This window comes from Mauremys reevesii, linkage group 4 (genome assembly GCF_016161935.1).
Source record: "Mauremys reevesii isolate NIE-2019 linkage group 4, ASM1616193v1, whole genome shotgun sequence".
Lineage (NCBI taxonomy): Eukaryota > Metazoa > Chordata > Testudines > Geoemydidae > Mauremys > Mauremys reevesii.
In genome coordinates, this window is record NC_052626.1 from 62,415,654 (window position 1) to 62,559,832 (window position 144,179).

Below are 144,179 nucleotides of genomic sequence, written 5' to 3' on the forward strand. Positions count from 1 at the left end.
CCTGATTGGACTTCTACTAACAACTCACCTCTGGCAACCTGGCTTCAAGTCCTAGATGGGTCACAATACAGAAGGAGTTTTGTGGCCTTAACCAATCTAGTCCCCAGTGTTCACTTGTCTACATCACCCACACTTCAGCATCCTCTTCTCCCCAGAGGCCCATAACTAAAAACATGCATCATCAGATCAGGATTGTTACACCTCACATAAGCATTCATACCACCCTGCACAGCAGGAACTTTGATGCATCTGTGACTGTGCTGAATATCAAGAGAGGAACTCCTTTCCCCTCAAAACATACATCTAGTTTGGTTTCTCGGTACTGAACATTTGGCAATGAAAGACAAAGCGGGGAGGGATAGCTCAGTGGTTTGAGCATTGGCCTGCTAAACCCAGGGTTGTGAGTTCAATCCTTGAGGAGGCCACTTAGGGATCTGGGGCAAAAATTGGTCCTGCTAGTGAAGGCAGGGGGCTGGACTCAATGACCTTTCAAGATCCCTTCCAGTTCTAGGAGATTGGTATATCTCCAATTATTACCTTTATTACAACTATTGTCATCTCTTTGGGTTTTACAAACTGTAGTGGAGTACAAAAGAGGTTTGGGGGGTTTTGTGTTTTTTTTTTGTTTGGGGGTGAGGGCGGTTACACCATATCTAGTGTAAGACTTCAGTGTGAAATGTAGGGAATTTACTGTGCTTCTCCCACTCAAATGAAAGTGGCTTGCAGCTACTTTACCCTTCAGCATTCCTACTTTACTCCTGGGGGAACTCTGCACCAAAAAAATTAAAAATTCTGAAACAAAATTAAAAATTCTATGCACAATATTTTAAAATTCTGCATATTTTATTTGTCATGATAACACAATATAATCACACCACTTTCAATTATTTTTGGTCATTTATTTCAAAATACCTGTCAGCAAGTATGTCTGTAACAATACAGACAACAAACAAAGAGATTCAGAAAATGTTTTTTTGAGAAATAGATTCCTTACTAGGGATATTAATACATAACTCTGAGTAATAATTCATTAAAACTGCAATACATAACTGTATTTCCTGCACCCCTCAGAAGCAGAGCAAAGGCTTGGGGTTGGGGGTAACGGAGAAGGTGAGGGAGAGGGAAGTAAATTGCTGGGAAGGAGCCTGAGTGTAAACTTGGAGGGTTGTTGGGTAGGGGTGGGAAAAGTATGGAACAGGTTTTTTGGGGAGGACAGGAAGTGATTGTTAGGGAGCTTCCCCCACGCAGACCCTGGCTGATCTGTATTCTCAGGCACATCTGCCCCTGTCCCCATGTGTCCTTGCACACCCTGTCTACGCGTTTCTCTCCACCCCCACTCAGATGCCCACTCCCCCACATCACCATGTGGCCCTGCACCCCCTCCCAAATGTCTCTGAGCCCCCAACTCAGCCACCTCCCTGTCACTATGTAGCCCTGCATCCCCAACCCCTTTCCCCATGTAGCACTGCACCTGCCTCCCCCCGTGACCCTGCACTCCCATTCACCCCGTGCCCCACTCTGTCCTCCCCCACTAGCCATTATGAGCCCCTGTCTGAGCCCCAGCAGCCCCACATTGTCTGTCTCCCCATAGCCCTGTCTCCTGACCTGGCCCAACAGGTGCTGTGAAGAAGGCTCTGCAGGTGCTCTCTCTTCCCTAGCTGGCCAGGAGCTGCTGCTCTGTTCTATCGCCACAGTGCTCTCTGATGGGGAAAAGGCACAACTGCAGAAACTTTCCGGAAAAAGCTTTTTTCTGCATAAAAAATTAAAAATATGCATGGCTTATTAATTATGCATGCACAGTGGCACAGAATTCCCTCAGGAGTACTACTTGAACCATATTCCTTTGGTGCATTGCAGTCCATCCATGTCCTATGCCAAGAAGGTTCTCATTGCCCATTGCCCTTCTTCAGCTTCCTCCTGCTCAGAGCCAAATTTAGGGCCTTTAGGAGTATGTCCTTGTTGTTCAGAACATTGTAGCAGTTCACTTCCACCAGCCTGTCAAAGTCATAGGGCTCAAAGGTGAAGTTTAGCGTGCGGTAAGGAGAGTCTTTTCCCTCAATGACAAAATGACCAAAGGATTTCTCATCTTCTGACTCACGTTCTATTCCTGCAACCAGAGAAAAATAAACTGTGAAAGTCTTACTAGAACCCTTTCATTGAATCACCAATGAAGGTCACAGATCAACTAAGCAGGTGTTAACTTTTGCTCACTCTCCTAGTCGGGAATTGCATGAGAAGAGATTTCAGCACCTCAGAGTAGGGTCACAATACTTTAGCTTTCAAACTTTGAGTCAAAGTACCATCTCCACTTCATACGGCCACCACCCTCCAAAAACACAGATTAAAGAGAAAAAAATTGTTTTGTTGCACTAAATCACAGTATTGCACACTATAGGATTAAGCTATAATTTTGAGGTGAGAAATACTAACCTGACTTCAAGGTAACAAAGTTAATTCTTCCTGGAATTAACTTCGCCCACATTAGGATAACAGGTGTGTTTTTAAAACATGTTTTCAACACCCTAATGTAGACAGGGCCACTTGGGCTTTAACACGTGTTACCATAATATAGAAAAAGGCCCCCACGCCTTCTGTTGTAACTAAACTTGATTTTAAAATGAGTAATGGGGTTCTATGAAAGGTGTTTCAGGTTCTCAGGTGGAAAAATGGCTGGGAATTCCTAAATTATAATCCTTGAGGCAATGCTAACTAATTGTATTTCAGACCTCTTTATAATGCAAATACAGTGACCATCACACCATCAGGATAAACCCCAGAAATATTAGTTCACATCTACATCTAGCCATTATATGTGGCAGAACTACTTGGTAAAGAAGGGGTTGGTTCATAAAGGAGCAAATAATTGTCTATTTAGATTCCCCCACACTTTACATAGCTTTTGGGACAGCCCTGTTCCTCCCTTCACCAAAATGAAACATTTCTGTTGCTCTTTCTGTAAAAAAGTAATAGAGCTCAATAGGTTGCAGGGAACTAGGTAAGGGAAAGTTGTGATAATTTATGGTTAGAGAGACAAGGTGGGAGAGGTAGTATCTCTTATTGATGATATTTTCTATCTTTTATTCTTCAGGGCAGGTCCGAGACCCAAGGAAGAGCTTTGTGTAAGCTCAAAAGCTTGTCTCTCTCACCCACAAAAATGGGTCCAATAAAAGATATTACCTCACCCACCTTGTCTCTCTGATATCCTAGGACCAATACAGCTATAACTGCATACATTTTATGGTTAGGAAAGTTCAGCCAGTCTCACATTCTAGCTGGCTAATCATACCTGAATACCTTAATCTTAAGGATCTTGATGCACATTCCCTTACCCGGTGCTTTGTATTTCCGGAATGTATCATTCACCAGTGGGAAGTGAAGCACTATGGGAGCTTTTGGGTTTTCATCATCCACAAACATGTAACATTCTTGTGGCTTCTTCTCATCTTCCTCACTCAAGATGATTTGTGGAAAGGGGATTTCCTGTTCTTCACAGTATTTCTGAGTCAACTGTAAAACCTGTGGTCACAGAACAAAAGTCAAACGTTAGGTCCTGTTTTACCCAGAGAAAACAGAAAAATAGAAAATATTTTCCTTCTAACGATTATATTTATGGCACTACTATAAACTATTCAATTTTCATAATTAATTTAGGTTATGTAGCAAATATTTTATAAAGTAGAGGCAGCATGTTCTAAATCACAAGTTTGGGAACTTTTCCATTGGCTTCCTCTCTGACCTAGAGCAAGTCATTTAACCTCTCTGCCTCAGTTTCCTCATCTGTAAAATGGGGATAAGTTACCTGACAGGGGTATTATGAAAAATCATTACATATTTTTAAAGTGCTGCAAATGTGTAGACGACATCTTAAGTATTATTACATTTAGCAAGTTTTTAAAAAACACTTTCATAATATAACAGAAAAGTTAGTCTATCACTATCATTTTACATAGCCAAACCTATAGTTAGACTTGGAAGGATTGGACTCAGATTTCTCACTTCACTAAAAACAAATAAAATGCTTTCATAATTAAAATTCAAAAATTACAGCGAAGAAAAGTTAACAGTATATCCTATGATGGACTCGTAGACGAGTAATACACTGTGTTGCTGTCACCTTTTTCTGGCAATAAAATAAGATGTTGACTAATATTAGGATTTTATTACTGAATCTGATGGAGCTCAGTTTCTGTAGACATATTTTGAACAGCAACTAGACTTGATGGTCCTAAGGAAAATATTAAAATCAATAAAAATAAAAATACTTGGAAATAAATTATGTCCCTTAAAATATACTACAAATTAAAATTGAATCATTTCAAGATTATATATATTGAATTTGACTAGCTGCATGTAATATTTTGTGAACATACATTTGTATACAGCACAAATAGCCTACTGTTAGCACAAAAAAAATCACTGCCACCTTCATCTTCCCACGTAACAGTGCATTCTACTAAATGGAATAAGAATGCACAATGGTGTGCCACAAGTCTTATACTGTTAATGGAGATTCACCTTTAGGTAAAGTCTTAGGGGCCTATGCTTTTTAAGTAGAAAGACTGGCATTTTACCACCATTGTCACTGTGAAGTTCCATGTATGAAGTTCATGTTGTGACATGAAGTTCTCAGTGAATTGCCTGGTCTGACAACTGAAGTCTTGAGTGGCCTTAGAGTTATTACAATGTGTCCTACTTCAGGAGACTTTCTATTCAAACATCTTGGACTGATCCATGTTATCATGAAAAATGTATGTTTCCATGCTTCTTTCCCTGTCTAATGCTGCTCACCTCAAATGGAGCATCCCAAGAGTAGTTAAATGACAGGATGACATCTACATCTCTTTCTGGCTGGAGCATCACGGGAAAGGGAGAGTTGATCGAAAAACCACCATCCACCAAGTACAGGCTGTCTTCCATGGGAGTCAGCTGGTTGGGGAAAGCATCAAGGTGTGTACCTAGCAGACCCCCCCGCCCCCCAAAAAAATCACCTTAGTTACCAAAAAGATGGGGGAAACATTGGAAATGAGGAAATGAAACAATTACTGAGACCTTAGGGAGAAACTTCTAATACATGTTCTGTACTCCCACACCAAAATCAGACCTGCACTCTGGATATTCCAGAAGCAAAGTAGAAAACAGGTCTGTAGAACCAGCTGGGTGATATTATTTCATAGCCAACAAGTTCTCCGATTGTATCAAATTCTCTGCTGCTGGTGTAAATTGGCAGCACTCCAATTTATGCATGCTTTTAAAATATTAACAGAGTATTCAAAACACAGTCTGATTTATTTCAAAATGGCTACCTTTCCAGGCTACAAAATTCCTGTTGTTGACATAATTCCTGTGAAGGTACAAGCCTTGCATGAAGTTGAAGATTTCCCCAGAGGTGACACGGGACTTGAAGAAATCCTGGAAAATTTGTAATAAGGGTCCCCCTGGTATAACCAGACGAGTCTTTAACCGAGTGGCTTCCCGAACATGGAATCTTTGGCAATCATCTATAACACAAGCCATGACAAAGATCAGAATTTATTTAAAAGCATGCTCATTGAAGCCTAGCATTTCAAGATACTAATCTTTTCACAAATGAAATTTCAAACTATTGTCATATGACTGTTTTTCCCCCTACATATATGGGCACTGTAAAAACGTATTAGTCTGAGATCCAAATTAACTGAGTCTATACTGAAGTTTCGTCATTTAGGATGTCTTTCAAATCTCACTCATGAGTCATGTAGCCATTCCAAACTGATGCCAATGAAAACTTGGCATATGATCATGGATATGCTCTCATATGGAGACAACAGTCATTAGAAATACTGAACACTCACAACAATATTTCTTATGGCTACAAATGGGAAGTAGTGTAGTGAAACCTAACACTGTGGTATGACAAATGCCTGCCTATTGAAGGTACTTATAGACCTCTCCCCATCACCATAATACCTATGCACCTCACAGTCTTTAATGTATTTATCCTCACAGCACTGCTTTGAGGTAAGGAAGTGCTATTATCCCCCCTGCACAGATGTAGAACTGAGGCCCAGAGTGACTTGCCCAAGGTTACAGAGAAAGTCTATGGCCAAAAAGGGAATTGAACTCAGGTCTCTCAAGTCCCCAGCTAACACTCTAACCACTGGATCTTCCTTCTTCTCTTTGTAGTTTGGATACAGGATTGGGACTCAATTCCCAGATCTACCATCAGCTTCCTATATGACCTTGGACAAGCCACTTAACCTCTCTGCACTTCTGTGCCACAGTTCCCTATCTGTAAAACAGGAGTAACAACACTTTCCTACTGCCCAGGGATGTCACAAAATATTGTAGTCAATGGAACCAGGTAAGGAGGTGGGGCACGAGAGAGAAGTTAATGGTGACCATTATTATTTAATCTACTGTGTAAATATAGGCCATATTGTTGAGAGAAACTACATGACAGAGGAGAGTGGAATGCAGCTTTAGAGAAACTGTGTTAACGATCCAGCCCAGCTGAGGCTTGTCTGTCCTTGGACATTCCACAGGACTTCTTAAATTTTAGAGTTACATTAATGTGATCATTCTGAAAATAAACCTCTAGAAAACTCAGTTTTTAAACAAAAATTGAATATTTTACAGGGTACTGAATGGCCTTACCTATGACTCTGATTACATCTTTCAAAGAATCTAGAAAGCTCAGTCCTGAACCAACCATCTTCAGAAAGACATCATCCAGACTTGCAGCAAAGGCACTGCCCCACATTCCTATAGGCAGAGGAACGAGTAGTGGAGACAGAAATAAAGAAGGATTTAGCACCTTCGTAGGCTTCTTAAACCCAGTACAGTCAATAGAGGCTCTACCATCGGGTCACTGCCTGTTACCGAGTAGGCTGCCCCATAAGAGGAGTTGAGCCCTACGCCTAATTATCCCTTTCCAAAGTGATGGGTTGGGCGTCGGGCAGTGGTTGGGTCAGGTGAGCAGGCATCAGGTAATAGTAGCTCAGGGATAGTACCATCTTGTACGAGGGATTCTACTCTATCAGAGAAAGGGAGACTAGGGAAGACCTAAAGGAGACATCTCTACAGAAAGGCCCAGTCTGGGGTACTCCCAAAAGAGAGATCTGGGATATGTCATGTTAATTTTGATGGCATATATGGGCCCAAGGAGTCAAAGGTGTTAACATGACCCTGAAACTGTCCAACAATAAAGAGTTTTAAACAAGGTTCAGAATTTGGTAGAGAGAGTGCTTGCTTAGCACCATGGAAAACACACCATTAAACAGTCTTTCAACCTTTTATTAAAGATATAGAAAAGAAGGAAAAACAGGTAAAGCATTTGAAATGTAAAGTATTAAGGTTTTTATTTTAACCATAACTCTTATCCCCTTTTCCTTTAGCTATAGAGAGATTTTATAAGGAAAACCCTTTGTTTGACAGTGTTTTTGATGATATTAAAGATAGTAATAACTGTCCCTTTTGTGGAAAAGAGATGTTAATTGAGTTAGGCTGGAACTGTTATTGAAGTTCAATCCTGTTTGCTAAAGACAAAACAAGACAAACACACACAAAAGGGGAGAGAAAAGAATAGTAGAGATGCAAAATGCAAATTCTGTCTCTGATGTTGCATCCATTTGCAACTGCATTGCTGGAAAAATACAGCCACAGCACATGACCTTATCAGCCATTCCAAGACCTGGCAAACTTGTACCAGCATCTGGCTGCTTAGGGAACAACTGCAGCTTTTGTCAAAGGCTCACAACAGTGTTGCAAAACATAGTCTTAGCCAGCTAAGCCGGACTCAGACAGTAGGAAAAAAGAAATGGGTAGGAAAGAAAAGAAATAAGGCAGGGAAGGAAAAGGACACAAGAGGTGGTGAGGAGATAGTCTCATATCCCAGTGAGTGTTTGGGATTCAGCCAGAGCCAGTAGAGGTGGCAATGTCATTGGGGTCCCTCTCTTGGCCCGGTCTGGTAGAATCTCTCTGGATCAGGACAACAAAGGCCCAATGGTGTCACTGTGGACCTCTGGGTCCCTGGAGTCAATGGAGGCGGCAGGCCAGGATAGTGAAGCTCACTCCTCCTTCCTCTTCTTTCAGTTAGCAAATGTTGTGCAATTAGAAAGTTTGCAACCCTTATCAGGAGCAATACCCCAACAAGAGTATTAGGAACCCATGGGGGCATAATGGACTGCTAAGCCTGAGAAAAAGGCTGAGAGATTCTACTTTTGAGTTAAACTGTTATTTTATATTAATAAGTCAGATGCCAAGAAGGAGTGAGTACTTCAAGAGCACCAGTTATGGTGGTTTGTTTAACTGAGCAAGGGGGAAACTGAGGCATGAGCCAGTTCTGACACTAAATGAAGCTTTCCTATTTCCCTTTCAAAACCAGCCACATTAGAGCATACCCTGCAGATAGCAGATCCTGGGCTCTGGACGTTTCCGGATCAGCCGCCCCATGAAGAACTCACTGTCAAAGTCTTCTGTTCGGACAAAGGCTCCATACTTCCGGAATCCAACCTCATAGGGAGTGAACTCACACCACTCTGACAGTAAGACAGCAGATCAACCGTTATCTCAGGAACACTCTGAAGTGCATAGTCTCATTATCCTATTCTTATAGGAGTGGTTAAAGAAGAGTCTCTCTTCTTCCAGCATCACCTATCAGCAATTTCTTCCCCATAAAACCCCATATATAGTAGAATTAGTGTGGCTGTCTTGGGGGAACAGACAGCTGGATCTTCCAGAAAGGCTCTGTAGGAACTCCCTGTGCAGCAAGGTTTGGGGACTAATCAAACCACTGGTATGCAGATCCACTAGCCATTGTCCCTTGCAGAGTAGGGGCACAAGAGCAGCAGGAACAACTGACGTCTCAGGGCTGCAGCAGCCACCAAAGAGTACCTCCACTTCTGCTCTATGGCCTGGGTTCGTGAATTCCTTAGCCTAGTCCCCATGAATAGTCCCTGCACCAAGCTCAGCTATTCAGCATTAGCACATGTTTGGGTACGGAGGGGAAGAGAAAAAGGATTTAACATCTAGAACTGGGGAGGGGTAACCCTCTCAGATGAGAGCTCCTTAGCTATACCACAATTTAGGATTTTTCACTATATCTTACAATTATGGCAATGAGAGCAACTTGACTGTCTAGATGTTTGTCACAGAATGGGCTCCCTCACCCTGGATTTCTCTTTGCAAGCAGCCCTCTCACACATTTACCTAAGTTCACCACAGTGGACTTTATTTACAAAATCTTATGCAGCTTCATGTCCCATCACCATAAGGGACAGCTTCAAAGCACCCCTGTGGCACAGGAAAGGGAGGTGAAGGGGGAAGAAGTCTCACCTGTCTGAGATCCTGAGCTTCTTTGCCCGTCCTTCCAGCCTTCCCCTACTTTCTCCCATTTAACAGTTCCGAGCTGACATGATTAATCCCCTTGTTAACTGGTTAACCACCCAGTCCTAATCAATTATCTCCCAATTTGGTCCATGAGGAAACCTTACAACGTGGTGAGCCAGCCCTAGCCTACTCCCACTCTCAGGCCTGGTCTACACTACGCGTTTAAACCGGTCTTAGGAGTGTTAAACCGATTTAACGCCACACCTGTCCACACTAAGAGGCCCTTTATATCGATATAAAGGGCTCTTTAAACCGGTTTCTGTACTCCTCCCCAATGAGAGGAGTAGCGCTAATATCGGTATTACCATATCGGATTAGGGTTAGTGTGGCTGCAAATCGACGGTATTGGCCTCCGGGCGGTATCCCACAGTGCACCACTGACCGCTCTGGACAGCAATCAGAACTCGGATGCAGTGGCCAGGTAGACAGGAAAAGCCCCGCGAACTTTTGAATATCATTTCCTGTTTGCCCAGCGTGTAGCTCCGATCAGCACGGGTGGCGATGCAGTCCGAAATCAAAATCCAAAAAGAGCTCCAGCATGGACCGTACGGATGTGATCGCTGTATGGGCAGGCAAATCTGTTCTATCAGAGCTCCGTTACAGAAGACGAAATTCCAAAGCATTTTTTTAAAAATCTCCAGACAGAGGCCACAGCAAGGACTCAGCACGCTGCTGCGTGACAAGCGTAACGGAAAGCCAAAGAATCAAATGGATGCTCATGGAGGGAGGGAGGGGGGACTGAGGACTCAAGCTATCCCACAGTTCCTGCAGTCTCTGAAAAGCATTTGCATTCTTGGCTGAGCTCCCAATGCCTATAGTGTCAAACACATTGTCCACGGTGGTTCAGGGCATAGCTCGTCAATTTACCCCCCTCACCCACCCCCAGAAGTAAAAGGGAAAAAAATCCTCTCTCGACTCTTTTAAATGTCACCCTATGTTTACTGAATGCTGCTGATAGAAGTGATGCTGCAGCAGTCAACGGCAGCATCCTCGCCCCCCCTCATGGGTGGCTGATGGTACAATATGGCTGATATCCATCATCATCATCAGCCTTGTGGCAGATGGTGCAGTACAAAAGGACTGGTATCCGGCCTCATCATCAGCCCGTGAGTGCTCCTGGCTGGCCTCCGGTGAGGTCAGCTGGGGGCGCCTGGGTAAAAAACTCCTGATCATTCCCAGTAGATGGTACAGAACGGCTGGTAACCATCTTCATTATAGCAACAGGGGGCTGAGCTCCATCAGCCCCCGCCCTTCATGTGTAAAGAAAAGAGTCTGTTCTGCCTGGACTATCATAGCAGCGGGATGCTGGGCTCCTCTCCCCCACACTGCTTAATGTCCTGTCTGGACTATCATAGCAGCTGGAGGCTGCCTTCCCCTCATTTTATCTCACTAACAAGTCACTGTTTCTTATTCCTGCATTCTTTATTACTTCATCACACAAATGGGGGTCACTGCAATGGTAGCCCAGGAAGGCTGGGGGAGGAGGGAATCAACAGGTGGGGTTGTTGCAGGGGCACCCCTTGTGAATGGCATACAGCTCATCATTTCCGCGGGATCTGACACGGAGCGGCTGTGCTCTCTGGTTCTCTGATACAATGGTTCTCTAGTACACTTGCCCCATATTCTACGCAGGACTGATTCTATTTTTAGATACCATAAAGGAGGGATTGACTTGGGGAGTCATTCCCATTTTTGTCTTTTGCGCCCCCGGCCGATCTCAGCCAGGGGCACCTATGACAGCAGCAGATGGTACAGCACAAAAGGACTGGTAACCGTCATCTTATTGCCAAATTAAAAATGGCATGGTAGATGGTACAGAATGGCTGATAACCATCTCTGCTATCATGCAAAAGCAAATGAATGCTGCTGTGTAGCGCTGCTGAATCGCCTCTGTCAGCGGCATCTAGTACACATACAGTGACAGTGACAAGAGGCAAAACCGGCTCCATGGTTGCCATGCTATGGCGTCTGCCAGAGCAATCCAGGGAAAAAGGGTGCGAAATGATTGTCTGCCATTGCTTTCCCGGAGGAAGGAATGACTGACGACATTTACCCAGAATCACCCGCGACAATGATTTTTGCCCCATCAGGCACTGGGCTCTCAACCCAGAATTCCAACGGGTGGGGGAGACTGCGGGAACTATGGGATAGCTACGGAATAGCTACCCAGAGTGCAACGCTCCAGAAATCGATGCTAGCCTCGGACCGTGGACGCACACCACCGATTTAATGTGCTTAGTGTGGTCGTGTGCACTTGATTTTATACAATCTGTTTTACTAAACCGGTTTATGTAAAATCGGAATAATCCCGTAGTGTAGACGTACCCTCACATTGTTCAACGATGAAAACATTAGTTGAAGTTCACCAGCAATTCCACATTTTTTAGATTGATTTTTCTGAGCAGCAATTTTTAAATATTTCTTTTTGGTGTCATTAAGTTGTGAAATAGCATGCAGCTATTTAAAAACAATAGCACAGAGCATTATTAAGCCATGCCAGAATTTAACAGTGGTATCTGAACGCAGCCTCCTGGGTCCTAGTGCCAGTTGTGCTCCCCTTCTGTGTGCTGGGAGCCTTCCTGTCTTCTGTGCAACAGTGAGTGCTCGCAGTGGGGCTTGGTAAGCAGGGGTGGAGGGAGTGAGGGGGTTGGAGGAAGAGGCAGTGGGGAAGGAAGGGGGTGGAATAGGGCAGGGGAGGGGAATGTGGGACTGAAGGGAGGGGGATGGAGATGAACAGGGGATGGGGAATCATGGGGGGAAGCGAGAGCCCGGCACGCGGCATCCCCTCGGAAGCAGCTGGGGCTCCCCCGTTAAGAAGGCCCATCAAAACACTCACCCTGACAAACCCTACCCCCTACACCTGGACCCTTCTGACAAGCCCCCCACACTCAGACCCCACCCCACTGAGCCCCACCTGGCTACACCTGGACGCCCAGCCCATCAAGCCCCAGTTCCCCAGCACCTGAATCCCCCCACTGAGCCCCCACACCCAGACCCCTGCCAAGCCACATCTCCCCACACCCAGAGCTCCCCTCCCCCCCACTGAGCCCAACCACCATCATCTGGATCCCCTGCAGAGTCCCACTGCCCCTGCCCCAACAAGCCCCTGTACATCCAGATCTCCCACTGAGCTGCCCAAACCCAAATTGCCCCAACACAGAAACCCCACACCTGGATCCCCCCCCCACACTAAGCCCCTCTAAACTTGGATCCTGCTGGGCTGAGCCTGCCTACCCACACCTGGTGGGTCTGGCACAGAGGGGCAGGGCCCCAGGGTGTTTCTGGGGCAGGCTGGCTCTTGCACTGTGTCAAGGTCAGGTGCAGCCTCACTGCTGAGTCCCTGTACTGGGAGATCTGGGAGCTTCAGGGTGATCTCCCACCTCAATGCAGCCAGTGGCCTGTGCTCCCCATTGCCATGCTGGAATCACATTTATTTGACAAATAAGATTTGCAGAATTTTTAAATATTGTGCGTATAATTTTTTATTTTTTGGTGCAGAATTCCCTCAGTGATATAGCTATGGAGAACACAGGTGAAGGTGAACTTTGCCAAGCAGTGTCCAGTTTGATATATTAGCTATTGGGCTCCCAAATACTGGCTAATCAGCACCTCACGTCTCATGCTCATTATCCAAGCTTCAGGGAATGGGGAAAGGTGGAGATGCAAAGGGGATTAAGTCTCAGTGGGGAGGAGTTACTTACAGATTTTAAAATAGAAAAATAAACCTGTCTCATTTATACCTGCAAAGTCGTCATCGCTAATATTGGGCCTCACATTGATTGCTGCATAGATGGGATAGGGGTTCTGTGCCCTCTTCACTGCTTCCTGTTGGTCAGACAGCTTTGACAAGTCTTCCTGGTTATAACAGGGAAAGAAAAAAAGCTTAATATTTTTTGTGCTCTGCTAGAGCCATATAGCCCCATGCTCCTGTATTCTGGAGCTCTCTCACTTTCCAACCTCAGCTATAACCATATCACAGGCTCTGAAGCTCCTTTCTCCCCAGTGTAGGGCTCATTATAATTTACTAGAATCTTTACATGGCCTAGATATTTTTAATTTTACAGGCATTCTTCACTAGTTAATTGCTGTTTTAATCAGATTCCAATTTGTGATTTCACCTAACTGTATCACTTTACATTCGGTTTTTGAAAAAACATATTGCTAAACATATGTCACTATATTTTCTGAGCCTTCACATTCCAAATGACTGTCAAATGAATGGCTTGTGAAGTAATTTCAAATAAATACCTAGCTCTTACATAGCTTTTTCATCTATAGATCTCAAAGTGCTTTATACATTAGGTAAATATCATTATCCCCATTTTATAGATAGGAAAACTGAGGCAAAAAACTCCCATGTTTCTCCCAAGACTCCTCTAATCCCCAGAACAATTCTATACAATTTACGCATACACAAGGAGAAATCATTTTCCAGAGCACAAATAGGTGAATATGTTGAGGTCCTAATTTGAAGGCAAACAGTAATACACTTCAGAGTCTAGAATTCTTTACCTTCTGATATAGAAAATACTCTATAATAAGGCCCCACAAGTCTGTGAAAGAGACTTTCCGTCCACCATTCTCCATTGAGTTCAGCTCCTGGAAGTAATATTTCAATCGTTCTGATGAAAATGCCCCTGCTTTGCTACTAGATACATTATCCCTGGCATTGCTGATTGCACCTTGGAGGTCCTTACAGGACCAGTCTGCGTCTTGATACAGTGCAGACAAACACCTGAAAAACATTTACATCAAGATCAGTGAATGATATTAAACATCAAATTCCAGCTAAGTATTGTTACTATTGCAGTATTGAACTGAGAACTGTAGAACTCTGACAACCTAGAAGACTAAATGCTAAAGCTAACAGGCATTATGAGATGGAGTTTTAAGTTCTAAAATATGCTGGGGAACCTGAGACCAACCTCACTGTTATCACTCTGTCAGCTCATCTACCACTCAGGGTTGTTCTGGAGAGCAGATTTAGCTAATGTTTGTATACTAATTAGCATTAGCTACTCATCCTCACAACAGCCCTGAGAGCTAGGTATTGTATGGGGTTCCAAACAGAGCCAGGGTAACTGGCTTCCTCCTCTGCACAGCAGAGAATCTGGCTTGGCAAACCTCCCTACACCAATGTATAAGCTAGAGTTTTAGATGAGGAGCAGTACATATTTATTTACATTAAGTTATTTTCCATAACTTTTCCATAAAGGGGGTGAATTTTGAAGGTGCAAATGGGAGTTAAGTATCCAACCCTCAATGGGAGCTGGGCATCTACTTCCTCTTTGTGCTTTTGAAAATCTCCCCCAAAGTGTTTTCTTTCTGTAATGCAATTATATAGCTTCTACTAGACCCACTGCTGTAGGTATTAAAAATAGTCATGAAACTCTCTTTTTTAATCACCCAGAACATTATGACTGTCAATATCTGATAGACAATAGCAATATATTGGACTTACTGTTTTTTAAAGATTACGTGCATTAAATCTAACATCTCACTTGGAGCTACACAAACCCTATCCAGCTAGAAGTTTCAGGGGCCATCATTGCATATTGCGCACCAAGTAGAACCTGAAATTCCACACAGATACGTTGTGCTGTCCAAAAGACCGAGCTGCTGAAGCCCTGACAGGCTGCCATAGAATGATGTCAGTGCTCTAGTCCCACCACCAGATCCCAAAACTGCTACCACTGGGACCTGCAGAGAAGCGAGAAACCAGGGAATGACACATTCTGAGTTAATTTTTGATCTGCTGTTTAATTTTATATTTATTTACTCTTTACTTATGTAAGGATGAGACCCTTAAAACACAGGAATAGTTATACTCCTGTTAATATGCTGATTAAATTCCAGTATACAGGTTAATCATGACTGATATTTTAGTGATATAGATCATAAAGATCGTAGTATTGTCTAGAAGTTGTCCATTTTCTGAAAAGAGGTGTGATGTATATTATGTTCCCCAAATGCTAGTCATTTAATCACACGCCTTGCGATAGCGCATCAAGCCTACACTGTTGTAAGCAAAAAATACAGTAATCATTTCTGTAGCACTAGTACCTAAGACCCCAAGCAGAGATCAGGACTATTGTACCAGGCACTGTGTACACAGACATTCCTTCTGCCCTTTCATACAGTTCTAATTCCCTCAAACTGGGGGCAGGTTACAACCATGAGCTTTGCCGGGTACAAAGGCTGGCTTTATTTTAACATCCTGACAGCACATGATGCAGTAGTTCTAGATAAGAGAATCCAAAGAAATTCTGGAACCTCAAATCCCAAAAATGTTCATCAACCTTTCTGGAAATGTTTTTGGTTTTTGTTAAAATTACTTTTTGTTCCATAAAAGGAACATCTACAAAAAACAAAAAAGTCTGAAAAGATACCAAAATCTAAAACTCAAAATTCTTGGTCTCTAAAGAGAAACTCACCCTGGGCTATGCTGTGAATGTTCTGTGAATGGAGGAAAGTCCTGTTTACCTGCAAAGAGCCCTAAATGTTTAAATGATTACCAGTCATAGTGGCTCTACAGCCATCTCTAAACACTGTGCTTCATACCTCATCTTTCCCAGGGGCTTCTCTTAACTTAAGTGTCTTCATTAGTGCCTGAGAAACTATTTTCTTCCTCTTGTCCAAAAATTCTCTCTCTTCTTCACAGAGGCCAAAACCAAGGCGTACATCAAGATCCCAAGTGCTGATTACAGAAACAGGGGTTAAAAAGAAATTAGGAGTTTTCATAAATCTAAAGGGCTTGAAACCCCTTGAAAAAGGGTGTGTGGTAATCTTCTCTAAGCAAATATTCTAGGCTTACAGTCAAATCACTGTATCAAACACAAAACATGACATCCAATATTCCATTAAAAAACAGAGGAGCATTTTTTGGTTAAAAGTGAACTTCGCTCATCCTCACTATTTTAGTTTGTAGTAAATTCAATCCTGCAGTGTCCAAAGACCAGGATTTGATAGTTTTGTACAAATAAAATTAAAGTTATGATTGGTTTAAAGAAAGAGATAACTGGGCAGGGGCTGGGGATGTCTTTAGCCTAGGGGAAGAATCTCAGAGGGAGGTAGGGGGAGGATGCAGGTTCAAAGGCTGGATTCACAGTGAGAAGTACAGCAAAGGAGGTGTCAGGATTAAGATGATAGTTTTAAAAGGATTTTAGTCAGTTTAAGAGAAGAAAACATCTTACTATGGGTTTGTAGACGAGGGTTGGATCAGAAACTAATCATGGCTATGTTAAGAGGCAATTAGGAAGAGCTTATAATTTAAAAAATATATATAATAGAACAAAACATGAATCTATCTACCCCTTACCCTGATCTGTTTTGCTTCTATGCACTAATCCTTTCCTCAACTTTTTTTTTATTTTAATTTTATTTTAGATTGTAAAGCTCTTTGTGCCAGGGGCTGTATCTTCCTCTTTGTCTGTACAGCTCCCAGCACATTTTGGGCACATTAGTGGTAATAATACACATTTAGCTGTTCATTTTTTAGGCCTAATCCCTAGGAATTTATGAAAAATTTGTTCAGATTTCAGGCCCTTTCCTGCTACAAGTGCAACAAAGAATAATTTCACAGTGAAAATCAAAATAGAATTTGGTTAGCAGAAGAAAAATATCCAACAAGATTTTATTTTTTCATTCAAACCCAAGAAAGCCTCTAGTAAAATGAATGTGCTTCAGGAGCAGTTAACACAGTCACTCAGATCATTCACTGTGAGAGTAAAGTATCCTTATCATAGGATCTGCAAGGAACATACTCACCTCTGAGGCTCTGACTTACCTCTTTTCAGCCTTCACACTCAGATCCAAACTTTGTCCCTGGAAAAATATAATAAATCCCTGAACCAAAGGTAGTTTCACAGGTGCACCTACTAACAGGGCATGGAGAATGCCTTCACCATTATTATCAAATATTATGCAAGATAAGCACTTCCACCAGCAAAAGCAAATACACAGCACACCTTATTTTCTCCCTGTGACTGTTTTAGTGCAAATAGACTTCTCTTAAAAGCTGTTACATTGGAGTAATATAAAGTTGGAGGATGGGGAAGAGTGCAAGTATTATTCCTCTTGTGCACTTTTGGCTTTTCTTTCCTCTCTTTCACAGCCTATTTAATTTTTCTTTTACTTCTGCAAACTGATGGGCACTGATGCTTATTTTGCAGGAATCAGCCCTGAAAATGGCACATTTGAGAATGACTGTGTTGAACAGTCTGCAGTGATTAACTCTATGACATCATTCCAAGAAATGCCATCTTCTTGAGGTGTTAATTTTAAAAATTACAGCAAAACCTGGTAGATGTCAAGAGTTCAGTTAAGTCTTCAGTTATGGCAACACTGGCTTTTAGTCCCAAACTTTAAAAATGCCTACTTCTAAATGTTGGAATCTTTATCCCAAGAGTATTAAAATACACACAAAAATATTGGTGGGTTACCTCTCCTAAAGGAACAGCCATGTCTACTTTCTGTCCAACAGGAAGTGATTTAACTGGTACAGTTCCCTGTCCCAGAAGTGTAGTGTGCTTTTCCAGATCAGAGCTTATTTCATCCTAGTAACAAAAAAGAGTAATTCTACAGTCAGCAAAAAATAGTTTTCATTAAAATAGTCATTTTGCCTGTGAAAATATAGAACCAGAACTGTCACAAAGAGGAGTTATTCACATACTGCAACTCACTATATTTCTTCAGAAGAAGGTCTTATGATATCATGTATTTGACCACCTTACAGGATCTCTGTCCACCAAGCCTTCTTCCTTGGGACTATTTCCATCATTCCAACCTCTAAATAACTTCAGAAATCTAACTGCTCTCTTTTTAAAATCAATCCGTCACAAAAATGTGTCTCTCACCCCCAAATGGGTAATTTTCCTCCAAAACAGTTACCCTGGTCTGAGGCCAGTAATGGACAATATGCAGTGCTGCATTCCTGATGGGTTTAAAGTCCAATATATTGTGGCGTGTTTCAAACAGCACTTCATTCTAGCCCTGGAAGGTCCATTGATATCAGACTCTAGAGTCATGACATTTTGTCTAGAAAAGCTATTTTAGTTATATTTGGGAGGTTCATTTTTTACATAGTTAGTAAAGCAAAGCTCCTTCACTTCCTACAGAATTTGATTCATGATAACTGAAGCACCTTGTTTTACAAGGGAGGGATACAAAACACCAATCCCAATAGAAAAATATTTGTGTTTGAAAATTGTAAAATAGTTTTTCCGTAGCACGTATCACACGCCTAATACATGATAGCATAGCATAAAGGTTTGATGTTAATTATTTGCGCAACTAAATTCATGCTGATAAAACCTTTATTCTATATCACACTAGTGTGGGTGGGTGGATGGGGCTGGGGGGGTGTACATACCCACACCCACAATGTTGAAATAACTTTATTAAGGTTGGAAATTCAAGCACTTAAAAGTTAAGGTCATCCATACAACTTTAATTCAGCCCCCATTGCATGTGACACAGTCTTTAATAATTACACAATCACATACTTTTTTTTTTCCCATTCCACCTCTGTCTCATTCACTTCCACTTTTTTCTTCACCCATTCCAGGCCCAGTCTCACCAGACTTGTTGTTCCAGTCTACTCCTTTCCCACCCACTTCCACACTGCTCCAACTTTTATCCCCTCTGCATTCAAATCAGATGGCTTCCTCCTCCACATCGCCAGGGTGCCAGCAGGGAAGGAGTCACTGAGAGCATAAGGGAGAGAGGCTTCCTTGCTCTCAGTCTCAGTGCCCAGACTCACTGAAAGCACCCATTACACACAAGATAAGTCCATTTTTGCCCCTGTAGCCTTGGGCTGTAGGGAGTATGCTCAGTCACACAGTGGGGAAGATGCATGTGCAATCTAGTCAGCACTAGTAGCTGTGAGAGGCTCAACAATGCTCAGTGAGGATGGAATCTCTGGAGATTTTAGCTGTTTAATATCAAAAAAGTCTCAGAGCATGTGCAAACTCTGATTTCTAAAAGGCCTATAACTTGGCCAAATTTAGGTGGATTTTCACAGGAATGGCAAAAGGCACATCCTGAGACAAAGACCATCCACTGCCAAATTTAATGTCCCTTGTGAAAAGCATGGGAGCACTACAGCTGTTCAAAGAAAAGGTCTCCAGAATTTTTAAGGTGGGCAAAAACATATTTTTTCCCTTACCTTGTTCTCAGAAACAGCTGAACTGCTTTGTCTGAAATTTTCTAAAAGAATCCAGCGTAAGGCTGATACCCAGCATGGAAAATTTCAGACTGAACAATTAAAGTCTGACAAAGTTATAGGCCACTGAAAAGAGGATCTTATAATGGGAAGTGTCAGGGAACTTTCATAATAGGCAGCACCAGAGGGGCAGGTTTGTAGAAATTTTGGTGGTGCCCAGAACCCATCCCTGCCCAAACTCCACCCCACTCCCCACCTGCCCAAGGCTCTGAGAGGGAGTTTGGGTTGGGGAAGAGGTCTTGGGTGCAGGCCCTAGGCTGGGGCAGGGGATTGGGGTGCAGGCTCTGGGAGGGAGTTTGCGGATGGGAGGAGGTGTGGAGGGAGGGGGTGCAGGTTCTGGAAGGGGGTGCAGGGGTGTGGGCTCTGGCTGCAGATGAGGGTTTGGGGTGTGGGAGGGGCTCAGGGTGAGAGTAGGGGTGTAGGGGGTGAGGGCTCTGCCTGGGGCTGGCAATGAGGGGGTTTGGGGTGTGGGAGGGGCTCAGGGTGAGAGTAGGAGCGTGGTGGGTGAGGGTTCTGTCTGAGGCTGCGGGGGTTGGGGTGTTAGAGAGGCTCAGGGCTGAGGCAGAGGGTTGAGGATGTGGTGGGAGGGGTGAAAGCTCTGGCTGGGGGTGTAGGATGGGGCAGGGCTGGGGATGACTTTAGGGTGTAGGCAGGCTGCTCCGGGACAGGCTGCTGGTGGGGGTCCCGCTGGAAAAGGGAAGGGGTCTGAGGTGGAAGGGGAGGCTCCGAGTCAGTCTGCCCTGGCAGTCAAGATGGGGGCACTAGGACCCTGTGGCAGCAGTTGCTGCAGAGAGGCAGCATGGAGCTGCACGGAAGAGACAGGGACTCTCTGCTCCCGGGCCCGGGAAGGCAAGAAAGGGCCGGGGGACACTTGGGGGAGGCGCCGGGGTGCGGGGGGCAGCAGGGTGGGGCTGTGGGATGGGGGGACACCCGGCCCCAAATATTGGTGGAGCTGGGCTCTGAATATTGCTGGTGCCCAGGCACCATGTGGGAATATAACTCGCCGCCTATGGCAGCACTACCATCCCCATCTATAATTGTCAGTACTCTATGAGAAAATTGCTTTCAACACTGGTATCTGACTATTGTACAATGACAAACAAGAAATTGGTTTCCCTCTAAAGAAATTCCTGGCATAATGATCATAACCATAAATCAGTGAAAATTACTCTTCGGTCTATTTCATGGGCCAGGAGACACGTTGCTTCAGAATGGATTTGTTCCAAAAGTGGTTGGTAGGCTACGTAGATGTCAGCACAGAACCTCACCTGTAAGACAGTTATTGTTTGCTCCAGTTCCACCTCCAGGTCTGGACACATTTCTTTGTCTACATGAAAGACAAATGGGGTCCCAAAATCTTGATCATTGTCCACTCTGCAAGGAATGCACAACTGTTTCTCATAGGCCCCCGGCATTGATAGCTTGATCTGACAGCTCCCTGACAGTAGGAATGAGAGATTTAGGTCAGAACAGTCACTGAAACACACATTGAAAACTAGAGAATGTTATTAGAAATGACAGCCAGACCACAGAGACAAAAACTAAAGCCCCCAAGTTTTCTTTCATAGGACACTTTATGAAAAAGATAAAAAAATAAAAATGGAATGATATTGTAACAGATTTATTAAAAAGCCACTTCTTGAAAGAAAGTAGTAGACAACAATATGTTACAGCAACAGTGAAGCAAAGCTCCTTAGAATTTGATGGCAAGAGGCAAACTTCAGGTGAGGATCCAAACCTCCTCCAGTATGGGATGGATGTGCTAAAGAGCGAGCAATAAAGTAGCTCTTCCTTGAAATACACAAGTAGACGTACCCTTTTCACTCTGCTTTGACTTCTCATCTTTGTTGATTACACCTTGGAGACACAGGCAGGGATGAGCCTATTTGAAAAACAAAACACTGCTCTGGTTATGAGGTTCGCTTCATTTCTCCACTGAAGCATAATCCAGTGGAATAGGAATGGTTTAGAGCATTGATCCTGTAGCAAAACAAAGGTTTGGGGGGCAGATTTGTTGGGCAAGGATTGTTGTTGTTTTTGAACGGAAAATCACTTCCCTACACCATAACTTCCTCTACACAGCTACAGACTGTCAGGATACACAGACTTTTTTTATTTAAACTTACTAAGAATGTGCTTTGTGTTCAGATCTCTCTCTCTTATGTATACATATATATATATATATACACACACACACACACACACACATATATATATATATGCTTCAATCTCTTTCCCTTCCACAACTTTGGGGAAACTAAAAGCTGGCTTGATTTGTATTTAGATCCAAATCAGAATGGAACCAAAATACAAGCTGAGCAAACAGCCAGCTTTACACAGAAGGGAAAAACTGCTTGCCACCCATTCCACTATTCACAGAAACTGCACCATTTCTGCCTATGCAAACACCTCTTACATTGTAGTCGCAAAACCCTGCCTTCGAGTGACCATGTGGAGAGAGAGGTCAGTTTCCCACTCCATTCAGTCCTTGACTTCTCTGATGAGACTGTGGACAAGGGACTTCACTGATGTTAACTTTGCTCATTAAATTTTATTAAAACATCAACATTCCTCCACAACTCTACCGGTCCCCACAGAGAGGGTATATGTCTACCTTTGAGCTGGAAGGTGTGATTCCCAGCTCATGTAGAAGTATCCACTCTAGTTCTGCTCAGAATAGCATGCTAGAAATAGCAGCATAGCCAGGGTAGCAACAAGTGAATACATACCCACCCAGACCACCTGGGTACAGACTGAAATGGCAAGGCCAAGCCACCACTCATGCTACCCAGGCTACACTGCCATTTTTAGCATGCTAGCTTGAGCACAGTGAGTGCAGATATGTCTATGTGAGCTGGGAATCACACTTCCCTAACTCATAGAATCATAGATCATTAGGGTTGGAAGGGACCTCAGGAGATCATCTAGTCCAACCCCCTGCTCAAAGCAGGACCAATCCCCAAATCCCTAAATGGCCTCCTCAAGGATTTGCTTAAATGGAAGACTGACATGCTGGGAGGTGTAGGTCCATGCTCTTATGAAGCGGCCTATAGAATGAAAAGATTTGAGAATGACTGTACTAGGAAATGAATTGATTCCCACCCATTCAGTTCATGTACAGGCTATTAGGCAGCCTCAACAGTTATTTTCAGTCATGATTTACCTAGGCTGACTTACAGTCAGTGACCTAGAAGCAAAATGCTCCATATTAGAACTGTGCAGAGGATGGAAATTCCATTTTGGGAAGGATTTTGAGATTTCGGAGTTTGGCTTTATTCTAAATCAGAACAAACCCAAAAATTTCACAATTCTCCATGAAAGAAAATTCTTAAATATATTTCATTTCTGATTGATCAAAACATTTCTTCCCCCCCACACACACTTTGACACCCAATTTTTCTTCAAGATGAAATTTCAGTGAAATCAGCATGATTTCACACAGCATTCAATTTCAATGACACTACATTCTCCAATAGAAAATGCTTCAGCCTACGTTTTTTGGATCAGCTCCACTCCATATCCTCCTATCCTGTTAATTTCCTTAGCTGACCAACCCCTTCCTCCATCCCTCATCTGTGATTGGGATTCTTCACTATATAAGATACCATTTTCATACTACCATTTTCTCTGAAGACTTAGAGAAATTGCCTGAGATCAGGCCCTCTGGCTTCAAATTTCAGATTCAGCAGTCAATGCTGCAGTGATGTATCCCGTTTACTATTATTAATAAGAAATGACTGGAAAGAATGTATGCTGAACTTGCATATTACAAAAGTACAAAGGAGCACAGGAAAGCGGGGGGCAGGTAAGTGTCAAGGACTGGAGGATAGAGGCGCCAAAGGCATTGTTTTGAAACAGCATCCTTTCTTGGCTATGAAGCCATCTGCCCTACTGGAAAAAATAACCCTCATCACAGGACAGTACCCTAATGTCCGGAAATCCAGATTAAATATTTTTTATATAAGCAAATGCAAGAAGGGACACATGTGAAGTAGAGGAAATGAGATGCATGGATTTTGGGGACCCTCTAATTTTGAAGTGCTCATCCCCTGTTTAACCACTGAAAGCTGCATTAAGTAATAATTCTCTAATGAATAACCAATTATCTCCATTCACTCACCACAAGGACACCATTGGTGAGGATCTCAGTAGGGGCATCTGAGCTGTGAAGGTAAAGGGTAAATATGAATGAGTTTTGATTTTAATTTCCCATTGGTCTCTCATTTTGATGCCCCTCACACCTTCCTTTCCATATTGAGAGCTTGGAGGCACCTTGTGTGCTCACGATCTGTAATCAGACACTGAGAATAGCAGCTCAGTAAATGTTTCCTTCATAGGGCAATGGAAAAAATTTTACTATTAAAAGGAGAAACTGCTTCCTGGCTTTGTGCAGCTGTCACGCGTACACGCAGATTCCCACCTCAGTTTCCAGAAGGGAGGCTGGTCTCAAACGAAAAGAGACCAAACATAAAAAAGGTATTCTGAATAGGCAGGTGTACTGTTAATTATATTATAAGAATTATTGCAATAACCTTCCATTGTAAACTAAGACTTCATCAACATGAGCTTCACCACAGCAATGGCAGATAGACTCCAATACTGAGATTTCCCTTATTGCAATGCCACAGCAACAAGATTCCAGCAAAGTAATATTCCAGAACACTGTGCCAGTGCCCTAAGGCTGAGGACGCCATAGCCTTGAAGGCATTTATACCTCAGAAATCATGCAAAGAGTTGTAAGAGGTGGGAGACCATCACTGTATCCTAAAATAATGTATTAACAATGCACATTTACATTGAGCAGTGTACTTAGATGATCAGACTCACCATTTTTCTAAGTAGAACTCTACATCCAACTCCTCCTGAGCCTTTACCAAAAAAAAAAAAAAATCAGACACAGAACAAGATAATCTCTGACCATTAGAAAGAATATGAAGCAGGTCCAGGTTCACCCAGCAGCTTTGCCTATAAGGCAATCTTCACATTAGGTTATATACTCTAGAGATTGTTTGCTTTTTTTAAAAAAGTACAATTATATTCAGAAGTGTGACCAAGAAAAAATGAGAGAGAAGGTGGGTGAGATAATATCTTTTACCCTATCCCAAAAGCACATGACTAGTCCCATTGAAGTCAATTCATACAAATAACGCTCCATAACTCCTTAAGTGTTACCAACATCAAGTCTTTAATTTTCAATATACTGATCTTTGACTATAGCAATTCTGTAGACGTCAACTAGGACACCCTACCAATAGTGGCATTTTAAAAAAAAATAACATTTATAATTTAACTCATTTTAAAATGTAATCTAAAGTTATAATAGCACAAATTTTCAAATAAGTTTTACTAAGCCTCAACCTCATTTAAATCAATTACTTAAAACTGCACCCCCTGCATTAAAGTCATTTGGTCCATTGGCTTAGGGTACTCAAAAGGATCTACCAGGAGAGGGCAGGAGAAAAGACAACAGACGGGAGTGTGTTGGGAAAAAAGCAGGACAGATTTATGTGGGACAGAGCTGTAGAATGCTTTGAATAGGAGAAATTGGAAGTTTATCCAGAGGAAGAAAGAAAGCGAGTACAGAAAGAGGGTTAGAATGAAACTGTAGTCAAAGCAGTGGGACTGTACAAGGATTTTTTTTTTTTATGGTTTAGGAGAGGTGACATTGTCTCGCAAACTGATCATGGGATTAGGAGTTGAACTCCTGAATCCTAATCTTGATTGTTGTGTCCATGGGTATGTCACTTAGATCAACATTTTCAAAAGCAGCTGCTAATTTTAGGTACCTCAATATCTGGGAATCCAGAGTATGATTTTCAGAGGTGACAAGCGCCCACAACTCCCATCAACTTTGTCTGGGTGCTCAGCACTTCTGAAAATCAGGCCCTACATGTCTCAAGATGGGCACCCCAAAATAGCAAACCCTAGAATCAGAAGCAATTTTTTAAAATGTCTGCCTTAACCATGCTGTGCCTGTTTTCTGATATGGCAAATAGGGATATTACTTACTAACTCATCTTACAGGTGGAACAATAGGATTATTTAGGACTTGTATAGATGAATGGCTAGTGTGTGGCAAACTGGGGTGTAAATCTACCTTGCACTAACTATCTTTGTGGACCCTGCTACTACGTGCTAAAAATTCCCCAGTGAATTTGGAGTAGGTGAAAGTGCACTAGGGAACTTACAGTGTGCAGGTAGCAGGTAGTATGCACATGGACAGTTGGTGCACAGTAGATTAGTCTGAGGTAGTTTCACACTACAGCTTGCTGCAAACTAATAGTTTGTCTACACAAGCACCTTGCTAATGTTTAGTGCTGAACAATGCTTTGAATTTGAACAAGCTAAGTACTATATACATAAACAGGTTATAGGGGAACAAGGTGAACTTTGCTCTCAAATCTGTCCCTACTTTATTATATGAAGCCCTTTTGAACTCCAATACCCATATGGCAGCATAACTGATTATAGCTACATTTGGGCTACCTTTGTTTAGTTTAATCTCTTCAGCAATTTGCACTCTGAGCTCATTGCTGTCTTTAACAGCCTTCTGCAGACTTCGGCCATCTCCCATTCACAGCACCCAGCAAGCATTCAGTAACAGATTACAAACAACATAACTAATCAGGAAATAAATGTAGATCCTAACTCAACTGTATTTGGCACTTTTCCCGGGGGCACTAATTTTCAGTTCCAGATCCACTAATCAGTTTTTCAGGATCACAATTAGTGGCCAAGACCACACTAATCAGGCTCTGGGAAAGGAGGGGTAGAGGTATTACAAAAGGCCCTCCAGAATCATGTGATCTGAGCTTCTATGTACACAGAGCATGGACTACTACACATCATCTAGGTTGCCTAGATGAGGGATCATTACTCCTCACTAACAGTGTACACAGGTAAGTTTGCTTCTGAACTCAGCCATTCCAGCTTCTAAGTAGGATCCGTTTGAATAGCATTAAAGAAGTTAGCGCACACACATTTCTTAAAGAAGGCTGAAATTGGTTTGTCTTCACCCAGGCCTATTGGGTATAACTTGGCTGAGGCAATGACCATGGATGGGATATCTTGTTGCAAAACGATAAGATTGGAACCAAAGTAACTGACCAATAGTTGTTGAAGAGCATTTACATCTCCAGCACGTGCAAAATCTGCGAATTTGACTGAATGTAGCAATTCCAGATTTTAAACATGAGGACGGTGGTTATTCTTAAGTTTTGAACTTGTTAAAATTGAGAGGTAGCCTTTGCAGCAAAGAATATTTGATCCTTGCAAACTAAAAATACCTATATAGATATGCTAGCCTATATTTTCATAAGTGACTAGTGATTTTGAGTGAATCAATTTTTGGGAATCCAATTTGAGACACCTTAAAGGGACCTAATTTTCAGAGGGTAGGTGCTCAGCACTTTTTTAAATATGGGGGGCCCTCTGAATTGTCTTTAGTTGGGCCCCCCAAAACTTAGAAACACCAAAATCATTAGTGACTTTTGAAAATGTAGGGTGGCTGTATTTGCATGTAAACTAGCTTAATATATTTTCCCCAATATGTTATAATTACTTCAATACACTGGGTCAATCAGAATGCATCTTTGCCAGGGAAATTAAGATACTTTTTATAAAATGGTAGTTCTGGGCCAAGATGAGAGCAGCTCTTGTAACATAATAGATATTGCCTACGTGCTGTACTGCTAGTCTTGGCCCACAGAGGATACAAATCCTTCTATACCCAAGAGAGAGTCTCCTTTTATCATAAGTGGTAGGGACTTGTGGTTTTGGACCAAAAGGTCCCTAGTTCTATCTATACAGAAGTCCACACAGATGTGGGATAACTAGTCAGCAACCTGCTCTAGAATCTGAACTCCTGGTTACACTGGATTCCACAGGACGAGTTTTAGTCAATTGGTGGAAAAGAGAAGAGTAAGTATTGTGCATGTTTAATACTGGTGCTTAGTGAATAAATATCAGACCTGCTCAAAAACATGTGCAACTGTGTCATCCTCTACAGTTGCTGGACCACAGAGAATGTAAAGCCTGAAGAATGAAGAGTGCATGGCCGGTGATATAACATTCAAGATACCAGCCAGAAAAGGAAGTGCGCAAAAGAGAAGGTCCCTTTGTTTAACATGTACGGGGAAGCATCTAATATCAGTGTTCCAAATAATGTCAACTGTCACCAAAATGGCTGCCAAGAGAAACCAAAACCCTTATAACCATAAGAGCATCATCAAAAGCACTCCACAATTTCTGCAAATGCCGAGAGGTTTCTCTCAGTGTGCACCTCTGTGTGGCTGTATTGAACAGATCTGTAAAGGTACTTGGTCACAGGGTGAATGTTACCAACCTCTGGGTTTAACTTGAAAGTGCGCTTTAAAGGTTGGCCTGGCTTTATACCCCCCACATCAAAGACAATAGAAGTAAGTTCATCATTTATCAGAACGTCTTCGTCGAAGAGAGACAACTCCAGAATGTTCTAAAACAAAACAGAACAAAAAACAGTATTCAAGGAATGGGTTGGAGGAGGGAAGATAGACACACTTGGTTCCCCTCTCTCTCTCTCTCTCTCTCTGTACATAGCTGATAAACAAAGGGCCATATTCATGTTAACAAAAGCAAGCTGATGGATGAAAGTGATATAAATTACTTAGTATTGCTATTTGGTTTGCTCTCTATTGTTTATAATACACCCTTTTAGAGGCCTGAAAAATTAAGAGTCCTTCTGCAATCATTTTATCTTTCCCCATTTATAGAATTTGCTCTGTTCCAAAGAGCTCATGACCCAGTGGAGGATGTGGGCTTGTTAGCCCGTACTTGGGATGTTTTTTCTGGAAGAGATTTCCTAATGTTTCAATGGTTCCTCTGGAAGAGGTTTCCTAATGTTTCCCAGCTAGAAGGAACACACAGGACCTAACTTGTTTGGAATTTCTTCTTAACTCAGCATTGGTTTGCCTGGATAGCAGTTTCCTCCCTTTCAGGGTGATTCAGTAGCAACCAATAACTTCCTGATCATCACTGCTACTGGGCAGAGGCAAGCCCAGCTGGGATTAACAGATAGGTGCACTAGTTGTACACAAAGTACAGTTGCCTATAAATGGCCTGTGCATGTTTCAAGGAGACTGCTAAACTACAGAAATGCTCTGGCTTAATTCTGGCTGCTACTGCTAAATCTAAGTGTCCTCATGAATTAGAGGGAATATAAAGCTCTTTGTTATTTTATTGCTTTTATTTTGGTAATCTAACGCCTACCTGTTTTTAACTTTCTGCCAACTTGTCAAAGTCATTTATCAACCCAACTCACACTCCCAACAGCCACAAACAACCATGACACAGGCCTGGTCCAGCTGGGAATCAGTATCTGTTAACTAATTTCTGCAGAGAGGGTTTTGGTGGGTATTTTTTTAAAGAGATGCCATAATCTTTTAAAAAATAATATCCTTATTTAGCTATCACTAGTGTCAACATAGAGCATTGAATTTGAAAAGTTTTCATCATTCATGCTACACTACTGTCCAGCTTTGTCAATATGTGACAAATTTACTCTCTCTCCTCTTATGACTTTTAATTCTGTATTTCTGTAATACTGGAATTATTGCAGCCAGTAAAACAAACTCACGGTCAACTATATATCACAAACTTATTTGAATTTAGTTGATCCCAGCATTCTTGCCCACACAGTGATATTACCCTAATGCCTAGGACATTAGAACAAATACAACCATGAGAAGACAATAGTCCCAGGGTGGGAGAATGAATAGCCCAGGAAAGTTTACCTGCATTATCAAGGAATTTCCCGAAACTTTATGGGGCCAGTATCAGATTGCTTGATCACTATCTATGATGGTGACCAATATTGTCTCATTGTTTCCTTATATTCCCTGGTCTGTCTGTATCCATCTGTTGTCTCTTGCTTTATGCTTTGATTATAAGCTCTTTGGGGCAGGAACTCTATGTTCTGTGGTTGTATTGTGCCTAGCACAATGGGGTCCTGGTCCATGACCAGGGCTCCTAGACACTACAATAATACAAATATAAAATATCCATAACACTCTTTTTCCTCAAAAATGCATCAGATGGCACTAGAGAAAAAAAATCCTTCTCTCTCCTTAGCTGTGATTTTCCAGAGTGTGAGCAGTTATGAATCAGCTCTTTTGGTGACTATGCAGGGACTTGGGGAACATGTTTGGGTGTTGCGAGCAAAGGGCACCTGCAGGCTCATGAGAGACATTTTACATGAAATGACTCTTTTTTGGTAATAAAGAACCTTTGATATTTTTAAATTCAAGATCCTGCCACCCCTCAAGCACCAGATAATCTGATCTTCTCCATATCAAAAGGCTCTCCCTCACCTTGACAGCACTGTGGATTCTGTACTGGAAGGTTTCATTCCACTCTGGATTACTGGAGTTGTCAACAACCTGAGTTCGATAAGTGATTGGAGATGCAGTTGGTAGACGCAATTTCACAAAGCAGTCTGCCTTGGACACTGGAATGAAAAGTACAGAAGAATGGCATCAGAACAATTCTAATCAGGTATGTATCATTGCTTTCTATATTCTATCATGTCACAGGATTGTGCAGAATTAATCAGAAAAAAAAAAGCTGGACTGGCTGGGAGAGTACCTTCATTAAGAGACAAATATTTTCAACAGCAGCAAATTGAATTTCTTTTCACATAAATAGTTTATTTTTCAGGTATGTCCCAGTGTTAAACCCCTTCTTCAAAGGGCCACTGCTGGAAAAAGGGCTAGTGCTCCAAAGAGGTTTCTTCTTCTGAAATTATTTTACTGCTATTTGGACAGTAGAGGAAAAGATCTCACTCTGCCATTCTTTAAGTATATTAGCTTATACCATGAACAGAACACCTTGCTTTCATGAGCAGTGGGATCTGCCTAATGCCCCAGAAGCCTAATGCCAAAAATCAAACCATGTTTCTGAGTGCAACAAGAGTATCAGAATACGGCACTAGCATAAATCTTATTCTAGTGTACTAAGGTAAAGTGCAACACTCAGGTTGCACTTTACATGCATTGGTTTTCTGTTGTCCCTAACACAGACCATAAAGACTGCATAAAGACACTAGTGCTGAGTTAAGAGGATATTCCAAACAAGTTAGATCCTGTGTGTTCCTTTTAACAGGGAAACGTTAGGAAATCTCTTCCAGAGAAACCATCAAAACATTAGGAAATCTCTTCCATAAAGTACCTACACCACAGGAAATTCTGACACTTAGATCCAAGCATGTGATCTAGTCCTGCATTCACAATCAGGATTTCATAGGTTTGTGAATTCTGTCAGAGACACACGCTACTAAGAGCTGGAAAGGTCATGTGATAGAACTCAGTGGGTCATAATCTAGATTAGATATCCTCACAACTGTCTTAAATGTCTTCTTAACATATATGAAGCCATGAGAACCTATCAATTTTTTCCAGGTATTCCTGAAAACAGGATGCAGCATAGAAAGAAACTTGTTCAGGCAATACATTTTCTTTAAATCCCCACATAATCCAGCCTGGAGTAAAATTCTGTTCAGGCCTGTTCTACATGAGTCATATCTTGGCCTTTTAAACCCTGCAACTTGCCCAGGAAACATGGCTTTCATCTGAAATGCTTTTTGCTAACGTCCTTGTTTCACTGTAGTGGCTTCACTTTCTGGACTGTGCAACTAGCCAAGGTACAATGTCAAACAATGGAGCTTCAATGAAATACAAGCTATATTAAACTGAAGATTTGGGGGAGTAATTCTTTTACCACTATACTGCCTCACCAAACCTACACAACTGCCATCTGCCTTCATCCTGTGGTTTATCCTCCACAGCAGGGCACTCCCAGCAGGGGCGGCTCTACAGTTTTGGCCGCCCCAAGCAGTCATGCGCGGGAGGCGCCCCGGAGCCGCGGGAGCAGCGGACCTCCCGCGGGCATGACTGCAGAGGGTCCGCTGGTCCCGCGTGGCCCGGCTGGACCCCCCGCGGCTGCGGACGGTTCGCGGATCCCGCGGCTCCGCTTGAGCTGCCGCAGTCATGCCTGCGGGAGGTCCAGCCGAGCCGCGGGATGAGCGCTCCCTCCGCAGTCATGCCTGCGGCAGGTCCAGTCATCCCGGGGCTCCGGTGGACCTCCCGCAGGCATGACTGCGGCAGGTCCGCCGGCGCAGCCTGCCGCCCCCTAGATTTGGCCGCCCTAGGCACCAGCTTGTTTTGCTGGTGCCTAGAGCCGCCCCTGACTCCCAGATAGCTTCATGTTCCCATAGACACTGCTTAAGGACTTGGGACTTCCCCTTTTCCCCATTCCCAAAAGGGAACAGTTCTAGTCCTCCAGCCACAATACCCTCCAGCCAGGCTCCACCCCTTCCCCAATGAAGTCAAATAATTTTGGATGGCTGATTCAATCCACTTCAACAAACAATCATAATAAGGACTTGACAAAGACAGAGAGAGAATCCTACAGAGATGGGCTGAACACTTCAGTAGTCTACTCAACAGACCATCCACAGTCGATCGATGTATCCTTGACCATTTACCTGAGAAACCCATCAAAGAGGATCTCAATCTCCCTCCATCAGCTGGGGGAGTTATAAAAGCCATCAAACAACTGAACTCTGGCAAAGCATCTGGAAAGGACAGTATCCCAGGTGAATTATATAAAGGAGCAGGCCCAAAGGCTATCGAGGTGTTTCATGACATCCTGAGTAGCATTTGGGAGGAAGAAGAAATGCCACAAGACTTCAAAGATGCTATTATCATATCACTGTTCAAAAACAAAGGCATCAAAGCTAACTCTGGAAACTAAAAGGGCATTGCTCTCCTCTGTACAGCAGGCAAAATACTGGCTTGCATTCTACTGAACAGACTCATTGCAAACATATACGAGGAGAATCTGCCAGAAGCACAGCATAGTTTTAGACCAGGTTGTAGTACTATGGTGGACATTATCTTTGTTGTAAGGCAGGTCCAGGAAAAATGTTTAAAGAAGAACAGGGACCTGTATGCAGTTTTCAATCGATTTGACCAAAGTTTTTTATTTGGTCAACTCAGAGGGTCTATGGGCTATTCTACATAAACTGGGCTGCCCAAGAAGTTTCATACAAATCATCTGTCTGTTCAATGACCACATAACAGTGCAAGTCCTCGCCAGCGGTGACTTTTCCAAAGCATTTGAAATCTCGAGTGGAGAGAAGCAAGGCTGCATACTTGCTCCAGTGCTGTTCAACTTGTTCTTTGCTTGTGCTCTCAACCATGCAACAAGGGACTTGGATCAGGGGGATATACATCCCGCTACTGACTTGATAGCTCCCTCTTTGATCTTCGAAGACTCACTGCTAAGACCAAGATACTGGAGAGGCTTCTTGTTGAGGCACTTTTTTGCAGATGACTGTGCCTTGATGGCTCATAAACAAGATGACCTTGTTGATGATTTCCTGAAGCATCCCAGCTCTTTGGCCTCACCATCAGCCTCAGGAAGACAGAGGTCTTGTTCCAACCAGCACCTCATTCCGATGTCCCAGTGCCAGTCATCTTCATCCAAGGCACACAGTTGAAAAATGTGGATCAGTTCAAGTATCTGGGCAGCACCATATCAAGTGACTGTTCCCTTGATAAGGAAATTTCCTCCAGAATTAGTAAAGCCAGCCAGGCCCTTGTCCAACTTCAAACAAAAGTTGTTAACCAACACAACCTCCAAACTGAAGATCTACAGTGCAACGGTTCTAACGTCTCTCCAATATGGATCTGAGACATGGACTCTTTACAGATGTCACATTAAACAGCTTGAGCAATTTCGCATGTCCTTGAGAGAGTAAACATAACCAGCAATGAGGAAATGTTATTGAGAGCACAATTTAGGTGGATGGGGCATGTCATAAGAATGGAAGACCACCGTCTCCCAAAACAGATCTTGTATGGAGAGTTGAGTCAGGGCCAAAGAAAGAAGTGTCATCCATATAAGCGCTTCAAAGATAATCTGAAGAGCAGTCTCCAGTGGGCTGGCATCAAACTCAAAGAACTTGAGCAAATGGCTCAGAACAGGCTCACTGTCATCACCTAGTCTGACCTCCTGTGTAACACAGGTCAGAGAACTTCCCCCAAGCAATTCCTAGAGCAGATATTTTAGAAAAACACACAAGCTGTGGGGATGCAGTGTTACATCAACCAGAGGAAATCCGGGCTATGTTACAGTTGTTCATTGTGTAAAATATGAGTCTGCACAACGTTGGTCAAGTACTTACACAGATCTGTACCCTGGATGTTTCTGGCTCTGAGGACTTTTACTGTGAGGTTGTAGTAAGGATGCCTCTCACGCTGTAAAGACAAGCAGGTTCTGTGTTAACTCAGCCTCAGCACACCTTCCACAAACATGCAAATATCAATATAAGGGAATGAAGTGGAACAACCCGCACAGGGGTCCACGATAGGTAAATCTCAGTTTTGAAATATAAGAACTATCTGAAATTGAGAAAGCGAAGACATAAGGTGGTATCTCTGAATAAAGTAGCTGAAGGACAGAGACAGAGCACCCCAGTGAAGGGAGGCTGAGAATTAAATGAATTCCCATCTCACCACAGGTAAAAGTGATCTTTTTTTAGGGCCAAACTGACAGTCAGAGAAGAAGAACTCTTTAGGGCTCACTGTTGTTACAGCTCAGTTTCAAATAGCTTAATTAACCCTATTACTGCTGAGCTATAAATTAGATATTAAGTTAATTTTTAAAACCTTCCTCCTAACTTAGCGTGTCCCATTCATTTGTACAGAACTCTTGAGCTACATTGCTATATTGACCACAAGTCAGTTGTCCTGGGTTCTGAGACTCGCTGCCAGGGTCTTATTTTGTTTTGTTTTGGGGTGTTTTTTTGTTTTTGAAGCTTTTCTTAATAGGTTTTTCTTCTTTCAATATCCCAAACTAACCTCTCTACCTAAACCACCCGCCTCTCTACCATCCCAATACTTGGTCTACAAGTTTAAGGAAGGAGATACATGGCTGTATGCAAGGTTATTTTTCCTTCCTCCCTGGTGGAAAATTGCTACTGCCCTGTAGGCTGTTAAATGCAGTAAGGATGTGGTTGCAAAAATGCCTGTCATCATGAGTGATTGAACTCTCCTGACTTGAGACACAAGGTTCCATAATATTGACATCCGGGAGAACACACAACACCAGCACACATCCCACTCCTTCATTTCACTCTGAAGGATGTCAGCGTACATCCATGTGTTGCAATCCCAATGGCAATGATCCTCTCCAAGAGCCTCTGTGAAAAGATGTTTGTCAACAACAGTCACTCGGCTGAATCAACATTCTCCAAACAGAGGAACTTCTACAGCATAAATTAAAGATTTAGGAACATAGCAAAGATCTGTGCCAGCTATGAGAGCTAAGTCTGTTCCAAGTCCCATGCTTTTAAGTAAACTGGCACCTTTCTCAGTCTAACGCAGTTTTATTTCATCAGAGGCAAGGTGGTGTCATAACACATTGCAAGATAAGTATGCACAGTAAACCCAGAAATTAAATGTGACATCACCAAATGCACTACCTGAATTCCAGGGGTGAGGCAGGCAGGGCCGGAAGAGGAGCTGGTTCCTAGCAGAGCAGCTGTTCTATGTGAGTAATGGGTGTTTGTACAACAGACTCAAGTGTGAGACATCTCTTGGAATTGAGTATATGGCCCATGTGCCCTTTCTCCATATTAGGCATATTGTACCCTGGGTGAAATTTACTTCCCTGAATGAGTGGCCTTTTTGCATAGGGGACTTCACATTGCCCAGGATGGAATTCTTATTCTCCCACCACCCCCCAACCCTCCCACTAAAAATAAAAAAATAAATAATAATTGGAGATCTACCTATCTCCTAGAACTGGAAGGGACCTTGAAAGGTCATCAAGTCCAGCCCCCTGCCTTCACTAGCAGGACCAAGTACTGATTTTTGCCCCAGATCCCTAAGTGGCCCACAAGGATTGAACTCACAATCGTGGGTTTAGCAGGCCAATGCTCAAACCACTGAGCTATCCCTCCCCTGCAACTAAAGACTGGATGCCTCTTGTCCAGTCTGTGGGCTGGAATATCTGCTGAAGCTCCTCTGCAGTCCCCTAAGAGGGGCTTCCCAGCCACTGGATTAACACAGCTACAAATCTAGTGGTTCTGGCTATAACACACTGCAGAACTCCTCACCTTCCCCATTTTATATGGGTTCAGTGCAGAGACACCCCCCCCACACACACACACACAATGGGGTATCCTTTTGTAGGCCCTTGAACAATTTTCACCCAAAAATGATTCTGACTACGGTAGTGCTGAAAAAAAATCAATTTTCAAAGCACACACCAACCTTAACTCTGCTGCTTTTGGATTCAAACCTAAAGATTAAATCATCACTTTTGTTTGAGGCAATTTCAGGTCCCGTGAATCTTACATCTTTTCATTCTGCCTCTGGATAAGCACATTTTTGGAGGGAATGAGTTTCATAACAAAACACAATGGACGGGCCCATGACAGGTCTTCTGGGTTCAGTGAATTGCTAAGCATAACAAGCACAGAAAATTGCCAGGTTTGCTATCTGAGTTTGGATGAGTCTGAAACCTCTAAGTGAAACTCAGTGGGTTTGAATCTGAATAAAACAAAGGAACAGCATCTGTGCACCTCTAATTCTCAACAGCAACATTTCACCTGTAAATAGTTAATGTAGCAGGTATTGGCTAAAATTTCAAACTAGCAAGTCTCCAAAAATGACAGCTTTACACTCCTGATGAATCCCTGGTTAGACCGCAAGGCACTGATGTTCAGTAACAATTCTGCCTCTTGCCTCACTTCGTTATATTTAACACAGGGTTGGGAAGAGCAAATTAAAAAAACAAATTTAAAATGAACAAAATCAGTTTTACATAAATCAAACAGGAACCAACAATGACATGCACATAGCAAACATCTCATAATTTTTTCTGTAACTTTTGCTATTTGCCTCCTCCATCTACACTACAAATATAACTACATGAAGGAACCTGGTTAAAAGTGGGCTACCCACTAACTTGGTTACAAAGCAAGTCTGATTCTAACATGTAGTGCAGACTGGATCTTACCAGCAGCTTTAGCCTGGCTGTAAAACACGGTTAAACAGCCACTCTGCACTATATATTGGAACTCTGCTTGCAAGGTAAGAAACAACTAATTACCAAGTTACCGGACATGGCTGTATTGGTAGTTTAGACCGGGGCTTAGTCTGGGCTAATCCTTGCCATACTTTGTTGGATTTAGACTGTAAATTCCCGTTAACCCAGGGAGCAAAGAAAAGGAAATGCACAGAATTGCTCTGTTTCTTTATAGACAAAATAGACTATGGATGAGATTTGCAAAAGCATTTCCTTAACTTTGCTCCCACTGAAGTCAATGGGAGTTTCACCACCCCTGACTTCAGTGGGAGCCAACTTAAGGCCACACAGAGCACTTTTGAAAATGCCAGACAGACTCCGATCTAGGAAGCCCAGAGTCTAGGAAGGAGCCACTGTCATCACCTTCGCTCTCCAAACAGCTTTAGGTAGCTTCTCCTGCACATGACAAAGGCGGTGCTCTGCTCACCCTGTCTCAGGGCTGCTGTTATGCATGTGTCATAACTTTAGTTGCTTCTTTATCATGTGGGTGATGACCCTTAGCGCAAAGGAAGGGCAAAAATTTACATTACCCGCCAGTGAGAGAGCCCGGTATCCTTCCTCTCTTTCCTCTGGAACAGCACGGCAGCCAGAAGTGGGAACATGCGGGGTGACACCCGGCTAAGCAGCACAGCCCGGAACATGGGAGACCTTCCCAAACCCTGAGCTAAACAAACAGGAGTGAAAACACCAAGTCACTGGAATCTGAGCGGCTGCTTCTCCTCGCTCCTCTGAACTGCGGCCGCTTTGTCCTGAGTTACACACACAGCTCTGCTCCAACAGGGAGAAGCAATCGCGGGGGGTGGGGGCGTGGCTTGGAGCTGCCCAACAATCCGGTTTACAGCCTCACTGGCAGGTTTTCCCAAACACTAGCAGTAAAACATAAGGGTGGCAAAAACAGTAGATCGAGCAAACGGAAAGGGGCTGACAAGAAGCGCGATGTTTTCTTCCAGACTCTGCCACAAACTTGTTCTGTGACTTTGGGCAAGTCACGACTTCTCTGGGCTTCAATTTCCGGGTCTGTTGAAATGCAGAGAAATCCTTATGTCACAGTTAATTAGTGTCTGCAAAGGGCTTTGAGATCCTCTGATGGAAGGCAACAAAGAAAGACTAGATAACAATCAAAGTTAAGAATCCAAAGAATTAAGGGGGTAAGGAAGATATTTACGTCTATTATGGGGGTGGGATAACGATGGAGGAGGCAGAGGAAATTATTAGTTAAAAATAACAGTTGTTAATAGCTGACACACTGAAGTTTGGGATTTAAAAAAAACAAAAAAACAAATTTACTGCAAATAAAAATCAAGAGGGGTTTGGACAATTAGAATGGGATTGAGACCTTGGGCCAAATTCTGCTCACTTTTCTCATGTAAGTAAAACTCTTTGACTTCATGAGATTTTTGGTGGGCAATGCAGGCACAGTTTGGTCCTCTCTCAGTATGGACCCAATCCAACACCCATTGCCATTGACTTCAATAAGCATTGGATTAGACGCTGTAAAAATTATTAAAAATAGGTACTAGAATACTTTGGAAAAAATATAAACACTCAATAGTTTCAGATTTTATCCCAAGGCTTTAAGGGTATTTGTTAATGAATTTTCTGAACTACTGGCAATTCATTTTGAAAAGGTAGAGAGATCCAAGGAAACCTCATACACTGTGAAGCCAAACTTCAAGCCACCTGGCTTTTTGTCCTGAATCTAACTTGATTCCCTAGTAAAATAATAGGACAAACTGAGCAACACACATCTGTAAGTGCCTGAAAGATAATGGAAGCCTGAGCAATTAGCACCATAGCTTTGAATCATAGGACTGGAAGGGACCTTGAAAGGTCATCTAGTCCAGTCCCCTGCACTCATGGCAGGACTAAGTATTATCTAGACCATCCCTCACAGCTGTTTGTCCAACCTGCTCTTAAAAATCTCCAGTGATGGAGATTCCACAACCTCCCTAGGCAATTTATTCCAGTGCTTAACTACCCTGACAGAAAGTTTTCCCTAATGTCCAACCTAATCCTCCTTTGCTGCAATTTAAGTCCATTGCTTCTTGTCCTATCCTCAGAGGTTAACAACAATAATTCTTCTCTCTCCTCTTTGTAACAACATTTTATGTACTTGAAAACTGTTGTGTCCCCTTTGTCTTCTCTTTTCCAGACTAAACAAACCCAATTTTTTTTTCAGTCTTCCCTCATAGGTCATGTTTTCTAGACCTTTAATCATTTTTGTTGCTCTTCTCTGGACTTTCTCCAATTTGTCCACATCTTTCCTGAAATGTGGAGCCCAGAACTGGACACAATACTCCATTTGAGACCTAGTCAGTGTGGAGTAGAGCAGAAGAATTACCTTCATGTCTTTGCTTACAACACTTCTGCTAATACATCCCAGAATTATGTAAGTTTTTTAGCAAGTGTTACACTGTTGACTCATTTTTAGCTTGTGGTTCACTATGACCCCCAGCCATAGGTGCCAATTTTCCCTGGCACCAATGGGAGCTTGCGCCCCATCACAACCCTGGCCCTGCCCCGACTCCACCCTTTCCCCACTCCTGCCCCACCCTCATTCCAACCCCTTCCCCAAAGTCCCCGCCCCAACTCCACCCCCTCCTTGCCCCTATTGGACCCCTTCCCCAAATCCCAGCCCCAACTCTTCCTTGAGTGTACCATGTTCCCCTTCCTCCCCCCACAGCGCTTGTAGCACAAATCAGCTGTTTCGTGGCACAAGTGGTGGGAGGGGGGAGAAGCAGGACAAGGCACTGCGCCCAGGGGAAGAGATGGATGTGGGACAGGGAGCTGCCAGTGGGTGCTTAGCACCCACCAATTTTTCCCCATGGGTGCTCCAGCGCCAGAGCACCCACGGAGTCAGCACTCCAGCCCCAGAGCACCCACAGAGTTGGGGCCTATGCCCCCAGATCCCTTTCCATAGTACTCCTTCCTAGGCAGTCATTTCCCATTGTGTATGTGTGTGACTGATTGTTCCTACCTAAATGGAGTACTCTGCATTTGTCCTTACTGAATTTCATCCTATTTACTTCAGACCATTTCTCCAGTTTGTCCAGATCATTTTGAATTTTAATCCTGTCCTCCAAAGCACTTGCAACCACTCCCAGCCTAGAATCATCCGCAAACATTGAGTGTACTCTCTATGCCATTATCTAAATCATTGATGAAGATATTGAACAGATCCAGACCCAGAACTGAACCCTGCAGGACCCCACTCATTATACCCTTCCAGCATGACTGTGAACCACTTATAACTCTCTGGGAATGGTTTTCCAACCAGTTTTGCACCCACTTTTTTAGTAGCTCCATCGAGGTTGTATTTCCTTAGTTTGTTTACGATGTCATGTGAGACACTATCAAAAGCTTTACTAAAGTCAAGATATACCATGTCTACCGCTTCCCTCCATCCACAAGGCTTGTTATGCTGTCAAAGAAAGCTAGCAGGTTGGTTTGACACGATTTGTTCTTGACAAATCCATGCTATCACCTTATCTTCCAGATGTTTGCAAGGAACAAATCCAGCCAAATCATGGTTTATTTTGATCAAATTAGACATGACAAGATTTGCAGTAGCTGTAATAAACACGTAGCATTGCAACAAGTTATCACTGGAGGGATTGTTTCAAGGAATGCTGGCAGGCTTGGAACGTTGGCATTCTTGGATGGGTGGGACCAGATAAGATACTTGGTGGAGGTGATGTACTTGAGTGAGAGGAGAAACTGGTTTGAAACTGCTTTGCTGGATAAACACTCAACCACCCCTCCCAAAATAGACGTCTAAAAAGGGTTCTGCCCACTATTTTACTATGCAACAGTCAGAATAAGTCCAAGAGCAGGGATTCCTATAAAAAACCCAATCCTGCACAACCACTGTGAACAGAGATTGTGCATGATCAGACCTAATACTGAAAACAAATATATAAATTAGAAAGACTTAAGAATGTAAGAGTAATTGTGTTGCATTATTGAAATATCACACACAGCCCTATAGCAGGGGTAGTTTATTTTTTGTCAAGGTCCAAATTTCTTGGTCAAGGTATAGTCAAGATCCAGGCTCCAGCACAAATAATAAAAACAATGATAAAATTAATAACTATTAAGTAAATAAAAAGATTTCATAGTCCGTACAAAAGCATCTGGTGGTCCCAATTTGGGCCATAGTCCACCTATGGACTATCCCTGCCCTACAGAATCTTATAGCTGACACCTGCTTTCAGCAATAGGCTCCTTGAACAGCAAGCAAAGCCACTGAATCTGTCTACGGGTTTTGAAATTTATGCAACTTCCATAGATAGTGGAGTTTCCCACTTCATTGCAACTTAATGACATTTTGGCTCTTAGACATTTTGTTTCATCTTTAAATTAACAGGACCCTATCCTGTAACACTTAATGATACTAAGTATTCCTACAGAAGTGAATAAACTACAAAAAAAAGATAGAAGAGCAAGAAATAATCCATTTTAGATAATACATATTTATGGCAAAATCTGTTCTGCCCTTTTATATTTTACACAGGAACTGTGGATATTGATTGCAATTAATCTACTGACAACCAATTTATCATCTTTGGTGGTGATTACATTTTACTCTAAGATTCGAAATATTCTATTGTGAACAGAAATTTGATTCAATGGTAGAGGGGAAGGAGGAGTTTCCAGAAACGTTTTACTCGCTACTCATCAGAACTTGAAGTTTAGACTATCCCCACACTACTTATACTGAAATCCCTGCACTGGGCTGAAAATTCACCATTCTGATTCCTCTATATCCTTAAATACCACAGTGCTGACAACAAATAGGGTCTTACCAAATTCATGGTTCATTTTGGTCAATTTCACAGTCATAGGGTTTTAAAAATCATATAATTCATGATTTCAGCTATTTAAATCTGAACTCAAAGGAAAGAAATATGTAAACCCAGAGCAGCTCCGCTAGTTACTATCATCCACACAATAAAGCAGAACAGACTGGTTCAGAATATTTATTATTACAATATATTGCTTTAAACAAAACTTCCATATGGTTATGGAATCTAAACCATGGGATGAGAACAGACAGCAGAATTGCAGCACACACCACACCACACCTCTGCAAATGTATGCAAAAAAGCTGAACAGAGGCACATTAGCATCACCATGAAAGAAGAGTACACTACTGATCCCAACTGTGAGAGAGAGTGCAGATTTACTGGCAGCAGACAGGTAATTCAGACTATCCTCCTTACCAATATCAGAAAGGTCTTGACTTCTGTACGCAAAAACGGTAGGGCATTGATAGATACCCTTCTTTCACTGTCAACTCCCAAAACATCTTCCTGTTGTACCTGAACTAGTATATAAACACTACACAGAATATGTGCAAATTGAATACAAGCATGTAGTAGGTTCTCTTGTTCAAACAGAAAGTTTAAAAAGTAACTCCATCTCAGCACAGGAACTCCCCTAACCTCTACAGAAAGGCACCATCCGCAGTATTACCCAAGACATCCAAGGTTATTGGCAACCATAGCCTTGAAACAAAAAACAGATGGCAGAAGGAGTAGGCTATATAACCAGGATATGGTATTTGCAGAGTTCGAAAGTGAGGTAGGATCATTTATATCCTACAGAAGACCTGTTGCTAAGAGTGTTTAAAAAAAGGACTTAAATAAAACATGTAAACAGTGAAATTCAATGACATTCTGGGCAGATGGGTTTTTGTTTTTAAAATTTTATTTTCTCAACTCCTTGTTTTGGGAGTATGATAGATTTTAAAAGAAAAGGAGTATAATAATTGTGTGCCATGTTCCATATCATTTAATACTTAATTATAGTAATATGGCTAAACTGGGATGTTATTACCCACATTCAATTACACTGAACCACGTGCTACTGCTGCCTTTGTTCACTGCTACTCAGATTCTTTGTACAGTAAGTGAACATGCAAGTACTCTTATATCAACTCTGCTACAGATTAAAGTTCATGGAAAAATAAGACAAAAGTATTACAGACTATGAAGAAGTATACTGCATCCAGTTTTGTGTATTTAGAATCCTTGGGCCAAAGAAAAAAAAAACAAACACCAATACCAGCCTGGGCAGAAGGGAGTTGATCTAAAGCCCTCAGACATCGAAATGCAGTCTATATTTTACTTTAATGCTGGAGAGAGAACTAGAGATTGAAGAGCTATTTACATACATAGGGATCTCAAATGCACTCTAGAAGCTCAAGCAAGAGATACATTTCAGTCCCTGTCAAAAGTGTTACTTTTCGGGAGTGTTCTTTTTGGTACAAGTGCAAGTGAGAGCTTCCCTTCTTCAGACTGTTGTTGCTGCTTCTCAAAAGTGTCCACTCATGTTGGAAGCGACTGTACACAGTGCAAACAGTGTGTGAGCTAATTCATATTTACATACCTCTAACAAACTAAAGTCAAAAAGGGAAAAATAAATGCTTACCAGTGAAGCCTATAGTGTGTGACTAACCCCTGTGGAACTTCTGTGTATCAGAAGGTGAGTTGATAAGCACTCTAGGCATCAAAGATAAAAATTCCTTTGTTCAACATCTAGTTATTCCCAACGTTGGGAGAAAGGTGAAGTCAGGCACAATTGTTCAAGTATCAGGCACCAGAGCCTCTCATACTCTTGCTTGCTCCCTCCCTCCCCCCAACTTGGTGGCTAAAAGTAGATTTCAATACAACATTAATACAGTTGCAGTGACTTTTCAAGGATTTTGCCTTTTGAGGAATATTAGTGAGAGCCACAAACAAGATCAGATCAAGAAGTTTTTACCTGAATAGAAAATTTTTTTAACTTTAAAACATGCCGTCACTGGTAAACACCATAGAAGTGTTCAGAGACTAGCCTGCAAGGTTTGGAGTGCAATACAAGCTCATTGCTGATCAATTTCCATTCTTCCTCATCTTGGTGTGTTAAGAGGTATATATAGTTGCCAGCAATTTAACATCTAAAAACGTCAATTTTCGAATAAGTCAGTACTGCCAAGTTATAGGTAGAGTCATTCCAGAGACATGCTGGGTACAAGCTATTTGTAAGATGTTCCTAGCAACATGCCTCAAAACTCCAGAGCATCAACTTTTCCTAAACAAGTCTTCACATCTGTATTTCATGCGGGTGTTGCGGCTAATGCAGTCCATCTAATGTATGGCAACATGTTTCAGGTGTCTGCCGTACTGACTTCTTTGGAGCAGAAGTAGTGAACAACTACTGCATTAGGGTATCGGGCAAATGCACTGTGAAGAAACAGAATAGCACACAAGATCAAATGTCAGTATAATCAATACACAATTTTCCCTGTTCACTATACAAACTTGATTTTTGTTACAGTCAGAAAAGTGACTACATAGGACTGCTACTTCCTTAATGAAGAGAATTCCTGACTAAGTTTCAATTATAGCATCAGTTTTATTGGTGATGTCCCAAGCAAAGAACTTAACTGGAATTTGCAGCAATGTGACTCAAAAATGTTAGTTAGCTGAGTAAGTTTGGAACCACAAAGTGCGATTTTAACATGATCACTTTTCTAAGTCTGGCATGATCCAACTTGACCAAAATGAAGCATATAGTATATACCACCCCGATCTTCACCGAGTACTTCAAGATCATACTTAACAGGGAAAACTGGATCAATGCATACCAATAATTCAGTGCTCTAGAGACAGCTAACTGTGCTCATTAAAGCAGCAAGCAGAGAGAGATCTATTCCCCACCAGATTCTGAATATCAGTCATGTTTTAGAGGGGATTAATCCCACCACCAGTAACAGCAGCTAAAGGTTGTTAGGTGATATAAGATTTAGTTTGGAGCGGACGCACTGAATGGGGTGAGGGAAGGAAACATCAAAGTCTCTGCTCCAAATCAGCCTGATTTCTTCCTGAAAACTCCAGGGATGAAAATGGTGGGAGGAGAATTATTGGAAGTTTTGACACCAATAAAACCATTGCTGCTGCTCAGATGTATTAACGTCATTGGCACGTAAGGTGCAGGTTGATTTTGGAAGCACAAAGTAGCCATCACAACACTAAAGGTTTCAGATTTACAAAGCCTTTATATTATATACATTATACTTTCAAAACTGAGAGACCACCTATAAAGATTTATATAAAGAAGCCATGTGCAACCACAGCGCTTTCAGATTCCAGGATGAAAAACAACTTTTTATAGTGCTTATCATCCACTCTGCACAGACTTCTGAGCTCTGCAGTCAACATCTCAGGTGATGTCAGCATATCAACTACTTGCTCCATCAATCTTGGAAGAAAAGCCTTATGAAACTTGAAACTGATTTATTGTGTCTGTGCTGGAGGCTTGAAAATCCAAGAGAAGTTATTTTAGCAGTTTTTTTTTTTTGTCATAGGCATCAAGAGGTTTGGCATTTTTTCCAGCCACTCTGCTAAGATTACAGTTTCCAATTCATTGTACACTTCTGAAAGTTCTCCCTCAGTTGTTTGCTCCTGGATTTACACATCCTTACTTCTCTGCACAAATAAGCCAGACTAATTTGTTTTTGTACCACAAGCCTCTTTAGGAAGAATGCTCTCCTAGGAAGTATTACTCACCTATTTCCTATCTTCTTTTTACACACTGTGCACACTTTTTCCTCTGTGATGATGCACTTCACCTGCTGATGCAAAATCCTCTCCTCCTGAACCTGTAGGAGAATGGAAACATGGTAAGCAGTGCAGTGCTACACCTCAGCCACCTTTCTAGTCTGAATAGACAGAAGGATAGTATTCTTAACTACCTTTAGTTTTCCACTATCCTGAAATGCCAGAGTTATGATTAGTGTGCATTTAGTAATCTTGGCTACACTACACCACCATCTAGAGGACAAGTTTCCTGTACTGGTAATGAAGAGCTTTTTTTTTTTTTTTAAACCACACACACACACACCAGTCTTTCCATTTAACAGAACTTTTAAAAATCCACTCTAATAAATGAGGATGAAAGAGGTGGGTACAAACCCTCAGGAATTCTGCATGGAGAAGATTTTTGAGTACTTGGTTGAATCGTTTCTTCTGGGCATTTTCTTCAAGGACTTTTTCTAGGAAGATTCGAATCTCACTAATTTGAGTATTTGCTGGGAGCAGGTTTATAGCCTAGAAGGGACAAGGACAAGTTGTAAGAAAGATGAAGGGGTATGATAGGGAATTAAAAAAAAACAAAAAAAAAAAAACCTCAGCCCCATTTCTTTTTGGTCCAGATACTTTTAGGATCTGCTCCCAGGGCCTACCCTTAACTCCTGTGTTTTTCATTGTAATTCAAGATATAGCAACTATCCATACCACCACCTATAAAAGAAGGAATCCTTACCTTGGTAGTATCTAATTTGCTGTGGTGCAATTCTAAAACCTGCAGGGCAGCCTGGAGATTGGCTTGAGGCTCCAACAGTTCCATCTTGATTGGCCCCAAGCAATGAACACTAGGTGGTGATAGATACATCCGGAGCAGAGACAGATACACCTGTTTCACAGAATAAAGACTGAAGTATATCAAACACACACCACTGAACTCTAATCGCTATAGGGCTAACTCTGCAATACATCATGGCATTGGCAAGTAGGGATTTTGATACAGATTTAAACTCTATTAGCGTTAAGCAGCTTGTCTCCTGCACAAGTCTGTGCATTGATTAATTTCCAAGCCTTCAGCACAGAACAAGTTTTAGATATTAAAATTTGAACCTCCTTATTCTACAGCTCTGTTGTGTGCATTCAGACTCATCTGTTGTCTTTAGTAAGTAGCAATTTTACTACTTTTTATTCTTGTTAGCAGCATCAACACAGCCCAGAGGGACAGAGCTGGATTCTATCCCTACTTGTAAAACAGAATTGTTGGCCAATGAAAAAGTTCAGACATTTTCTGCAACCCAGCAACATTCCAAAAAGGAGAGAAGTTGTGAAAAATGTACTACAAGTTCCTCAATAGTAGAAGATGATACAGAGAACCCTGCCCCTGAGAAGTTCTGAAGGTCTACTTTAAATTGGCAATATGGAGACAATAGTTATTCATGTATCACTCATCAACAAGAAGAACATGGACATAAAGCTACTCACATCTTTGTTGCCATCTTTGCTTCTGTCATAGTGTTTATGGCAGTACCTACAACAGACGTGAAATGAATGAAGTGTGGGACTGTCTTGTAAACCAATACATCCACACAGGCTATAAGTATTAACAGTTTGGACAGCCTCAGCAACACAGAACATGTACTAAAAAGTAGGGCAGTGCATTTACAAGGGGCACTTTTCATTCTCAACTACGTGATGCTGGTGAAAAGGGGAGATTTTAAAGCTTTTTAAAAATACTTGTCTCAGTCCAAGATATTTAAATTTGAAATAGACAGTGAATTGAGTTCTGGGGTGTAAACAAAAACAAAAATATCTGAGAAACTTGACTTGGGTTGACTATCAATGCAGCCAAGGAAATAAACGGATAAATCCTGGGGGTAACAGGCCAATGAATGGTAACAGAATTTAAAATATAAGAAAGAGGTGCCTGATTAGCACACAGCAGGATGAATGCCTCCCAATAGGTGTTACCCAAAGAGGAATGCACAAAGTTAGGTTTAACAGCCCCCATGTCTAGTTACAGTAACTACAATATTAAGTGAGGAGTTATGTTACTGAAAAATGCGACTTTAATTCTTATGGGGAAATTGGATTCGCTTAAGTAAATACGGGGGGGTTAGGTTCCAGGGAAATTTTTTTCAACCAGACAAAAGACACACACACACACACACACCAATTTATTACTGATACACAGCAATGATGATTGTGAAGCTCGGTTGAGGTGGTGAAGTCAGAGGGTGGGATATTTCCCAGGGAATGCCTTACTGCTAAATGATGAACTAGCAATTGGCTGAGCCCTCAAGGGTTAACTCATTAACGTAGCCTCACACTCTACAAGGCAGCACGAATGGAGGGAAGGGAGACAGCAGACACATACACCATGTATGTGAGAGAGAGATGCACATTACCCCTTTAAGTATGCTGACCCCACTCTAAGTACACTGCCTTTTTAAGCAGATCAGCAAGTTGAAATGGCAGCTGCTGCCAGGAAGCTCCCTCCATCCCAAGCCCTGTCATGTCCCCCAACTGCTCTATGGAAGATGGAGTAAACTGGATGCAGGAGCAGGGGAGAGGGGGACACCCTGACATTAGGGCTCTCTTCCCCCCCACCTTGCACAGCAAGCAGGAGGCTCCGGGGAGCAGCTCCAAGGAAGAGGGCAGGAGCAGCACATGGCAGTGGGGGGGAGGGACAGGTGAACTGCCGGCAATTGGTAGCCTGCTGGGTGGCTGCCGCACAGGGAACTTAGGGGAGCTGATGGAGGGCTGCCAGTCCACCCTGTGCCAAGCCCCCACCAGCTAGCTGCAATGGGCTGCTCTTCCTGCAAGCAGTGGACAAAGCAGGCAGCTGCCAAACGACGCTATAAGGGAGCATTGCACAACTTTAAACGAGCATGTTCCCTAATTGATCAGCATCGTAACAACGAAACAACGTTAACCGGGACGACTAAGTGAGGAGTACAAAGAAACCCTTGGAAGCCCACCTGCCAATATCTAGGTGCTGGTTGGTTGTATTTTCATCCAAATGCTATGAATTTGTTCAAAAATACAGAGAGGAATCAGCCATAAATTCCACCTAGTAGGAGCAGCTGCAGCAGCGGACAAAGCAGGGACTACTGAACGGGGGTGGGGAAGAGGGTAAAATGTGGTCCTAGCTGGGCCACCCCTTCCATAGCACCACCTGGACTCAAATGGGGACCTACCTCTCCCTCACCAGGAGACTCCAGGGAAAAACTGCAGAGGAACGATGCAAGGAACTACAGCCCACAGGAGCAACTGCAAAAGCAGCCAAGGCAGGGACCTGCAGTCATTCAGAGACCTTTCCACAGTGCTGTCTGAAATTTCTCTGCCATGTGCGGATTGCCTGTTTGCTCCAGCCCTCCCACTCTCCCAGTCTCTTAACCTCAGTTTCACTCCATACCCGTCCCCCTCACCACCTTCCCTTTTCATGCAACTTATCCGGCCCTCCCAACTAACCCCTCTCTCCTGCCTGCCCCCCAAAAAAGGGAACTATTATGACAGTGCTGCCTCTGCTTGTGTGATACGCTTTCCCCTAGCCTCCATCTTGCCTATTTAGATTGTAAGATCAGAGCAGGGACTGTTCACTGTTCTGTCTTTGTGAAGTACTAGCACAATGGGGCCTCACTCTCAATTGGTTCTCAGGCCCCATCATAATAAACATGCTGTTGTCCAACTACCATCAGCTGCTAATGGAAAAGAATCACCTTGCTAACATAGTTCCTTCTAATTAAGGAAGAAGATTGCAGTAGAAAATTAACATGAGAGCTGTTCATAGCTAAACAAAGAGAAAGCAACAAGTAATAATAGGGCACAAGCTAAGAGACAACAGGAAGTGCTTCTATTACAGGGTGAAAAACTAAAAGCCGGTGTGTGCGACTGCTCTGCTATTCAAGACTGATGGGAGCCCAAGTAAAGAAACAGGTACTTGGCTTGAGGCACTGACAAATGCAACAGCATGGGAAGGCCAAGCCCCAAGAGATGTGGGGATGCTAGCTGTGATCAGAAGGCGCACAGAATCCTAACTAACAAGCGTGGCAGGTATGAGAGATCAAAAATGTTACAATACCTATCTTGTTCTAAGTGCACATTTAACAACCCCACCCCACCCACAGAGACATGAAACAGCAACGGTTGGAGAAGCTATTTAAAAAACAAAACAAAACTGGACATTGAGGGAGAGGCTTACTGTTCAGCCATTTTGGTATCCTTCAGAATGTGGACATAGATAATGAGGGCTTGTTCATGCTTCCCCATACGACCCAACAGCAGGGCACGTTCTTCTAGGAGGCCTAGAGGGGAACATCACCAAGGAATAATCAGGCCTGCCACAGAAAAGGGAATATTCAAGCTCCACTACAACAGACCAAAGAACTGGATGACATGGGGATAGGAGTGAAAAGCAGGAGAAAAATATAAATTGTGGCATGCACAGAAGGTCAGAGACTACTAACTAGATGATCTATCGGTGGTGTCTGACCAGGTCAAACACTCACTTTACTAGCTCCTGAACTATTTTTGCCAGTGCCCCACACCACCTTTTTTATTGAACATGCTTGGGATTCTTAACAATGCCCATAGGATGCTTCAAGGGCCATTATTGGTCTGGAGCAATCCAAGCTCATCTACAGGTTACAGTATAAATTTAAAAAAAGAAGTTAGTCATCAGCTTGTCTTCTCCCACTCCAGTGCTAGAAGGGAATCCTACTATACCAGTCACAAAGCCCAAACAGCCAACACTGGTGCATGCAACGACTGGCAACTACTGACCTAATAGTTCTTTTCCATTTCAGTTACTATAATTTCATGAACAGGAAGGAGAGCACAGAAAGATATTGCTGTGCAACATGAAACTAAACAGATCTCAAGCTGAAGGAAGCTAGAGCATGACTAGCACGCACCATCAAAGGGGAAATCACTGATGAGACGACTAGGTTCATAGCAGCTAGAAATCTCAAGAAAATCGAGCAGCTTTCTCCGATACTCCCCCAGGTCTCCTTCCTCCTCTCCAGCAGGCACTGGAATTTTATCTGTCAGGGGGAGAAAACTGTCAGAGTTAGTGTCATGCGAGTTCTCCCATAGTAACATAAGGGAACAGGGAGACAGAGCATTTTCACCAAACTAATTTGCAAGAAGTCAAATGTTGTTTACAATACCCCATGCACTAGGGACCATGTGCAATAAAAGATGCATGAATAACTCTTAGGGAGTTTCAGAGTAGCAACCGTGTTAGTCTGTATCCGCAAAAAGAACATATATGCCATCATGTGCCAGCAATGCCCCTCTGCCATGTACATTGGCCAAACCGGACAGTCTCTATGCAAAAGAATAAACGGACACAAATCTGACATCAGGAATCATAACATTCAAAAACCAGTGGGAGAACACTTCAACCTCCCTGGTCACTCAGTAACAGTCTTAAAAGGTGGCAATTTTGCAACAGAAAAGCTTCAAAAACAGACTCCAACGAGAAACTGCTGAGCTTGAATTAATATGCAAACTAGATCCCATTAACTTGGGTTTGAATAGAAACTGGGAGTGGCTGGGTCATTACACATATTGAATCCATTTCCCCGAGTTAAGTATCCTCACCCCTCCTTGTCAACTGTCTAAAATGGGCCACCTTGATTATCACTACAAAAGTTTTTTTTCCTCCTGCTGATAATACCTCATCTTAATTAATTAGCCTCTTACAGTTGGTATGGCTACTTCCACCTTTCCATGTTCTCTGCAGGTATATATACATCTTACTATATGTTCCATTCTATGCATCTGAAGAAGTGGGCTGTAGCCCACGAAAGCTTATGCTCAAATAAATTTGTTAGTCTCTAAGGTGCCACAAGTACTCCTGTTCTTAGGGAGTTGGAGAACTATGGTCTCCTTTTTTGGACCACTTGTTAATGAAGCAGAAAGCCTCTCTTTTCCAAACCCCAAATTTCAGGAAAGAGCAGTCTCAATTCCACACAACCATGGGGGAAAAAAAAAAAGAAAAAAAAAAGTTTCTTGTTGCTTCCTAGAATTTCCTTTAACACACGAAACTATAAGCTCCATGTAAGTTCACCACTATTGTACTCCCTTCATCCCATATTAGAAGCATGCTGTGCTCTTTTCCCTAGGAAGTGCACTAGCAAAGAGAACCTATAATTTAAAAACATTAGTGACATGAATAATGGAGTGGACAATTTGTTTATAAAATCTGTGGATGACACCAAGATGGGAGGGGTTGCAAGCATTTTGGAGGACAGCATTGGAATTCAGAAGGACCTGGATAAATTGTAGAATTGGTCCCACACTTTAGGAATGATGTGGATAAATGGTAGAGAGTTCAGAGGAGAGCAACAAAAATGATAAAAAGGTTTAGAAAACCTGACCTATGAGGAAAGGTTAAAAAACGTGGCGTGTTTTGTCTTGAGAAAAGCAGACTGAGGGAGAGCCTGACAACAATCATCAAGTATGTTATGGTCTGTTATAAAGAAGATAACTGTTCTCCGTGTCCACTGAAGGCAGGACAAGTAGTAACGGCCTTAATCTGCAGCAAGGGAGATTTAGGCCAGATATTAGGAAAGCTTTTAGCTGTAAGAATAGTTAAGCACTGAAACAGGGTTTAAAAAAAAAAAAGAGGGGGGGGGGGGAGGTGGCGGAATCCATCACTGCAGGTTTTTAAAAACAGGTTAGACAAACACCTATCAGGTATACATGATCCTGCCTCAGCAAAACGGATGGACCAGATAACCGGTTGAGGTCCATTTGACCCCTATGTTTCCAAGAGACTTCTAAGGCAACATCTAGCCAGTGTACTCTGCAATCTCCCCTTCCTGTGCCACTGCCTGTTGCAAGGTAAGGCAGAGCATGGTTAGAAGTACCTTCAGGGAAGGAGCTGAGATATTCCTTCATTAATCCCTGCACCTTCTCACAGTACAGCTGAATCAGACAATTGTGGAATTCTGAGCCTGTCTCCTCCCAAACATGGATGATGTGTTCCTGTGAACATAAACACACAGTTCATGAGTTCATCAAAAAAAATGCTTCCTCTTCCTTCAGAAAGTGATTCAATGCAGTCTATCAACAGTTGCACACTTTTCTCCACTGACCACCACTTAGGAATGTCAAAAATGGCTCTCAAGTCCCACTCACTTCCACCTCCTAACTGTATATTTTGTTTATTTCACCTCATGTTGAACTTAGTATTCTTCACAAAATTTCAGATTCAACACTCAAGAGCAGAAGCTTGATATAGATGTGTTAAATTAGCAGTACTTTTTTCACTACAAGTTCTTACCAGGTAAGGGATAGCCAGGCTTTTAAAGCTTTCTATCAAGAAGTTGAGTACTTTGTCTCGAGGCAAGGATTCTACTTCAGGAAGGTCTTCTGTAAATATCTGCCAAATAAAATTTCTATTCAGGGACTGATTTTTAAATGTAGAGTGTAATCTCATTTTTCTGAGGCAGAGAGGTCAGAGATATTGCAACACACAAGCCCTCAAATCAAATATGGGAGCTCTCTGAAGAATGATAGCAGCAGATTCACCCACTTGGCGCTGCCTTGTATCTGGAATGAGCAGCACCACTCTCCATTGCTACCCTATGTATCATATACATTGCCTATTAAAAAGTGCACTTAAGCTTGTGTTCTACCACCAGAAGCTGCAGCAGAGAAGGAATGAAAAACAAGAGAGTAAGTTATAGCTGGTATTTAAAATATACCATATCAAACTGTGTGCAGCCACAAAATACATTATTAATTGTAACATTACATAGGGCCCTTATTGCTGGTTACAGCAATAGCCCCCTGTGCAGAGGGAACTGCATGGATGTGAATCTTTAGTTGTAGTGAAACTATTCCCACATGCTCATCTCCAGGTAGAAGGCTATATAAGGAAACACATAGGAATGCTCTACCTACCTCCTTCCACTACCAGAAAGATAAGGTTCTTTAATATCTGCACTGAATGTAAGTGAAAAACTAGACACTGCACTGGAGTTCAATGGTAATAATTGGACTCCAATCTCTACCCAGGCTTCTGAGGACAAGGACAAACAAACAAACTGTGCTATACTAATGGTATCAATAGCCAGATGAAAGATACATCTAATGTGGCAACTCTTACCTTCAACCCATCATCAGGAAAGTCTCTGAGCACCCACGTGGAATAGAGGAACACCAAGTGCAAGTTTTCTGTGCCTGGAACAAGAACCAAAGTAACAACACTCACCACTATCTGAAGTACCAATTCCTGCACAAGCAGTGATTTGCATAGCAAAGTATTTTCACAACCTGAGGTGCTAGAAGTTTGATTTAAGAAAAAACAGAGCTTGAATTATAGAGAGCAAATTCTGTGCTAAGGCCCCAGTTTACTATTCAGCTAGCTCCTGCTTGAAAAATCAAGTCAGCCAAATACTATGGTACCATTAGTACACAAGAAAAACAAGATCCAATGGCTGGAAACTGAAGTAACAAAATTTAGACAAAGAAGATGCTCTTTTAAAATAAAACGGAATAATTAACTATTGGGACAACTTGCCACGGGTTGTGATGGATTCTTCATCACTGGAAATTTTTAAGTTTTTCTAAAAAAATATTCTCTATTTTAAACAGGAATTATTTCATGGAAGTCCTAAAGCCTATGCTATATCAGACTAGATGGTCATAACACTTCTGACCATATAATCTCAGAGATGCCAACCTTGCTCTGAGTCTTAGGGATGTTTATGAAAAAAGTTAGGGAGGAATAGGGAAGTTGATTGGACCTGTGCCAACTGCCAAAGTTGGGAAGCCAAATACAGACGGAGTCTGGAGTAGTGCCTAAACGCATCAAATCCATATTAGAAGCACTTCTGTGCATATCAGAGTAATAACAGTATTCAAGATGAAGTGACATTTAGTAACTAACATCAATAGCCACAACCAGGTCAGACCATGATTTTGGTCATATCTCCATGCATTTTTAAATCACCCACACCAGCCATTTTTATTAACAGTGGTGGCTGGTGAACTTTGGGGCAAGTCACTGCAGCATACCCCAAAAAAATCCACACACACCACACACCCCAGCCATGCCTGCTTCCTCCCATGGCAATATCTCCCCACCCCCCACCAGAGGTGCAACCAAAATTTTCCTGAGGGGCCACCCCCACAGAAGCATGCACATTTATATGGGATTCCTTCCTTTGCATAGTCATGACCTCTTTCTCCCCCGTGCCCCCCCCACAGAAACAGGGACCTCTGCCCCCATCTCCATCTGTGGCCAAGAGCTGCCCCCCCCACCCCGTTGCGTCCTTCCATCAAAACAGGCAGAAGGGGAATATTGGCCTTAAGAAAGCTGCCCTCTTACACTGCCTAGGGCCCTTCATTACCTTGGCCAGCCCAGGCCTGGACCTCCTTCCCAGGATGATCCTCCTGTCATGTACCCTCTCTTCCTCTGCCTTCTTCTGTCCCTCTGGCTTCTCTCCCACAGACTGTGCAGTAAGGGTCAGCCAGAAAACAAGCCATTGTCAGGGGGCTTGGGGAGCTGATTCATTCCCCAAACCTCATGTTGCGTGTTGCACTTTAACTGCCCTGTGTGCAATCCCTGGTGCATTCTAGGTACCAAGAGCACATTACCATAACCCAACAGCATCCTAACCCATTCAAAATCACCATGGTTTGCTTTCTGTCAGGCCCTTACTGCACCACAGGGGCGCTGGAGCAGAAAGCCCCTTGCAGCCATGGCACTACTTGTGGTGTTCATCTGAATGAATGGTATTGAGTGTCTGATGCGTGCACACACTTTATGTTATACATATAAAAATGTGTTTGTGCAAAATTCAGAGATTTAAGCCAGAATTAGTAATTTTGTAACTACATGTACATTGGGAGGATTACAGAAAATACAGATGGTTGGCATCTCTGCAATTTATGAAAATTCACAAAAAAGAATCTAGGTAATGAGGGTTAGAGGCATCCCTTTAAAAGAGAGATTCCCACTTACCCCTGGGTCTGCACTCACCCAAATGCTGTAGATACTGCACTGTCCTTTCATGGCCCTTCAAAGGTGAGTTGGCTTTCTTTGATTGATCCACTAGCACCTGCAGAGCTTTTAGTAGAAGTAAAAGGTCAATTCCATGGGGATTATCCTTAACTTTAGAAAGCAGCTTCCTGCATTCACTGAGAACTCGTGTTCCTGGGAGAGCAGGCCAACGAAGTGTGCTCCCCATTAGCTTAACCATTGCAGCAGAACAGGAAAAATTATTTTTACATGTCAACTTTTTGCTACACAAGCAGCTCTTAGCAAGGACATACTCTAGGCAATTAGCAGGGATAAATACTTAAGTCAAATAATTATTTAATCAAGAGACTGCTACAATGGGAGGCCATTCTGAAATACTGTTAAGAATGGATAAACAGACTCTTGTCAGCAAGAGATGGGTTAAGATTTATAGCAGAAGTGTGCACTCTATTCACCCCTCTTCCTTCCTCACTTACCTTTTTCATGCAGCCCTTTCTTCTCATACAGTATTATCAGCTCACTGTACTTGTGTGCCTTCTTCAGTACATGCTCACTCTCTTCTATGTGGCAGTGATTGTTCTCCAGACGTAGCAACGGTGCTACCAGAGCTACATTTGTCTGCAAGCAAGGGAAGGGCATTTAGAGGTTTCAGATTCATGAACTGTGTACTCAGGTGCATAGTGTCCAACACTATAATCAAGAACACAGGAAGGGGGGGGGGGGGAGATCCAGAAAAAGAGAAAATATCTTATGGCACAAGAAGTGGGATTTTAACATTTGAAAGGGAGTCCTCTACTCTGTCCATTTTACACACAGTTTAACTTCGGGAGTCAGTGAGCAAGCAGATAACCAGTGGCCTATATACCAGCACTTCTTTACTCACTATGGTGGAGGCCAGCTGTTGAGAAACATTAACTTCAGGAGTAATGGTCTCAGACAACTGTCTCCATCTACTTAAGCACAGCAATGAGAGACAAGCATGCTTACAAATATGTAGGTATTTCTCTATACTTCAAAACAGAACATTCCTCTTTAAGGAAAGGAAACCTTGCAAATCCAGGGAAGTAAACAGATACGCTTGCCAAGTTTGGTGAAGCTGTCTACTGCTAACGAAGAAATAAGATGAGATTAAATTAAGTTCCACAAAGCACTTTAGTCCATGAAGGACAGATGTTCACTTCAACAACCTCAAATGAAACTATTCCTTATCCTGTCTTCCAATTTTCCCCACCCCAAACTCCTAATGGAATTTACTTTTTATAGATTTTTATAGGCTCGCTGGGTTAGGCAGGGAACTCACATGTAGGTAACACTTGAGCAAGGTGGTGTCAATGATTTGGAGCAACTTCTTTTTCGATTTGATGGTGGGTGTTCCTTCCATGAGGGGTGAGGTGCTGGACTGGTGGTCAGAGTCATTTAACTTCTTTACCAGCTGACTTCTTTTCTGCAGAACACAGAATGAGATTTTTAAAAGTTTTTATTTTTTTCCACCATCCCGCTAATACCAGTCCAAAGGAAAACAGGCCAACCTAAACCTTCTTAATTATAATGCATTACACACACCCAGCAACTGTCCCTCCGCAAGTATCTCAAGTTAGATTTACGATGTGTCCATCCATAACTCTGGAGGCATTTAAAAGATTTAATTTCTAAAACCCATAAAATTGGAAGTAGTGTCCAGAGCTAAAGTGTCCCCACAAACAAAGTTCTGCCACCACCCACTTCTGCTTGCTCTGCCAACCCTCTCGTCCAGGAAAAGCCTGGGCAAATAAGTGTCATCTGCGGTGTAATCTATTGGCCAATATATTTGTTCTCTAGTGGTCAAAGAGGAAGGGCATTACAGAACTGATGATCACTTCCTGAAAATAGCCTGCCTCCAGTCCTTCCCAGTTTATGCCAGGGAACTTTTAGCTCTAGGGCCTCAACTAATTTTACCTTCCATGATATCACACCATGACAGGAGTAGTCCCCAATGTATACTAAATTTTACACCCCCCAATTAATCTGAGAAGCTTACTGTTAATCTACATTAACCAAGTTTTATGAAAATTTAAGATTTGTTTAAGAAAAAAGCACAAATGTCCAGCTCCTTTTGGTGGTGTCTTTCACCATCTATCTTTAATAGGCCAGCATGTCACAAACTAGTGAGAGTAAATCTATAAATATAAAAAGTAATATTTAGTCACTACTTTTAATTAAGTAAGTCTAGGAAAGTAAACTATCAAAGTTTGTCAGCACTGTAAGTACTTTATAGAAACCAGCCAAATTCTCAGCTGGTATAGCTCCACTGATTCCATGCTAGCTGAAGTTCTGGTTTTTAATCTTTACCAAACTTTCTTGACCCTATAAATCACTATGTAGTTAGGCTTTTTAAGCTATCAACCCAAGTTATTGACAGTACGTTTACATTAAACTGCTAAAATGCACTTCTGACCAGGTGTAAAATCATAAGAAACAGTTACTTACTGCAACTGTGGTTCTTCAAGAGGTGATGCAGGTATGTATTCCACTTCAGCTCCAGTGTACTAGGTGCGCGTACATACCTGAAAATTTTGCCTAGTAGTACCCATAGAGGGCAGCACTCACACTTTGTGGCCACAGGAACACACTCCCCCAACCCCCCAGCTATATGAGACAGCACTGCCCCAATTCCCCTCAGTTCCTTTGCACCAAATATTCAGAGACTAGAGTCCAATGCAGAGGGGATGGAGGGTGGGTTATGGAATGCATGTCTGTATCATATATTGAAGAACCACAGTTACAGTAAACATTTCTTCTTCTTTGAGTAGATACGCCTGAGATACCTCCTTGCCTGAGGAGGTTGTGAAGACTAGGACTATAACAGGGTTTAAAAGAGAGCTAGCTAAATTCTTGGAGGTTAAGTCCATTAATGGCTATTAGCCAGGATGGGTAAGGAATGGTGTCCCTAGCCTCTGTTTGTCAGAGGGTGGAGATGGATGGCAGGAGAGAGATCACTTGATCATTACCTGTTAGGTTCACTCCCTCTGGGCCACCTGGCATTGGTCACTGTCAGCAGACAGGATACTGGGCTGGATGGACCTTTGGTCTGACCCTGTATGGACATTATGTTCTTATACAGCTGTGTGTATTCAACTTAGCTGCCTCACAAGCAGTATCCACCCCCAGGAGGCAGGGCTCAGAATCTACCTAAACAAGAATCACCCTATCAAAACTTGCATCCACCCCTGGAAGATGCAGTAATGGCATAAAGGTTCATAAATGTATGGATGACCATGTAACAGCCCTGTAAATGTCCACTATTGAGACGTCACTGAAGAATGCTATCAATGTTCCTTGTGCTCTCATAGAACAAGCTCACATCTCCTGAGGAGGCACAGCTGAAGCTATTTAATGTGAAGCCTTGATCAAGGATGTTATCCATTTAGAGATAATCTGAAGAGACTGCTTGCCCCTCCATACAATCTGCATAAGACAAACAGGTAAAGGGAAGCACAAAACGGTTTATTCCTGTTCAGACAGAAGGCTAGACATCACCTGACATCCAATGTGTCAAGACGCTGCTCCTCCGGAGATGACTGCAGCTTAGGAAAGAAAAGAGGTAAATATACTGCCTGGTTCAAATGGAACTGACAAAATGTTGGGTGTAGTCATAAAAAGTCACTTTGTCCTTACAGAATTGAAAATAAGGAGGCTCTACCATCAGAGTCTGCAACTCTCAAACTCTCCTTGCAGATGTTAATTGCTATCAGAAATCAGCCTTCTGACACAAAAACAAAAAGGCAAGATGCCAGGGGCTCAAATGGAGGTCTCATTAAAGCCACTAGGACCATTTTATGGTCCCATAGAGGACCAAGCTCATAGACTGGAAGATGGAGACGAAGCCTTAAGAATCTTGCTATCATGGCATTGGAGAAGACTGATCTTCCCTGAGTGGAGGGATGAAATGCTGATATTTCTGCCAGAGGTACTCCCAACAAACCAAGCGCAATGCCTGAAGGTGCAGCGAGTACTCCAAGCTGGCTCCTATTCAAGACATGGTCAGTTGAATTTTGAGGGCTGATGAGCACACCAAAAGCTGCGTCCATTTAGCTGAATAGGCCATTCCGGTATAGGGCTTTCATCGGTTGATTAGGATCTGTTCAACAGCTGCCAAATACCACACTTTCTCCTCATTCAGCAATGAAGCAGCCAAACCGGGAGATGCAGGGAGTTGAGTACAGAATCATAGGACTGGAAGGGACCTTGAGAGGTCATCTAATCCTGTCCCATGCTCTTATAGCAGGACCAGGTATTATCTAGACCAGTGATTCCCAAACTTGTTCCACCACTTGTGCAGGGAAAGCCCCTGGCGGGCCCAGCCGGTTTGTATACCTGCCGCATCCGCAGGTTCGGCTGATCGCGGCTCCCAGTGGCTGCAGTTTGCTGTTCCAGGCCAATGGGAGCTGCTGGAAGTGGCGGCCAGTACGTCCCTTGGCTCGCGCCGCTTCCAGCAGCTCCCATTGGCCTGGAGCAGCGAACCACGGCCTCTGGGAGTCGCGATCAGCCGAATCTGCGAACGCGGCAGGTACACAAACCGGCCGGGCCTGCCAGGGGCTTTCCCTGCACAAGCAGCGGAAGAAGTTTGGGAACCACTGGTCTAGACCATCTGACAGGTGTTTGTCTAACCTGCTCTTTAAAAACTCCAATGATGGAGATGCCACAATCTCCCTACACAATTTATTCCAGTGCTTAACTATCCTGACAGTAGGAAGTTTTTCCTAATGTCCAACCTAAACTGCCCTTGCTGCAATTTAACATAACATAAGAACGACCACACTGGGTCAGACCAAAGGTCCATCTAGCCCAGTATCCTGTCTTCTGACAGTGGCCAATGCCAGGTGCCCCAGAGGGAATGAACAGAGCAATCAGCGAGTGATCCATTCCCTGTCGCCCATTCCCAGCTTCTGGCAAACAGAGGCTAGGGACACCATCCCTGCCCATCCTGGCTAATAGCCATAGAATATCAGGGTTGGAAGGGACCTCAGGAGGTCATCTAGTCCAACCCCCTGCTCAAAGCAGGACAAATCCCCAACTAAATCATCCCAGCCAGGGCTTCATCAAGCCTGACCTTAAAAATCTCAAAGGAAGGAGATTCTACCAGCTCCCTAGATAACCCATTCCAGTGCTTTACCACCCTCCTAGGTGAAATAATTTTTCCTAATATCCAACCACTGAAAACAGTCTAGTTCCATCCTCTTTAGGAACCCGCTTTGAGGTACACCTCTACCCCGATATAACACAAATTCAGATATAACACGGTAAAGCAGTGCTCCGGGGGGCGGGCTGCGCATTCCGGCGGATCAAAGCAAGTTCAATATAACACAGTTTCACCTATAAAGCGGTAAGATATTTTGGCTCTCAAAGACAGCGTTATATCGAGGTAGAGGTGTGGTTGAAAGCAGCTATCAAATCCCTCCTCATTCTTCTCTTCTGCAGACTAAACAATCCCAGTTCCCTCAGCCTCTCCTCATAAGTCATGTGCTCCAGCCCCCTAATCATTTTTGTTGCCCTCCGCCGGATTCTTTCCAATTTTTCCAAATCCTTCTTGTAGTGTGGGGCCCAAAACTGGACACAGTACTCCAGATGAGGCTTCACCAATGCTGAATAGAGGGGAATGATCATGTCCCTCTATCTGCTGGCAATGCCCCTACTTAAACAGCCCAAAATGCCATTAGCCTTCTTGGCAACAAGGGTACACTGTTGATTCATATCCAGCTTCTCGTCCACTGTAACCCCTCAGTCCTTTTCTGCAGAACTGCTGCCTCATGTTGCAGTGCATGGGATTCTTCCATCCTAACCTCCATGAATTTATCTAGTTCTTTTTTGAATCCTGTTATAGTCTTGGCCTTACCAGAGGATGCTGTGAAGGAGTTCCACAGGTTGGCTGTGCTTCGTGTGAAGAAATACTTCCTTTTGTTTGTTTTAGAACTGCTGCTTATTAATTTCATTTGGTGACCCCTAGTTGGTGTGTTATGAGAAGGAGTAAATAACACTTCCCTATTTAACACTTCCTTTCTCCAAACCAGTCATGTTTTTATAGACCTACTATCATATCCCCCCTTAATAATCTCTTTTCCAAGCTGAGAAGTCCCAGTCTTATTAATCTCTCCTCATACAGAAGCCGTTTCATACTCTTAATCATTTTGTTGCCCTTTTCTGAATCTTTTCCAATTCCAATATACTGTATATTTTTAGAGATAGGGCGACCACATCTGGACGCAGTATTCAAGATGTGGACATACCATGGATTTATACATAAGCGATAGGATATTTTCTCTCTTATTATCTATCCCCTTCTTAATGACTCCCCACATTTTGCTAGGTTTTTTGACTGCTGCTGCACATTGAGTGGATGTTTTCAGAGAACTATCCACAATGACTCCAAGATCTCTTTCTTGAGTGATAACAGCTACTTTAGACCCCCATCATTTTATATGTGTAGTTGGGGTTAGGTTTTCCCATGTGCATTATTTTGAACTTAACATTGAATTTCATCTGCCATTTTGTTGCCCAGTCACCCAGTTTTGAGAGATCCTTTTGTAGCAATTCGCAGTCTGCCTGGGATTTAACTATCTGCAAATATTGTCCCCTCACTGTTTACCCCTTTTTCCAGATCATTTGTGAGTATGTTGAACAGGACTGGTCCCAGAACAGACCCCTGGGGGACACCACTATTTACTTCTCTCTATTCTGAAAACTGACCATTTATTCCCACCCTTTGTTTCCTATCTTTTAACCAGTTACCAATCTATAAGAGGACTTATCCCATGACAGTTTAAATTAAGCCCATTGCTTCTTGTCCTATCCTCAGAGGTTAACAAGAACCATTTTTCTCCCTCCTCCTTGTAACAACCATTTATGTACTTGAAAACTATTACGTCTCCCTTCTCAGTCTTCTCTTCTCCAGACTAAAACCCAATTTTTTCAATCTTCCCTCATAGGTCATGTTATCTAGACCTTTAATCATTCTTGTTGCTCTTCTCTGGACTTTCTCCAATTTGTCCCCATCTTTCCTGAAATGTGGTGCCCAGAACTGGACACAATACTCCAATTGAGACCGAGTCAGCGTGGAGTAGAGCGGAAGAATTACCTTCATGTCCTGCTTACAACACTCCTGCTAATACATCCCAGAATGATATTTGCATTTTTTTTTGGAAGGGGGGAGGGGAAAGAGGACAACAGTGTTACGCTGTTGACTCATTTAGCTTGTGGTCCATTATGACCCCCAGAAACCTTTCTGCAGTACACCTTCCTAGACAGTCATTTCCCATTTTGTATGTGTGCAACTGATTGTTCCTGCCTAAGTGCAGTACTTTGCATGTCTTTATTGAATTTCATCCTATTTACTTCAAACCATTTCTCCAGTTTGTCCAGATAGTTTTGAATTTTAATCCTATCCTCAAAAGCACTTGCAACCCCTCCCAACTTGGTAACGTCTGCAAACTTTATAAGAGTACGCTGTATGCTGTTATCTAAATCATTAATGAAGATATTGAACAGAACCAGACCTAAAACTGATCCCTGCTAGACCCCACTCATTATGCCCTTCCAGCTTGACTGTGAACCAATGATAACTGGTTGGAAAACCATTCCCAGAAAGTAGTTCTGCACCCACCTTATAGAAGCTCCATCTAGGTTGTATTTTCCTACCTTGTTTACGAGGTCAAGAGAGACAGTATCAAAGGCCTTAAAGTCAAGATATACCTTGCCAGAAAAGCATGGCATGCATTATAGATGGCCCAAAGCTCCAGCACATTGATAGGCAGTGGATTCCTGCTCCAACCTCAGACCCTGAACTTGCAGCAATCCTAGATGCACTCCCCAGCCCATCAGGGAGACATGAGTGACAACCGTTTTGTTGGTAAGGGCTGGATGAAGGGAATGCCCTGATAAACACTCTTGGAAAGCATCAAGCACTGCACTGAGTCCAGGACCAATGGAGGGAGATGGACCAATCTGTCCAAAGAGTGAACAATCTGTCAGTAAGCTGTTCTGAGCTACTTTTGAAGGGGGCGAAGACACAACCTTGCAAACTGGACCACCTGTGTGTAAGCAGACACACAGCTCAAGAGCCTCAGGCACATCCAAACTGTCATGAAAGGCTGACATCGCTGACTGAGGAACAGGTGGCAAATCACCTAAAAGTGATCAGTCAGCAAAAATGCTCTGAAACTTGTAATCTATTAGGGTCCCAATTTTCTGAGTGAGCACCAAAGATGACTTCCTGGCATTTAGGATGAGACCAGAAGGTCTAACAAGCACAGTGTAGTGTTGACATAAGAAAGGATTTCCTCGCTGGACTTGCCTCTTAGTAGCCAATTATTCAAATATGGGGAGATGTGGATTCTTTACCTCCTGAGGTATGCAGTCACCACAACCATGCATTTGGCAAAAACACCTGAAGAGAGAATGAAGGGAAACACCATATACTGAAAATGGAGCTCTGCTCGGATAATCAAAGGAATTTTCTGCGGCTCAGTAGAATTGCCACAGGAAAGCAGGTATCCTGAAGGTCCTTAACAGCAAACCAGTCATTCTGAGACAACACGGGGAAGATGGTCGATAGTGACCATTGAGAACCTCAAGTATCTGATACTTGTCATGGCCACAAATATCAAGAATGGGTCTTACCTCTCCCTTGGATATGGGCACCAGAGAGTACTGGGAATAGAAGCCCTGACCCCAGTGTTCTAGGAGAACCCGCTTCACTGCTCCCAAAGCCAGTAGAGCATCTTGTGAGAAGGATCCCTGAAGAGGGGGTGGGGGGGAATGGAAGGAATTGGATGGCACAGCCCAATCTGATCATGCTTAGGACCCAGCTGTGATCGAGTCCCAAGCATTGTGAAAGCAAGCCAGCCTGTCCCCAATCAGAGGACAGGGAGAAGGGAGCAATGACCAGAACACTGTCCCAGACCAAGGAGTCAAAATGGGTCGTTGGGGGATGCCTGGGGAAGGCACGTGGACTGGCCAAACCCCTGAGCCAAATGCCTCTTCCTCTGGGACCTATGCCACTTTCTGGGGTAACCCCACTGTCTTGGAGGAAGGAAAGGCTGACCAAGTGTGTGCGGCAGACAATACTGCTGCTGCTGATCACTGAAGTGGTGCTTCTGCACTGCCAGTGCGTACACCCCCAAAGAACGTAATGTATCCCTAAAGTCCTTGAAGGAATGCAGAGTCATCCATTTTGTCCAAAAAAAGTACTAGGCCACCAAAAGGCAAATCCCCTATGGCTTGTTGCACATCAGGAGTAGTGCCCAAATTCTGCAGCAGAGACACCCTTCTCATGGTCACCGCTGAGGCCACTCTGGCCAAAGTAGCCACGACATTCAGCATGGACTCCAACAAAGTCTTAGCCACCCAGCATCGTTCAGTGATAAAAAGGCCAAAAATTCCTCTCTCAAGGCTTCAGGCAGCTGGCCTGCAATCTTAGACACAGCCGTCCAGTTCACAAAAATCATATTTGGACAGCAATGGCTGCTGATTAGCAACGCACATCTGCAAGGAAGAGAAGGTGTAAATCTTCCTACCCATCAGGTCCATTTGTTTAATCAGCGGTCCCCAACCATTTTGGCACCAGGGACCGGTTTCGTAGAAAAAAAAAATTTCCGCGGACCTGTGGGATGGTTTTGGAACGATTCAAGCGCATTGCATTTATTTTTGTACTTTTATTTCTATTATTATTGTAATATATAATGAAATAATTATACAACTGACCATAATGCAGAATTAGTGGGAGCCCTGCCCCCTATCTGACCCGCCCCCCCGACTGTCCGCCCCCTTCAGAATCCCTGACCCATCCTGCTCCTTGTCCCCTCACCATCCCCCAGAGACCCCCCACCACCCTGGGACCCCACCCCTGCTCCCTGTCCCCTGACTGCCCCAACCCCTATCTCCCCCCCCCCCACTGAGTCCTGACAGACCCCCCCCGGAACACCTACAATCCAACCCCCATTCCCTGCCCCACGACCGCCCCAACCTCCGCCCCCTCTCTGTGCCCTGAATGTCCCCAGGACTCCCTGCCCCTTAGCCAACCCCCCTGGCCCCAGCCTCTTACCCCCGGCTCCCTCCTCACCCGGAGCCTCAGCGCCTCGCCCGACAGCTGCAGCCTGCCTCCGGTGGGGCCTGAGCTCCATCCCGCTCAGAGCTGCATGGTGAGGGGGCGGGGCTGGGAGCTCCACGCCGAGTGGAGGCAGCTGAGCTCAGCCCGGAGCTCGCAGCCCCGCCCCCTCACCACACAGCTCTGAGGGGGCGGGGCTCAGGGGCCCCGCCGGAGACACGCCGCTTGATGTGCTAGGGGTCGGTTCGCGGCCCGGTTCCTAACAGGCCGTGGACTGGTACCGGTCCGCGGCCCGGGGACCCCTGGTTTAGAGTCCTTATGCCTGGGAGTGGACTTAAATCTGCCCTGCCAAGCTCTATCATTCATTGCAGTTACGACCACGGAATTTGGGGCCAGACAAGAGTAAAAACTCTCAAATCCCTGCACCAGTATGAAATAGCACTTCTCCATGTGCTCTGCAGTTGGTGCTATCAAAGCCAGCATGTTTCAGAGAACATTAGCAGGCTCTCAGAGGACATCATTAATATAGAGGGTGACCCTCCCAGGGGCAGACAGCTGCAGGATATCCAACAGCTTATGGGTATTTGCCTGCAGAAACTCTGCTTGAATAGCTAGGGAAGCAGCCACACATCACAAGAGGCCCTGGTAGGTCTTGAAATCCTCTGGTACCGAAGGAGAGGAAGAACTAGGCACCATGGAATTGTCCAGGGATGAAGATGAAGCAGTTAACCGTGCCCGAGATGGATCCAGCTCCAGGACTGATGGACCTGGACAACTCTGGAGGCTTCGTGCCGGGAAGACTCCACCAGTGCCTGGGCCTGTCACAGGCACAGACCTGCCCAGTGATTTTGCTTTAGAACAAGATGAAGAGTTGTACCTCTGCAAGCAAGAAGTGTCCCAGATTGCATGGAGGCCACTGGTAGAGACAGGGTATTAGTAGCTAAAGCACAGCAAGCACCGTGCATGAGGATCGTTGGAGATTGCTCCTCTGCACAGTGTTTAAATCCTGGTGAGACCGCTACCAGAAAAATACTTAAACGAAAGCTAACACTAATTAACTATATAACTAAAAAAGTCACTAAGAAATAGAGGTTCCAAGGCTGGACGTCTGTGTGGTTCCTGACTCCAACCAAAGGCGGTAAGAAGGAACTGAGGCAAGTCAAGGTGGTGCCATCCTCTCATATAGCCAGGGGAGGGACTATGGACATGCGGCACAAGCCCCATCACCACTCTACAGGTACTGTTAGGCAAAATTCTCCAGCGCCGGTGTGCTGTGCAAACATAAAACTAAGTGGAATACACTGTTACATCTACTCAAAGATCTGAAAACTACCCTGTAAATTCATTATATTGCAACTAAACTCATCAATTGATTCTCATCCCAGCATGTCTCCTAGTCCCAAGAAAACAGATGAGCTTTGCAGCATTAATTTGACTATCAGAATGCTCACTTAATAGCTCTTTTGTCCATTGCTTTAGTCCTATGTTACACAAATATCTAACAATAATTTTCAGACACATTAAAACCATCTATTTTTGGCTCCCCAGAAAGATTCAATGTGTATTTTTTAAAAATGTTTACTGCCAACTTGTTCACTGTAATAATGGTAAATAAATGTTCATGTAAAAGCAGCAAAGAGTCCTGTGGCACCTTATAGACTAACAGACATATAGGAGCATGAGCTTTCGTGGGTGAATACCCACTTCGTCTTAATAAATATGTTTATATTTATTAAGAAATCCAAAAAAGGGCCAATTTGACATTTGAATGTTGTAAAGTTAAGAAAAAAAAGTGAAGGAAACCCTCAAAATAGCGAGCATGAATGGAGACTTTTTAAAAAGCTAGAGGCATTAAACAGCGTTCCAATTTCTTAAAATCAATAGAGAAGTTATATTTTTGCTGAATAAAAATTAAAGTAGAGACACGAGCTATCCATTCAGTCTATTATGCAGAAGGCTTCAAGGGAGAGAATAGTATAGTAGTCCATGGGAACCAGTGAGAGGGAAAGCATAGCTACCAGATACATTTGGGGTATGCTCCAAATCCAGCACTGTATTCTTCTGACACATCTCCCTGCTATGCAATGCCCCCTTACTGAAGTCACCGGGTCAGGGCTGGGCATCAGAAGCCAAATTCCCTAGAGGTACATATTAACAGCATTTACCTGAGTTAGATAGTCTATGAGTGCTAAGTGTGCTTTCTCCAGCTCAGCCCCAGAGAGCACAGGCAGAGGATTAGGATACTGCAATTGTTTCCTGTAATCAGTGGGCAGCAAGTCAGGATACAGACCCATCACATGAGTGGGATCTAAGCAAAAAAAAAAACGGTATTTGTAAGTTTCATAGCATCTTGTTTTTCAAAATACCAGTATTATATAGCTTTCCAGTAATAAGTGCAGTTGATCAAAGACAAACCCCCAACACTTAGTAGTTTCATCTTCCTGGTGCTTTAAAAATAAATTGTCTCTACACTATTAAATCACTAATGAAGTATCCCCATTTTACACACGAGGAAATGGAAGAAGAAGTTAAGTGAGGCAAGGGGGAGACAGAGCTGGAGCAGAACTAGCAAGTTCATGCCTTCCCCGACCCACAATATTCATTCTGTTGCTACAGCTTAGTGCAGAATCCCAGCACTAATAATGAGATTCAATGGCAGGACTGTGAATTAGTAATACTGCTGGTTGCAAAAGGCTCCTAGAACGAGACACCGTTGTAATAAATCCAATGAGCTTCTGAAAAGATTACAAGGACAGACCTGACCAGCAGTTCCCATTACGAATGAGTATCAGTTTCACACAGTTTACGAACTCTAAAGTTCATTACTTAGATTAGAATTTAGGACCCTCCTGGCTCCTGATCTGTTCCTCTGGTCCCAGGAGTAGATTTCAAAAGGTCCTAACTCCCAAAAGTGACTTAGGTGCCTAAGACTCACTGAAAGTCATGTCTTTAGCTGAAAATTGACTATTTAGGAACTTTTGACATTCACTCACTTCATTCTTACTCCATTCCATGAAATGTCCATCAAGCAGAAAAACAGGTAGGGGCTCACTGATTTTTAGCAGTGGCTGGTGCTCATACCTCAGAGTGAAGGAACGGGCAAGCATACAGATGCCCCTTATACTTCTATTCCAACCTGCGACACTTTTTGTGGAGTGGGGGGGGGCGGTTTCCAGCGTCTAACCAACAAACTAATCTTTGGGCTGCACAAGACGACACTACTTGTTCTCAAACTAAATCAAGTTCAGCACCAGCATCAATTTCTGGTGAGATTTACTGTAGTCTCCCCTCACCCACATTCTCCAACCCCAGGCTATACCAAGTTACCTGTACCGAGCTTGGCAAAAACCTGCATGGATTCATCGAAGCGCTTCTGGCAGAAGAGGTTAAAGGCATAAAGGTTCTTAATGTGATGAATCTGTTGTTGCTTTTCACTATCTGAATCATCTTTCATTTCCTACACAAATACAAACCCAGGAATAATAGGAAGAATTCTTGTGCTTAAATATAAAGAGAATGGAAAAGAAAAACATTGACAGTGTTGAGCTTGAAATTCATTGAAGAGAATGGGAAAATCCAGGATTGAACAGATGACCCAAAGCGCCTAAACTTCTAAAAACAGACAGCTTGTCAAGGATGGGCAGCACTGGATAGCAGAGTAGAGCCCGGAGACAGGAAGTTGTTAAACGGCTAAAGGGTCAATCAAGAGGAACTAGAGAGTGTGTGTGAAGTGGACATCAAGGAGGTTAAGACCTCAGGGCTTGGAACAGTCCTTAGTGGCAGCAGTTATCAAACAGATTGCAGAGACTGGCCCATGATTCTATACCCAGCAATACAAATAGTGTATTCCACCCACACCACTAACGAAGACAACTTACCGCCAATTGCAGAGCCAATTCAAACTGCTTGTCTTGGAGAAGCTGCTGGATCTGGGTTGCTATGGAGACTGGAAGGAGACGCCAAACAAAATGATTGCTGGCCACATACACAATATTTGTACTATAATTGGAAGAGAAAAGGCAGGTTACCAAGATGTAATAGTGAGGCAAGAACTCTATCCCACATCTTGCAAGAATAGTCAATCCTGGTTAACACATGCATGGCTTAACCAGATATACTAAAGTGGTGAGGTTATTCAAGTTCTCCTTTCCCTGCTCAACATAGTGGTGAAGGCACAACAGAAAGCGATTCAACAACCACTATGAATTCCTGAGGACACTCAGGGTATGTCTACACTGCAATTAGATACCTGTGGCTGGATTGCAAGAAAGAACTTCAGAAAGGAACTAAAAGGAAGAGACCCTTATCTTGACGTGCTTATCAAAGCTTGTGTATATTTGGGGGTACAAAGGGATGCCCAGGCACCCTTCACTGAAGAAGTAAAAGGACAGCGCTTTTGCTTCATGCAAAAGGAGTCTCAACCAGGCTTGGCTGAAAACACTGAAGAGAACTTTGAGTGAGAAATTTCTTTGGACAAGAGATTAATTTGGTTAGTTAAGATTAGTCTCTAGAAAGCACGTTACAATTTTGTTTTATATGTAACCATTTGTTTCCAATATTCTTACTCATTATTTACTTAAATCTCTAGTCATTGATAATATATATATTTATAATGAAAACAAGGATAAGTTTAAGTGTAGTAGTGTTAAGTGCTCATCTTGGTTTAAATCTTAGAAGCTGGTGTTTGGGAATAGCAAACCCGGTGAGTCTGAGTATTCAATGGATAGAGGCTGGATGCTGCAGGGAACACTGAGTATTTGGGGGTTGTGGTGTGCCTGTTGCTACCTGTACAGAGAAAGTGAGATCTGCAGAGGCCTAGGAGTTAGTGCTTATGCTTTCAGAAGCTGGTGATGCTTTCAGCGAGCTGATCACACATACACAGACAAGCCTACTTCACGCTAAGGGCAGCAGTGAAATGCCTTACAATCCTGGGTACCCTCGTAAAGGGTCACAGTATTCCATTTCCACAAGAAGCTTGTCATCAAGGCACTACTGCAGCCACCCCAATAATCAAGCTTGAAACAGGAATCGAAGGTTCTACTAGAGAGCAAGGGAACCCCCACTATGCCCTTGAAAGCCATGAGAGATCAGTTTATATGTATTTATTGTCAAAGTCAAGTGATGCTGCCTTGAATAAGATCTACTTTTCATATTCAGAGCAACTTAAACGCCCAATTAATCCTCAATACCCATGTGAGGTAGGTAAGTATTACCTTTTACTTTACAGATGGAGAAACTGAGAAAGAGTGTTTAAGTGGCTTAGTCAAGGTCGGAGGGAGTCAGAACAGAATTAAGGATCTTCTAGCTCCGTGTGTTGTGCTCAGAACATGAGCCTCTCCAGCCCCAACCCCACAATCACAGACACATTTTGTTAATCTTAAATCTTTTTTTAAAAAAATTCCCAGAGAAAGTTTTGTGCAAACTTGTCAGTGCTTCTAGCTGCCTTCTACAAAAACAAAAACAAAAAAGGGCAGTTATACTCCCCAAATCACCAGGTTAGATTAAATCAAAACAAGTTACATAACTAAGCAATAAGGATACAAGTATTCTGTCTATACTAGCCACTGCAGAGTGAAGAGGGCTGTGAGAGGTAAAGAGGAATTTAGTTGCAAGAAAGCAGTAGAACACAAGAGAACAGTGTCCCTTATCCAATAACCCTAAGGTCAACACAGCATGGTGTAGGGGCAAGAGGGGCAGATTATTAAGGTTCTGGCTATGAGCTGTTGACAACTTCTGACTCCATAGGTCAGAGAAGAGACAACATGATGATGTACTCATGGTGTTAGTTTACCAGAGTTATATTTCAAATTGTATGGAAGGGCACAATACACAGAAGCTGTCAAAGAAAGACTAGGCATAGGGAGAGATGAAAAAGGAAGTGCTCTTGTACCCTCCGGAGGTGATGAAGCGTGGTCTCTGCAGCTCAATACTCTGCACCAGCAGCCGGGGTTCAAAAGTGCGAATCTCCACGTACCTTGGTAGCACCGCAATGATGTATGGAGGCTGATGTTCTGTTTGGGAGATGGAACAAGCATGCATCAGACGGATTTCTCCAATATACCCCGGAAAGGGCCACAACTCACTACATAACTTCTCTCCAGAAATTTTCAGTACATTATGCCCTTCTCACTCATCCCTCAAATCCATCAATGAGCTTAATGATAGAAATTAACGGCAAATCATTACTATCCTCCCTCCCCACCCCCCCGGGTTTTCCTTGACACTTCTCTCTCTCATCACATGCAAATTCTGCAGTACTCAACTGCTCACAAAAGCCAAAAATCAGGTTTTAAATTACAAAAACAAGTGGCACATACGTAGTGTCTTATCTGTAGATCTCAAATCACTTTACAAAGATGGGGTTATCCCCACTGTAATGAAAAAGAAACTTGTACTGAAAAAGAAACTGAAGGCACAGAAGTTGAGAGCAAGGAAGTAGAGACAGAAATATAACCCATGCCTCTCTGCTCTAATCAATGGATCATGCTAGCTAGCACTCCGATGATTGTAATAAAACCAGTGCGACACAATCAAAGCCTCATACATTAAGCTAGTAAACTTAAATCTGCTCCATTCATAAGGAACAGAAAGCTGACAAATCCTGGTTGGATTACAGCAAGGAAAAACAACTTCTAGTTCTCACCCATAGCTATGGGAATGTCTGTCCAATTCAAGGCACCTTTCTGAGTACAAATCCCTTCTTCGTTAAGTACTACCGTTAGATCATCTTGACCAACTGCAACTTTTCCATCTGCTAAGGGAGCCACCAATGGTTCAAGCTGCTTCCCTGTGGGGAACAGTTCTTTGATGGAGCCTTTTCCATCCACCTGTGAGAGAAAGAGGGGGAGGGAAAAGGTCATTCAGTTTTCACTGTGGAGTTGTCATCTCAAAACTGTAGAAGACTACTTGATGAAAAGACAGACTTTATAGCATATTTTTTGGAAAGAGTGATACATGAGTCTCAAAATATCCACTAACACATCAAGGTAGTTTTGAAGGCTATTTGTAGGTCATCTTTTGTATGTATCAAAATATTACTTGTTAGCATTGCAATTTAAAAATAAATTTGTGTTTTTCTCTTAATTTGAGGAAGCCTGTTCCCATTGCTAATTGACTACTGTAACAAGATCATCCAGTTATTTAGCCACCAAGGCGTACAGTCTGTATAGCATGATAATACTGATGTCAGTAAAAGTGTGCAGTAGTCCATGGATTTTCCTTGGACTCCCTTCTCATTCATATATGAGCCTTATTTAAGTGACAGTACCATAGGTATGGACTCCATTTTCCTAAAGTATCAGCATAAATTATAAAGATGGAAAATTATAGTAATGGTAATAGTTATGACTTTATTGTTAATGTTTCTGTCAAATTAATCAACAAATAGAAGGCACTATTTCACTTCGGCCCTGCTGTGGAATCTGAAATAATTAACAGTGGATGAATTTGGTATTTAAAGGGATGTTGTCAAATTGAAGCTGTTTAATTTCAGCTAGCTAAAGGACTAAAATAATTTTGGTGAAGTTACTCTGCCCTTTGAATAACCTCACTTTAAAAAAAAACCCTACTGAATAGGTTATCTTTAAAATATTTTACCCTGTTATGTTGAGGTGTAAATACACCAAACAAAAGGGAAACTATGAAATTGAGTTAAAGTGCTGCCCAGATGAAAAAATGTTTTCTTAATTTAATTCAGTTAAACTAATCTTAGGCATTATTGCAACAGCAAGATAGTGTTTTTCTTTCAGAAAGACAGGCAATTTAAAGGACCATGCATGCTTTTGTGGAAGGAGGTGTAAGCTGAAAGACAGCGTGTCAAAAATGGCACATTTTTATGATAAACAGTGTCTATGTTACACTCTGAATCCTCCCTCCCTGGGAGCAGTCTATGTACTCTCCCTAAAATGATTAACATCCCCTTACATACTCAGTTCAAAGTCCTGTTCTTACCCTTATCAGATAATAGTCTCTCTTGAAACCTACACAGATAGAATTTTCACACCATGCCATAGACTTGGGCACATCCGGCACACTGAAGTCCCCCTGAAGGATGAAAGGAAAATAAGTCACATTGGCTGCCTTAGGAGCGAACTATGCCTTCCCGGGGCTCCTGTTAACCTGTGGCCTGGAAAGTTTGTTTCATATTTAATTGCGGGGGAGGCAGTACAGTAACACTGAGCACATAACCCTTTCTTCACTCTTACACAGTAGGAAAGGTTTCTTTTAAGATTGCAGTTCTGTAGCTAGTAGGGTCCTCAAACATTAGATATTACTGCAAAATAATTCTCACTAACATGTTTGCTGCAGGAAAGGGCAGGCTATATCTGTTTAAGAAGTGAAGTCTACTTTAGAATCACTCCCAACCCTTCCTGCCCAGGGAACGATAGCATTCAGCTAGAATGTCCCGACTCCAGTTTTCTGCACAGCAGCAGGGCATTCTGCAACTAGACAGTGTGACCTTTCTGAACAGTTATTTAATTGGGTCTCAAAGTGGACCAGAGCTAGAATGCAGAGGACAATTAGGATTGTATACAAATTGTATCTTTCTATCACTACCTATCATCTTCAAGAAAGGAGTCAGTCATTTGGTTCCTGGTGATTTTTATCCATATCTAGCTCCCAATCTATTATTTCAATGGTATCAACACTTTGCTTTCAATTGCTGCTTCTTTGTTAAACCATGCAGCACCAGCACTATCAAGTGCACCATGGAAGCAGAACCCAGCACTGATTCTGAATTATACTGCTGATTAAACTGGGGTATTAAAAACAATTTAATACTCTGGCAAGGACTCTCGTACAGTCTAGTGATTCCCACACCACTATCTCACCTGTAGCTCATAGAACTCCCTGTCCTTCCAGAAATACAGCTGTAGCTTCTTCCGCACTGCCACGCACATCCTCAGCACCTCCTCCCCTGTATCAGAGTGCTGTGAAAACAGACAGCCTCACATGCATTAGGATTAGAAGGTAAATAAGGAAGATAATATAGGGCCATAAATAATTCTAAACCTATAGCACAGCTGGCCAATGGAAGAGCTAAGCTGCAGCTGAATAAACTTTCATGCTCCCATCGGGTCACCATGGACTATTTTCTCACTGGGCCAAATCCAAAGTGGATGGTCAAACAAGGTGCTGAACTTGAGTTCAGATGTGCATGTGGCCAGAAGAAAGATCCTTTGAGATATATTCTGAACTAAATTAATGCAAGATAAATCTAGGCCACAATAGGTCTTTTATCAAGAACTCTACTGTTAATGAAAGCTATCAGGATAACAGCTCTGGAGACTGAATTGGGTAGCAGCAGTATAAGCTTACCCACACTTGCCACTGTACGTCAACCTTATTTTGGTGAGACTGCCTCTATACAGAAGAAGGCCAAAGACTGAATGAACAGGCATAGACTGACCTTTCTACAGAGACTGAACATTGTGATGGTGGTTTATGCAATGAGGACACCTATTCCATTTCCCCATGGACAAGATGCACCAAACCCTTTCATGTAGTCAACCAGCCAGCCTTCAAGATGGTAATGGCTCAGTCACTATTACCCTGAGCTAGATCTGAAGAGGTGAAAGCCACCAATTCCCATTGCCCACTATTTAGCCATCTACTCCCACTATTTTTCCTGTAACTCCCACAAGGTGCTAGGTGCTGTACAAACAAACAAAGGCACTGTCTTTCCCCAAGACCCTTCAGTCAACAAGAAAGAAGTTGTTTGTACCTTTTTCTCCTACTCTAAGTGGTCAATGGTGTTTTGCTGTCCCCAGTTGCCCTTCCACCTCAACATTAGTTAATTAATTGCTTGACAGCATCATGGTAGGAATATGAATATGGAGAGGGCAGTGCCTTACATATCAGCTCCAAGAGGGGTTCCACATGGAGTTAAGCAGGGTGGGAGAAAAAGACAGCAGGTGGAAAATAATATTACTGGTGAAGTGGAAAGGACTGTGGCAATATGAAAAAGACAAGGACAGATAAGCATTAGAAATTGGCATTAGTCAGGACCTTGAATGTAAAGACAAAAAGCTTGACACTTATATGGTGAAGGAGTGGAGAACAAGGGAGTCAAAGAAAGGGAGACATGATCATATTAATGAACAAATATGATCTAAGGGCCTATGTTTTGTATACTAGTTAATTAGAACAGTTTATTGACAAGAAGCACCACCACAAGCACATGCTATGTCAGACACCCACATACAAAAAGTACACCCAATTATAACAAGACACTTTGTAACGCTTGGATTTGCATGTTTCGTAAGATTTAGCATTAGCTCTATGTTAACACTAGAAGCCCAAGACTAAATAATTATGAGAAAATGTTTATCACTGGGCAAAAGTTTCAGCTTGCCTAATTACAAAGACCAAGCTACCTGTGAAGAGTAAATCAAAGCACTAGAGGTACACCATCAACTTAAGTCTCCTCTAGCTATGAGCAAGGCTTGGGGACCAAAGTACAGGTAAATTGATGAACTGATTTACGTCTAAATAAGAGACCATTTTTATAAGACCATAGGACCCGGATGAAGGACCACCTTATCCTTATGGAACATTATATAGATTGAATCAGCCATTAGTGTCTCCAAGACACTTTAGGTTAACGTAATTGTTACCAGAAACAATCTTCAGAGAAAGATGATGAAGTGAAAATTCAAAGAATCACTCAAATGGTGGTTTCATTACTTTTGTAAGCCCCATTTTAAGTCCCAAGATGGGGACGGCTTCCAAATGAAAAAAGCACTTGAAGACCCCTTTAAAAATCTCATCACTTAGGATGAAAATTCAGTTGAGTCTTGAATCAATGGGTGAAACGCCGAAATTACAACCAAGTGTACTCTTACAAAGTGGAGGGAGGGAGGGACCAAGACCAACATTTTTAAAACTTGGTACCTGGAGTGAAGTCCATTGTTAAACATGTAAATAAGTAGCCTGATTTTCAGAAGTGCTGAACCCCAACATCTCCTAATTTCTCATATAATATAACGTTATTTTCACTTTAAATTTAACATACCAAACCCTCTGAGAAATTTGAAAGTTAGTCCTTGTTATGAGACTTTGTCAGAACGCTTGCAACATTAACCTGCCTCCACTTACCTGTAAGTCACAGGTGAACAGAGATGCACCTTTTGCCTTCGAGACTGTGGTGATTTGTTGAAATGTCAACAGGTCGTGGACATAAATGTTATTTTCTGTTATAGACAAAATTCCTAATTATTGTTCAATAATTTAAAACATGCAACTCATTTTTAATTTACACAAACTATCACAAAACACTTTATAAATTTAAGTACGTTTACAAAGCAGATCCAAACTAGTGAGAGAAATTAAGTGTTTCAGGATAGGAAGGGGACGGGTTTTTTCCCACCCAGACAATTTGAAAACAATCAGTGAGGCAGAGACAAAAAGGTTTCTGGGTTGCAGAAGACTCTCACACCAACCGTGGCAAGACTGCATGAAGGAACCAAGAATGGGTGCTAACAAGCAAACAAAGTGGAAGTAGGACAGAAGAGAAAGCAGGCCACAGCAAGTTCATGATGGAAGCTCTTATATTATATATATGGGGAGAGGGATAGCTCAGTGGTTTGAGCATTGGCCTGCTAAACCCAGGGTTGTGAGTTCAATCCTTGAGGGGGCCACTTAGGGATCTGGGGCAAAAATTGGTCCTGCTAGTGAAGGCAGGGGGCTGGACTCGATGACCTTTCAAGGTCCCTTCCAGTTCTAGGAGATAGGGAATAATTGGAGATATACCAATTTAAAAAAAAAAAAAGACCATTTTGAACTGGCTCCTGAAATTTGTGGGAGGTGAATAGAGTTGAAAGTTGGAGCTGGTGTGGTCAAGTTTTTGTACGCACGAGAACGCAGGCAGCAGCATTCTACACATGCTGGAGTCGGGAGAGCTGGGACTTGGAGGTCAAAAAGGAGGGAGTTGTACCGTAAGTAAAAAGAGACAAGGAAGATCATAATTCAAGAATAAGTTCACCCAACATACAGTACTCAAAATTCTTGCATAAGTTATTTGAATATTAGTGGTCTATTCCCCAGATGTCTTTACTGGCTTAAGAGTAGCCCAGCTGCTTCTTAACACTTCCCTGCAAATTAGAGGCCTGAATTCTAGACTCAAGGACTTTTCAACAACTAGACCCTCATGCAGGTGTGAAGGACCACCCCAAATCAAGAAGGTGGCAAACTGTTTTAAGAATAAGCCTTGGAGTGTGAATTATTCACTTTCCTTGGTACAACAAATGGATAGTCTGTACTGGGGGGCGGGGGAGGAGCGGGGTTCATGCTCAGCCAAGTAATTGCACCAAAAAAAAGAATTAATTGAATACTAAAACATATTCTTCACTTACCTAACAAACTGACCAGAATTTTAAACTGGGAAACAACATGAATCTGAAAAGAGAATTGTAATAAAGCAACATCTCTACAAGCCAAACACTCTTCCCTGCCCCCCACCCCTCAACTTGGATAGAGATTTAATTAGTCTATGCAAATAGTTTTATTTACCCACATAAGGCAATGAAGATGGGGCTACTGTTACTTTCTGTGCGGCATTCCTCCAGCTACTGTACAATCCCGCACCTATACTCATGAAATGTCTGATAAAGCTAGCTTACATTGTTTATATCCTTTCCTAGTGAGAAAGGATAACAACATAGATCCCTTTAAAAAGATTTAACCATGTTCTGGTGCCTTACCAATAAAAGGATGTAAACGATTCCTTAAAAACTATTGTTCTTCTTCAGTGAAAAGGCAAGGTGCTCTACTACAGTGATACATTCAATGTGCTCACATCTATAGAAATTAAAATGGTAATAAAACTGACAGCAAGTCAGTAAACAGCTATTCTAGATTCCAGCATCTAATAGCCAAAACAATATTTGCACTTTAATAGCATGTTTCATCTAAGGAGATCAAGTGCTTTACTTCATTAGTTCTCTCACCAGGTCAGACAGCAATGTATTATCTCCATCGTACAAATATATATGATTTGCTGGAGGTCACAGTGATTCAGTGAGTCAGGAAAAGAACCCAGGAGTCCTAACTCCAAGTCATCTGCTGTAACCACCAAACCAAGTTCCTTCCTACTGTAGGAAGAGACTGTGGACAAATGCACAGTTAGGCTAGTCTGTGCCACACAAAGTTTACTGTTTAAAAAAAAAGCCTTCTGGAGATTCCAGATTAAAGTATTTCACATTGCACCCTCTTAGTGGATACACTGGCAATTTTCCCCAATGTCAACAACTGCCATTTCCTACCTGCTGAATCTTTTTTGAGAAGTTCTTGTTGGATTTCTCTAGTGTCACTTCAAATCTGTTGCAACCTACCAAGCAGAGTAACGAGTAACATAAAATCACAGTTGCCTTTAGATTTATTACTGCATAAACCTTTACTCTAAATCCCACAAAATTATAGCAGATATCGAATTAAGCAGCTAATGCCAGAAGATTGCAAGTCTTGTAAGACACGTGTGCTTCCTTTTTCTTAAAACAGTTTGGGGGATCTGAGGTTATCATACATATCTAGCTGGGGATTCCAAAAACATGGTTTAACTTCATGAAGTCAGCAAATCTGAAGATCCCATCATTAGCTAAAACCTTGCCTTGTAATCTCAGATCCTAATATAATTTAATTAAATATTTTAAAACCCCAGGCTATGAATACAGCCCTAAAGCACCTTTTTTCCCTGCCAATCAAATACCAGCAACTCATATCTCCAGGAAGCACATCACTGCAAGATGGACAAAGAATAAAACACTTCACTACAAGGGTTTAAAAGGAGTTTTATGGATACAAACTTACAGCCACTTTCTGATGATGTAACCTCTCCTGGTATTGATGCAAAAAGGGGGAGAAATTTACCAAGTGAGACAAAAGACACTAGCAACCCAAGTCAGCATAATCTATTGAAACAGACTGCCTATGGAGGCTGGGAAAAATGAGCTGGAATTAGGGTTTAGTAATCCAAGTGGTTACAACAGAAATAGCATCCTTCTGAGAGCAGGTGTAATTTGGGGCAGATGTGCCACACCTTTTTACTTTTTAATCCAAGGAGCTATTAAATTAGGAACCCTTAATAGTATAGCATTCTGCACATTATAACTGGTAAATAGCTGAGATATAAATCTGTTTAACATGAGTAATTTTATATCTGATTCTAAATACAATAGGCGCTCTTTGTGACGTCACCAGAATGGACTAAGGTCACTTGTGACCGCTTCCTCAAAAGACAGAGAGGGAAGTACTTTTTGGTCTAGATTAGAATGTTAAGATTCTGAACCAGGTTTAATTTTATTATGTATATTGATCAAGATGTTGGGCCTCGCCTTTTAATTAAGTTGCCCTTTTACTGCATTGCCAATCTGATCTATTCACTAGGTTCTGTTAGAGTTTATGCATGGTGGGTATTGTATTCATGCACATTACACTAATTTACTGTAAATACAAATGTGGAAACCATTATAGTTCAGAGATTAGTATTAACTTTGGTGGAATCATGAGAGAAAGGATAATTTTTAAAGCAGATGGTAAACTCTGTAAGACAGTAAACAGAGAAGAAGGAAAGGAAGATCTGTACATAGTGCAGTGGCCCTGTATAAACATTTTCATAAGCTATAGGTGACAAAGTCTGCTGTTTAGTATACTAAATGTACCAGGATTATTAGAGTCACTGAAGAGTTAAGAATGATACATTGGCATAATACTGCACAAAAGCTTGACTTTGTTTGTACAAGCTCACCTATATCCTTCCTGATCCTGTAAAGGAGAAGATGCCCTTGTTTGGTGCCAACGAGCAGCCATTCCTCTGTAAGATAAGAGAATTTTTATCAGTACCAATAAGAATACGACTCCCCGCTAAAATTAATCTGAAAATTCTTCATCTTCTTAAACTGAAGTCCATTGTTGAATGGTCCAAAACATACTAAGGCAAATTTCAGCTGGGGAACGTGCATGGCTCTGCCATTGTTTCCCTAGAGCAGGGGTAGGCAAACATTTTGGCCCAAGGGCCACATCTCAGCATGGAAATTGTATGGTGGGCCATGAATGCTCATGAAATTGGGGGTGGGGTGCAGGAGGGGGTGTGGGCTCTGGGGTGCAGGAGGGTGGGACTGATGGGTTCAGAGGGTGGGAGGGGGTAAGGGGTGCAGGCTCCAGGCGGAGCTTACCTCAAGCAGCTCCCAGAAGCAGCAGCTTGTCCCCCCTCTAGCTCATATGCGGAGGCACAGCCAGGTGGCTCTGCACGCTGCCCCATATGCAGGTGCCATCCCTGCAGCTCCCATTGGCCCTGTTTGCTAGCCATTGGGAGCTGCGGGGGCAGTGCTTGGGGAGGGGGCACTGTGCGGAGCCCCCAGCTGCCTGTACACGTAGGAGCCGGAGGGTGAACGTGCTACTGCTTCCGGAAGTCACGCAGAGCAAGCCCCTGACCCACGCTCACTGGCAGGAGCTCAAGGGCCGGATTAAGACATCTGAAGGGCTGGATGCAACCCCTGGGCTATAGTTTGCCCACTCCTGTCCTAGAGGAAGTGCTTAAACATGGAGTAACCTTTGTTTTGGGAAACAAACATTTTCAGGGATCAGGAAGTATGAAACACAGCCCCACACAGGAGCCTACTTGCTCATAATTAGGGCCCTACCAAATTTACAGCCATGAAAAACGTGTCATGGACTGTGAAATCTGGTCTTTTGTGTGCTTTTACCCCATACTATACAGATTTCACAGGGGAGACCACTGTTTCTCAAATTGGAGGTCCTGACCCAAAAGGCAGTTGAAGGTGGTGGGGGGTGGAGGAGTTCGCAAGGTTATTTTAGAGGAGTCATGGTATTGCCACCCTTACTTCTGCACTGCCTTCAGAGCTGGGCAGCTGTTACTGAGGGCCCAGCTCTGCAGGCAACAGCTCAGAAGTAAGGGTGGCAATACTATAACATGCCGTCCTTACTTCTGTGCTGCTGCTTGAGAAGGCTCTGCCTTCCAAGCTGGGATCTCAGCTAGCAGCTGCTGCTCTCCAGCTGCCCAAGCCTGAAGGCGGCGCTGCCACCAGCAACAGTGCAGAAGTAAGGGTAGCAGTACCACAACCCTCACTACAATAACCTTGCAATCCCCCCACGACTCCTTTTCAGGTCACAACCCCTACAATTACAACACCATGAAATTTCAGATTTAAATAGCGAAAATCATGAAATTTCAGATTTTATACTACTGTAAGTATTCACTGCACCATCTACAGTAATAATAGTTACTTTAATTGTCACTTAGGTCTGATCTACACTTAAAATTTGAGTCAACATAGGTTGGTGTAGCTCTGAGCAACATAGCTAACTCCCAGGGTAGATGCTGCTAGTTCAATGGAAAAATGTTTCCATGAACCTAGCTAACCTCACTTGGGGGGGGGGGGGGTGTTACCTACACCAATGGAAAAGCCCCTTCTGCCAGCAAAGATTGCATCTACACTGACTTTTCATCAGCATAGCTACAGTGCTGTGGTTATGCCCGTAGTCCCATAACATACACATAGCCTTAGGTAACAGTTCTAACCCACCAGGTCAGATTGTTTTGTATTTAAGACCCAAAGTATGGGTTTATTCACAAATAAAACACACCAGGTAGGGCAAGGCAAAGTGACACTTCTTGTGCTATACTACAACACATTTTCTACCATTCACACTCACGCTTAACAGACAATGGAGAAAGAAAACAAGACCAGAACAAAAAATTCCAGAACAAGAAACAAACCTATTCAAGTGTCAGAGACACTGATAGAAACTGAGCGCACCCAGATGAGTCAGTTCACCCAAATGTTTAAAAAACAGACTCATACACAGACCAAAGTGTGTCACTTCTACTACCCTTCAAAAAAAAAAAAAAAAAAAAAGCTTTGATGGGTGGAGGCTACAAATCCCACTTCAGCCCCCACTCTCTCTGTTCCCTGTAACAGGGGTTCAATCCCCGCAGGCCGTAGCCCTGAGCCTAGGGTGACCAGACAGCAAATCGTGACGGGGGCGGGGGGTAAGCCTATATAAGAAAAAGACCCAAAAATCGGGACTGTCCCGATCTGGTCACCCTACACGCTCAAGGTGGGTCACACAAGTGGTTTATAGAGACCCCAAAATTCACCACAAAGTCTGGATCGTATGTTTTTAGAAAGAGCTTCGGGAGCCGCCCCGCCGCTCACCCCAGGCTGCCAGACAGTCTATCTGCAGCGGCAGCTTCTCCAGGATCGGCACCGGCTCGAAGGCGTCGTGCATGGCGGCAGCTCTCCGCGCTCGCTGCGGGCTGGTAGCGCCACCTCAGCCGCGCCCCCGGGCCGGCCAGGCGGGAGGCTGCTGCTGCGTCTCCCCCACGCGGGGCCCCCGCGGCCCCAAATACAGGCCCAGCTAGTCCCAACCCTTCCCAGCAGCCCCCGCGCCCAGCCCGTTCCGCTTCCCTACTGGAGCCCCGCCCACAAGCTCCGCCTCCTCTGCAGGGCAAGCTCCGCCCCCAGCTCCTTTCCCGCCACAGGCACCACCCCCTCCCCGAGCCTGCGGCCTCGCGCCGTGGGTGCCGCCCGCTCACGGCTCCTCCCCCCACCCGCAAGGCCTGTGCCCCTTAGAGGCGCCTCCCCTGGACTCCGCTCCAGGGCCCTTCCCTCCCCCGCGCACGGGGAGAATCACCCCGGCTGCCAGCCCGGCCTGCCCCCCTCCCCGGCACTGCCCCCGCCCAGGCACTGCCCATGCACGTGGGGGGCCGCCCGCCCCGCCGCTCCGAGCTCGTCTGCGCGCTGGGACTGTCACTTCTCAGCGGCGTGACCGCAAAGCAAACCCGCTGTTCACCAGGAGTAACGTGCAACCTGCTCGCTGCAGCGGGAGCCAAGCGGCCAGGAACCCAGCCCCTGAAAGCCATGAACGTCCCGTCCCGCTTAATAGGTATGGGGGGTAGAAACACCGAAGGCTGCTGCCTCCTTAAATAGGTACAATGCTCGTTCCTTCAGTGCTGCTCAGCTTGGCAGAATCATCCAGCCAACATCCTTGCAGCCCTAGGCCACGAAGCAGCAAGTACTAGGGCACATAGGAAGGCATCCAGTTAAAACACAAGCGCTAGCGCAGGGAGTTCAAGCTAATGTTTACTTCTGACCCTTTCCCCCAACTTTTAAGATACCAAGAGCCTGCCGGGGGTGCAGACTCCCTCATACCCAGACCCTCCCATCAAGCCTCACTCCACCACACTCAGAACCCCCGTCTTCCTCTGCACCTAGACCACCCTGATGAACCACTGTACCCGGCTCCTCCCCACCCCCCAACCAGCTGCATCTGGATTCCCCACTGAACCCCCCACATCCATACCCCCTTGCCAAGCTCTATCCCCACAACACCCAGACTCCCCACACACACACACTCTGAGCCCCAACCACCTTCATCTGGATGGCCCTGTAGAGTCTCATTACCGTTTCATCCAGAACCCCACCCCCCAGCCCCTGTGCATCCAGATCCCCCCACACCCATAACCCCCAATGAGCCACCCAGACTGCTCCACACAGAACCCTCTTAACCCACACTTGGATCTACGACACACTCAGATCCTGCCTTGCTGAGCCTGCCTGCCCCCAGCTGGTGAACCTGGCAGAGAGGGGCAGGCCTGGCACTTGTGCTGTGTCATGGTTAGGGGCAGCCTCACCACTCAGTCTGTGTCCCAGTGGGGAGCTGCACAGGGATCTCCCACCTGTAGTCCCCAATGTCATACTGAAGCCTCCACCTTTAACAAATAAAATTCACAGAATTTTAAAATACTGTGTGCAGAATTTTTTTTTTTTTAAATAGTGCAGAATTCCCTCAAGAGTAACCACTTGCACTATTATGAAGTGCCCTACTTCTCATAAGACTACTCTCAAATATAAGATGGTACAGCATGGCAGTCAGGCAGTCTTCGGCAGCATGCCTGCGGGCAGTCCGCTGTCGACACAGATTCGGCGGCATTTCCTGTGGGTGATCTGACAGGCCGTGCCTTCAGCACCCTCCGCCAAATTGCCGCAGAAGCCACGGGACTGGCAGACCTCCCGCAGAAACGTTGCCAACGGCTGCTTGACTCCCGCCCTCACGGCGACCGGCACACCATCCCCTGCAGCTTGCCGCCCCAGGCACGCGCTTGCTGCTCTGATGCCTGGAGCCGCTCCTGGAATACATACTGAAACACAGCGTGCATTTTGTTGATTAGGTGTAGTATCCATCCACAGGATGGAGAGACAGGTTCAATATTGAATCAATCTACTGCTTGAGAAGAGTCGATTAACAGCATGGATCACGAGCCCATCATAGCTGTTGGCTAATAGTATGCGATCTCTGCTATATTTATTCTACTCAAACCTCTTGCACACCTAGCCCGTTTTACCACTTTTGAAAGTTGTTTGAAATACGTCTTATATTTGAATTTTGAATCTAAGCTATGTCCTAGACAACCATCTCAAGAGCTTTTAAACCAGCACGTGACATCACCATTATTGCTGAGCTTCATTTATAACAGGGAATCAGACAACTATTAGAAAGGATTCAGAGACGAGGTAAAGAAGATAGCAGGCACCTGAGGGTTAAAAGGGAAATAGTAAACTAGAACTTGACTATTGTTTAAAGAAGCCAAGTTCCTTGCAACTCTTTTGAAGAACAAAGAATATTATCTGTCCATTTCCCATCACAAAGCAGAGCTGCTCAGCAAAAGGAATCAAACTGAGTTAGGTCCTTCCAATGCCTTGGCCTAGGTTTTGTTAAAAACACACAACCATCTCCATGTTGCAGTTCCAGGGCAGGTGATGATTCTTTGTTCCATTCACCTTTAAAATCAAACAAGAGTTAAAGAAAATATGAAGACTAGTACAGAAGCGCCAGTTAGCAGCACCATAGGAGCCAGCAAACAGAGCCAAAAAACAGGAATTTGAGTGTAGAGCTGTTAGAGATGAGAGGGAGGCAAGCCCCTGTTTCTTAAGGGCAGGGATTAAATTCTTGAGAATCTGTTTGCTTGCTAGTTTGCTTTCTGTTTTTCAGTTTGCAGAGGCTGGTAGGGGCAGAGTGCTGTGAGAGAAACAGAGCCTTTGATCATAACAGAGCCCTGATTAGCGGGCCCAGCCAAGCAGCCAGCCAGCAGCAGGAGATAGCAAACAGAGCAGAAAATGGAGTCTGGGAGAGGGGTGTGGTGTTTTGAGCTTGCAGGGCTTTTTCCCCCTTGACAGGAGTTTAGGCGGGAACGCTATGACAGACACAAAGGCAGCAGTGGTAGTGATCCAAGGAATGGAAGAAACAGTGAAGATGACTGGATGTGGACGCTGCGGGATGTACATTATCCTGGAGTGGGTACCCAAAGAGCCCGAAAACTTCATTTGTATGAAGTGCCGCCTGATAGAGCTGAAGGAAGAGAAGATCCAAGGTTTGGAGATGCAGGTGTAAACTATGGTTGAGTTTCAAAGGGGATTCAAGCAGATGAATGGAAGGCGAGAGAAGGCAGAAGGGAAAACTCAAGACTCACAGATGGAAGCTGGACTAAAGAACTGTGAGAGTAGACTGCTGGATGAGGAAAGCGGCCAATGAAAGCATGTGACTATGGTGTTACAAAACATGCGAACATGGTTTTACATGGTTTGCTCTCTAAGATAATCCATTTTCTAGACAAAGGAAATGCAGTAGATTGAATCTACCTGGATTTCAGTAAGGCATTTGATACAGTTCCACATGGGAAATTATAAATTAAATTAGAGAAGACTGATTAATGAGAACTAAAAGGTGGATAATTAACTGGTTAAAGGGGAGACTACAATGGGTCATACTAAACGGGGAACTGTCAGGCTGGAGGGAGGTTACTTGTGGAGTTCTTGAGGGATCCATCTTGGGACCAATTTTATTTAACATTTTCATTCATGACCCTGGCATAAAAAAGTGGGAATGATCTAATAAAATTTGCAGATGACAAAGTTGGAAGGAGGACTGGAATATCATAGAAGAAGATCTGAACAACCTTGAAAACTGAAGAAATAGAAATAGGATGAAATTTAATAGTGCAAAGTCATGCGCTTAGGGACTAACTACAAGAATTTCTGCTGTAAGCGGAGGACTTATCAGTTGGAGGTGAAAAAGACCTGGTTGTAAGAATTGATCGCAGGATGACTATGAGCTACCAATGTGAAGTGGCCATGAAAAACGCTAATGCAAACCTAGGATGCATCAGGTGAGGTATTTCCAATAGGGACAGGGAAGTGTTACTGCCATTATACAAGGCACTGGTGAGACTTCATCAGGAATACTGTGTGCAATTCTTGTCTCCCATGTTTAAGATTAATTCAGACCAGAACGGGTACAGAGAAGAGCTACCAGGATGATCAGAGGAAGGGAAAACCTACCTTATGAGAAGAGACTCAAAGAGCTTGGCTTGTTTAGCCTAGCCAAAGACTGAGGGGAGATATGATTGCTCTCTATAAATACATCAGAGGGATAAATACCAGGGAGGGAGAGAAGTTATTTAAGTTAAGCACCAATGTTGACAAAAGAACAAATGGATATAATCTGGCCAACAAGTTTAGGCTTGAAATTAGATGATGGTTTCTAACCTTCAGAGGAGTGAAGTTCTGGAACAGCCTTCCAAGGGGAGCAGTGTGGGCAAAAAACCTAATTGGCTTCAAAGACTGAGCTTGGTTAAGTTTATGGAGGGGATGGTATGATGGGACTGCCAACAATGGCATGTGGCCCATCTGCGACTACTACTAGCAAATATCCAGGGATGGGAACACTAGATGGGGAGGGCTCTGAGTTACTACAGAGAATTCTTTCCCAGGTGTCTGGCAGGTGGATCTTGCTGACATGCTCAGTGTCCAACTGATTGCCGTATTTGGGGTCAGGAAGGAATTTTCCTCTTGTTCAGATTGGCAAAGACCCTGTAGGTTTTTTGCCTTCCTCTGCAGCATTAGACACGGTTTACTTGCTGATTTGAACTAGAGTAAATGGATGATGCCCTGTAACTTGAAGTCTTTAAATCATTATTTGAGGACTTCAGTAACTCAGACACAGGTTATGGTCTATTACAGGAGTGGATGGGTGAGATTCTGTGGCCTGCAACATGCAGGAGGTCAGACTAAGGCCAGAAGGGACCATTGTGCTCATCTAAAGTCTATGAGTTTGAGATTTTAGTGCAGTTCTCCTCCACAAAAGCAGCTCTCTCAAGGCCACTTTGAGCGTTACATATTATCTCATCAATTTCTGAATCAAATGTGCTCAATTTAAAAGTAAAAGGGATGTAAGTCAAGCTGTTGTTGCCTCCTGTCATTATCAGTAGTAAAGACTCTGCAGGCCAAGTATAGCCTCACTCACACTTGTGCAACTTACACGTGCAAACCCGTGGCCTACAATGGGCATGCACATGTAAATTATTGCCAAGTGAAACTTCCAGGCTAGAAAGTATGAAAGATGATTAAAAAAACCAAAAGCAAAGACTTTTTTTCCCCTCTTTTAAAAAGTGAGAACAACATTCTGTACAGAACAGAAATCTGCAACTCAGATATCAATCAAATGAACAAAGAGCACCTGTTGGCCACAGGAATGGACTGGATAGGAAAACCGATCACTAAACCACTTATGTTACAAGTGACTTTTTAAACTCCCCCAGCCCTCTCCCCTTAATAGACCCCAGGAGCGGAAATATCCTAGAACATATTAGCATCAAAACCAGCAAAGCTTTTGCCTGCAGGGGAAAGCAGAACTTGCTCCTTCTGGGAGATGGTGCCATCTTCTCATGGATCAGTATGGACCTCTTGGCAGACAGGTCACTTGCACAGAGTAGAGTTCTACTGAAATATCTAGTTAATATTTGCTTAACTTCATAGTCAGACAAACATTAGCAAAGTGTTGCAGGAAGTTTTTATTAGGCCACACAACACTTTGAAGGTATGGGTAGGTCATTTTTCAGGCATCCACCACATTGCCGGCAATGAGATGTGCCACAACAACTAATGCTGAAGTTATGCAACTGTTGCTCCTAGGTCAACGACATTTAAAATAGAAAATCTTTCCTACACAGTGTTAATAAAATTGCACTTGGTTTTGTTAAAAACATCAATATTGTAACTTTTTCAAATATTTCCTTTTTGGTATCTTAACTGATTTCCTGATTTCCTTCAATTACTGGGGCTTCTTACTCAAAAAATTCCTCTCCTTCTAAGCCAGCTGTGCAGTCTCCATCTATTAGCCATTATTTCCAATAAAATGGGAAGCTTGTTCTAAACTAACTCTTCACCAACTTCTACTACCCTCCACCAAAAACAGGTAGTTGACCTGTGGAAGTTAACTGTAACATTGAATTCATAGTCCCTCAGTCAGATGTTAGGACTTTTAGTTTGACAGATTAAATATTTGAAGAAAGTTACAGAAGGTGCTGGAACACACATTTAAATCACTTAAAAATCCAAACTTGCAGCAACACCGTAAATTCAAACATTTTCCAAAGGTTTATCAATGTCCTTGCGAAACTCTTCCACAGTGAACTGTGTAAGATGCCCTCACTCAAATACAGTGTCCAGTTCCAAAGGTGAAGATCAAGAGAGAGATCAGCAGGATGCACCTGATCCACTGGGCAGCCTACGGGAAACAGAACTTTCAATAAGCTGCTTCTTCACTCCATTTTGGATCTTTCAAAGTGTGTAATCATTCTTTCCTGAAAGATTCAAAAAAAGGTCATTGAAGTTTGTAATTTTTGTCTCTGTGTTTACATCACTCAGAACTAAGAGCCCACTCTACACATTTATAGATACATACATGCATTTCAGAACAGTGGTTATACGCGAAATAAGAGCTATATAAAGAGTGCTCAAATTTTGACAAGATATAAATTTGTTCAGTCAGAAATCTAACTGCACATACGGGGCAAAGTTACCTTTCTGATTATAACTACTACTCAATCTCTGTTTAGGTCAGATCATTACACCATTAACTCTGAATGTGTGAAGATACCTGTCATGTACACATAACAGAACTTCGTATGCTGGTTAGAGAGAAGCACCCTCAAATACCGACATAATGCGTTTTTCCTTAACTAGCAGGAGGTTTGTGTTTTGTCACTCCCAAATATGTGAAAAGGGCACTCTTAATCAAACCTTAAAGATTGGAACTCATCTAATACTACAAAAAGCAGAAAGAAAAAAGTGCGCTAAAGACAAGGAAAAAACTATTCGCCAAATAATTTGTGAAGTCCTATAGTAATCCATCATCTCTCTCATTAAGTCCTCTTCAGCAAGAACAATTTTTGCCTAGTGGTTCCAGATATAGTAGAGAGCACACATTTGTCAAGAATGTAATCAACTCATTAACATTCATAGCATTATTGAGGTGACTGATTTTATTTTAATTCAACACGAGGCATAGATTTCACATATTAACCCTTTATTTACCCAAAAGCAACATGCAAATGAAGGTATTAACCAAACTCAACTTCTAGAACAGTGGTGCACAAACTTTTCCAGATTGCCTACCCCCGCCCCCTTACCATTAATGCAGGGGTTCCCAAACTTGGTTTGCGGCTTGTTCAGGGTAAGCCCCTGGCAGGCCGCAACGCCATGTTTGCTGAGCATCCGCAGGTACGGCCGCTTGCAGCTCCCAGCAGCCACAGTTTGCTGTTCCCAGCCAATGGGAGCTGCGGGAAACGGCGGCCCTGGCCGCGGTTCGCCGTTCCCAGCCAATGGGAGCTGTGGGAAACGGCGCGGGCCAGGCCACCACTTTCCGCAGGTATGGCCGCTTGCAGCTCCCAGTGGCCGTGGTTCACCATTCCCGGCCAATGGGAGCTGCGGAAAGCAGTGGCCTGGCCCGCACTACTTCCCACAGCTCCCATTGGCTGGGAACGGTGAACCACGGCCAGGGGCGCCGTTTCCCGCAGCTCCCATTGGCTGGGAACAGCAAACTGCGGCCACTGGGAGCTGCAAGCAGCCGTACCTGCGGACACTCAGGTAAACAAAGTGTCTCACGGCCCACCAGGGGCTTACCCTGAACAAGCCGCGAATCAAGTTTGGGAACCCCTGCATTAATGGAATCTGTCTATGCCTGCCCTCCATTACAGCACCGCCAAGGGTTCCACAGCACCGGAGCTTGGGCTGAAGGCAGAGCTGGAGGTGGAACTGTGGATGGGGGAGGAGCTGGGGCTAGAGGCAGAGCTTGGCTGGGGGCAAAGAGGGAATCTCAGCAGAGTGGAGCTGGAAGCCTGGCACTCCCCCCCTACCCCTCCATGGGGGCTGGCCCAGGCCTGGAGGCAGACTAGGACTGAGGCTGAATGAGTCTGGGAGAGAAGTGAAGCTGGAGGTGGAGTGGGGCTGGAAGCATGGTGCTCCCTCCCCACCGGGCTGGCCGAGGTCCCACCGCCCCTCAATTTGAGGATCACTGTTCTAGAAACAGCTGCTAATTTATGTAATGGCATCTGCAGAGCCAGAAACTGAGCTGTTTTGCTACAACACATTACTGGAATTCACACACAAACGTGGAAGGAGACGAGGAAATGCAGCTTTACTTTGAGTAAACATGCATGGCACTACTGCATGAAGGGAGTGCCTAGTATTTTAAATCATTTGCATTTAAAACAATTGTTTCATGATAAATTGCAATCTGCTGCACAGGTTCTACCATTCTTGGAAGTCTATTGGCTGAACACTAGTTTATACTGTTCATATTTAGGGCAAATTATTGTATTTCATTCAATTATAACATCAGTACTTCTCCTCTCCCCTTTCCTGCTGCATTTATAGAAACATAGAGCTCAGTTCTAACAGGCCAAGTCAACCTCTTTAATGAAAGACTCATGACACCCCTGGCATGTCATAAGACTTCAATTTGTGCTGAAGGCTTATTTACTGACCTCATCTGAATCCAGAAGGGCTGGGAGAGCACTGCAGTAAAAAACAAACAAAGATTGTTACACAGACCCAGGGCACCAAACGACTGAAAATATCAATGTCAGTTTTAACATCTCCAGCTTTTTGAGCGGGAGTAGGTTATGATGGAGAAGAGGACCACCTTTCTGCTAAAATTAGAGAACCGGAGGAAGAGAGAGAAAGATATTAACAGAGTGAGATGGGGCCCAAGTAGTATCATCAAATACCAAAATCAGTTTCTAAGTTCTGCTTTCACTGTTCAGCTCTCCAATTCCCATTATCACTTGAAATCAGCCAGAAGATGTCAACTTTCAAAAACTCTCAAGTAAAATGCAAGTGTCTTTTATAGCCTCTTATTTACTTTATATGGTGGAGAGGAGTATCTTGCCTTTTACTAGCTTTCAGTACCCTCTGATTAGAGTGTTTTAAAAAAGAAAATCCTTACTCATTCTATAAAGACAAACCCGAGGCAAATTATGACAAATTTTCACAAGATACCTCTTTTCCTCAGTGTAGTATTCTGAAACTTAGTATCCTATCATGTATAAACTGAATTGTATTTTTGTAAACAGAGATGTGTATTTAAATCCAGGATCTGAGCCTTCTACTGGAATGCCAGTATCAGAATTGTAAGCTAATATCCATCATGGTTTACATATGATTTAACAAAGATAATTTTAGGCATAGAACACCAAAGTTTTTAAATGGTAAAAATCACTTTATTAAGGCAGAAGTGATACCAGTTGTGTACAGTGGGCTTCCATACTGCCAGTGTCAAGTGTCACTAAACAGAAGGCTCGGACATTGTCTTAATTACCAAACTTAATAAAAGTTATCCACAATTTATATTATATTAGGAAAAACACTCAAGTGTACATCCAGAACACACTACTGAGGGAAGCTAATCTGGTTTTAACTTCACAAAAAAAAAAAATCAAATAAGTCAGACATGGGATTCAAAACACAGGCAGCTAACACTGACTTCAGTTCATTATTCATAGTCATGAGGTCGTATACAGAAGCCAAAACAGGAACAAGTTTCTATCATGCAAGTATCGCTACTCGTCAGAATCACACTGATTTCTCCAACCAGAGAGCACAAGAATGTGTCAGCTCTGCCCTATATCTTTTAAATGTCTTAGTCCTTTAACTAGGATTTTACCTATGTGTGAGACCTCTAACGATAAAAAAAATGTTGAATGCTTAAAATCAAACCAAAATACTGAACCAGAGACTTACTTGTTCCATGTAACCTCACTTGTAGTACTGTTGATTTTCAACTTGAGGTCAAATCCTCATAAGGGACTGTTTGTACCTACCATTACCAACTACAGTGAACATTTTAAGAAGTTCCCAGTCTACATTTCAGCAGATGCATTACATTTAAGGATAATTTCACTACAGCAGCAAGAGAAGGACAAACACCAAGATTTAAAGGAGGTGCAGTTTTGGATTTAAAAAAAAAAATTATAAACTCTATTAAGTAATTACACATGGCTAAAAATTTATGCTTAGTATGCTGCGCAGATGTACCCTTAAAGTCAGAGGCCAACTCCAGAAAGGGTTCAGCACTTGCCCAGACAGAGACAGCATCAGAACTGCCGACATTCTAACTATACTTCCAGTGCTTTTGACTCCAATGCAGCTACTACTGCTTGTCACAGTACAGATACTCACACATCAGTCACTGAAGAAGGAACATTCTCTTCTACCCACTTCAGATCATCTTCCTGCTAGAAGCACAGAAATAAACCAAAAATGACAAGATTCTTTGAAGGGATTTGCAAGTGAATACATTTCCTCTAGCCTACCTGAAAAGCTCAGCATTAACTACAGTGGTTGCTCACACAAGAAATGCAAACTGTTATTTTTGAATTAAGGAATCAAGTTCAGAGGATCAGGGAAGTTGCAATACATTTTTTAAACATATTTTTCAGCAATTTTAAGCAGTGCCTACTCAGCCAAGAATTAACTTAAAATGCTACAATAATTAATAAAACATTGTATTAAAAAACAAATATGATTCATAATGTTGGATTTAAAAGATTAAAGAGTATACCATATGTTAATGTAACCTTCCTAATTTTTGTTGAGACTATTAGCATTTTTATAGCACTAGTAGGATTGTTCATTTGTATGAACTGACATTTTGATCTGCGATATGTAATATTATTTAAGATGTTTGAGCACTGAATATATTTCTTCTTTGCTTTTTTGCTGAACAGAAAACAATGGGCAGTTTTATCTTTACATTAAGGATATCTGTGAATTATAAGTCATCTTTATTTGAATGTCCTTGCTGCTGATTCAAGAGTTTGAGGAACTCCTCATTATTGCCAGAGCAAAACAGAGATTTCAGGGGGCATCAGGGTTCTACAATTTATGCATGCTTTAGACAAAAAAAATGAGCTCCACTCTAAAGGCTTTTGAGAAACAACTTTGTAATGCATTTTCTGCCTCCTCATTGTGAAAATCCTCAGTTTTACAGGGTCACATGTGGAAAATGCAGATGTCTTAAAAGCACTCACAAAAGATATACACGCACCTCAGGTGGTCATGCATCTGACTGAAAAGCATACAGAATTTGGAGACATAGGGTAAGTAGTGTAAATTCCCTTTGAATCCAGTTCTGCTTCCATGTATTCTTCTGTTTTGAAGCAATCTCAGAACCTGAGAGACTCGCTACACAAAGGCTAAATTAGCCAGTTTCAGAGAACTTGGTGTAATATGAAACAGTTCTGTCTCTAATGCATTATGTGCAAGTTCTCAAAGCACATACTGAATTCTGATTTACCAGAAAGCCAAGACTCAAGATCTGTTCACAAGCACCACAATTACCATGTTTTCACCCACATCACTCACACTTCTTGGAAAGGACAAACACAGATACTTGGTCTGATCCTGTTACAGAGCTCCTATTTAAGTGGCAACTGAGTGATCTGTCATTACCTTTACCTAGTGATAGGGCCAGTGTGGGAAGAGCATACTCACAGCTTTGTTTGCTTTCATATTTCCATTTGGTTCTTGTTTTGTACTTCTCATTTTCATTCCCTCTGCAAAGGGGAGACAAGATAGAAACGGGATGATTAAACTAGGTCAGTATGTAAACTGTAGATTGCATATCTATTAGGAATACTTCACTGACACCAAAGATCATTATTTAGAGGAAAGGGCATGCTACCTATTTAAAAGGAGAGTCCCCTTTCCAGGTACCAAAAGTAACTTCTCGGAAAAATTCATATATGTTTTTAACAAACAATACTAAGGATTGGTCTGCATGGTGTGACAATGCTCCCTAGGTGGGTGTGAAAACAGCACTATGTTAAAGCGCTCCAGGGAACTTTAGTGCACACCGCATTCACACACTTTAGAAATCACTCCCCTTACTGTGCATTGCCGCACTGTCAAGGCAAGCTCAAAGTGAAGCTCAGTGAACACCTATGATAAAAGGATCCTTCTTCAGTCTACTTTATGCATTATCCATTTCACTGTTCCTGTAGAACCAGCTCCCCCACCTTTTCTGTGGGCCTTTCTGAAATGCAAAATGATTAGGACTGGAAGGTTCAGGGCTTCAATCATCATTTCAAACCCATCTTAATTTGCTGTCCAGCAGTAGCATCTGGAAGTCCCCACCATCTGAAGGCTAGTTGCCTACATTAAATAAGTTGTTGATCTCAGTCCAGTTCCGAGTGGACAAGATTACACGAGTGCCCCTATAGGCAGTTTCATCTGAGAAGTCAAAGACTGAAGAGGCCATGTAGAGACTGAACATTTAGTGGGCGTGTTCCTCGAAGGCTAGGGTTAAAAGTCTAGTGGCAGCATGGAGAAGTTTATGCTGCTGGTGACAGTGCTGCTATATCTGTTCTTGATTAAGTCAGCACTAAGATTCTGTTCCTACCTTTAGGGATAGTTATGAAATTAAAAGAATTAAAAAGTTAGCTTAAGTTTGGTTAAGAAAATAATATATTTGCTTTCAGGTTTGTGGCCAGTAAGGAAGGGACTCTAATCAGCAAGTAAAAGGCAGCCATGAGAATAATACGTAGTATTATTTGTAGTGTGTGAAGGAAATATGGTTCAAAAACTAACTAATAAAATTAAGAGCTGCAGTAACAAGACAAAGAAAAAAAAATATCTTAAGAGAAACAAACAAACCTTCCCACTGTTCTGCTGGTGAGCAAGGATTGCGGGGAGGGGGAAGGAGATAAAGGAAGGCCTTGGAGGAAGGAAAGAAGCAAGGAGAAACTGCTTCAAACTGGACTTTTGCTAAAACTAGCAAATTAGCTGAAGAGTATAAAGAAAAGCTATTAATCTGAAGCTTCTTTGTCAGACCCCTACCTGATCATGCTGGAGCACACCAGGATAAGACAGTTTTCTCTAGGTCTGGCCTATTTGTAAGTATACTGATCACATGCTTATGAATACTTTGTTACCGTATTGGGTATAGTGACTGCTTACTTTTAGGCTGTTAGGTATGTTTAGAGCAATTGTATAAAACACCATTTGGCCTTTGGATTTAATAAAGGAATTTATGGTTAAATTAGTGTCTGGCGGTCTCCCATATTAATAATTCCAACATTACCAAAGCTTTCATTTAACATGGGCTCTTTCTGTTCATCATCATCTTCCTCAGACAACGGTGAGGAAGCAAACCTTTGGAGAAGAGGAAAAGAATGAAGGTACCATGAGACAGATGCACAAAGTCAAAATATCTTACATAAATGTTATTTTGAAGAGACTGATTATCTTGCCATTTTTAGCATTTGACTATTCTGGACAGCTCACTCTAATTGTAAGTTAGATTTCTGATCAACCACAAGCTGAGGTAATTTAAGTACTCATACCATTCTTCTTTTTTAAATAAATGTCACTAAGGAGATCCTATAAATCTACAAATGCTGCTTCCACTTTCTGAGGTCTGGAGAGAGACATGAACTATACTTCCTTCTCAATCCCTATATACACACACATGCGGCTCACAGAGCCTGCAGAAAAGTTTAGCAAGTCACCCTGTAGTACACCAGGACTGCTGGAAATGCTTTCTTTGGATAGAATTGACTAAGAATTCAAGATTACTTTAAGAAAGATAAAACGCATTAAACCTTTGGTTGTTGGCAGACGGCCTCCACAGAACCATGATGACAAAAAGGATCATTGAGAACAACAGTCGCCAGATGGCATCATCCACCCACAGCTCCTGCCAGTCCTGTCAAGAAAAGTAAAATATGCCAGGAACACAGAGAGAATCCATGCCCTGAGTCCCTTTTTTTTGTTTGTTTTTTTAACTGGTGAACTAGAAACACCTGTGACAAGGAGTAAAGTTGCGGTTCTGTACTAAATGGCTTCCCATAGGGTGCAAATTTCCATGTATTAAGACTTCACTGTATGCTACTCCGCATGAAGGGGACTCTACAGGAAGAGCATTAGCCAGCTTCTCCAACCTCACTTCCTCTACCTCCAAATCCAGATTTTAAGGAAGGAAGTAGTAATCATGGAAACCACTTAGGTATAGGATGCAAACTCACCAACTGACAATCCACCAGCCTGAACTTCATAGTGGTCCAGATGATAAATACAATAGATGCTGAAGGCAAAAAAAGAACACTTGGTAAAACCGGTAAGTCAGACGTGAATGCATGAAGCTTGTTACCTCTTAGTTTTTCTATCACTAGAGTATCTAAGAACTAAGTAATCACTCCCCTGGGACTTCAAAGGCAAAAGTCTTTTTAAACCATCAACAATTTACTGTAACTTTTCCTGTTACATCCTTTTCTTCCAATCACAAAGGGACAAAGATTCTCCGGAAGTCATCTCACATCAGTTAATTCAGCCACTGAAATTAAGAGCTGAATTCAGTGTTCTTGTTTTCCCCAAGGCATGCTTTCAACACCTTGTCCAAGACATGGCAAGGAATGATCCCCCACTACTTCCTTCTTCCCCATGGGACTATTTTTTGAAGAATTACATAACTTCCTTCTAGCAGCATTCTAGACAATGTAACAGTTTAACATTTATGAAATCTAAAGTTCTTTACAAGCTACATCCACAGCAATAGTGAATAGTCACCTCAAGTATCAGAGGGGTAGCTGTGTTAGTCTGGATCTGTAAAAGCAGCAAAGAGTCCTGTGGCACCTTATAGACTAACAGATGGATTGGAGCACGGGCTCCGACAAAATGGGTGAAGTCGGAGCTCATGCTCCAATACATCTGTTAATCTATAAGATGCCACAGGACTCTTTGCTGCTTTTAGTCACCTCAAGCAAGCATACTTGCAATCAATTAGAACACAATACATTGCATGACAGATCGGTGACTTACACAAAGAAAAACCCTCAATCTTATGAAAAAGGCCAAGGAATCGAATGATCATACAGTATCAGCAGAACCTTGTTTTTAAAAGGTTTCATTCCAAAGACCTTCAGAGTGAACTGCACGTAACTCAATTTATCAGCCTTTGGAAAAAATTAAAAGTTAGGTTAACCCACTCGGAAACTGACCTTATGACAAGTCAAGATTTCAGTTCAGAGGCTTCAAATACTATATGCTATCTCTTCAAGAATGAAAAAAATATACCTCACGTAAAAAAGTCTAAGCTAAACCTCAAATCTCCATTTCCATGTTACTTTCCTTCTTCTAGAGACACAGATTAGGATACTGACATTCAAAGACATCAGGTCTCTTTATGATCAATTACAAGTACAAAATATTTTAAAGTAACCAAGCCTCCCACCCACCATTCTTGGAATTTAGATCTTATTACCCTGGACCAAAAGCAAGTTTTAATGCAGAAGCTAAGCGTTCCCCATAGTGGGCTTTAAAGAATGGGTTGGGTTTTGGAGAGACTGGTCGTATTTTGGAGAGACTTAGTTTCAGATGCTGCCAAGAATGTCAGCCAAACCCATCTATTTAATGGTCACATTTTGTAAAACAGGTTTCAAACATCTCAGTCCCTTATGACAGTAGAGTTAAAAGCAATCTGCTGACTGCCTGAATAGGGTTTGTGGGTGGGTGAGAAAAACTGGGAGTCTGGTAGCATTATTAGGTATGTTCTTGATATTAGTTGGATTTTATTTGATGCAAATAGGTACAAACTTTAAATTGCAATTTCCCATCCCCTCTCCTTTCTAAAATGAGCAGACAACATTCTTTTTCACGAAACCACTCTGCTCAAATATTAAGCTGTCAGCATGGTGGAGCCATAACACATCTTAAAATCCTCTATTAACCAGTACAAAGTGGTACTGCAGTTTTGGAGGAAGCCACTACCCATCTCAGCAGCAGATTTCAGCATGGGATGCAGCTGCTATGAAGCATGAAGATGTCTGGGGAAAGAAGGTGGGAGAGGAAAGGGAACCATAATGAAAAACTCCAAAAAACTATTAAGCTTATTCAGAGAAATGCTAATTTGAAGCTACTGTTTATGGGTAGAGAGAAAAATTTGACAGAAGCCCACCACTATGCAAGGCTAAGTGTTCAAGAGTAAACACTGAAATGCCAAAGACCAATAAACAGATCCAAAGAAGAGCTTTAGTAAACTAAACCAGCCCTATAATACCTGGAAAGTGGACTATTTAGTGAGGAATGGAATCCACAGCTCACCTGCTACTGCCAAGATAAGAGTGTTGGTGAAGTGCCGGTAAAGAGAGAGTTTCACAATGTTCCTCCGAAGTTTTAGCAGCTTCATCGTTTGAGTCAGGCTGATGAATATGTATGGCAAGTCAAGGAAAGCAAGCTTAAGAATCAAGTTCTTGATAACAAGTAGGATACAGCTTTTATACACATCTCAAGCAACACTGTCATGCCATGCAGACATAGCGCCCCGGCAACCCTTTCTAACAGCACAACCACAGTGACCCAGCCCTCCCGCACAGCAGCAGTAGGTGGTCAACCAGAGGCAGCCAGGCCTAGTACTCTGATATCACCGCATCAGTAAGCTAGCCTGATGCAAAATTTCACAACTACACTCCAACTACACTACAGTAGCTCATACTTGCGGGAAAACTTTACATGCATTTTGAGAAGAGAAAAATAGGTAAGATAAGGTAAGAATTGGAGATATACGAATCTCCTAGAACTGGAAGGGACCTTGAAAGGTCATCTAGTCCAGCCCCCTGCCTTCACTAGCAGGACCAATTTTTGCCCCAGATCCCTAAGTGGTCTCCTCAAGGATTGAACTCACAACCCTAGGTTTAGCAGGCCAATGCTCAAACCACTGAGCTATCCCTGCCCCCAAGTTTAAAACAAGGTTTAAAACCTGTTCATGAGATTAATATAAATGGACAGCACATCCATGTTTGTCTTTACCTACCTTGCCTGCAATCTTAATTGTACAATAACTGAACATGTGTTTAGACAAAAAACTGACAATTGTAAGAGGAACAAGGGGGTTGCCCTGGCCTGGAAAGAGAAAGGTGAACTTCGGCATATCCTAATTTTTCAGGTTTGGTAGTTTCGGGAGCTTATACTAAACCTAGCCAAGTCCTAAACTCAAAGGGGTCTCAGCACAGCAGAAGACAAACAGCAAACGTGGAAGAGGAGGCTGGGAAGAGGTTTAGAAAAATGATTCAGAAAACTGCTTAAAAAGTTAACTCAACTCTTTCTTGTCCCCAAACTACTGTACGAGACCTGCAAGTTCTGAGAAGAAATTTTAGCACTAGTGTTGTCAAAATAAAGGCGTTTTCTACCAGTTTAAAACAAAACTAAAAACCCAAAACCAAACCACCCCCAAAAAAAACAAAAAACACCTACATTGTAAGGTCAGGACAGACCATAGTCCAAAAACTGCTGTTCTGACTACTGCTTCAATACAACTTTAGAGTAAATTCACATCAATAATCAGAGAACACCATAACACAAAAACTACATGTTCACTATGGTAAGGGCTAGGAGGACCTGTTTCAAATCCAATTCACAAACCTCTGTTGGCAATTTAAATTTTGTTATACGAGTTATGGAAATAGAGCTTACCTGAACCTTCAGGCCACAGGGCCTATGGTAGCTGTTCAACAAAAAGGATGGCAAAAATGTTTGCTGCAGAAAGACTCCCTGAAGACCAAACTCCAAAGAAAAAACACTGCACCAAATTAAACAGTGAAGAAGGATATCCACCAGCAGAGGGCAGTATCTAGGAAAGCCAGGGGAATAAAAGCCAAGGAGGCAAGATCATTCTGTGCCTAGAGATAAAGAGAAAGACCCAGTGAGAACAAGATGATTGGAAAAGCAAAGCACACACCAAAATCATCAAGCATTCAGTGCCAGGTTATCATTTTACCATCAGAGAACAAATACAGAACTGGAAAGCTATGAAGCCCCTATATGCTTTGCTGTTGAAGAAGAGAGTTTGAATTAGTGTTCACCACAAGGGACAGAGTATTTTGTAGCAGAGTTAAAAGCAGACAACGCCACACACAGTTCTGATCCCCACAAGCGGCTGATATGGCAAGAAGTAAGTTTTTAGAGTCAGGTGAGTAACTTATTGAAAAGGCACCGCTAATGAGCAGACAGCCTTGATGGTGCTGCGCTGCAATAACAGTTCTTACAGAAAGTTTGTTATAGATCTTTGCAGGTACTGTGCTGGTGCCAAAGACTACATGTTCCACTGTTGAGCACTAAATTTAAACAAAAGGGCATAAGTTGATGGAACCCTAGGAGACAACATACAAGATGTGATCAACAATCCTCTCGCACATACACAAATTCATTCAGTATGTTATTTTGTTAAGAAATTCACTTGTACTGGTCTCTGCACCAGGCACTGAACATTTCCTAGAAAAATTAGTCATATTGGGCAACTTCTGAAAGGATATCCATAAAATAATACAGGCATCAATCACTGATAGACCCAAGTTAGCTATCAGAGCCATAGCGCCATAGAAAAGCTGAAAGGGTACCAAATGAGAGACAAAGTCAAAATAAGCTGTCTCAAGAATTCAATCACGTCAGGTGCAAAACCAAAGCCAGAGACTCTTCTGATAGGCAAGTTTTAGATTGTTAAAAGCAGCAGTGCCACTGCAGGACTGATATTGTCCTTCTGAAGCCGAACTCCATCGACCTCAAAAATGACTACGTACAATAAAATCTTTAAGAATTAAAATAGTCTTCATCGGGCTATTAAAATATGCACCTTGAAAAATCTGCAAGGAGCACCCATTTCTATTTGCCAGCGTGGTTTTTTTCCCTGCACAAGGCCCAGTGAAACCTCCCTTGACTACTAGGCACAAATTCAAAACTTTGTCAATTCTGGACCCAAAAAAACCCACTTATCTTCAAGTATTCCTATTTCAAAGCACCAAAATTATTTTCCATCGCAGAGAATTAAATTTTGGGGAGTAGACATGGCAAGAAAATAGCTGGAAAAATAAAGCCTTCTCAACAACATTCCACAACTGTCCTCTCTCCCCCCTAAGGCGCTGGGAATTTCATTCTCCAAATTTCCCTATTATAGCACAGCCGAAGGATCCTTCACTACATTACAGTATATGTAATCACACAAGACCAACAATTGCTACATCTATGGCACATATGAAAACACAGGTAAAAGTCTACTGACCCCTGTGACTCTAAGGACACCTTCCATGCCAGAAAATAATAAATAGAGCACTCCAGCCGTAACTACTTTGTGAAGAGTGACTCCAAGACGAGGCCTGCAGGGAAATATAAAAAAAGTGAAAAAAGATAAAAACACACACCTGGGCAAAAAAGGCACACGATTCAAGATTTCTCATCACAAGTTATAGATCTAGGAAGTTATTTTGTCACGGTGCTCTAAGTTCATGGCTTTGTCTAGGCTTGAATTTAAAGGTGTGATTTTAAGAGTACAGTACAATGAAAGTTTCACATACTATGTGTAAGGTAAAAACCACTTCAAGACAGACTTAATTTCAGACAGAAAAAGTTTGTCTCACACTTCATGAGAATTTATAATATACATACACAAGTGGTCTTCTCTAATCGCTTTTTGAACATTCAAAAGAGTTTTAGACTCTTTCATTGTGAGAGATAATGGATTAATTTTAGTCTAGTCTAAGAACCATAACATCCCCAAAATCTAGCTTAACGTTTTCCTTTCTTGGCTTTCTTTAATCCTGGTTCTACCATCTTCTGAAATTCTATACATTAATAAAATTGTTATTCTGATCTTTATGCCAAGCTTTGTCTCCCATATTCTCTCCCCTCTAGACTACACTCATTTTAGCAGGGCTTTGGAGCAGAGCCTAGAGCTGGAGCAGCTCTAGAGCAGTGGAGCTGCAGGTTTTTGCCCAGAGCTGGAGCAGAGCTGCAGCACAGCTCCAAAGCCCTGCATTTTAGTGCCTTTCATCCTTCATCATAGGTCTTATTTAATCCTTTTGCATTTGTTGCATCCTTTCTAGTTTTTCCACATCTTTCTTAAAAAAAGATCAGAACCAGAATTGCATATTCCCCCAAGTGGATATCTAAAGTTGTCCCCACCCACTCATCTCCATACTTCCTCCCATCTCAAGAAGATTCAGCAAATGCACTCAGAGTTATCTCCACCTGTTTTAGTCCCGCTACTATCCACCTTTAAAGCGTTTAAAGAAAAATATTTTGAATGATCACACTTCTACCATTCCCCACAACTCACCCACTTACCGATATTCTCCCTCTCCTGGACACTGAGCACTTGGTACTCAATTATATTCACTGCATACTAGTACCTGATCATGCATGCACACAGCCTTCGCACACACCTGACTACAGCATGGAGCGTAACAGTGTTAACAGAATCCGTTACTTAGTGCTGTCAGCAGCTACTTTTTTTTTTTTAAAACAGGGTTAATTTTTAACATTAATATTTAATTAAGCTCATATGCATTACAAAATGTCATTTTTCAGTAGACAGGTCAGCTTCCTCACTGAGGGAGTCTCTAATTTGCCTATTTTAAAGAGAGAAGAGTGTTGAACTACAGAAAGATTTTTGCCTTCTCTCTAAAATTCTCTTTCCATTCCAATAGCTTTTTTACTTAACATTTTACTTCATTTTGTCTCACTGCAGCATCCATTTTCAAAGTTTGCTAATAACATTCAAATGTCATTTAACCACTTTAAAGAAACATGTTCAGCCTGTAACATGAGATGAGGTTGTTACTCACTTAACTATCCCGTATCCCAGGCTGACGATGATGACCAGAGTTCGAGCCAGTGAACGTTTCACTGCAGAAAGCAGCTCTGCAAGTATCAGTGCACCTTGGACTACCAACCACAAGAAACTTGGTTACTAAACATATAATTCGGGTTCTGAATAAGTGCTGCAGGTAAGAGCAACAATACAATGGTCAAGACTATTCCTAGAAACGCAGGCAAATTAAAATGCATCAGTGTTCTTAATCTTTTTGTTATCTACTGTTGGAGTAAGCTTCCAGGAAGAGCTGAATACTTCATTCAGCACCAAAGGAGTTACTGAGAAACTTTTTTTCCCCTCAGAAAATGTTTGTATGTATATGGTCTACATAAGATAGATAAGACAGAACCTACTTTAAGTATTTTCTAGCAGAGAGATGAACTGAAGAATGTTATTTCAGTCCCATACCTCACCCGAGGGTATACACAAGTCATTAAATCAGACTGAATACCTAACGATCTTAATTCATGCAGAAACCCTGAATATGGTAATGCCCTTTCCCATTCCTTCTTGCAAATACTTTGGATATAGCCCTTAAGTATCTCCTAGGCATTAATAGCATCCCAAGTAGCCAACCAACAAGATCCTCTACGTCAGGGGTCTCAAACACGCAGCCCGCGGGCCACATTTGGCCCGCAAGGTTATTTTCTGCAGCCTGTGAGGTCCTCGTGCCCCCCCCGCCAACATTTACCTAGAGCGGCTCTGGCCCAGAGCGCACCGGGGGGGGGGGGGGGGGCAGGGAAGGCTCCCGGCCCTGCCCCCTTGTCGCGCCGGGAAGCGGAAAGAACGTGGGGGGGGGGGAAAGAGGCGCGGAGGGGGTGTTGCTGTTGCCTCAGGCACCGCCCCCAGCAGCTCCCACTGGCCGCGGTCCCCATTCCCGGCCAATGGGAGCTGCTGGGGGCGGTGCCTGAAGCAACAGCAACACACACCTCTGTGCCCCTACTCCCCCACATTCCAGCCGTTTCCCCCTCCTGCAGTCGAACCCCCTGCCCTGAGCCCCTTGCCACACCCCAACCCCCGCCACACTCTTCCTGCACCCCAACCCACTGCCCTGAGCCCCCTGCTGCACCCCAACCCCGCCATACCCTGCACTCCTGCCCTGAGCCCCCTGCTGCACCCCAACCCCCTTCCCTGAGCAACCTGCTGCACACGACCCCCTACCCTGAACCCCCTGCTTCACCCCAACCCCCTTCCCTGAGCCCCCTGCCGCACCCCTCCTGCACCCCACACCCCAACTCTCTGCCCTGAGTCCCCTGCCGCACCCCTCCTGTGCCCCGACCCCCTGCTGCATCCTTCATCCCTCCTGCACTCCACACCCCAACTCCCTGACCTGAGCCCCTGCCACACCCCACACCCCTCCTGTACCCCCTGGGGGAAGGAAGGTGGTGAGTTGGGGTGGGGATTTCGGGGAAGGGGTTGGAAGAGCCACAGCCTCATGGAAGGCGTGGAGTGGGAGCGGGGCCGAGGACAGCGGGGGGAGGTGTCAGTAATGCGGCCCTCAGGCCAATGTATTAGTCCTCATGTGGCCCTCGTGGTCATTTGAGTTTGAGACCCCTGCTCTATGTTGTGGATCAGGACAGCTGCATGTAAAAATTCTGTAAGACCATGTTGTAGTTTCACTCGCTCAGATCCTTCTTTATAAGATCTTGGTGGGAAGCCCTGTGCTAGTGCATCCCACCTAGAACCCAACACACTCCAATCAGCTTCAGCTGCAATCTGACAGTGAGTTGGTACAGTAATTAATTTTGGTTGCTACCAGCCTGAGCCAGATTATAATTAGTGATCTAGATAGGTGAAATGTCATATCCCAAAGCAAGTCACACAACCCATTAATTCACAAGCCGGCTCTGTCTATAACTCAACTTGCTGCATCTAGATTTGGCATTTGTGATCTATTACCTTGTGTTTTAAGGCTTTTTGATGTACTATAGCACAAACTTCTCTAACACATAAGGATGTAAGGGCGATCAGAACAGCACAAGTACCAGCTTTAAATTAGTTTAAGTCAGATCCTAATGTTTTTGAAGTATTTTCTAAAATACTACATGATAGAGTCATAGAAATGTAGGGCTGGAAGGAACCTCAAAGTTATCTAGTCCTTCCCTCCACACTGGGGCAGAAAGTATACCTAGACCACCCATGACAGATATTTGTCTAATCTGTTTTTAAAAACCTCCAATGACAGGGATCCCACAACCTCCCTAGGCAACCTGCTCCAGTGCTTAACTATCCTTATTGTTAGCAAGATTTTCCTATACAGACATAACCTACATAGCATGTTGAATTTAAGTCTCAGAGAAGATCAAAGCACTTTAGAAACAGGATTCAATTATCCCTATGAAGTGGGTATTATACCCTTTTTACAGATGGGACAATGAAGACTGAAGACTTCAGTTTAACAACTTTCCAGAGGTCATCCAGACAGCCTGTGGCACAATTGGGAACAGAATCCAAAAACATTGGCTACTTATTCCTTGTTCTGAGGTGACCAACTAATCAAATAGTTATTGAATATACACTACCTAATTAGTTATATATTCAAATGAATCATTACCACCTTACCCTGCCCATGGCAATGGGGGTGACTGCAGAATATGTAGAGCTATTGTTTGATCTAGCTAGCTCAAACAATAACAGCGAAGCCACAGCAGCACATACTGGTTGAACAAATACATATCTAGGGTCACAGAAGGGCTTGTACAGCTACACTGCTAGAATTATTCAACTGGCTAAATCAAAGTTGCCTCAGGATGTTGACATGTGCTGAGTCACACTTCTGATTACAGTGTAGATATACCCATAATTATAAGTTGTCCTTGGTACATACCAGATTCTCCCGTGTAGCGGATGTTCTGGAATTCTGCATAGAAGACTGCTTTCTCCAGCATTCCCAGGAAGATAACCGCACCAATCCAGAACTGGATCCTCAGGAGGTCCCGCCAATAACAGGCTGACCATGCAAGCCACAGAACTCCAAAGAACACATACACGATACACATCACCATGAAAAACTATTATATCAGGAGGGAAACAAGGAAAGGATTAATAGAATGGTTAGACCCAAAACCATTTCCATGGAAGGACAGTGCATGGATTTAATACAGCTATATTTTCTTGGTAAAGCACAGCAGCTTGTGAAGTGTCTATATCCAACTACTGTGGAAAGTTTGGTTTGTTTGGTTTTTTTTAAACTTTCCACAGTAGCTGGATATAGACATTTCACATTTCTTTCCTGGGGTTCTGTAGCAGTCTAGAGGCATGGTACAAATTTCTCACTGCCAGCAGATGGAATCCTTGTAACTGAGTTTGAGTGATTCCATTCTTATACAAGAGGAGCTTCGCAACTTATTCTCGGCTGATTCTGCCAAAGGAGTAAAGCACATATCACTAGCCTAAAAAAACTCCTATTAGAATCTGCGCTTGTACAAATCATCCCCCAAACACCAAGAAATATTACCCCCTTGCACCTGTTTGTTCTTGTATATCCAAACTTCTCTGCCACCCTTAAGGGACATTTCAGAAACTTTCCTGGAAAGATTTAATGTAAGAGGTAGGCTTATTTCTCATACCATTCTGTAATGCACAAGTTATGGGGTGATTATTGGAACCCTTCCCTCCCAGGTAGGAAAGAGACTTGCTTTTCATTACAGGTCTGTTTGGTCATTTCCCCCAGTCCCAAAGTCACCTTTTGACACATGTGGCTAGCAAATAAACAGTTTTTGACCAAATTTGAGGTCATTCAAAAAGAGGCAAGAAAGACACAGGACCTAGAAAAAGCCTCAGAAATTAATCACAAAAGAATGTTAGTTTGAACACTCTGCTATGTTTCCAAAGTGACTTGTTTAAGAGACTTAAGTAAAGTCATCAAGATCTTTCAGACATGCATTGCATAGAAGCAAACTTGACATGTTGAAAAACAGATTTCATAAGTTATTTGATGGATTAGAAACATCAGAACACCAACCAGATCATGGCAAACTCCCAATAGATCATTGAGGCTCAATGTGCAAGAAAGATGAGGCTGAAGACAATAAAGCACATAAAACAAATGGCCACTCAATATGGATCAGCTACATGGCCAGAACAAAGAAGTGGGACAGCATGGGGACAACTGCAGTCTCTCCCTGCAGTGAACTAGTTTTTAAACTAGGCCATTGAGAGACAAACTGCAGAACCTCAACACACTTACTGATCAGGATAGGATTTTCTTCCCTATACACCTCCATGTCCAGGTTAGTCATACAATTCAAAGAGAAGGACCTAGCCACAGCAGCTTCAGTCAAGGCCCTCCATCACAGGTGCCCTCTAGACTTAAAGGCCCTTTTCCTGGATCTCTCACATTGGGTCACTCACACAGGTTAAATGAGCCTTAGAAAGTTCTGCTGGATGCTTTCTACTTCTGCAGAAAGTGAAGTGTGCAGCATCTCAATCACAACCAGAGACTACTGCTTACCCCCGCCCAGTAGCAGAGATCACTGCAATCAGACAAGGTCTCTATAAAGGGGGATGAAAATTTTGTTTAAGTCCCTTTACTTCTTCAGCCAGCAGGAAATCACTTCACCTCCTGGAAAGAAACAACTAAGAACTGAGTCAGCTACAAGTTGAGTTATTCTGTCACTGGTGGCAGCGAAACACAGTAGGGAGTGGCTACCACTAAAGAGCAGAGAAAGCAATGACACACAAAATGGTAACATTAAGCAAAAACAAAGAACAGTGAGTTTCACCAGATGAGCTAAGACAGGAGAGTATGTACTGAAAGTTGCAATTCATGAGTGGATAACTATACTAATGATACTGTTGCCCTCTGGCATGACTAGTCTACAGCAGCTATGTTATAGCACTCCAATAAGAAAAAAAAATACTAGAGCATGCTAATTCCTGAACTTTGCAGAGTAGGGAAAATACATGAAAAACAATGTTCTTTATTCATGCTAAGCCACTAAGTCACCATGAATGACTACACTGCTCAAGAAAATTTTTTGCTGGGATTTATGTCAACTCTGTAGGCGAACTAAGGAAAGCCAGTTTTACTTACAATCATGAGAGGATAGTCTGCAAGAGAGAGGTACTCATATGGACCCTTCAGTTCCACAGTCACTGTCAAAACACAATCCAACTGGTTTGAACAGGAACCAAATAGTGCAGCACGTCTTAAATGTAATTTGTACTTCAATCACAAAAAAGATTAAGCCTTATATAAAACAATGAATTTTACATGCTTGTACACCTCTACCCCGATATAATGCGAATTTGGATATAACGTGGTAAAGCAGTGCTCCCGGGAGAGAGGGGGGGTGTCTACAAGCTCCAGCGGATCAAAGCAAGTTCGATATAACGCAGTTTCACCTATAACACGGTAAGATTTTTTGGCTCCCGAGGACAGCGTTATATCAGGGTAGAGGTGTATTTAAAATGACATGCCCCATTATACATAGTAGTCTTCGTTAGTGAAAAGTAAATTATATTAATTTGTGCTACAAAGAGCCTGTGCAGACTAGGGCAAGTTCAAGACTACATTTAAGCCTTAATTTTGAATTTCCTTATTTTTCCCAATTGCCTATGCTCTGTAGCCACTTTTAAAACAATTGCCATGCCAATAACATTTTAACATAAGATATGCTAAAGAGTTTAGCATTTCCTCAAAGGAGTGCACATGGTTCCAAGTCACTGCTAGTAGCAACTGCAAGGTGTTAATTTTGATCTTGCAATGCTCTACATCACTTGAGGCCTAGCTACTTAAGTGTGTTACTATAAACAACTACATTAGTTGGATGTTCTTCCAAGATCCTTACATGGAGGGACAATACTCAGAACTGAAATATCAGAGGGGTAGCCATGTTTGCCGCTTTTAGAGATCCAGACTAAGAGACCTGTGGCACCTTATAGACTAACAGACGTATTGGAGCATGAGCTTTCGTGGGGTGAATACCCATCCGACGAAGTGGGTATTCACCCCACAAAAGCTCCAATACGTCTGTTAGTCTATAAGGTGCCGCAGGACTCTTTGCCGCTCGGAACTGAATTACTGACAACTCGATAGTTTCCACCATTAGTTTGACAAAGTCGAAAGCTGTTATCCTCCTGATACCAGGCATGGCTCATCTATTGCCTTAGGCTGAGGGGAGCTGTAATGGAGAATGTAATTATGTGCAAGATAGAAGTTGGAAGTCTTTAAACTGACACTGGGCTGCACAGTATATATTACATAAAAGCACCTAAAGAATGTCTGATAAGAGCATTCAATAAGTCAAAAATAAATAAGAATGAAAGATGACTATATGCAGCTTACTTGTAAAGAGACTCTCTTTTGGATCAGAAGAGGGTGCCGTTATCTCCCTCCTTTTCATGTTGATACTAGACTCCTTCAAGGCTGAAATCCCAATTTGCACAATGAAGATATATGGCCCATCTTTCCGGGTTTGGATCACAGCATTCCTTGCCTGAAAAACAAGCTTCCAGATGTACACACAGATACACAGAGCAAATCAGATCAATTCAAAACTAACATCTTCTGATAAGACTCCTGAAAAGATTTTAAGCAAGCACAGTATTCACAGATGAGGCTACAACCACAATGTTCTCCCCCAAAGCCCTTATGCTGGGAAATATATGAATATGACTACATAACATGATGAGAGATGTCCACCAAGTGGACATATAAATACTTTTCATTCAATCTCCGACCTGTTCTCACAGTTGTAATACACTATGGCCAGGCTCCTAAAGAAAAATGTGGTTTATAGGCAATGCACTAAAAGTTAGTAAAGCTAATCAGACAGACCACCACAAAAGCTACAGTGATATCAGAAAAGAGTCTCTTTCCTGGGTTCAGCTCCACTAACATTAACACATTCACCAAGACTATTTTGCTTCTTACTCTCTGGGTACGTCTACACTACGGGACTATTCCGAATTTGCATAAACCGGTTTTGTAAAACAGATTGTATAAAATCGAGTGCTCGTGGCCACACTAAACACATTAAATCGGTGGTGTGCATCCACGGTCCGAGGCTAGCATCGACTTCTGGAGCGTTGCACTGTGGGTAGCTATTCCATAGCTATCCCATAGTTCCCGCAGCCTCCCCCGCCCCTTGGAATTTCCGGGTTGAGATCCCAGTGCCTGATGGGGCAAAAATCATTGTCGCGGGTGGTTCTGGGTAAATGTCGTCAGTCACTCCTTCCTCTGGGAAAGCAACGGCAGACAAGCATTTCGTGCCTTTTTTCCCTGGATTGCCCTGACAGATGCCATAGCATGGCAATCATGGAGCCTGTTTTGCCTTTTGTGACTGTCACCGTATGTGTACTAGATGCCGCTCACAGAGGCAATTCAGCAGCGCTACACAGCAGCATGCTTTTACTTTTGCATGACAGCAGAGATGGTTACCAGCCATACTGCACCATCTACCAATCCATAAATTGGTAAAAAGATGATCATGGCTACCAGTCGTTTTGCACCATTTGCTGCTGTCATAAGTGCCCCTGGCTGCTCTTAGCCAGGGGCACAAAAGCCAAAATTGGGAATGACTCCCAGAGTCAATCCCTCCTTTTTGGTATCTAAAAATAGAATCAGTCCTGCCTAGAATATGGGCAAGTGTACTAGAGAACCATTGTATCAGAGAGCACAGCTGCTCTGTGTCAGATAATGCAGAAATTATGAGCTGTATGCTATTCACAGGGGGTGCTCCTGCAACAACCCCACCTGTTGATTCCATTCTTCCCCCAGCCTTCCTGGGCTACTGTAGCATTGTCCCCCACTTGTGTGATGAAGTAATAAAGAATGCAGGAATAAGACACACTGACTTGTTAGTGAGAAATGAGTGGAAGGCAGCCTCCAGCTGCTATGATAGTCCAGACAGGACAGTAAGGAGTGTGGAGGAGAGGAGCCCAGCATCCCTCTGCTAGTCCAGGGGCAATTGAATCTTTTTTTTACACATGAAGGGTGGGGGCTGACAGAGCTCAGCCCCCTGTTGCTATGACGACGATGGTTATCAGCCATACTGCACCATCTACCAGGAAAAATTAGGGCCAGGCACCCTTGATAGACCTCACCGATGCTAGTCTGCATGATTACCAGTCCTTTTGCACTGCCCCATGTGCCAATAGGCTGATGATGAGGACGGCTACCAGTCGTTTTGCACCATCAGCCACCCACGGCGGGGGGGGAGCAAGGATGTTGGTGTTGAGTGCTGCAGCATCGGGTCTATCTGCAGCATTCAGTAAAGATAGGGTGACATGTTAAAGAGTCAAGAGAGGATTGTTTTCCCTTTCACTTCTGGGGGTGGGGTGCGTAAATTGCCGAGCTATGCCCTGACCCACCGCGGACACTGTGTTTGACCCTAGAAGCATTTGGAGCTCAGCCAAGAATGCAAATACTTTTCGGAGACTGCAGGAACTATGGGATAGCTTGAGTCCTCCAGTCCATGAGCGTCCATTTGATTCTTTGGCTTTCCGTTACATTTGTCACGCAGCAGTGCGCTGAGCCCCTGCTATGGCGTCTGTCTGGAGATTTTTTAAAAATGATTTTGAATTTCGTCTTCTGTAACGGAGCGCTGATAGAACAGATTTGCCTGCCCTTACAGCGATCACATCCGCATGGTCCATGCGGGAGCTCTTTCTTTATTTTGATTTTTAACTGCATCGCCACACGTGCTGATCTGAGCTCCACGCTAGGCAAACAGGAAATATTCAAAAGTTCGTGGGGCTTTTCCTGTCTACCTGGCCACTGCATCCGAGTTCAGATTGCTGTCCAGAGCAGTCAGTGGTGCACTGTGGGATACCGCCCGGAGGCCAATACCGTCGATCTGCGGCCACACTAACCCTAATCCGATATGGTAATTCCGATACTAGCGCTACTCCTCTCGTTAGGGAGGAGTACAGAAACCGGTTTAAAGAGCCCTTTATACCGATATAAAGGGCCTCTCAGTGTGGACGGGTGTGGCGTTAAATCGGTTTTACGCTCCTAAAACCGGTTTAAACGCCTAGTGTAGACCAGGCTTCTGAAAGCAACAGCAACAACAGAACTATACCGAGTTCTTTGGCTTTGATGGTAGCAATTCAAATTGTATAACATGAAACAGCAAAGGTTATTGAGATGGAATAAGAACTTTCTATATTGATCATTTGCTGTAGAAATTACTATTGGCTGCGGGACATCCCTCATGCTTAAAACTCAGATCTGCCAATAAATCAGATATTTGATAAGACAAAATTATCAATGATAAAATCTGTTAAGGCTGATACAGATTATATACCAACATTAGCGTGTTAAAAATTTAAACCTAACTACTGTATTTAATTTTATTTCTGATAAAACCAGTCTGACCTTTAATGGAATCCAGAGAGAACATGAACTTAAAAGAACTAAACATTTCACATGAAAAATGTGAAACACCTAGAACTACTGCCAAATTACCTACATTCCACATAATTATTACACTATAACAAGGCTAAAACATATCTAGCTTCCATAAAATTCAGTGTAGCAAAATTAATAGCACTACTATTAATACATACTAAAAAGAATTTGTGCAAATATAAAAAAATGTATTTAGAGCTGCTAGATTCCATACCACCCTTATGCCTAAAATCCTCAGATACTTACAGTTTTCTCTGCCACCATTGTGTGGTTTGTTGCATTCTCCTTATCTTTTAAACTCTTAAAGACATAAAAAGCAGCATATTAATCAAGATTCCAAAAGCTTCCCATCCACCCACACCATCATCAACCCCCTTTAAAAATCATGTACACCAAAGAAAAGGAATTACCTCTTGTTTTTCATCTGAGAGGTGTTCTAGGGGAATATACTCTTTATAGAAAATCTTTAGGATAAAAAAAACATATATATAAACACTTTCTTAGAAATATAAAGACAAGTTATACCAGCAGTGCTTCTGCTGTTAAAATTAGATTACAAGAAAGAAAGCACATTCTGAAAAACTGCAACAGAGGGTTAACTTACAGGGAGAAGCCCTTCTCTCATTTCCCTAACCTAGACTCTCTCCACAGCTGGGATAAAGTTTTGTGCACTTGCTTAGACTAGCCCTTTTAGGAGACAGAATTACTAAATACAACAGGTTTCATTTTTTAGAAATGGACTGACAGATTTAATTTGGGGAGTAAAGAAGTAAATTCCCATAATAAAGCGTGCACCACTTAGAGAGTTCTAGGCACCTCCCTGTGAGAGGTAACTCACGAAGAAAAAAGGTGGACCCAAGCCCTTTCTTTATGCATAAAAGAGTCCTGAAAGGGTGGGTTTAGTTGGGTTGTATTTGCAGATTATTTTTTTTTTGCTGCTTGTTTTTCACATAAGAAATTCCGATCTTGACTACCCAGAAAGACAGTACAGCGACTAGAGAACTAATGAGACTACTACTTTAGAAGACCCTGAAAGCTAAGCAACTGAGTGGGAAAGAGTCTTTGGCCAGACTGTTTACAATCATTTATTAGGTGATACACATTGGGAGAAAGGATGTCTTTGTTCAAGATTTCAGTTGTGATTTCAAAGGCTCCCAAGGAAAAGTCACATAGGGTATATGTCTATACTGCAATAATACATCCATGGCTGGTTGTGTCAGCTGACTTATGCTTGGGGTGCTTGGGCTGCGGAGCTACAAAACTGCAGCGTAGACATTCAAGCTCAGCCTCCAGCCCAAGCCTGAAAATCTACACTGCAATTTTATAAGCCCAGCAGCCTGAGTCAGCTGACACAGACCAGCGATAAAGTGTTTTATTGCAATGTAGGCATACCCTTATGGTCTTTTGACAATCCCAACCTTACCACCTTGGCCATTCAATTAATATATGGTCTCCTAATACACAGCTGAGATGCACAAGAGCTCTTCCAGTAAAAGCAGAGAAAACAGTTGCCTGCTTTTACATTTAGAAATATCAGAACTGTCAACGTATTTTAAAATGTGTTTCAAGCCATCTTTATACATCAAAGTAGTTAAAAGAGCACAAATACGATTTTTTTTAAATGCTTTTCCAGTCACCTTTAACTATGCCTCATTGCTTACTTAGTATGCCAGATTCAACAGTTAAGAGAAGTTTCCTGGTGTTCACTACAGAATGTCCTTTGTTTCAACTGGGAACAGTCTAATACAGATGCCAAGCTGCACATTTCTCCTTGAAATCTCTACGTACAAACTGTTAAACAAACAGTACATTTACTGACATTTGGTATTAATAGAGTTGTGCAGATTCCCGTGGCAAGATACAACTGGTGTAGGGCATGTATTTGTACACGCCCCCTTGATTCCTTTCCACAAGCACATACCGCCACGTGTCACTGCCCACTTGGGCCCTCCTCTTTCCCCTCTTGTTTGGTCTTACGCTTTAAGCACTCTTTTGCCCTTTCACTATGTGGACTTCAGTTGCTTGAAGTTTCTAATTTATTGACAATGTGTTATATAATCTACCTATCCACCTACTCTTTAAATTTATGTTCATTTAAATGTTAGTCTTGAACACTCACCTGGCAAAAAAGCTGAGGTATTATTCAGCAACGAATGTAAAGCCCAGTTTGCTGTGCATTTCCCACAGCCCCCCCAAAAGCAGCACCCACTCTGATTGTGCATGGACACACCCACAACCTTCCCAGCAGTGAGCTTTATGCCATTCCCCAATATGAAGTAGACACAGTGTTGCCAATATGGAAAACTCCACCATTTAAGTCTGCTTTTTGGGGGCAGACTTTGAACAGTAAACATTAAATAAACCAGAACAAAAATCATGGTTATAATTTGTTTGGTTGTTTGTTATTTGTTATACACACACAAAGATACATCTTCTCCTCTTTAAGGCAGGGGATATGTACTCATCAGCTAAGGCAGCACCTGTAGTTGCAACAAGCCCAACTGTTCCAGTAGGAATCACCTAATGCTTTCCTCTGAATGTGGTATGAGAGAACATGGTGGGATTACAAAGCCTTCACCAACATCATACCTGTGGTTTGAAGAGCTCAGAACAGTTGGGGAAGAAGAGTGAAGCCATGGCGTAGGATCCTGACCAACCTGTATGTGCTTCAGCAGTGGCTCCAAAATAAGATGCTGCTTGATCATCCTGTCAGACATAATATAACTTATGTTTTGGCATTTGATATATCAAATGATTTTTCTCAGCAGCTAGAAAACTGGAAAGCAAGACAATATCTCTTAATGTACAAATATCTGTGAAGAGAATAGGACATCTAAACCAAAAAAAGTATTTCCCATCCTGTCCATACAAAATGAATCCACCCAAATTAATTACAAAGATATTTATAGTAAAAACCCCTTCCACGTAAATTTAGAATGGGGATCACAACACATCTTAGAATTGAACTCTCCGGTCTCTAACCAGAGAGTGGCAACTAGTTGTTCCATGATTTTTTAACATAATCTTACACAATTATATACGTACAGAACTGAATGCAAGTCAGTCTACAAAGTTATTTTCATGAAAGTTGCACTGTAAACTATAAATATACAGCATATATTACACAATACTAATAGTGACCATTTGTTACCATATAAAAGGAACCTAAGTTCAGAGCTAACTTGCTTAATAATCAACTGCACCTGAAATAAGGTTGTACCACTGGTTTAAAAAAAAAGTCAACATGGCTATTAAGGCCTCAGGCCTGCAAACATTTACACCTGTGGTTAATTTTAAGTACATGAGTAATAGGGATGGAATCAGTGGGATTACTTATATGCTTAAATTTAGAGGAGAAGCATAAATCTGCAACATGGAAGCCTAAACTATTAAAATTGCTTAAACAGAAAAGAGAGTTTAATATAAGTTATATTCAGTACATTTTATGAACCTGAGAATGAAAATTCAGTAAACAAGAAAACTATCACGAAGTGCCACAAGTAAGTATCTAAAGTTGTAGAAAAGTTGTATATTCTACTGTATTTGAGAAACAGTTTGCATTTATATAAGGTACAGACTTGTAAGTAGCGTACGAATAGGGGGAAGAATTAAGGCTGAATACAACCTCAGTTTAGGTATTTGCTGACCTTGGCGTGCTAAATTCTCTAATAATTTTTTTGTACTGAATATTAAGTGTTTGAGTTTTTAATCAGAGTTGATGGGTTTATTTGGGTTTTTCTAGTTGCTTTTTTATCCTCTGCATCTAGATGAAGAAAATTAGTGTAAGCACTCAAGAGCTACTGGCCTGATCCAAAATCCACTGAAGTCAATAGAAAGGCTCCCCTTGAATTCAATAAGCTTTAGATCATGCCCTCTGCATTTCCCAGTTACCGAGGAGTCTGTTACCACCAGAGTACAGATGCCTTCCTCAGAACAGCAGACTGACAGGAATGAGATATAAATGATGTATCCAAGCTCAAATCCACTAAGCCAGGGTGGCCAACCTGAGCCTGAGGAGCCAGACTTTACCAATGTACATTGGCAAAGAGCCACAGTAATACATCAGCAGCCCCACATCAGCTCCACCCTGCCCTCCCCCGCTCCCAGTGCCTCCCGCCCAGCGGCTGCCCTGCTGATCAGCACCTCCTTCCTCCCTCCCCACACCTCCTGATCAGCTGTTTCTTGGCGTGCAGGAGGGGCTGGAAGGGGTGGAGTGGGGACAGGGCCTGTGGCAGAGCCAGGGGTTGAGCAGTGAGCACCCCTCAGCACATTGGAAAGCTGGCGCCTGTAGCTCCAGCCCCGGAGTAGGTGCCTATACAAGGAGCCGCATATTACCTTCTGAAGAGCCGCATGTGGCTCTGAAGCCACACCTTGGCCACCCCTGTACTAAGCCACCATGACTTTAAAAAAAAAAAAAAAATACCATGCAGTTCCAGATGATTCTTACCCCAAAGTTGGAGACTTCATTGTAGCAATCAGAATGTCTAAAGTACCAGGTAACATTGTAACCCTGCAAGGGATCACAAGCCTTCTCGTCTCCTTCAACTACACAGAAAACAAGACAGAAAAAAATGTAACAAGTCCTCATATGCCAGGTTTTCCCCTAGCTGTTAATGGACTAGTACCATACATAATGTTACTCCCCTGTCCAACTACAATAAACAATGAAGAATAATATGCTTATTCAAACAAGGGACCAGCAGCAGAAGAGCAGTGTTCTTCTGAGACAGAAACTATTGTTCAAAAGAACACAAAGTGACCCATATGGAGACTAGAATTCCATTCATTCTGATGTTACAGGATTCCATTTGGGTGACTGAAGATGTGTGAAATTATTCAACACAGTGAAGCAGGGTGTTAAAGCAAATGAGACAATTCTTGTAAAGCTGGGAGCACCAAACTAAATGGCAGCAGTACTAACCCCTCACAAAGACTACACACTCAAAATACACAAAATAATTTAACCCTTAGGTACAAACAGTATAGCTCAGGGTAAGCTCCCTACCTCAGTTTACCCATCTGTAAGACAAGAGTCCTCATTAGGGAATTGTGAGGCTTTAATTTGTGTTTGAGAAGATACAGCGTGGTCCAGTGGATAGGGCACTGGACTTGGAGTCAGGAGATGTGTCCTGGATTCTATTGATAGCTCTGCCACTGACCTGTTGTGTGACCATGGACAAAATTTCGTTTCTATGCGCCTCTGGTTCCCCTCCTGCCTTTTGCCTGCTCATTTATTTCAATTGCAAATGCTTCACAATCTGTCTTACAGCCCTGATTTCTACACACTACTGTAATGCAAATAAATAATTATAATAAGATTTATACAGAAATAAAGAGGGTCAAGTACTAAAGCTCTAGACCCCCATGCCTTACATTTTTAAAACACCAGCCATCCCTCTCACCCACATCTCTGATTTCTTTCCAAGGCTCGCCTCCACAGCTGCCTGCATAACAACCATCTTGCAGGGTGCTATGAAGTTCAATAGAACTTTGGGCCATTTTAGACTAGTGGGGAAAACCTATTCCTGCGATGATGGCCCCTCACAAAGAACACTATCATCAGCCACCTCGTTTAAATCAAGGTGGAGTCAGATCAAAGTGTAAATTTTTAACTGTGAGGATAATTTAACCACTAGAACAATTTACCGTGGGTCGTGATGGATTCTCCATAGAATCTCAGGGTTGGAAGGGACCTCAGGAGGTCATCTAGTCCAACCCCCACCAATGGTCCATCAATGACCATTTTTAAATCAAGACTGGATGTTTTTCTAAAATATATGATCTGTGAATTATTTTGGGGAAGTTCTATGGCCTGTGTTATACAGGAGGTCAGACCAGATGATGATGGTCCCTTCTGGGCTTGGAATCTATGAATCAAATAGCTCCAATGATTGCAAATGTAGCAATATAGCACAAGGAGAAGTGGTCTTCTCAAGTATCAGAGTATCAAGTCCCAATTAAGACTTGATACATCAAAACCAGCATCTTCCATCTGGAAACCAGTAGGTAGCCAGGGCACATCATGGAGGAGGGAGGGATAGCTCGGTGGTTTGAGCATTGGCCTGCTAAACCCAGGGTTGTGAGTTCAATCCTTGAGGGGGCCACTTAGGGATCTGGGGCAAAAATTGGTCCTGCTAGTGAAGGCAGGGGGCTGGTCTCGATGACCTTTCAAGGTCCCTTCCAGTTCTAGGAGATTGGTATATCTCCAATTATTATTTATTATGGAGCACCAGTAACATGTGCTGCCACCAAGTACCATCAGTTAATAGGCAGGTTGCTGCACTCTACACAACCTTACATTTCCAGATTGACCTCAACTATAGCCCCATGCAGAGTCAACTGGAATAATCCAGTTTTGAACTGACAAAGACAAGGATCACTGCAAGAGGAATTGCATTTGAAAAGAAAAACAAACAAAAAAACAACCTCAGTCTCCCTGGCCACACACAGATGGTAAAAAGCTCTCTTGGACATTGCTGCTATTTGATCATCTAACAGCACCTGAAGACCCCATACTATTCCCAATGAAGGTGGGTAAACAAATGGCAGGAACACACTCTCAGTCAAAGGAAGAGAAATCATCTTCACCATATTATCCAATTGCTTCCCCCAACTCACCAACTGTACCTGTCTTATCTAAATTGAGCATCAGCCAGCTGGCTTCCACCACTACCCCAATCTTCCTCTGACACTGGCCTATCATGGCTATATCAGGAGACAGTGTCAGAGATGAATGTCATCAGCATACTGAAGACACCGCAGCCCATATCTTCTGACTAACCCTCCCAACAGCCCCACACATTCAACAGGAGGGGAGACGAGACAGATCCCTGCAGAAGTCCATATTATGGTACCCAAAAGAAAGAGAAGCAACTTTCCCATATCACTTTCTGGAAATATTTAGCCAGGAAAGAAAGAAGCCACCCAAGAGCAGCACCATCCACTCCTACTGCAATTTGTAGCAAGTTAACACCACCTCTTAATCAAAGGTGTCAAGAGCTGCTAACAGATCTAACAGTATCAGTATGGGCACAAGATTTTAATCCATGGCTAGCAGATCATCTACCAATGTAACCAGTTTAATATCTCTGGATAAATCACAGTTTTATGAGCACTTTCATCCAAGTATTACTACATTGTGATGACTACTAGGTTGAGTAGAGACTAGCATAACAGACTCATCCACCAAAAGCACTTACACTTCAGGAAAATTGTGGTGTTGCTGAAGAGAACCTTTCCAAAATGAAAAAACTTCTTCCCCTGCAAAGACAAACAAAGAGGCGATGAAGACAATTGGATAGCATTAGATCATTTAATTAAGTAAACACTGCTTTCTTTCACCCAGAATTTCAAGCACAATAGTCAAGAGAACCCAAACTCTTGCAAGAACTAGCCTAACTGATTTAGTATTTATGATTCTTACACCCCCAATTCCAACATATCCAGCCACACCTACAAAGGAGCTCTTGCAAAAGTGTTTTATTTAAATCAGACTTTGCTTCTTTGTGATCTATAAAAAGGGTCTAGGTTTAGTTTTTTAAAAAGGAATTTTAGCCCTAAAACTAACAGGAGCTGTGATCCTCTCTAATTTTGCTGGAAGACCTCAAGGATTTCTCAGAGGATATGAACGGTTAGTTTTCACAACTTGGCTGACAGTGGAGAAAGGCTGATTCTTTAACAGAGATGTCCTTTCACCAAGAGCTTTTAATCACTAATGTTAAACAGGTATAAAACACAGTTTAGCAGTCTGATAAGAAAACCTTCCTCTTCTCAAATGCAGTTTCCATTTTCTAGACTCTTTTGAGGTCATTTCACTAGCACCAAAGGCATCGGAGTGTCTTCCGGACTATACAAATGCAAAACAGGAGGGGCCAAAAAATAAATCAATCTAAGTTTTCGGCCCTTCTATACAAATCGGAAGAAAAAGGGGCCCGACAAGCCCAACTCGGTTCCCTTTTGAAGGTCACCTTTAGGTCTAGGAACACGTTACTGAGCAAAGACAATGGCAAGACTCTCACGCCCCAGGAAAAAACCCAACAGTGCAGCGAGCAGACAACCCCGCGCAAGCCCACTGCCACCCTGGCGGCGCTTCGCCGGGACACCCCCAGCGACACCTCCGCCTCTCCCTGCGCCGGGGCCCGCAGCCACCTCCCTCCCGCCCGGGGATAGGGCGGGGCAACGTCCCGTCCCTCCCGGGCTCCGCTTCCCGGATCTGCCCCTCCCCCGGAATCCGGGATGGAGCGACCCCCCCCGGCCCACACTCACCATAGGCACCGGCAGCCGCCACCTGGAGAGCTGGGCGGCGCCGGCCGGGCCTGGGCCTGGGAGCAGGAGCAGCAGCAGGGCCGCCACCGGCACCAAGCGGAGTCGCCGCCACCAGCGCCGCGGAGCAGCCATCCTGCAGCAGGGAGCGAGCGCGCGCGGAGCTGGGCTGTGTCACTGCCGCCAGCGTCGGGGAGGGGAACGGGGGAGGAGCTTCTCCCCACGTAGTATTCATGCGTCATCACAACCTTGCGGGGCAGAGAGATGACGTCACTCTTGGAGCCGGTTGTGGTGTTGTGCGGAGGTGACATCATCTTGTTGCATCATCCTGGTGATGTCGTGACAGAACTTCACCTCGTTGTATTGTGACATGAGGCCATCACAGTGCTATCCTTACACCAAAACCTCATCAGTTTGTATTGGGCCCATCCCACCATGATACAGGGCCGCCCAGAGAATTCCGGGGGCCCGGGGTCTTCGGCGGCGGGAGGCCCTTCCGTTCCTGGACCCGCCGCCAAAGTGCCCTGAAGACCCGCGGCGGGGACCGCCCCGCCGCCGAATTACCGCCGAAGCGGGACCCGCCGCTGAAGTGGTAATGGAAGGGCCCCCTGCCGCCGAATTACCACCGAAGACCGGGCTGAACTTCGGCGGCGGGTCCCGCTCCGTCTTCGGCGGTAATTCGCCAGCGGGGGGTCCTTCCGACCCGGAGCGGAAGGACCCCCCGCCGGCGAAGACCGGGAGCGGCAGAAGCTCCTGCGCCCGGCCGCACAAGAGTTTGCCGGGCCCCCCGGAGGGAGTGAAGGACCCTGCTCCGGGGGCCCCGAAAAACTCTGGTGGGGGCCCCCGTGGGGCTCAGGGCCTGGGGCAAATTGCCCCTCTTGCCCCCCCCCCTCTGGGCGGCCCTGCCATGATACTAGAGTTACTATATCACGGCAGGTGTCTAAATTGATACAGACATACATGCTGACAGGTATTTTGAATAAATTATCCAAATAATTGAAACTGGCATGATTATATAGTGTTGTTTTGACCTAAAACATGCAGACATTTAAAATGATGTGTGTAGAATTTTTACACACAGAAGTTCCCTAGGAGTAAATCTTATAATGCTGCATCCAATGCTGATACACATATTTTATCAGGACAATAATGCACAGCAGATTGTGAGTTTTCAACTGATACCCCACAATGCATGTCTTGTACAAAATTTATAGTTTTGTAAAAAGGGTGAACATTGTGCTATAGACAGTCACTTTCATTTAATTGTGGCACATGATGAGGCAATGCAAAAGTTAGTCTAACTACATAAACTAAAAATAGGTTGTGCAGGTTTTATCATCATACTTTTCCAGCCATTGAAGCCTTTTTCAGATTGTATGGGGGCATAGCATTGACACATTTATTTACTTTTATTAGATTTCACTAAACAGTGCCTGGCTTCCTACTTTACAAAGAACAAAGCTTAATAATAAGTTAAAATATGAAATCTCCATAGGCAGGTCCATTTACAGAAAATGGTCTCCAAAAGAGTAAGGATTGCAGTTTTAGTTGTCTTACAGTGAGTAGATGAAGTCTAACTTTAGATCCCATTATGAGGCTTTTGACTACATCAGAAACTGTCATAGGAGTCAGTCAAACCATTAAAAGGTGGGAGAAATTTGCTAATCACCACCACATTTTCTTTTTCAAAGTATAAACCTGATCCAGGGAACTGAGTCTAACCCAGGTCAGTGATGACCAAACTGGTTACACTCTGAAAGAGGTTTTGTGGCTTATATGAAATGAGTTGTTGGTAGGGACACAGTCCATTTCCTAGTGAACAAGTGACCACATTATAAGAACTACCACCAAATATGGGACTCACTGGTAATCACAGTAGAGATACTAATAACTGGATGATCATGTGAACTGAATTCCCATCAGACTGTAAAGGAGGGGCCTCTAGGGCAGGCAGGAAAAGTTTGCCTCTAGTGTAATTGCTCTATAAATAAATTGTGGGTTTGCTCAGAGGATTGTCAGCTGCAAGTCTGGTGATGCTGCCAGCACTTAAATAAAAAAATGCAGGCTTGTAGATGTTTGCCAGCTGTTTATTTTCCAAATACCTTCTCCATACCCACCCTGATAGCAATTCTCTGGGCACCACACTAATAAACATGTCACGCCATATTGTCATTTGCAGTTAATCTTTACAAGCAAACGGCATTCCGACCAACTGCTGACTAAAGAAGAACTCAATTTCCCAGAATCCTTTCAGAGACGGTGGAGTCAAAGGTTGTCATTGGCTGAAGGCTTCCCTCTGTGATTGGTACTGCAGGATCAGTAGTGAAGGTGAGGAGACATTTACCGACAGACATAGATCAAGTCAGAGCACTGTAGTACAAAAAACACTGAGTTTAATGGAACCAGCTAAGGAAGAAGAAAGCAGGTAAAACACAAATAATTGTGCGATTGCTACCTACACATCTGAGCTAACAGGATAGTGCTTGGCTGGGGAGGAAGGGGAGAGAAAGGAAAGAGTGTGCTAGAAGAAAAAGTGCCTCATTTTCAATTTTACTTTGCAAACTTAACGGCTGTCATCATTTGAGGACATCGTTTCTTTAACATACAATAAGAAAAGTTATGGATCAAATATTTACAAAATAATATTGATAAGGCACTGAAAATAGCAGGCAAACATTAGCAAACAATGTAAGGAGAAATAACTTGACACTCAGATTTGTAAAAGCCTACCTTGTTGATGTTGATGTTGATGTCTAAATATATTGAATATGTATAAGGTATGTTTGGTAACTAAATTGGTCCACTTTCATGGAATTGACACATAGATTGGTACAGCCCTTGTCCCAGTAGTTTACAATCCAATTTTATATGATACCCCATTTCGTCACATTACAAAGAATGAGAAGTGGATGGGATGGAAAAGGTCAAGGGTGACAGCAATCAGATTGTGCAGTTATTCAGTTTAGGCATGTGCATCTTTAGGTGCTTAATTTTAAGAGTTGGGTTATTGTCAAACTTTTGAGTGCTTAACTTTTGAACCTAAAGAACATTCTTTTAACATGGGTATTTTGTATGTAATTTCCTAATTTTTTTGTTTTGTTTTGTTTTTTTTAAAAGGAAAAAGGTAAAAACAAATTTTGTTATGTGCAGCTATGTAGTGAGGCAGACTGGCCTCCCTCTAGTCCCGAGATGGAGGAACCCTTACATCAGGGGTTCTCAAAGTGGAGGTCAAGGGGTCACAAGGTTACTCTGTGGGGGGTCTCAAGCTATCATCCTCTGCCCCCAAAGCCCGTTTTGCTGCCAGCATTTATAATAGCATTTAATATAAAAATGATATATTTAATTTATATGGGGGAGTCAGATTCAGAGGCTTGCTGTATGAAAGGGGTCACCAATACAAAAGTTTGAGAACCACTACCTTACACTTTTCCTGGTGGGCACAGCTAACCCAACCCAACCCCACCTCCCTTACAGGAAGTACAGGGGTGAGGCAGGACGTATAAGAGTAGGGCCCTGCAGCTCAGTTACAGGCAGATATCCTTACTAGAGTGCTGAACCCTCAGTACGGTCCAGGACCAGCCACACAGTAAACCGGCACCCTGCAGTCCCAGGAGATGGAAGGCACTGAGGAGATACCAGAGGAAGGGCTGTGAGCCAGAGTCTGGCGGCGACAGAGCAGCGTTAGCAGAAGTAGGTGGGAAGTAGCACAGGGAAACCAGACCTGGGTACAGTTGTGCTGTCAGGACATGATGCAGCAATTTTATGTTCCCTTGCTGACACCATGGTGAGATCACGGGCCATGGCTAGGGCACTGGGCTGGACCTGGTGGAGCAGGATGCACACAGGTCTCCCTACCCCCCTGTTGCTGGCCTCCACATGAGACTTGCTGCATCCTCACCTTAGACCAGGAGGCCTGCCCCAGACTGTTGTTGATTTCTTCCACCAGGAGACCGAGGACTATAGATTTGCTTACTCATGCCCAGACTCTTGTTGCTTGTCCCAGCCGGGAGGCTGTGGGCCATACTCAGCCTGCACTCAGGAGGCCTGAGCCCTATTCCATCCAGGGGCCCGGGCTACCAGCTGACAGGCTGAGTGCTGGGTCCTCCATTAGAGATTGGAAGTACAGAGTGGGCAGTGCTGCAACCACAAGTCAGGCCTCCCCGACAACATGCAGCTGACCTACTGACTCCTCCACACACGGCCCGAAGGGAGCACCCTGACCCGAGAGGAAGGAACCCTTGCAAGCTGGAAGAATCTTTCCCTCATGCATCACCATCAGGGTTTGAACCAGAACAAATTAGTATAGACTTCTACCACTTGAGCTAAAGAAATAAGGGCTAGACTATCAAAGGGGACTTAGATGTTCCAGCTCCTAGGGCTCTGCCTCCCAATGGAATTTACAGGGCCAGGCCCGGCTTAGGTGTCCATGCCTTCTGTGGGGACAGTTAGGCACCTAAGAAAGGGATTTACAGAAGCCAGCAAGGAGTCACCGAAGCTATCCAGCAGTAACACACAGAGGAAAGCAGTGGGGCTAAGACCCATGTCCATAAAGGGACTTAAGCATCAACCTCCCACAGATCTAGGCCTTTGGTACCCAACTAACAGGGCAGAGGAAGGAGCCTACTGCCACTGAGGATTCACAGCTGCGAGCCTTCTCCTGGAGATAGGCACAGAAGCCCTTTCTCGGGGCAGGGGGGAGGACGGGGGATGGACAGAGACCAACCCTCACCCAGTTATAGCCAATAGGTCACTCTCCTGAGATACAGGAAACTTGGATTCAACTCTGTGCTCTAAAACAGGCAGAGGGAGGATTCAAACCTGGGTCTTCTACATCCTAGATGACTGCTCTAACCACAGGGTATACAAACACACCTACTAGCCTGAAAAATTCCTGACCTGCTCATCTCTCATTTGTGGGGTTATGAGTGCTCTGAGCATGCCTACAGGATCTGGCTCCACAGGGAGATAAGTGGGGAAAGTCTAGTTTGAGAAACCTGCTGGGGTTTAGGCGTGAGCTAGGGTGCTGAGCGGCTCTGCTGTGTCAGGACACAGACAGTTTTGTGTGTGCCCACCAGCAGAAGTTTAGGCCCCTGCAGGTTTAGGTGGCAGCTGCTTGGTGGTCAATGGTGCCTAAATTTTGGATTTAGGCACCCAAATAAGCAGTTACATCCCTGAATCCCTTTGTGAATCTAGTCCTACAATAGCTGGCAGCAGAAGATGACTTCTTGGCAGGAAGGAAATGACCTGCCAGGCCTGGAAGGAGAGCAGCTAGGGTGGGGGAAGATGGACTGTTGGGGCCATTTCCTGAGTCTGCAGGGGGTGTGAATGGGGGAATCCCAGGCCAAGCTCTTCCCCCACACCCCTACTACAGCTGCTGTAGCAGCTTCTGGAGATTTAATTCCCAGTACAGTATGTGCAGCCCCCGCTGCTTTGGTGGTGGCATGAGCCTGACACTTCAGAATGTTTGTGTTATTTTGACATGCTGCCAGAATTTTCCCTGAGGAATGAGAGCGAGAGAAGAGAAATGGTGATTTTCTAAAGTTTATATCTCAGCAAAGCCTGAATATTTAATGGCTGTCATGGAGCATCAGACCATGGGGGGGGGGGGGGCCTTGCCCCCTCTCAGAGACTACAGCCCTTCACCTTCTGGGAGGCAAGGCCTAGCAGCTTAAGTCAGTTGTCCAGGGCCATAGTCTCAGATACTAGCACCTTGTATTCATTGTATCTGGCAGTAGTGCTTAATCCTTCAAGCAGTCACCACAACCCATAGTATGTGCTGGAAAGAGTACAGGGGGGACCCGGAACCAGGCCCACCCTACTCTGCCTCCTCACAGCCTGCATCCACTCACCTCCTCAGTCAGGCCATACTGAGCTGAGCCACTTCCTTTTATACCCTACTACCAGCTGGAGCATGCTCAGCAAGGGTGATGAGGTGTGGCCTCTTGAGCCCCCAGTGAGTAGTTAACCCCTGCTGGGCCAGTATGGGGTTAGTACACCCCATCATAATGGGACAAAGAAAAAGCACTTCTCTACCCTGATGTTTCTCTCCCTCTGGAAATCCAAAGACTACTGCAAAAAATGGAAGTGTTCAGACTTCTCAAAGGTCAAAAGAATCTTTTATAATGAAAAATTTTAAGCACCCTAAATACAGAGGTCACTGCCAACTCTCTCAGATTAATTAATACATTTGCCATTGTATTTGTTTATTTCAACCAGCAGTTAGGACTTGATTCAGGAATCACTTGTCGTTTTCTGGCCTATATTATTATGTAGTAGGTCAGACTTGATCATAATGGTCCCCTCTGATTTACAATGTATGCATCCATGAATTGACTATAATATTGTTTATGATCAGGCCATAGTTGCATATATTGCATCTATCTGCAATTTTATATGTTGTATGTATAAGCACGGCCATCCTGAGTCAGACCAATGGTTCATTTAGCCCAGTAGCCTGTCTCTATCAGTGGCTATTGCTTGAGTTTCCAGGGGAGTGTACAGAACAGGGCGGTTGAAGTGATTCATCCCTGTTTTCCCCTCCCAGCTTTTGGCAGTTAGTGGTTTAGGCTCATCTTAAGTATGTGGTTGCATCCCTGACCATCTTGGCTAATAGCCATTGATGAGCCTATCCTCCTCGAATTAATCTAATTCTTTTTTGAACCCAGATATACTTTTGGCCATCACAACATCATATGGCAATGAGTTCCACAGGTTAATTGTGCATTGCATGAAAAAATACTTCCTCTTATTTGTATTAAACCTGCTGCCTACTCTTTTTATCAGGTGACCCCTGATTTTTATACTGTGGAAAAGGAAAATAACTCTACTTTTTTCCACACTATTCATAGACCTCGGTCATATTCCCCCTTAATTGTCTCTTTAAGCTAAGTAACTCTAATCTTTTAGCTTCTTGTATGGAAGCCATTCCATACCCCTGATTGTCTTTGTTGCCCTTTTCTGAATCTTTTCCTGTTCCACTATATCCTTTTTGAAATGGGGCGACCAAACTGGACACAGTATTCAAGAAGTGGGCGTACCATGTATTCATATACTGGCATTATGATATTTTGTCTTATTTTCTATCCCTTTCCTAATATTTCCTAGGATTCTGTTAGTCCTTTTGACCACTGCTATGCACTGAGCTGACATTTTTCAGAAAACTATCTGAATTTATTGTATGTATGTTTTATAAGTGGCAGTTATTACATATTGACAACAAATGAGATCAAAATCTGTTGGAAGATGTGAGGCACTAACGTTTTTAGAACGGTCAAAACTACTGGCCTTATTTTCCCCTGGATAACATAGGTATTTAGCTATTAATTAAAGCACAGTACTTAATTACTAGCATCTATTTTTCTGAATTCTTTGGGCTCAGCTATGATACTTGAGAGGGCTGACTCACACAACCCAAGTTGTGTTGTCTGGAAACTTTTGGCCTGTTCTTAAAAGGGTTGATCATCTGTGAGTGAGAGTTGCGTATGCTCAGTACCTACTAGGATCAGACCCACTATGTCTTTGGGAAGACTATTTACTTCCAGAGATAATGGAGAAGCACACAATGACTGAGCAGTAGAATTTATTACATCTCTTCAACAGGTATAGCCCACACTCCCCTCACCCTGCCAGCTGTAGGGGAGGCAAGAGAAGGCATTCCTGAGTTTCTCCCTCTCCATTCCCACCTCTAGAAGTGGACCATGAACTGAGTTACTCAGACTGTCCTAGGACAACTCACCTCAAACTGCAGGACTCCCAAGTAGTTATTTCTGCTAATAGTCAGCTCTTCTAGTTACTGATTTAATGATTTTTGTCTAAATATCAAGGTATTAAATGGAAATCATTTAGTACTCAAAACCATAAGAATAATTAATTTATTTCAGTACAAAAAGCTCAAAATGGTTCAGTTCCAATACTCTTTGCATTTCAATGCTATGTAAACTGTAAGCATTTTCTTTAATCCCCCCTGCTCTTGTGCAGCAGCTATCATTATATGATAATTTAGCAGGTGTTCAGAAAACAGACTTCTTAAACATTCTGTTTTCTTTAGTGTTCAAGATGAGGCTGTGGACAAAAGCAACTTTAAGAACTGCAACCACATTGCTTTCTACAGGTAAGGATGTGGGCTCCAACCTAAGTGTATTTTTCACACACAGCATGATTGATTTATTTCATTATATTACATAGACATCTATAACAAGGTTTCTAAATAAGGGAGGTGTTGTTTTTTTAAAGCCAACAATATTGAAGTTAAAACAAAAAATAAGTTACAGTTCATAATCATACCTTAGTTTAAAGCAACCAAAAATACACAACGTTTGAGAATGAATATGACTTTAAAGGAGAACTTTCCACTCAACAGCAACACCATTTTTGGAAATAATTAGTATATTCTAAATAGAATGGGGTCAGACTGAAATCTCAAATGCAGGATCATGTCATCCTCCCCGCAAATTCCAGAAAAGTGTGAATTTGTTAAAATACAGAGATTCAAGCACCTATACTATTTACATTTGGATAAGATTGTAGGGGACTTGTTTTCTGGTTATTGTTCTTCTGTGACCCAAAATGGCAGAAATCTCACAGAGATCAATTATTCTCCTGAGATTTCTGCCCTTTGGGACCAAAGTTTTATAAGACAAACTCAGAGGATTTCAGTGGTGCTGAACCTGAACTATAGCCATAGTTTAACATCAAACCTGAACTCCATGCCTTATTATTCTGATGAAATTACTCCAGATATAAACATTCCCTTCTTCTGTATCTACCTGGAATACATTTTCCAACTATTATCTGATTTGTGATTATCTGATCTGTGAAGAAAAGAAGTAACTCTCTCTAGTTGTACTCATTAGCCAATTACATGTCTGACTAAGGTTTTAATCTTACATGTTTGTTTCTCATCTGCAGCAAATTCCATCCTAAAGGAATAATTATGCACAGCAGGATAGCTTTTCTTGATTAGTAGTTTTTATATTAGTTCCCCTCTTGGTCATGCTTTTAAAGACACCATTTTTAAATGAGTCTATTTCTCCACCGTATTCTAACCTATACAAAATACAGATAAATCATATATACATACACACAAGGGAATTGCTTCACCCACCAGTGAAATGCAGTAGCTATTTACCAGGGCATCTGAAGCCAGGAATATGACAGGAAGTAAAGTAAACTTTATCCATTTGAAACTGTCTGCAGGAGGAAGTTAAGGAGGCAGAATATGATTGCCTAACTTGGAATTTGGCCAGGGCACTTGGGTTAATCCTATTATTGCAAAGACAGTTGTACTGATATTTTTAGTGATTATGAACTCAAAAAAAACTCTTTTGTAACTCATACACATGATATATTTATAAACTTTTCAGGACAGCAACCATGTCTTTCTCTATCTTTGTACAGCATCTGACACAGCAGGAACCTAGTTCTGGTCAGGGCTTCCAGGTGCTATAAATAATTAATAATAATGTCTTAACATTAGTGAAAAAATAGCAAGTATATGAAAGATGCAAGAGAGAGTTATCCTCCTCAGTAAACAATTCTTATTTAATGTAGTATTCCCTAACATGTAAACCATGACATTTATAGAGGCCAACAACAATTCTCTGTCTTTGCAGGCGTCAGAAACTTCTGCTTCCTGGGAAGTCCTTGTATCAAGCATTGTTGGATTCGGTTACATTATGCAATGATAGTGTCAAACTCCAAATAATTAATGAGAAGAATAAGGTGAGATCTCACACACTAAGGGAGGCAATGGTAAAAGAAGAGTCTGTGAATTGGGAAACTGAGTCCTTTCTCTACTGACTCTTTAAAATTAGACCAGGGGTGGCTCCAGGCACCAGCATGCCAAGCGAGTGCTTGGGGTGGCAAGCCGCGGGGGGCGCTCTGCCGGTCGCCGTGAGAGCGGCAGGCAGGTTGCCTTTGGCGGCATGCCTACAGAGGGTCCGCTGGTCCTGTGGCTTCAGGGGAGCTCCCGCAGGCTGCCGCCGAATCCACGGGACCGGGGACCTCCCGCAGGCAAGCCGCCGAAGGCAGCCTGCCTGCAGTGCTTGGTGCAGCAAAATACCTAGAGCCACCCCTGAATGAGACTGATAATAGTTGCCCACATTTTTAAAGTCATTTGAGATTCTTGGATGCAGGTAGTTCTGTGATACAATGCAAAATATTATCACAAAGATGTCCTTGATTTTACAGATAATTTATATGAATATAAAGAGAGGCTCATTTAAAGAAATGAATTTTATTTTTATTTTTTAGCTTCAGTAACAATACAAAAAAGCTAAACAGACATCTTTTTACCTGAAAAAGGTTATTTAGATTTAGGGCTTTCTCCCCCATTCTAAAATAACAAATTTAAGTCTGTCCTAATGGAGTGAGAGCAAGGTGATTTCCTTTGTATGTTGTAGTGCATACCAGTTGAAAAACTTTAGCTATAATGATAACTCCTGTAGTTTTCAAAATAATAATTTTGCATCCTATAACATTTTGTCTGGAAATTTTCTCTCTCAAGATTTCAGAAATAAGGAAGTTAAATGAGCAAAGACATTTGCTATCTCATGGTCCTAGTGATTTCCTATACAAAAGATCCAGGATCAGCCAAATTCAGCCTCTCACACTAATAGGAGCATAAGTCTAATCTATTAAATTAGCATTGTAAACTCTGGCTACGTCTACACTACCCGCGACGGGGGCGGTAGCGATTTTTTTTTCAGGGATCGATCGCGCCATCTATCTACGATATATATATGATCGAGCATTACTTCTCTTTCTTCGACTCCACAACTCCACCCGGGTGGCGGCGGCGTGCGGGAGAGCCCCAGAGAGCCCGTGAGATCGGCGAAGAGGTCGATATAAGAAGATCGACTTCATAGCTTGTTATTCAGCTTGCGTTATCACGTGTCTTATGCGTTTGATTATTTTATATTTTTTCCCAGTAGTGCCTCTTAGGGTGAGGAACAGCCTTACAATAATCCCTACAGTCTGATAGAAAGAATGTGTGATGGTGCCACCCATAAGGCTTTATGGAAATTTTATATATATATAAAAACATAACTAGAATGTGTTTTATGCTACATATGCCATGTAACAGATCTCTGAAAAGGTCATGATCTACTGAATCTATTAATCCTATATGTATGCATGTATAATTTTTGTATTCAAAGTTATGAATATTGGCTGTAGTGAAGCAGTTGGTCAGCTTCCTGGGAAAAGACTATTCTCAGTAAGTGCCCCTTCAAGAAACACTTAATCCAACAATAAACTTGGAGACACCAATCCACATCTTGGCTTTCCCAGGAATGCGGCTTGGCTGGTAAGGAACTCAGTCATACATGGACATGTGACTTGTCCAGGTGACTCCAAACCTCCATTTTGTAGGTGGACTTTGCATAGGAGAGAGGAGGGGGTCTCCACCCACAAGAGAAAGTCTATTTAAGCCCAGGGGAGACCCCCCCCTCCATTTTGGCTTCAGCTGGCTAAAGAGAGAGCCTCTCCACCCTCAAAAATACCTGAAACAAACAGGAACAAAGGACAGTGACTGCAAGGGGTGAGAGTGATTGCTGGACCCAGACTGAAAGGAGATTAGTCTGTAAAAAGAATCATTCTGGAACTGGTGAGGATTTTGTCTGTATTCAGTTGGATTAGACATAGACTGGTGTGTTTTACTTTATTTTACTTGGTAATTCCCTTTGTTCTGTCTGTCACTACTTGAACCACTTAAATCCTATTTTCTGTATTTAATAAATCACTCTTTACTTATTAATTAACTCAGTATGTATTAATACCGGGGGGGGCAAACAGCTGTGCATCTCTCTCTATCAGTGTTACAGAGGGTGAACAATTCATGAGTTTACCCTGTATAAGCTTTATACAGGATAAAATGGATTTATTTGGGTTTTAGACCGCATTGGGAGTTGAGCATCTGAGTGTTAAAGACAAGAACACTTCTGTAAGCTATTTTCAATTAAGTTTGCAGCTGTGGGGCAAGTAATTTCAGACTCTGGGTCTGTGTTGGAGCAAACAGGCATGTCTAGCTCAGCAAGACAGGGTGCTGGGGCCCTGAGCTGGCAAGAAAGCAGGGGCAGAAGTAGTCTTGGCATATCACTTGGCAGTTCCCAAAGGAGTTTCTGTGGTCTAACCCATCACAGTGGTGTAGTCGAGCAGGGTCTGTGCACAGCTGATTGCTTTGAGATACTGGTAGTGATTTTAAGTGATTCCAAGTAGTGACAGACAGAACAAAGTGAATTACCAAGTAAAATAAAATAAAACATGCCAGTCTATGTCTAATCCAACTGAAAAGAGACAATTTCCTGAAAAATGCTAAACAAAGCTTGGCTGTTTATAAAAAATTCAGTCCAGTTTCACTTACAAACTAAGAATATTTGTTTCTTAAAAACAGTGAAATAGACCTATCTGGTGAAAATTCAAATGCATAGTGACTGTGTGCAGTTTTGGGCCTACTAAACTATGCTGAATCAGAAGGCAGACAGATTTTTTTCAGAAAATAAATGTCTGATGATATGAGATCCAGAATTTCTGAATTAAAATATAAATTGATTCCTTTATCACAGTGTAGTATTAGCTGCTACTGTACCTGTTTGTTTATTCCCAGGTTCCTCTCCTAGTGGAAATTTATGCAATAGACGGCAACATTTTCAGGCTTAAAATTAATGAGGTATCTCCTCTCAAATCAAGGTATGAAGTCCCTGATGTTCTCATAAAAGAACCTACCATGCAGAGGTAAGCTTTGGAAGGTGATATAGTCTCTTAATTGCTTATACCCCTTCCCCATCAACCGTGTGTTCTTGTCCCTCTCATTTGAGTACAGTTGTATTTACTGTTATGAATATCAGCAACTTATAGGAATAGAAAAAAAGCAATTGGCTTATGAAGCTGAGTTTGTGCCCAAGGATAAATGTTGCATATTGAGGAAGAGGATATAGCCTCATATGTGAAACCTGTAACTATATGAGCCAGCCAGAAAGTGGGCTAGACCTTAGTATGCATCATTTTGACCTAATGTGTTGTCTACTTGTATTGAGAAAATAAAAACTATTGAGAATGTTGAAGGAAATTTTGTAGCCAGCTATTGCACTGTTCAGTCTGTGGGCCAGATCCAGGAGTCCTCAGTGCCTAGAACCCACAGTTATTTAAGAGAATGGAATTTTGCTTCAATAGCAGTTTCAAGATTTGTCCTTATGTTACACAATTATCCTTAAATTATCTTTTGTCTAATTTGTTGTTTATCTACAATTATCTAAAACCTATGGAAATCCATTACAATTTTTTTTTTTAATTTGCCAGGCTCTCTATAGCCCAGAAGGAAGCAGGTATTCTGGTACTGACATGTGCCAATGAGGACTGCAAGATTCACATCACAGCAAATCCATTCCAGATAGAACTAGAGTCCAAGGGTGAGACTGTACTGAGTGTGAACACCAATGGCCTGTTGTACTTCGAGCATCTACAACCGCCACCCCAAAACAGGTGCGATATCTCCATATCCCACAGTGCAGCGTTTGTGATGCTGCTGAAAATAAACCAGCAAGAATTCAGATCAGCAAAAATACACAGTGCCACCATTTGTAATGCTACTATCTACATGCAATACTCTTGGCTCTGACACTCCCTGTGAGACCCCACTGAAGTCAGGACAGAATATAATCCTGTGAGGCCACATCCATCCTATCTCTGATTGAGGGCACCCCAAACATTGAAGCCTGGGTTCTCCCTTTGCTCACTCAATGAGAGCAGTGGTTCTTACCAGGGGTATGTGTACCTTTGGGGGTATGTAGAGGTCTTCCAGGGAGTACATCAGCTGATCTAGATATTTACCTAGTTTTATTATAGGCTACATGAAAAGCACTAGCGAAATCAGTACTAAAATTTCATACAGACAGTGACTTTATACTGTTCTGTATACCAGGGGTGGCCAAACTGTGGCTCTGCGTAAAAGTACGGCTCTCGGAGCCCCCCACAACCTCCCCTGCCCATTCTTCACCTACCAAACTGTTTTGGGGGAGCTTGGAGCTTCTGACTTGCGGCAGGGTGGTGGGGCTCAGGGCTTCTGCCCAGCAGGGAGGGGGCTCTCGGGGCTTCAGCCTCTTTATCCTATTTATGGGCCAATTCTATGAGATGTTGAGCACCCTTAATTCCCCTTGACTTTACTGGGGAGTTGAGGTTGCCCACTATCTCATTTGATCAAGTCCTTAATTTTATCTACTCATCCTCATTATAGATGAACCTGCTCTTTATCAAGGCATCATTTATCATATAGCTGCAATATTTAGCACTCCAGCCCTGTTGCAAAATACTGGAAGAATGAGGGGAAATAAAGCAGGGGAAATGGGAATTGTGGGGCCATTCCACAGAGCTGAGAAAGCAATGTGGTAGGTAACTCTACTCTAGGGAAAATAATTACTTGTAATTGACAGAGAGCACTCTGCATGACAGAACACACAAAAATATCTAGTCTGAAAATCTTCTGTGTGGGGATAAAGAGGGGAAAATTCTGACATTATTAGAAGTGACTGTAAAAACCCCAGGAACCAGTTGAACAGAATAACCCAAACTAGCTCTGGTTTGGAAAGATCACTTTAAGAAATTAAATACCAAAATCACTTGTGTGTGGAGATCTGTGTAGTTGACGATTGCTTTTCAGAAAAGGTGAAAGCTAAAAGTTCCAGATATTGTAGGAGGGTTGCAGTTTAAGGTTTTCTATCTGAAATCCTCTCAATTAACTGATTATTTCTGGTTATTTGTTTTCATTAGCAAAACTACAGCACAAAAGAAAGAGGACGCATCAATTGACTCCTCTCAGGTAACCCAAGCTTGGTTTGATTCTGGCATTAGTATCCTGTGGGAAGGATGGATCAGTTGTCATGATTACAAACTCTGTGTTTGTATGGCATGGGCTAATGTTATGACAGGGGTTTCCAAACAGCCAAACTGAGGTCACACTGGCAACTTGCCAGGAGCCTGAGGCCCACATTTCACCTGTATTAAAATTGTGTTAAATAGGCCAAAGGCATATTCTCAGGCACATACATCCCTGGTACTGTTGCAGGATTCTCTTTGAAGAGAGACCTAGTGCTGGCAGTGGATAAAGACACACATCTTTTTCTGAGTAGGCTGTTTTAGTACAATGTGTGCAGATGGCTGTTTGCTCTACCATGTTGTAATAATTGACAAGAGGAGAGGCTAGAGGAAGTTCCACCTGTATCCTAACTTGGAACCCATTCCAGGTCAACCTTAGATGTGGACCAATAAGAGTGCTCCTAGGATGTCATAGGAGGTCAGAATTGGTGTAGGAGGGTGACACATTACCCACAGTACAAATCTGAACTGATGAACAGCTGTGTCCCCTCAATTCTCCAACTTGGGGTGTCTTTTATACTGCTTTGCTGTGACAGCTACCACTCTTGGCCTGCTCACACACAGCCTCCAGAATGTAAATCACTCCCACCTATATTGTATGAGTGCTTTGGCCAGCCACTCTTGAATCAAACTGCAGAGCAACACCAGCAAATTTCCAGTCCCAGACTTACCCCAGAAATGTGCATCTTGTACTGCCCAGTATTCTCCTGGACAATACACGCTCATATGAAGTCTGTCATTTATTAATAGAAAATGATATGCCCAAATCTTATTATTGGAAATGGAGTTTCCAAACAACACTGTGGTGGTGTGGGTAGGTCCCTTCCCCTTCGCGCTCTTCGCCCTGGGGAACCATGCCACCACTACAGGAGGGAGGAGGAGGCAGGCAGTCAGTCTCAGTGCCCCTAGATCCGGGCGGGGCAACAGGGGGGCAACAGCCTCAGGCAGCAGGCAGAGGCAGCAAACAGTAGTTCAGTGTATCAAGCCCAAACCCTAGCTCAGGGCGGGCAGCAGCAGATACAGGGCTCAGACCCTCAGGCAGGGCTGAGCAGCAGTTCAGTTTATAAAGCCCAAGCCCTGGCTCAGGGCAGGGCAGCAACAGATATAGGACTCAGACCCTCAGGCCGGGCTGAGCAGCAAATAGGTAAGTCCAGGCTTCTAAGCCTGAGCGTTGGGGGTGAGGGGGAGACTGCCACCCGTGCGGGGGGGTGGCAGGGGGGGACGCAGGCCCACCCACTCCACTGCGTCCCAGCCCAGGGCCCTAGCAGCGGCAGGGATCCGCTGCAGTCAGTGGGGATCCTGGCCGCGACACACTGACACAGGCTCAGGGTCGGCGGCAGCCAGACTGGGGTCGGCTATCCCCGGGCCACTTCCAATCTCCCCCTCCGTTGGTACCTGTATTGTTGTGGATTCAGCAGGGGGGATCCACCAGCATTGGCTCCTCAGGAGACGGGTGCACAGGGGGGCTCGACTCCTCCTCAGGGTACCGGGCTCGGGGCAGGCTCGGCCATTCCTCCTCAGGGTACCGGGCTCGGGGCAGGCTTGGTTCAGCAGGAGCTCAGGCACCAGCATCTGTCCTCTCCAGCAGCTAGGACACAACTGAGCGCTGGGCCCGGGCCTTTATACTTCCTGTCCCGCCCCTTGACTTCCGGGGGGTGGGGACAGGCGGCGGTGGCTCCGCCCACTGAGGCGGCTGTTCTGGCTCGTCCCTCTCAGGTGCGGCTGGGAGCCAGGCCGCCTCACTACACACTGGTTTAGGTAAAACAACAAAACAAATTTATTAACTACAGAAAGATAAATTTTAGGTGATTACAAGTAATAAGGAATAAACGTCAGAAATGGTTACAAGGAAATAAAAAGGTAAAATGCAACTAACACCTAACTTAACAAGTTAAGTGAATACAAAGCAAAAGTCTCTCACCGCATATGCCAGCAGCATTACTGGCTGAACCTCTTTCAGTCAGGATCTCTTCCCCAGTCCAATGACACCTCTTTTGTTTTTCAGGTATTGATGATGCCCTGGGTAGAGAGCAAGGGAGAGATGATCTCCCCTTATAGCCTTTTCTCTTATGCAACAGTCACCTCCAGTTGAGATTCAGTAGACAGAAAGTCTGTGGGGGCAGGAACCTCAGGATGCTTCTTTGTCAAAATGTAGGGTTTTTTTAGCCCACATCCCCTCTCCTGCCAAAGAATGGCAACTCAGGTGATGGTCCACTTCATCTCATTGACACCTGACTGAGGCATTGGCTAGCCTTTTGTCTCTGGGGAACTGGTTTGTGACTGTCCTCCAGAACATGCAGTAGAATCTTACAACTGTATATACAATGTTGTCTTGGTAAAATATGCATGGCAATAATCAGCAAAGCATGAGCTTTCAAATGATACCTTACAAAGTATGCTGTGTACAAAATGTATCGTAGTCTTGTAAATGGGGTGAGCATAAGGGAACAGACTGTCACAGAGGGCAAGCTCATTTTATGTTGAAGTGATTGTGAAAAAGAAAACCAGAAAGAATATTGCAAAAAGATTAAATTCAAGGAGATTGGATCATAGGGCACAGGGCTCAAGAACTGAAGGAAGCATTAACAAGCTCAAGACTCCTATAAGGGTTGGAGTCTCTCGGAAGCTTATCTGTTGCCTGGCTTGTCCTGGGAGCTCAGGATCAAATATGCCAAAATAGTATCTGTAGTGCTTTGTGAGTTTTCAAGATCTTTTTGTGCAGTACCAAGTCAAGTGTTGTCCTTCTATAAGGCATTTGATTTGGTACTGTCATTTTGATTAAAAAACTAGACTGTAAAATTAACTTGGCACACATTAAATGGATTAAAAGCTGGCTGGGAGGTCTCAAAATGTAACTGTAAATGGGGAATCGTGATCAAGCAGCTGTGTTTCCAGTGGGTTCCTGCAAGGCTAGGTTCTTGGCTCTACATTATTTAATGACCTGACCTTCAATGACCTGGAAGAAAACCTCAGGTCATCACCAATAAAGTTTGCAGATGATGCACAAATTGAGGAAGTGGCAAATAATGAAGAGGGCAGGTCACTAGATCAGTGCAATCTGGATCACTTGATAAACGGGGCATAAGAAAACTATGTGTTTTTAATACCGCTAAATGTATATATCTAGGAACAAAGAACATAGGCTATATTTAGAGGATGGGGGACTCCATCCTGGGAAGCAGTGACTCTGAAAAAGATTTGGGGTGGGAGTATGGTGGATAATCAGCTGAACATGAGCTCCCAGTGTGATGGTGTGGCCCAAGATGCTAATGCAATCCTGGAGATGCAGAAACAGGAGGATCTTGCATAGGAGCACAGAGGTTATTTTACCCCTATGTCTGGCACTGGCATGACTACTACTGGAATACTGTGTCCAGTTCTGGTGTCCATAATTTAAGATGAATAAACAGGAGAGGATTCAGAGAGGAGCCACAAGAATGATTAAAGGATTAGAAAACATGTCTTATAGTAGTAATAGACTCAAAGAGGACAATCTAGCATAACAAGGAACAGGTTAAGGTGGTGACTTGATTAGTCTGTAAATATCTAGACAGGGAACAAATATTTAACAGGCTTTTCAATCTAGCAGAGAAAGATATAACAAGATCCAATGGCTGGAAGCTGAAGCTAGACAAATTCAGACAGGTAATAAGGTGGACATTTTTAACAATTAGAATAATTAATCATTGGAACAACTTACCGAGGGTTGTGGTGGACGTATGTGTTGCATCAGGAGCTCAGACTAGATTATTACAATTGTCCCTTCTGGCCTTGGAATCTATGCTGCTCTTTTGTGCTGCAGCAGAGCACGGTAGTGTTCCACCAGAGCATCCATTCTTCCAGGTTCACAGGCCTGGCCCAAACCTGAAGTGTTTTTTGGTCCACATTCCACCTACGTTCAACAACATATCAAGTAAATAATGCATCTCAAGAGAATACATGTGTATCACTCATAAATAACATGTTCTGTAAACAAGCACAGTTGGCTAAGTTAGATTTGCCTATTTTTATACTTGTAGGAAAATCAAGAGGATCTGGGTCTCTGGCAGGAGGAATTTGGCAGTTTTTTAGACATCAAAGCTAATGGTAAGATTAAGCCTAGAATTGAAAACAACGTTACCAGTTTGCATAAGTATGTGCTCATCCATATTTCTGTCTGCCTTTTTGTTTAACTACTTAATGGTTATCCATCTCACTCTTTTTCTCCTACTGGAAGGCTCAAAGGGTACATTAATAATAAATATGATAAATGGACTATAGACCTCTCTAGGTCACTAGTTCAATTCCAGCCTAAATTAGTAATTAACAAATTCATAACAACCTGTTGTGTTCTACATGAAATGAGTGGGTTAACGCAATCCATTTCCTAAGGGGCCAGACTCTGCATGACATAAAACATTATCACATAAGCCTTTATCACAGTGGGCACTAAGTTAGCAGACCCAGTAGAGAGGCTGACAATTGTTTGGGCCTGCAATGCAATCCACAAAGGTATTTAGGTGCCTAAGTCCTATTTTTAGGCACCACTGTGATCCACAAAACTCCCACTCAGCTGCCACCTATCCCTGTAGATGCCTAAGTTTTTTACCTGTGGGCATGCTGTGACAGTGCGGTTCTGGCGGGACCCAACTGAGAGTGCCAAATCAGGACCAATTGCTCAAACAGGGCAGTCACAGCCCTAGGCTGGGGTTTTTCCACCTCTAAGGCAAACCAAACCAGCCAGACAAAAAGGACTTCGGTCTCACCCCACTGGCTAACCACAAGTCACACAAGCAATTTCCTTAGACACTCCAGTTTCCCAGTATCACCACCAGTGCACTCATCCTGGGGATAAATGGTTATGAAAACCAACACCCCAATAAAAGAAAAAGGTTCTCTTGATCCCAAAGGACCAAGCCCCAGACCCAGGTCAATATACACATCAGATCTCACCCACAAATCACGCTGTTGCCAATCCTTTAGAATCTAAAATCTAAAGGTTTATTTACAAAGGGAAAAAGAGAAATGAGAGGTAGAATTGGTTAAATGGAATCAATTACATACAGTAATGGCAAAGTTCTTAGTTCAGGCTTGCAGCAGTGATGGAGTAAACTGCAGGTTCAAATCAAGTCTCTGGAATACATCCCCCGCGAGGATGGGTCCTCAGTCCTTTGTGCAGAGCTTCAGCTTGTAGCAAAGTCCCTCCAGAGGTAAGAAGCAGGGTTGAAGACAAGATGGAGATGATGCATCAGCCTTATATAGGCTTTTCCAGGTATAAGAACCTCTTTGTTCCCACTGTGGAAAATTATAGCAAAATGGAGTCTGGAGTCACATGGGCCAGTCCCTGCATACTTCGCTGAGTCATAAGGCGTGCCTGCCTTCTCTCCATGGGTCAATTGTGTAGCTGATGATGGTCCTTAATGGGCCATCAAGCAGGCTAAGCAGAGCTAACACCAACTTGTCTGGGATATCATCCAGAAGCACAGCACCAACTTGAAATACAGACAGTATAGAGCCAATATACATAACTTCAACTAAAAATGATACATGCACACAGACAGCATAATCATAACCAGCAACCCATAACCTGGTCTTAGACACCTTATATGACCCCCTTTACCTAAGATTTGGTGCCACTACAGGACCTTGGTTGCAACCCATGTTCTATATGGTCCCAATTTATATCAATAACGTCACACATGCATGCTGCAGCCTCATGCTAGGTGCCCATATGCCTATCTTCTGCCTGAGCATGCACACTGTTACCTCATGATAGGTGTCGAGGTGTTTGGCTTCTGTGTAAGCCCCAGAGCAATTCACAAACTGGGAAAGAGAGACATTCAGCTGTCTAAGTCCCATACAGGAGCCCAGATCCAGTAGGCATGCTCAGAAGCTGCAGGATTGGGCCCTGCCGCTTAGTTCACACTAAACAGCTGGCAGGGAGGGGAAGAAGATGAAGGGTAGCTCCCTTATAACTGTTAGCCTGGTGGATAGGGTACTAACCTCTGGTTAACCTCTGGTTCAAGCTCCCCTTCATCCTGTGGGGGAGAAGGAATTTGAACAGGGATCAGCCCCCTCTGTGGGAAGGGCCCTAGGCAATGGAATATTCTGATATAGGGCTCCTTTGGTCTCGCCTATTTAAATTGTTCCACTTTAATTGAACTATTATGTAAAAATTGGGCCAGAGAAAGAGTTAGAATGACTGTATGGCCTAGTGCTTAGAGCACTCACCTGAACGTGGACAATCCCTGGTCAAATTCCTTCTCTCGCTTAGGAGGAGAGGGAACTCAAACCAGAGATCTTTTACATCCTGAGTGAGCACCCTATCTACTAGGCTAAAGGTTGCAAGGGAGATCCTGCACGCAGCTGTTTTGTTGTGGGCCCCACACATGACTTACGGGGATGAATACCTATCTTCCCTGGTTTGTGGATTACTAGCAGGGCAAGGCACATCCCTGCAGCCCAGACTTAGGTGCCTATCTCCATGAGAGGGGCAAGACTTTGGATAGCCCCCACCTTTGGCCTCATCTCCCATTGGCTAGGTTAGGCAACGCCCCACCTACCACACTGGTTTCATGGATTGCAGTCTAAGGTGCCTCTCTCATTCACTGTGTAGGATCCCAGGCTCCTAACTCATGCTTTGTGGATTGCAGTGTTCTTCCTGTGATTTGCCACGCCCCTAAAAGTTAGGAGCCATGATGCTCAGCATCACAATGTCTAAGTCTTTTTGTGGATCTGGGCCATGGAAACTAAATTGCTAGAACATCCCTTCTATAAAAGTTGTCTAGGTGATGGTTGAGGAGGCACACAGGTGGCACAGTGTGGGGAAGCTCTCACTCCTGTTGCCTGTGCTGTAACTGTTCTGTGGACACAAAGAGAATTTCAGTCTCCAGGATTTGCAACCCAAAATCTTTCAAAGGCACAAAGATCAATATACAATGATTTTGTTTGGTTGGCTAAAGCTCTTCTAAGAAGTGATTAAAGTCCCATATCTTATTAGGGTGACCAGACGTCCCGATTTTATTGGGACTGTCCCGATATTTACTTGTTTGTCCCGCGTCCTGCCCAATGTTCGGTGAAGACACGAATTGTCCCGATATTTTGCACTCCGGCACACAGGCGGAAGGGGCTTGTGCCCCCAACTCAGCCCTGGCCCTGCCCCGACTCCGCCCCCTTCCTGCCCCATTGGATCCCTCCCCAAATCCCTGCCCTGGCCCCGCCTCTTCCCCAAGCACACCACATTCCTCCTCTTCCCCCCTCCCTCCCTCCCTCCCAGGCTTGCACGAATCAGCTGTATGGCGGCGCAAGCGCTGGGAGGGAGTGGGGAGAGCAGGATGCAGCAGCCTGCTCAGGGGAGGCGGAGGTGAGCTGGTGTGGTGGGGGGGCGGGGTGGGGAGCTGTCAGTGGGGGCTCAGCCCCCACCAAATTTTTTTTTTTTGGGTGCTCTACTGGCAACACACACACACACACACACTCTGATATTTCATGTCTCTCCTCTGGTCACCCTATATCTTATCCTTGGTGAAATGTAAAACCTGTTCAGATTGAAAGAATGTTGCATGAACTGGTATAAAATACTTAAGGCTGCATTTCTGTAACAGCTGCCACTGAAGTCATGGGTTCTCTAGGGAATAAAGTCCATACTGTCAGATTTGTGTGTGTGTCATTCTGAAGTAACCCCATTTACTTCGTTGGGGTTGCTCTGGATTTACACAGATAAAAGAAAATGATTTAGCTGACAGAGTTGATATGGCTTGTTTAAGACATGTGTGTGCTCTGTGGCTGCCTTTCCTGAGGCTGAAACTGGAAAGCAGTGCTGGGAAAGAGGCAGCCCTGGCTTTCTTCACCTTGTTGCACTGCTTCTGCCACAGGGCAGAGCTTGCAGGAATTGGGATAGAAATTGTAAACTGTTTTATTACATAATAAAGAATAGTTTGATTAAAAATAAAGTAACCAGCAAGTTTTGGCATTTTTTACTATACATTCATTCTTTTTGCCCTCCATGATTTGATCAAAATTTATAAACAACAAATTTACAAACAAGTACCCCTAGAAAACTTGCCCATATAGTAAATATATAATAATGGAGGTGAATCTCAAATCAAGTTTGAAGCAATAGGTAAACAGAACATTTTTATAGTTAGTATGTTCTGATCTATTTCTTAAAGTTAGGCCATGATAAGAGCAGAACTCAGGGCTGTTGTATTTTAATACTGTTCCTACAGGTCCGAGTTCCATAGGCTTGGATTTTTCTTTGCATGGATGTGAACATGTCTATGGAATACCAGAGCATGCAGAAACACTTCTCCTCAAAAAGACCAGGTAAAAAGTAGCAGATTTGCATCTAAAGAGGGCTGTAA

The 144,179-nt window shown here is 43.1% G+C and overlaps 4 protein-coding genes across 18 annotated transcripts in view; 1 reads left to right on the top strand and 3 right to left on the bottom strand.

The window, feature by feature from the left end:
• Positions 1 to 1,581: 1,581 nt before the first annotated feature.
• Positions 1,582 to 38,103, bottom strand: LOC120404423 (cytosolic phospholipase A2 zeta-like). Its single transcript, XM_039536924.1, has 21 exons — positions 38,076 to 38,103; positions 37,249 to 37,735; positions 33,810 to 33,882; positions 29,935 to 30,071; positions 27,933 to 28,061; positions 24,416 to 24,456; positions 23,709 to 23,751; positions 21,404 to 21,470; positions 20,857 to 21,026; positions 17,808 to 17,921; positions 17,153 to 17,190; positions 15,928 to 16,063; positions 14,930 to 15,066; positions 13,879 to 14,101; positions 13,107 to 13,221; positions 8,379 to 8,516; positions 6,634 to 6,741; positions 5,304 to 5,498; positions 4,789 to 4,955; positions 3,330 to 3,516; positions 1,582 to 2,107 (listed from the first exon to the last, which is right to left on the bottom strand). Exons 2-21 carry the CDS (start codon positions 37,357 to 37,359, stop codon positions 1,887 to 1,889), a joined length of 2,550 nt encoding a protein of 849 aa, XP_039392858.1. The 5' UTR covers positions 37,360 to 37,735; positions 38,076 to 38,103; the 3' UTR covers positions 1,582 to 1,886.
• A 3,578-nt stretch (positions 38,104 to 41,681) lies between these two features.
• On the bottom strand, positions 41,682 to 82,751 carry VPS39 (VPS39 subunit of HOPS complex). 2 transcript variants are annotated; one of them, XM_039536620.1, is made up of 26 exons: positions 82,535 to 82,750; positions 80,104 to 80,169; positions 78,623 to 78,687; positions 77,714 to 77,756; positions 77,216 to 77,266; positions 76,458 to 76,552; positions 74,192 to 74,290; positions 73,311 to 73,403; positions 72,004 to 72,187; positions 71,251 to 71,371; positions 69,239 to 69,359; positions 68,688 to 68,817; positions 67,526 to 67,668; positions 56,583 to 56,726; positions 55,759 to 55,900; positions 55,283 to 55,369; positions 53,405 to 53,478; positions 52,577 to 52,675; positions 52,161 to 52,278; positions 50,199 to 50,327; positions 49,487 to 49,589; positions 46,768 to 46,813; positions 46,025 to 46,174; positions 45,676 to 45,810; positions 45,271 to 45,362; positions 41,682 to 43,944 (listed from the first exon to the last, which is right to left on the bottom strand). In XM_039536620.1, exons 1-26 carry the CDS (start codon positions 82,605 to 82,607, stop codon positions 43,869 to 43,871), a joined length of 2,679 nt encoding a protein of 892 aa, XP_039392554.1. In that variant the 5' UTR covers positions 82,608 to 82,750; the 3' UTR covers positions 41,682 to 43,868. The 2 variants fall into 2 exon arrangements, with proteins under 2 accessions (XP_039392554.1, XP_039392556.1); XM_039536622.1 differs by lacking the exon at positions 77,216 to 77,266 and having other exon boundaries at positions 43,869 to 43,944; positions 82,535 to 82,751.
• A 5,461-nt stretch (positions 82,752 to 88,212) lies between these two features.
• TMEM87A (transmembrane protein 87A) lies at positions 88,213 to 121,144 on the bottom strand. 4 transcript variants are annotated; one of them, XM_039534684.1, is made up of 20 exons: positions 120,976 to 121,144; positions 119,910 to 119,970; positions 117,158 to 117,255; positions 115,300 to 115,416; positions 113,121 to 113,174; positions 112,957 to 113,010; positions 109,645 to 109,795; positions 108,391 to 108,452; positions 106,183 to 106,366; positions 103,327 to 103,426; positions 101,766 to 101,859; positions 101,023 to 101,094; positions 98,816 to 98,924; positions 96,742 to 96,800; positions 96,319 to 96,422; positions 95,799 to 95,869; positions 94,211 to 94,272; positions 92,897 to 92,949; positions 91,204 to 91,234; positions 88,213 to 89,019 (listed from the first exon to the last, which is right to left on the bottom strand). In XM_039534684.1, exons 1-20 carry the CDS (start codon positions 121,105 to 121,107, stop codon positions 88,978 to 88,980), a joined length of 1,710 nt encoding a protein of 569 aa, XP_039390618.1. In that variant the 5' UTR covers positions 121,108 to 121,144; the 3' UTR covers positions 88,213 to 88,977. The 4 variants fall into 4 exon arrangements, with proteins under 4 accessions (XP_039390618.1, XP_039390616.1, XP_039390617.1 ...); XM_039534682.1 differs by having other exon boundaries at positions 92,897 to 92,952; XM_039534683.1 differs by lacking the exon at positions 101,023 to 101,094 and adding an exon at positions 100,321 to 100,389 and having other exon boundaries at positions 92,897 to 92,952; positions 120,976 to 121,107.
• A 2,019-nt stretch (positions 121,145 to 123,163) lies between these two features.
• Positions 123,164 to 144,179, top strand: part of GANC (glucosidase alpha, neutral C) — a 50,600-nt gene continuing 29,584 nt past the window's right edge. For 5 of the 11 annotated variants that reach the window (XM_039534670.1, XM_039534671.1, XM_039534672.1 and 2 more), the window contains exons 1-8: positions 123,234 to 123,397; positions 129,020 to 129,082; positions 130,584 to 130,692; positions 133,577 to 133,704; positions 134,269 to 134,451; positions 135,736 to 135,784; positions 139,860 to 139,926; positions 144,045 to 144,141. In XM_039534670.1, the coding sequence (XP_039390604.1) occupies positions 123,369 to 123,397; positions 129,020 to 129,082; positions 130,584 to 130,692; positions 133,577 to 133,704; positions 134,269 to 134,451; positions 135,736 to 135,784; positions 139,860 to 139,926; positions 144,045 to 144,141 (725 nt within the window). In that variant the 5' untranslated portion in view covers positions 123,234 to 123,368. Of the gene's footprint in view, positions 123,398 to 129,019; positions 129,083 to 130,583; positions 130,693 to 132,128; positions 132,278 to 132,452; positions 132,512 to 133,576; positions 133,705 to 134,268; positions 134,452 to 135,735; positions 135,785 to 137,902; positions 138,044 to 139,859; positions 139,927 to 144,044; positions 144,142 to 144,179 lie in introns of those variants that run through there. The other 6 variants (XM_039534673.1, XM_039534674.1, XM_039534677.1 and 3 more) reach the window with 6 other exon arrangements.

Bases quoted from the DNA above. Each gene is read 5' to 3' on its own strand.
- LOC120404423 (XM_039536924.1), bottom strand. From the start codon at position 37,359: ATGTTCCGGGCTGTGCTGCTTAGCCGGGTGTCACCCCGCATGTTCCCA. The intron at 17,191-17,807 runs GTAACCCACCAA...ATATTTTTCCAG, and splicing joins TGGCTGTTCCTTTAGGAGAG to GGACAAAGTTTGGATCTGAG. The intron at 6,742-8,378 runs GTATGCTCTAAT...CTCTGCCTATAG, and splicing joins CAGGATCTGCTATCTGCAGG to GAATGTGGGGCAGTGCCTTT.
- VPS39 (XM_039536620.1), bottom strand. From the start codon at position 82,607: ATGCACGACGCCTTCGAGCCGGTGCCGATCCTGGAGAAGCTGCCGCTG. The intron at 52,676-53,404 runs GTAAGAGTTGCC...TTTATTTGGCAG, and splicing joins TTCCTGATGATGGGTTGAAG to ATATTTACAGAAGACCTTCC. The intron at 46,175-46,767 runs GTGAGTAGCTTT...TCTGTGAAACAG, and splicing joins GCAAAGATGGCAACAAAGAT to GTGTATCTGTCTCTGCTCCG.
- TMEM87A (XM_039534682.1), bottom strand. From the start codon at position 121,107: ATGGCTGCTCCGCGGCGCTGGTGGCGGCGACTCCGCTTGGTGCCGGTG. The intron at 98,925-101,022 runs ATATCCTTTCAG...GACTTGCCATAC, and splicing joins ATGCCTGTATTATTTTATGG to ATATTCATCAGCCTGACTCA. The intron at 91,235-92,896 runs GTGAGTATCTGT...TTTTTACTGCAG, and splicing joins CCTTCTTCAGTGACTGATGT to TGCTCTCCCAGCCCTTCTGG.